The 144,179-nt window shown below is 44.4% G+C and overlaps 1 protein-coding gene and 1 long non-coding RNA gene across 2 annotated transcripts in view; both read left to right on the top strand.

Annotated features, from left to right (window-relative positions):
- LOC110205685 (uncharacterized) overlaps nucleotides 1–18,146 on the top strand; it is a 20,930-nt gene extending 2,784 nt beyond the window's left edge. The window contains exons 2-3 of the long non-coding RNA XR_013483045.1: nucleotides 15,658–15,708; nucleotides 16,654–18,146. This is a non-coding gene — a long non-coding RNA (uncharacterized LOC110205685). The remainder of the gene's footprint in view (nucleotides 1–15,657; nucleotides 15,709–16,653) is intronic.
- A 15,605-nt stretch (nucleotides 18,147–33,751) lies between these two features.
- On the top strand, nucleotides 33,752–111,756 carry NUAK1 (NUAK family kinase 1). Its single transcript, XM_020982414.2, has 7 exons — nucleotides 33,752–34,354; nucleotides 67,689–67,809; nucleotides 84,610–84,761; nucleotides 86,338–86,403; nucleotides 104,845–104,964; nucleotides 107,740–107,872; nucleotides 110,578–111,756. Exons 1-7 carry the CDS (start codon nucleotides 34,007–34,009, stop codon nucleotides 111,732–111,734), a joined length of 2,097 nt encoding a protein of 698 aa, XP_020838073.1. The 5' UTR covers nucleotides 33,752–34,006; the 3' UTR covers nucleotides 111,735–111,756.
- Nucleotides 111,757–144,179: the final 32,423 nt, after the last annotated feature.

Here is a 144,179-nt window from a genome sequence, read left to right as displayed (position 1 = left end):
TTAGCGTTCCAATTTTCCCACATCTTCTCCAACATTTATCATTTTCCTGTTTTGTCATGTTGGCCATTCTGATAGGTGTGATGTGGTACCTCAGAGTTGTTTTGATTTGCATTTCTCTAATCAATAACGATTTAGAGCATTTTTTCATATGACTATAGATGGATTTAATTTCTTCATCTGAGAACTAACTGTTCTTTGACCATTTATCAATTGGAGAATGGCTTGTATTCTTATAAATTTGACTTAATTCTCTATATATTTTAGAAATGAGGTCCTTATCAGAGAGACAGGTGGTAAAAATTCTTTCCCAATTTTCTACCTTCCTTCTAATCTTACTTGTATTGGCTTTGTTTGTGCAAAAACTTTTCAATTTAATGTAATCAAAATTATCTGCTTTGCTTTTCATAATGTTCTCTATCTCCTGTTTGGTCATGAATTCTTCTGTTCTCCATAGATCTGATAGGTAAACTATTCCTTGCTCTCCCAGATTGCTTATAGTATCAGCCTTTATATCTAAATCATGAGCCCATTTTGACTTTATTTTGGTGTATGGTGTGAGATTTGGGTCTGTTTCTAGTTTCTGCTATACTCTTTTCCAGTTTTCCCAGCAGTTTTTTTCAAAGAGTAGGTTCTTATCCCAGAAGGTGGGGTCTTTGGGTTTATCAAATAATAGATTACTATAGTCATTGACTACTGTGTCTTGCATATTTAACCTATTCCACTGATCCACCTCCCTATTTCTTAGCCAGTACCAAGCAGTTTTGATGATTGCTGCTTTATAGTACAATTGAAGATCTGGAATTGCTAGGCCACCTTCCCCTGCATTTCTTTTCATTAGTTCCCTTGATATTCTGGACCTTTTTCCTTCCAAATGAATCTTGTTATTATATTTTCTAACTCTATAAAATAATTTTTTGGTAGTTTGATTGGTATGGCACTGAATAAGTAAATTAGCTTAGGTAGAATTGTCATTTTTATTATATTAGCTCGGCCTACCTGTGGGCCACTGATGTTTTTCCAGTTATTTAGATCTGACTTTATTTGTGTGAAAAGTGTTTTGTAATTGTGTTCATAGAATTCCTGGGTTTGTTTTGGGAGGTAGACTCCTAAATATTTTATAATGTCTATAGTAAGTTTAAATGAAATTTTTCTTTCTATCTCTTGCTGTTGGGCTTTGTTGGTAATGTATAGAAATGCCGATGATTTATGTGGGTTTCTTTTATAGCCTGCAACTTTGCTAAAGTTGTTTATTATTTCAAGTAGTTTTTTACTTGATTCTCTAGGATTCTCTAAGTATATCATCATGTCATCTGCAAAGAGTGATAGCTTTGTTTCTTCTTTGCCTATTCTAATGCCTTCAATTTCTTTTTCTTCTCTTATTGCTAAAGCTAACATTTCCAGTATGATATTGAATAACAGTGGTGATAATGGACATCCTTGTTTCACCTCCGATCTTATTGGAAATGCTTCTAGTTCGTCCCCATTACATATTATGCTTGCTGAAGGTTTTAGATAGATGCTATTTATTGTCTCACTTCAAAAAAAAAAAAAAAGAACTGAAAAGGACAAATGAAATAAGACCAAAATTCCAAGCCTGTTTCTTAGGGCCACAGGGCCTAAGGAGAAAGGGAAGATGGTCCTTTTCCACCTAACTTACTAAATAGTGCCTCTGCAGTGGGTGAATCAGATCTTCACCTCTAGATACCAGTGGAAAAGAGAGAGGCTGTATTCTACCAAGTAGATTTAAAGATGCAGCCAGTTCCAGCTATGTAGCCAATGGAAAGACGCTGCTCCCAACCCCATGGTAGGCCAAGTCAGAATATCTTCTCCCAGAAGGAGCTCCCTGCTATCTCCCAAATAGGTGCCTTCATCTTAGGTGATCTAGGCAAACCAAAGCCCCATTACAATTATTATTTATAGGATGATAGATTTAACATCGGAAGGGGCTGTGGAATATGCTGAGTCCAACCCTACCATTTTACACACAAGGAAACTATCTCTCACTGAGATTAAATGACTTGTACAGGATCACACAGGTGTAAGCGTCTAAGCAGTATTCAAACTCAGGTTTTCTTAATTCGAGTCTAATGCTCTTTCAATGGCACCATGCCATTGTTCCCTTATTACTGGTTCTGTTTCAAGAATGGGAGGATTATGGGTCATTTCTGAAGAATTTTTGTTAGCAATTTTCTTAAAACTTCCTTACTAGAAATGAGCTAATAAGTATTTATTGAGCCCCTACTATGTAACCTCTACTGCTCCAAGGGTGCAGTTGGGGTAAAGCTAGGATTAGCTAGAAGGGACCTTTGACATCATCTGATCAAACCTTTTTCTTTCATGGTTGGGGAAACTGAAGGCCAGAGAGGCTAAGTGATTGGCTCAACATTGCCACGCTTCCTCTGCCTCTAGTAGGGTTTCAGTATGGTACAGTGGAAAGAAGACTGTATTTGGAGTCAAAAGGTATGGAGCGTAGTCTAACTGTGTGAAGATGGAAAAAGAGTTAGCCTAATGGTAACCTTAATTCTGGAGTAGCTAGGTGGCATAGTAGATAGAGTGCCAGGCCTGGAGTCAGGAAGACCTGAGTTTGAATCCAGCCTCAGACACTTAGTAGCTGTGTGACCCAGAGCAAATCACTTAATGCTGTTTGCCTCAGTTTCTTCATCTGGAAAATGAGCTGGAGGAGGAAATGACAAGTCACTCTAGTATCTTTGCCAAGGAAACCCCAAATAGGGGTCATGAAGAGTCAAGCACAACTAAACAACAAAGAAAACCTTAATTTTGAGGCAAGACATGGTGGGGAAGAAAATGGTGATTTTTAATAGAAGCTAAATACACTAAGCTTCATTTTTTTCCTGGTTTTAAAATTGCTAGAAAGATAAAGATGGAATGTAATAGAGGGAATTCTTTTGAGGGGATGGCTTAGACTGGATAGTGCCTTAGGTACTTTTCAGCTCTAAGCTTCTGTGTGCTTCTGTGTGTGAGAGGGTATTCTTATAACAGAAATGGAACTCAGGTAGGTTGCCACCAAAGACTCAAATGAATGAGATCTTCATAAGGGGCATTTTTTTCTCTCATTATGAATTTGAAAAACATTAATATATATGGAAATATGTTTTGCATGACTATACATGTATAACCTATGTTGAATTGCTTGCCTTCTCGATGAGGGGAGTGGGGAGGGAAGAACAGAGAGAATTTGGAACTCAAAGTTTTTAAAAAAATGTTAAAAAATTGTTTTTACATGTAATTGGGGAAAATAAATGAAAAACATTAATATTTTCATATAGAAAGGACAGGAAAAAAAGAATGGTCAATGAAACCATGAATCTTTATTATGTCTAGCTTGTTTTAAATTTGTGTATAATGAATATAGCATGATCCTATCAACACTGCCTTTTTTATTTGTGCAAGGGATCCTCTTTATTATGAATTAAAAAAAAAAGAAATGCCTATCTTTTGCCCACTGATTTGGGAATAGCTAAAAGAAATTTGTGATGCATGAATGTAATGGATTACGGCTATAAAGTAGGTGAGTTTGGAAAATTTTAAAAATGTGAAGACATTTATGAGCTGTTGCAAAGTAGAGGTTGAAAAACTAGGAAAAACTGACCGTGGGCAAGTCATTTAATCTCTCTTCGCCTCAGACTCCTTATCTGTAAGATGGGGAAGTGAGTTGAGGAACTCAAAGTTGTCCAAGTTCCCTTTCTGCTCTAAATCTATGATTCCATAATCCCAAGTCACAACTCTTGTTTCCTTGTCTGTAAAATGAGAAGTCTGGACTGGATGATCTTTGAGGTCCCTTGGTGGACTAGATTGATGACCCTGTGGTCAGTTACCACATCAGTTACCACAATATGCTCTAGTAGAATATGCACTCCACCATGGAATATCTTGCTTTTCCATCATGCAACATGTCTAGTGAGTTCCTTCCTCCCTTTTCAGAAAGCACAGCAAATATCTCCTTGGGACCTGAGATCAGAAGAGCTGGGGAATCCCAGGGCCCCAGTATGCCACAGCCAGGCTAGTTTTTCAGTTTCTTTTACAGAAAAAAGAAAACTAATCTGACAGTCTTTGAAGACTTTGCCTCAAAGCCTTCCCTTTTATGTGACAAGGCTCTTTGAGGTTCAGAATATCACTTCCTCTTTGTTTACTCTAGTTCCTATATCTATTGCTTTTATTTGTTCAACCTACTTTTTTTTTTTTTGGAGGAGAAAAGTTGTTGTCTGAACCCTAGAGCAAATAGCAGATAATGACTCATCTGTTGTTTGCCTCTCCAACCTGGAAAGATTTCCCTCTCCACCCCTATCCATTCCCTCCCACCTCCACCCATGTCAGCTTACTCTTCAAATTCATAGGGATATGAGTCCTTTCCATTGTATCAGGTTTGGCTGTATTCACACTTCTCTGTTGACTGTGGACATGATCCCTGGGTAAGAATGGTATAGGAAAATGAGCACCTTGACTGGGAAGCTAGGGAAACTGGGCTGAAGCTACAGCTCTGGGATTAACTAGTAGTACCTCTTGTGTGACTTTGGACAAGTCACTTCACTTCCCTGGGCCTGACCTTCCTCCTTTGTCAAATGAGGGAGTTTGGACTATGTAATCTCTTTTCAACTGCCCAATAATCATAATGATCATAGGATCTCTAGCCTATTTACCCTCTCTGGGTTAAAGGAGAATAGTGCAGGGGAATGAGTGTAGAATTGGGAGTCAGAGGACTGGGTTCAGATCCTGGCTCTGCTACTCACTGCCAGTGTGGCCTTACTCAGTCAATAAGCATTTATTAAGTGCCTACTATGTGCCAGGCACTGTGCAAAGCACTGAGGATACAAAGAAAGGCAAAAGACAGTCCTTGCCTTCAAAGAGCTTACAGTCTAATGACAACACAAAAATAGCTATATGCAAATAAGCTACAGATGAGATAAATTGGAGCTAATCAATGGAGGGAAGGCACTAGAATTAAGGGGGACCATCAGCATGTCATCTAACTTCTCTGGACCTCAGCTTTCTCCTCTGTAAAATGAGGGGGAATCAGACTAGAAGGCTTCTAATGTCACTTTCAGTCTTGATAATTTCATAATTAATGGATTGATTGGTTAATTTATCCAATAAATATGTATTGAGCATTTGGACTTAGAATTCTCAACTTGAAATCACTGCCTTAAATTCAAATTCTAGCTCCACTAATTACTATCCGTATGACCTTGAGAAAGACATTTAACCTCTCTAGGTTCTTAGTTTCTTCATTTGTAAAATGAGGGGGTTGGGTTAGGTGGCCTCTGGGTTGATTCCAACTCTCAGCCTATCTTCCTATGATCCTACTTGTATGACCAAGATAAGTCACTTGATTTACTTGAGCCTCAGTTTTCTCATCTGTGAAATAAGGGGGTTGAACTAGAAGACTTCTAAGGTCCCTTCCAACTCAAAATGGATGATTCTATGATTAGTGCATTTGAGAGGTTCAAAACAAAATCATTACTGATTTTGCTGATGACTGGCAGCTTGGTGAAGTAGGAAAGTCATTTGTTAGCTTTGGAGTCATAAAGACCTGCATTTAAATTCAGCCTGAGATACTTACTAGCTGTGAGACCCAGGGCAAGAAATTTCCCCTCTCTGGGCTCAGTTTCCTCATCTGTAAAGTGAGGGTCTTACACTAGATGGCCTGTAAGGTCAATTCCATTTCTAGGCTTTTGATCCTGTCCCCTCCATGGACCTCGATTTCCTCATCTGTAAAGTGAGGGGCTCACACTAGATGGCCTGTAAGGTCAATTCCATTTCTAGATCTTTGATGCTGTCCCCTCCATGGACCTTGATTTTCTCATCTGTAAAGTGAGGGGCTCACACTAGATGGCCTGTAAGGTCAATTCCACTTCTAGATCTTTGATGCTGTCCTCTCCATGGACCTCGATTTCTTCATCTGTAAAATGAGGGGGTTGACTCAATGGTGTCTGTGATCCCTTCCATATAAATCTGTGTTCCAGTGATCCCATGAATTTCTCTGAACTAAGCTGACTTGTTCTTCAGAAGGCAGTTAAGACAGTCTGCCATCAGGCTAGTACTTCAGTGATTGGTGGGACCTGCTAGAATTTGCATTCTACTGGTACACCTTTCTTCAGGAAGGTATGACCATGTTCTAAGGTACAGTGGACCCATCACCTACCTGGATCTAGTCAATAAGCAAGGCAAATCTGCTTAGTTAGCTCTTCATTCATCAAGAGTCTGTATCTTGAAGTTAACTCTCAGCCTCTCTTCCTATGCAATGGCAGCAGCATAACCTGTCTCTTCCCTTTCTGCTCTCCTCTCAAACCAGAAGGAAGTAGCAAGGAGTAATAGACCCTTCTGAGATGCTTTGCCTCTTTTAAGTTCTACTCCAGTCAAAAAGCTCCAACAAAATAAATTTTCCTCTCTCTCCCATTCTTCAATCTCTTTACCACAACAGCTTAGCCTCTGTTTTCTATGTCCTCCGAGGATTAAATCAGAGCCTTCTGGCACCAAGTGACTCACCTTTCACTTATGTGGTAACAATTTGCCAATTTCCCCCCCTATAAAATCAGCTGGATTTGTTTAACCATCCCTTAGTTTCTGAATAGTTGTATAATTTTTCATTTTGTAAGTTTTGACCTTTAATTTTTTAAAAGAGTTATATGCATGTAAGTGGAGGTACCACAATACCCTGTAGTTCTCAGACATTTAATCAGATCTCAGCATGGCCCAGATTGTGTATTCTGTGTCTAGAAACCATTCCTTCATAATCACATTTCTTCCAGTTTTTAATAATTAAACGTTCTTTCTCTGACCCCTACAAACCATCAGACTATTCACATGCAAACAAGTCATTACCTTCTATCCTGTAGGTGATTTAAAACATATTTACAGGATTTATTTTTTGTCCCAAACTACTCAAACCCATCTGAAAACTGTTTCTTTATACATATATTTTTAGCAGTTTTTATTAAACCAAAGTTCTTTCCAATCCCTTTTAAACATCAAAATGTTCTGCCATGACAGAAGCAATATCAATATGATCCTTTACCAGTTGATTTAAATGTTTTTCTTTATGCTAAGATACTTTTTCTGCCCCTTTCAGCACGAAGCTGCTCTGAATGTAAGGGTAATTCCTTAAAAGAATGGTCTCTGACAAAAGTCATGTAACTTTTTATGTCAGAGGCTCTCATGGGACTCAAAGAAACAAAGCACATTTTTGAGAGATTTTCCATTTTCTGAATCTTTGTTTTCTGGATCACTTATCTGGATTCAGATAATCTGGAATCTTTCTATCTGTCACTCCCCAATTGTATTGTCATTAACTTCCCTTGCAAGCACAAGGTTCACAAGTCTCAAAGAATGAACAAGTTTTTTTTTTAAGGTCAGGAAAACAAATAAACAATAGAACCCATATTAAAGTCCCTTTTAGATAGTAATGTCCTTATCAGCCCTTCTCCAGAAACCTATATCACCTCTAATATGTAGGTGGATTGAGTGGATTGTCATTTACACGTACCCTGTGGGGCTCCTCAGGGCTGGCTTATCTCCCAGTGAGGGTCTATAGTTCCACTGGCAGTATCCCTTCTGTGTTCTGGTTACTGCTTTTTGTCATTACGCTTCCATTTAACACTCCCTCCTATCCTGCTTTGTAGCTCACAGCACCTGCCATGTCTCAAACACCTACCTTTGGGTGAAACTTTCCTTCATAGTCAGGGAATAACTGCTGAGCTCCTCTGTCTTAGCTGGGGATTCAGGGACTCCTTGGATCGAGAGTTCATGCTGTGTCAAACAAAGAAGCCCGTTCCGGATGTCTCTACTGTGCTACAGTTCTACCAACCTCCTGCCTCACAAAAGCATGCTCGGTCTCCAGGACCATGCAGCATTTCCCCCCGTCATGTCCGCTGGCCAAAGGTTTGGACTCTTCCCTCTTTAAAATCCCTTTCAGCTTTCTGAGAGTTCCCTGGGCAGGGCAAGACCAAGTCCAATTCCAGGTGTGGATAAGGTGTTTAGCTGACACCATAAATAGAGTGCTGGGCATGAGTCAGGAAGACCTCAATTCAAATCCTATCTCAGACACATATTAGCTACGAGAAATCACTTAATCTGTCTCAGCCTCTGAGATCCCTTCTAAGTCTAAATCTCTGGTCTAATTCCTTCCTGTACAATAATGATAATTGTAATAGATTGTACCTTTCCTCCCCTCTTTGCAGAGGTGACATGTACTTAACTGTCAGATTCAATGTATTGGTTTGTTTTGCTCAAAGCTTTTATTCTCATTCTTTTTGTATTCTTTAGTACAGGGAATGGCTCACTGAGTAGGGGATGGGAAGAGGAATAGATCTAGAAATGAGAGTGATGTAAAAAAAATATCAATAAAAATAATTTTTAAGAAGAATTGTGTCCAGAATGATATAGAAGAAAGGTTGGCTAGATTATGTTTGGGAAATTGCAGAACCATTATTGACCCCATACTATTACTACTACTACTACTTCTTCTTCTTCTTCTTCTTCTTCTTCTTCTTCTTCTTCTTCTTCTTCTTCTTCTTCTTCTTCTTCTTCTCCTCCTCCTCCTCCTCCTCCTCCTCTTTTCCCTCCTCCTCCTCCTCCTCCTCCTCCTTCTTCTTCTTCTTCTTCTCCTCCTCCTCCTCTCCTCCTCCTCCTCCTCCTCCTCCTTCTCTCCTCCTCCTCCTCCTCCTCCTCCTCCTCCTCCTCTCTCCTCCTCCTCCTTCTTCTTCTCTCTTCTTCTTCTTCTTCTTCTTCTTCTTCTTCTTCTTCTTCTTCTCTTCTTCTTCTTCTTCTTCTCCTTCTTCTCCTCCCTCCCCTCCTCTCCCTCTCCTCCCCCTCCTCATCCTCTTTTCCCTCCTCCTTCTCCTCCTTCTTCTCCCCTCCTCCTCCTCCTCCTCCTCCTCCTCTCCTTCTTCTTCTTCTTCTTCTTCTTCTTCTTCTTCTTCCTCTTCTTCTTCCTCCTCTCTTCTTCCTCCTCCTCTCCTCCTTCCTCTCCTCCTCCTCCTCCCTCTCCCTCTCCTCTCCTCCTCATCCTCTTTCCTCCTCCTCCTCCCTCCTTCTTCTCCCTCTCCTCCCCCCCTCCCTCTCCCTCCCCTCCCCCTCCTCATCCTCTTTTCCCTCCTCCTTCTCCTCCTCCTTCTCCTCCTCCTCTCCTCCTCCTTCTCCTCCTCCTCCTCCTCCCTCTCCTTCTCCCTCTCCCTCTCCCTCTCCTCCTCCTCCTCATTCTCTTTTCCTTCCTCCTCCTCCTTCAGTTTCTCCTCCTTCTGTTCCTCCTCCTCCTTCTTCTTTTAACAGCAACATTACGATGTTGATGCTCTTGGGCTGTGAGTCATGGAACACTGAAATCTCCAAAGTATTAAAGCTGTGAGTCACCCAAGGGTCAGCAGAGAAGTACATAATGCATGTGATTGGGCTGTAGCATGTTACCTATAATGAAATGAAGAGGAGAAAATAATAATTTCATAGAAATTTATAAATGGAAAAGAAGCTTGGCTCAGCCAAAAACAAGGGAAGGACTGATGGACAGCAGATGTAGTAGCAGCTCCTTTGACACCCAAGCAGTGTTAAGACATCTAGTAGGGGGGCAGCTAGATGGTGCAGTGGATAGAGCATAGGTCCTGGAATCAGGAAGATCTAAGTTCAAATCCAGCCTCAGACACTTGACACTTACTATCTGCGTGACCCTGGGTAAGTCACTTCATCACCTGGCTAGGGAAAAAAAAAGACATCTAGTAGGAAATTGTCCTACCCATTGGGTGGGCCCCCTTGTGGTGAATATATGCAAGGGAACAGAGAAGAGTACAACAGGATGGGCAAGTGTGGATCAGTTACAATCTTTGCCATTGGCAGGAGAACCCAGGCAGATGAGATTACAGAGCCATTGAATAAGGGAAACATACAGCACTCTTGTGAGTCAGGTGGCACCAGGGTCATCACCTCCATTTTATAGGTGAAGAAACTGAGGATCTGAGAGGAGCTATGATGGTGCAAAGTGGTATCTTTTATTTATAACTGATGTCTTTTATTTTTTAAATGTTATTGATCTGGGGCAGCTAGATGGCGCAGTGGATAAAGCTCTGGCCTTGGAGTCAGGAGGACCTGAGTTCAAATCCAGCCTCAGACACTTGACACGTACTAGCTGTGTGATCCTGGGCAAGTCACTTAACCCTAATTGCCTCACCAAAAAACAAAAATGAACCAAAAAATGTTATTGATCTTTCTTTTTCACTTTTATTACTTTTTTTATCTTTTAAAAATTTAAACATTTAAAAAATCATTTGCTTTCTTTCCCTCTCACTGGCTCCTACCATTGGAATAAAAGAAAGAAAAATAAAATCTTCTTAAAACACAGAACAAAGTCCCACAATGGCCCTATCCAGAAACATGCCTCATTCTGGCCCCTGAGTCCATCACTTCTCTGTCCAGACGTGGGGAGCAGACTTTATTAGGAGTCTCTATAATCACAGGTTATCATTGCTTCGATCAGATTGCTGAAGTCTTTCAAAGTGGTTTGTCTTCACAATGTTGCTGCTGTTGTGTAAATTGCTTTCTCATTTCATTCTTCATCAAATCATAGAGATCTTCCTAGCTTCATCTGAAACTGCCCCTTCCTTTCTTAAGGTGCAATAATATTCTACTACCTTCATATGCCACAATTTGTTTAGCCATCCCCCAGTAGGTGGGCACCTCCCTTAGTGTCCAGATTTGTGCTGCTATTGAAAAGATCTATATAAATATTTTGGTACAGCTGAGTTCTTTTCCTATTTTTTAAACATCTCTTTTGAATGTAATGGCCTTGATAGGTCAAATGGTATGCACACCTTATGAACTTTTTTTGGATATGATTCCAAATTGCTCTCCACAAAGGGTAGACCAATTTACCGGTCTCCACAAAGTGCCCATTTTCCTGCCACCCCTCCAAACTTTGTTTTCCTCTTTTGACATCTTTGCCCATCTTATGGATGGGAAGTAGAATTAGAGTTGCTTTAATGGCATTTCTCTAATTATTGATGTATATCATCTTTGTTTTCCAAAATATTTTTCTACCTCGCCCACCCAGAGAGTATGAGAGAGATTCTTTAGATAAAGATAGAGATAAAGAAGAAAAAATAAAGAAAAAAAAAGACAGTTTCTCAAGACTCAATAACACAGGAGCCAAGTCATACCGTACATATATCATTCCATACCCATAGTCCCTTTCCTTTTATTGATATTACTTTTTATTTCTTCAATAGAATAGTTTCATTGTTCAGTCATTTTCAGTTTTTTGGGTTTTTTTTTGGCAAAGATTCGGAAGTGGTTTGCCATTTCCTTCTCCAGCTCATTTTATGGATGAGGAAACTGAGACCAACAGGGTGAAGTGACTTGCCTGGGGTCGCACAGCTAGTAAGCACCTGAGGCCAGATTTGAACTCATGAAGATGAGTCTTCTTGACTCTAGGCCCAGTGCTCTGTGCACTATGGTGCCACCTAGCAGCCTTCAGTGGTATATTTTGGGAGAGGGTATGAAGCACTCGTGCTTGGAAACAACCCCCTGGTTGTCTTAGGAAAAAACTTGAGTCTTTGTTTGCCTGAGTTTTCTTCCAAAGTTTTCTTTCGAAACCTGGTTATGAGACACCTGGCTAGTCCTAAGTTAGTGCTTAGCAACCGAACAGACTGAGGCCGGCTGAGCTTCTTCCAGGCCCTTAAAGAACATTTTTCAGTGTTGACTCTCTGGTTACACACACACACACACACACACACACTATCTGATTGTGAGCTTCCCTCCCAATTTGGATGGGAGGGAAAGATATATGTTGGTGCAGTGAGGTCCAGCAGTCTAGGGACAGAGACACAGGGGTGTGCTGGAGACAGCTCCGACTGCTCTCCAGAGTTGAGTGTTAAACTTTTAGTGTGAGCTTTTGTACTTTGGAAATTGGTACAAATCAGGGCTAGGTTTATTGTTTTGTTGATTTCTAGATTTAAGAAAGTGATGGAGAACGTGTTAATGACGAAAATTAAACATAAAAGTGTGTCTTGCATGCTAGTTTGTTTTTTTGCAGAGTACCAGTTGTTAAACACTTATTAGCACACTCCTGGTTATAAATCCCTTCCTTCCCGCCCCCCCACCTCCGGGGCTGTGTGTGTGTGGTGTGTGTTTGTGACAGAGAGAGAGACAGAGAACAGACAGCATTATCCTTTGTCATGAACTTTCTGTTTCCTGGAGATCTCTTCGGTTCCCAGTAGGTCTGTTATCATCACCAGAGTCTTTACAATTCACTCCCAGATTCACTTACTCCTTCCTAATCTTTGTCCTAAAACTCAAGTAGCCAATTGCCTAAATTCTCACTGGTCTTACCTGTTACATGTTATCTGCCCTATCAGAATGGAAGCTCTTTGAGGGCAGGGACTATCTTTGGCTTTTTTGTATCCCCGGCCCTTTGGCAGTGCCGAGGCACATAGCAGGTGGTTAATACATGATTATTGATGGCCTGACTGGCCACCAGCATCTCAAAATCAACATGTTCCAAAACATAAACCATAGGTCTAGAAATGGTAGACCCATGTGATCAACCAGAAAGGAAGAGGGGGACCATTCCACTCTTCCTTTGATTGCCAGTTGTGGGACTTCTAGATGACACAGGCAAGCCTATCCTTATCTTCCAACGCTCCCTGTTCTTCTTATTCCCTTTTGTTGCTTGTTGTTTTTCAGTAATGTCTTATTCTTTGTGACCCCATTTTGGGTTTCCTTGGCAAAGATACTGGAGTGGTTTGCCATTTCCTTCTCTAGCTCATTTTATAGATGAGGAAAGTGAGGCAAACAGGGTGAAGTGACTTGCCCAGGGTCACACAGCTAGTATCTGAGGCTAGATTTGAACTCAGTTCTTCCTGACTCCCGACCCAAAACTCTAAACACTGCTAGGCACCACCTAGCTGTCACTCCTCTATGCAAACTCCCCTCTCCTTCTTTTCTCAGCCAGGCACCTGCCTCTTGGGGAGTACTCAGACTGGGTAACCACAGAGTTGCTGCACAGGTACCATTGGGGAAAATGCCCCTAACCCCGCCCCCCAGATTATTTTACAGTTGTAGCAGTTGCCTCAAGAGAAAGGCTATGCTTTAGTGACCAATTAATAAAAGGTCTACCTCCCCCCTTTTTATTTTTCAATGGAGGAATATAGAGAGAAAATAAAATTTTAATAGAAAAAAATTGCAATAAAATGAACACCTTTTGGCTGTAGCCCAGAGGGGGTGGTCAAAGATCTCTCGGGTGATCTTGGGGTACCTCCGCCGTCGGTCGAAGCATAGATCCAAAGCTGGAAAGCCCCTAAAAGATCATGTAGTCGAATCCCTTTACAAAGGAGGGAGCTGAAGAGGAGAGTGGGGTAGAGTTGGGGGGGTCAGACATGTAGCAAACGGCCGACCCAAAAGCAGCCACCTTCTTCGGACTCCAAATACCATGTGTTAAATGGCCAGACCATCCAGACACAGCTGCCAGTGTGGCTGCGATGGCAAGACAGTTATTTCACGGAAATATGCAAAAGATCTGTGATTCCGTAATCACGGGTGACCCTGGTGCAGGAAACCACTCCACCTTTGCCTGGGCAGCACCTGGGCACAGTCGAGAGAGCATTGGATTACGAGTCGGGGAGACCTGAGTTGAAATCATGCTTTAGATACCTACTAGTTGTGTGACCCTGGCAAGTGCCTGCCTCAGTTTACCTTGAAGGGTTGTTGTGAGAATCAAATGTGACATACACAGATAAAGCGTTTTATAAACCTTAAATTCCTGTATAAATGCTAGCGAGTATTTCTGTAGGCAAGCCATTCCTCTATCTAATCTCTTCTGGGCTAGAGCCAAGAGTCGATTGTTTTATTGCATATTTTTTTGATTAATTAATAAACAATCAAAAAATAAAAATGAAATAAAATAAGCAATCCATGATTTTATACGAAGGAGTTGTCTGAAGAACACAGAGGTCAAGTGATGGCCCGAGGTCACAGAGCTCTCAAGTATCAGATGCGGGATGTGAACCCACATTGACCTCAAGCCCACTATTCTAACCCTAGGAGCCAATAGGATCATAGCAGGGAAGGGGACTTAGATGTCATCCTCTAATATTGTGGATGAGGAAATTGAGGCCAAAAGATGTTAAGTGACTTCCAATCCAAACAGCAAGTAAGTGGTAAGATTTTTGCTGAATGCAGGTCCTCTGGCTCTGAATTGAACTGCTCTGCCATGTTGCTTTTTATTTGTGCACTAACCTCATGAATTATACAAGTCACTTTCTTACAGTATCAATTACAAAAAAAAAATTGATAACAATAATAGCCAGCATTTATATAGTGCCTACGATGTGTTGGGCACCATGCTAAGCACTTTACAAATATTATCACAATTGATCCTCACAACAAGTCTATTGGTATTCCAATAAACATCACTTTCACTTTTTTAAATACACCATTTACCTACTTTTCCTGCCCAGTAAGCCTTTCTTTGTAAGAAAGATTTGTACACAGGTAGCCTAGGATCTAGAATAAGGAAGACTGGAGATCAAATCTAGCCTCAGACATTTCCTAGCTATGAGACACTGGGCAAGTTGTTTAACCTATATCTGCCTCAGTTTCCTCTTCTACAAAATGGGGATAATAATAGCACCTAGTTCTCAGGGGTTTTTTGTGAGGATAAAATGAGATGTTGTTTGTAAAGCACTATTTAAACGTGCAGCTAGGTGGCTCTGTGGACATGTTACTTACTAGAAAGTGCTATGTAAAAGCTAGCTAGTCTCACAGTTATAATTGTTATTATTATTATTGGGCAGCTAGGTGGTACAATAGACAGAGTGCCCAGCCTGGAGTCAGGAACACCTGAGTTCAAATCCGGCCTCAGACACTTACTAGCTGTGTGACCCTGGGCAAGTCATTTAATCCTATTTACCTCAGTTTCCTCATCTGTAAAAGGAGCTGGAGAAGGAAATGGCAAACCACTGCAGTATCTTTGCCAAGAAAACCCCAAATGGGATCACAAAGAGCTGGACACAACTGAAATGACTGGACAACAACATATTACTCTTACTACTACTGCTACTGCTACTGCTGCTGCTGCTGCTATTACTGCTACTAGTGTTACCAAAACTATTGCTGCTGCTGCTGCTGCTGCTGCTGCTACTACGAAAGAAAGAACCGTAACATGCCCGCACATCAATCGATCCGAGAGCATTTGCAACATTTTATACGTACAGTTCCTTCTTTCTTTAAAGAGGGAAGTATTTTCTCAGCTTTTTCTAGGAACAAGCCTGTCCTTATAATTTTACAATCTTCAGTTTTCTTTTTCTTTTGTTTACATTACTGTAGTCATAGTGGACGTGGTTTTCCTGGTTCTGATTATTTCACTATGTATCCGTTCATCTGCTTTTTCCAGTGTTTCTCTGACTTCTTTATAGCCCTGTTTTCTTATAGGGCTGGGGTCCAGCGCGTCCTGACTTCAAACAAAGCAGAGGCCATCAAAACTATTTTACAAAACTATTATTAGAGCCTGCTTCCCAGAAGGGTTGGCAATATCAAACCAGATAACATGCAAAGCATTTTGACAGCCTGAAGCTCTGAATAATCCTAGCTATTGTTATTATTACTGGATAGAAATAGAAAAGTATGTGGACAGAACAGATAAGTGTTTTCTCTATTTTTCAGCTGAAGAAACTGAGGTTGGGAGAGAGACTTTGCCTGGGGCTGCTCTGAGGGGTAAGTATGGGAGACAGGATTTGAAATTAGGTTCAGCACTCTGTCCACTGGGTCACTAGGAAAGATAAATTAACAGAACAAACCAGATAAGTATTATCGCCATTTAATAGAAGAGGAAACTGAGACACCTGGTTTGATGGGCTAACGTGCCTAAAATGTCTCTTCCTAATGGTTGATGGAGGCTACATTGAGAAGCAGCCCCCTCTGAAGTTGACTGAATTCTGCCCACCCTTTCATCTTAACCCTTTGCCCCCTTTTCCTTTGAGGGCCACTGTTCTGGATTCCGATGCTTGGAAAGAAGGAATGGAATTTAACTTCTCTCCCCTCCCCCTGCCCCTGGAAAAGTGGTTTCCTGTTTCTGGGGCTTCTAAGGGGAGAGGGTTTGAGAGCCTGCATCCTTAGCCGCTTGGTGGCGCTGACAGAAGCTATTTCTGATTCTAATTTCAGCCATAAGTGCATGCAGAACCTTATGCCATGTGCTTCTATCGTTAGCGCTAACTCTGCTAGGCTGGTCAGTGGATATGGCCAGGCCAAACATTTTAGGCATGAGTGGGCTTTTTTCTTTTTTTTAGCATATGCATGAGGAGGGATTGGGATGACGTATGCCCTTAGCTGGTCTGTCTGGTTGGGCACGTAGTTGATCTAGAGATCAAAGCCCACAGACGTTTGCCAAATGCCCACTTTATTTTATGCTGGGGAGACAGTCTGAGGCTCCTTCCCTTCTCCTCCCCATTGCACAGACAGGCGGGCTCTTTCGTTCCTTGAGAGGAAGGGCTGTTCTGTTTGTGTCTTTCTATCCCCAAAGCTTGGCAAAATGCTTGGCACAGGGTAGAAACTTATTAAGCAGTTGTTGGCTGACTGACGGGCTGAGAAAAAAAACAAATTTTTGGGATTATCTTGTGAGCTGATCTTTAGGACTTTTCTTTATGTACAATTTGTCAACAGAAAGGAAATCACTCACGCCTTGGAGGACAATCCCTTCTGGCTGGCATGGCACAACACGGTGACAAAGGAAGAGTGGTGATTAGCCAGATAGATCCTCCTGTGCGGCCGAGGGACAACCTGGTCCGGGCTCTGCCTTGGGACTCGGCAGGCAGGTCACCTTGGGAGCCCTGCCTCACTTAAATCTAAATCACGCCCAAGTCCGGACGTCACCCTCGTGATGTTACTGGTTCTCTTCCAGAAAGAAGGACTGACTAAAACAACACAAAGCCTCACCCTCTCTATCAGACCATCGATCAGCCAGCATTTGTTAAGTGGGTTAGGCTAGTGCTAGGGACTGGGGATTAGAAATCAAAAAAACAAAAATAAAAACCAGTCCTTGCCCTCAGGGAGCTTACATCCTTAGGACTATCACTTTTACTCAATTCAATTCAAGGATCATTTATTAAGTGGTTAATATGTGCCAGTCATTGGGGATGACAAGAGAAAAAAGAAACAGTCCTTGCCCTCAGGGAGTTTACATTCTACAGGAAGACAAAACATGAGTTGTTCCTAGAATCTACATACTGTATGTGTATCTAGGATATATGTGTATATATGATATGTAATACACAGTAATATAATAATAAAATAAATCCCAGTTAATTTTGCAGGGGTGGGCACTAGAGGTAGGCTTGGAGGGAGGCTTGGAGGTGGGGGTTAGGAAGGGCTTTATGTAGAAGGTAATGTTTGAGCTGGATCTTAAAAGAAGCTGGGGATTGACCGTAAGAGGTGAAGGTGAGGAGGGACAGCATTCCAGGCATGGGCACTGTCAATTCAGAGGCACCGAGAGGAAACATAAAGTGTCGTGTTCAAGGAACAGCAAGGACACCAGTCTGAGTAAATTGTAGATGGTGGGAAGAGAGGTTCCGTTTCAGAAGATTGGAAAGGCAGGTCCAGAAAAGTATGGGCCTGGAAGCTGGGGTTAATAGAAAAACATTGAGCAGCTAGGTGGTGAAGTGGATAGAGCACTGGCCTGAGTTCAAATCTGGCCTCAGACTAAACACTTGACACTTACTAGCTGTGTGACCATGGGCAAGTCACTTAACCCCAATTGCCTAAAGAAAAAAAATCCCTCTATTTTTTATATCCTCTGACTCAGAAATCCCATTATCAAGCATATCTTTGTCTACACTGTGGGGCACTGATCCCTCTGTTCTTTTAAGATGTAGCTTAAGCATCATCTTTCACAAGAAGCCTTTCCTGATGCCTCTAACTGCTGATGCCCTTCCTCCCACACCACCGTTTTATTGATTCATGTTTATTATTTTTATATTCATACTGCACATATTTCTAGATAGACTCGCCTCCCCCAATAGGATGAGAGTAGGGATTGTTTAATTCTTTGTCTTTCCAACATCTGCCTGGTACACAGTAAGAGATTAATAAATGTTCGTTGATTGGGTAACTGAAAGTTATATACAAAATATTCATAGTAGCATTTGTGTGTATATATATCTCACAATTTATTACAATATATAGTACATATATACAATATATGTATATGTTATACATATAATATATGTGTGCATATTATACCATAATATGTATATATTTGTATATAATACAATATATTGTACATATATGCAATATATGTATATATTATAATATATTGCAATATGTACAAATTTGTATATATATTACAATATATTGTCCACATATACAATATATATGTATATATTGTAATATGTTGAAATATATACAAATTTGTGTGTGTGTGTGTGTGTGTATAACAATTATCAAGAAACTAGAAACAAAATAAAAAAAGAAAAAATTGGATCTCTATTGAAGGGGAAATGACCAAACAAACTGTGGTATAGTAATGTACTGGAATACTTTTTGTACCATAGGAACTGATAAATATGAGGAACAGAGACATTTGGAAAGACTCATGTACCGCAATGCAGAGAGAAATAAGCAGAACCAGGAGAATAATAGAAGCAATTCCTGCAATAAAGGAGAGGAAAAGCAATCTTCTAAGAGGACAATTAAATGCAGTGACCCATCTCAGGCCTGGGGAACAGGTGATGAACCACATTTTCCTCCTCTGGGTAGAGAGGTGGGGGACTACAGAGACTGAATGTAGCATGTGCTATCAGACAGGATCATTCATCAGTTGGTTACATGGTTCACTACTTAATAATAATGATAATAATAGTGGCTAACATTTATATAATGCCTACTGTGTGCCAGGCACTGTGGTAAGTGTTTTATACATATTATCTATAATAATAATAATGACATATATAGTGCTTAATATGTATCTGGAATTATTTTACAAATGTTATTTTATGTAATAACAATAATAATAATAGTTAACATTTACATAGCACCTGTTATGTGCCAGACATTGTGCTAAGCGCTTTAAAAATATTATCTCCTATAACGATAACATTTATATAGCGCTTACTATGTGCTTAGCACTATTTTACAAATATTATCTCATACAATAATAATAATAATTAACATTTATATGGCACTTACTATGTTCCAGGCATTGTGCTGAGTATTTTACAAAAATTATCTCCGATGATAATGACAATAATAATTATAACATAGCGCTTATTATGTGCCTGGCACTATTATACAAACATTATCTCATATAATACCAATAATAATACTAATAATAACATTTATATAGTGCTTGCTATGTGCCCAGCACTGAGCTAAGTGCTTTACAATCATCATCTCATTTGGCCCTCACTACAGCCCTGGGAGGTAGGCTCTGTTATTGTCCCCAGTTCACAGTTGAGGAAACAGGCAAACCCAAGGTGAAGTGACTTGCCCAGGGCCATACAGCTAGGCAGCATCTGAGAACTCGGGTCCTGTTGACTCCAGATTCAGCCTCTATCTATTGTAAAGCCCAGCTGCCTTTTGTTACAAAAGAAGGTTTATTGGGTAAAAGGACATATTTGGGAAATTCCTGGTGTAAAAAAAAAAAGAAAAAGAAAAGAAAAAAAGAAAGAAAGAAATTAATAAAACTTAAAACAAAAATCCAAGAGGATTTTCTTAGGGCAGGGCATAGTTAGCCTTTTGTGTCCTGGCGCCTCTGCCGGTCAGTCCAGGGATGCCTAGGGGACTCCTCAGAATCATGTTTTTAAATGCATAAAATAAAATACATAGGATTACAGAGGAAACCAATTCTATTGAAATACAGTGATCCAAATAGTGTACAAGTTTGTGGGCCCCCAGGTTAAGAAACCTTGGGCTAGGTGATCTCCAAAGACCTTCGCACATGGAATATATGGCTCAGAATCATTGGGATGCAGACCATGCTGAACCCTTCCCTTCTCTAGGCCTCGGTTTCCACATCTGTAAAGTGGACATAATAATAACACTTATGCCACTTATCTCCTCGATGGCCTTAAAGAGCAAAAGTCTGAGCCTTCAGGATCAAATTAACCTGATAGAGAAATCATGGTCACTCAGTGTGCAGTAAATGCAGCCCTTTCTCACCAGCATGATGTATGGATTGTAGTGGTCCTTGCTTCCCAAAGGAAGGGATAGGGTATTACAGTAAGGCTAAGGACTGAACCTAAGATTTAATTGGCATAAGGAACTCCCAGGTGAGGAAAATACCTCTGCCAATGCAGGTTGGTACCCCCTCTGCAACTCATGACCTTAGAGGGGCAGCTAGGTGGCACAGTGGATAGAGCACCAGCCCTGAAGTCAGGAGGACCTGAGTTCAAATCCGGCCTCAGACCAAACACTTGACACTTACTAGTTGTGTGACCCTGGGCAAGTCACTTAACCCCAGTTGCCTAAAAAACAACAACAAAAAAAACCCTCATGACCTTATAGAATTGTCTAGACCTCTGGGAGATGAAAAACCTTGCCCACAAGTACAGCCAGTATGTGTGAGAGGCTTGGCTTGAACCCAGGTCTTCCTGGCTTTGAAGCTGCCCCGGGCTGCACTACTAATATTCACATACCTGCTTCTTTGAAGGTGAGAGATGAAGTAATCCGCCCGTTGTCACACAGTGTCAGAGGTGGGATTTGAACCTAGGTCTTTGTAAACATCAAGAGTAGGGCTCTGTCACCATACTATGCAGTGCAGAAAAGGCAGCATGTTGCAGCAGAAAGAATCCTGGATTTTGAGTCAAAGGACCTGGACTTTGAAGCCAGACTTTGTAGCTTATGTGTTTTTGGTCTGGGCCTCAGTTTCCTATTCTGTAAAAAGAATAAAAACATTAAAAATTAAATAAAAAAGATTTTTTTAAAAAAGAGATTTGGGGAGCAACCAGGTGGTGCAGTGAATAGAGTACCGGTCCTGGAGTCAGGAGGACCTGGGTTCAAATTCAGCCTCAGACACTTGACACCTACTAGCTGTGTGATCCTGGGTAAGTTTGCCTAGCCAAAAAAAAAAAAAAAAGAGGGCTGGATGAAGTCAGAACCATAATGAGGGCCAGGCAGCTAGAACTTTGTCAAGGCGGGTTGAAATGTAAGATGGTATTGATAGCATGTACACACCGTCAGGAGTCTGAAGCAAGTGAGCTTAGGCCTCCCTTAGCAAGGACAGTTAGTTAGAATAGGAAGCTCTTTGCAGAGGAAGTGGACTTCATCTGGTAGCTTCTTCAGCTGGGTTGCCAAATCCTACATCCTCCCCTGGTTGCTGCACCCCAAATGAGGGCCGCCCCCTTCACCAGAGGGCTCTATCTTGCTCTCTCTGCCACCCCACAAGCAGCCTTGGTGAATCCTGGGGCCTCCCCCTACCCACTACAGGGACCCCAAAGTCTGAGGCCCTTCCCTTCACTCTCTGCAACTGAACAGGCCCTAGGTGCCAATATTGCTAATCATAACTCTGGACCAAATAGACTCTTTAGGTGACCTGAACAAACTCTAAATATGTATTAATACAATTAGTATAGTATAGTATAGTATAATATGATATATATGATGTGACGTGATATGATATGATATGATATAATATGATATAATATGTGATATAAAGTAATGTAATATAAAATATGATATGATATAATTTGATCTAATATAATTTGATATGATATGATATAATTTGATATGTGATATAATGTAATGTAATATATGATATAATATATGATGTGATATAAAGTAATATAATATAAAATAATATGACATGATATAATTTGATCTAATATAATTTGATATGATATGATATAATTTGATATGCTGTGATGTAATGTAATGTAATATAATGCATAAGCAAAGATGGGAGGGAATAGAGTCAGGAAAGAAGGGAAGGTCTCGGGGGACTTTTCACCCAGAGTTTAATCTGGAGTCAGATGCTGGTCCTTCCAACCACTGTCAGTGTGATCTTAGTCAGTCAATAAACATTTATTAAGTGCCTGTTGTGTGCCAGGCACTCTGCTAAGTGCTGGGGACACTAAAAGAGGCCAAAGACAGTCCTTGCCCTCAATTAGCCTACAGTCTAAGGAGGGAGACAACAAATATATGCAAAGCAAGTTACATACGGGATAAATGTGTTGTTATTCAGTCATGTCCGACTCTTCACGATTCCATCTGGGGTTTTCTTGGCAAAGATAGTGGAGTGGTTTGCCATTGCCTTCTCCAGTTTATTTGACCGAAGAGGAAACCGAGGCAAACAGAGTTAAATGACTTGTCCAAGGTCACACAGCTAGTAAGTGTCTGAGGCTGGATTTGAACTTGGAAGATGAGCCTTCCTGACTCTAGGCCCAGCACTCAATCCACTGTACCTCCTAGCTGCCCACATGGGATAAACAGGAAAAAATTAACAGAGAAAAAGCACTAGAATGAAGAGGGGTTGAGAAAGGCTTCCTGTAAAAGATGGGATTTGGGTTGGGACTTAAAGGGAGGTTAGTAGTTGGAGTGGAGGAAGAGGAGTGTTATAGGTATGGGGCCAGCCAGAGACAATGCTTGGAGCACTTGAGGCCCTAGAGGGCCACATGTGACCTCGAGGCTGTAGGCTCCCCACCCCTGATCTAGTTTAACTCTCCCATATGACCCTGAGGACACCGAGGCATAGACAAGTTGAATAAGGGGCCCAGGGTCACATAGGAAGCAGTCACATAGTAGCAGCTAGTGGGATTGGACCCAGGTCTCCTGGCTGAAAATCCTGTGTTCTTTCCACTAGTCTCTGCTGCTACAGACAGAGGAAGAAGAATCAGGCTGGTGCCATGGGATACAGGGGAAAATGGACCAACTCTGGCGTTGGACAGCCTGGGTTCAAATTTTGACTTTGACCCTTATTGTCTGTGTGGCAAGTCACTCTGTGCCTCAGTTTCCTCATCTGTAAAATGAGAAGAAACTACTCAATTGCCCCTGAGGTCCTTTCCAGCTCTAAATCTGTGATCCTAAGATTCTATGACCTTGAGTCACTTAATCTCTCTGGATCTCATTTTCCTCATCTGTAAAATGAAGCAGTTAGCCTAGATGGCCTTGGAGGTCCCTTTCAGCTATGGTCATTATCATCTGGGAATTAACCAGACCAGAAGTAGGTAAGTATCTTCTGGGGTAGGTGGGCCGAGCCCTGCTTCCTCTCATGTTCTAGAGCCTCATGTCCCAGGAAGGAGGCAGGGTTAGAAATGGTTGGTGATTATGAGCTGGTGACAGCGGAATTTCAGGGAGCAGGACAGGGAGGTGCTGCCTAGACATTGATGAAATGGGTAATGTCTTACTCACTGGGCAATCAGCTGTGCAGGCTGTCTCTGCTGCGGCTAGGCAGACGGGAGCTTTGTACCATCTAAGGGGACATGTCAGCGCTCGGGAACAGGTGGACAGCATGCTTCTCTCGTCACTGACAAGCTTGCAACATGCCAGAAATGTTCTTGTCCTCATGCCTGCCTTTAGGAGCTGAAATCCCTGGTGACAGTAAGCATGACTCAACAGAGAGAGGGCCTGGTACTATGGCTTTGTACCTTAGCGGGTTTGGGGAGAGGAGCCAGGGCTACCCTGGTTAAAAGACAGAGAGAGAGAGAGAGAGAGAGACAGACAGACAGACAGACAGACAGACAGACAGACAGAGATGGAGATGTGGAGAGACAGAAAGAGATAATGAGAGACAGAGAGAGACAGAGAGACACGCAGAGAGATAGAGAGAAATGAGAGACAGATGGAAAGATGGAGAGAGACATAGAGAGACAGACAGAGAGACACAGAGAGATAGAGACAGAGACAGAGAGACAGAGATGGAGACGTGGAGAGACAGAAAGAGATAATGAGAGACAGAGAGACATGCAGAGAGATAGAGAGAGATGAGAGACAGATGAAAGATGGAGAGAGACATAGAGAGAAAGGCAGAAATGGAGAGACAGAGAGAGACAAAGAGAGACAGATAGAGACACACAGAGAGATAGAGACAGAGATGGAGATACGGAGAGACAAAGAGAGATAGACAGAGAAAGACACACAGAGAGTCATAGAGATATGGGAGACAGATGGAAAGATGGAGAGAGACACACAGAGAAAGGCAGAGATGGAGAGACAAAGTGAGACAAAGAGAGATAGACAGACAAAGACACACAGAGACAGAGAAAGACAGAGATGGAGGGACACAGAGAGAGAGAAGAGAGAGAGAGAGAGAGAGAGACAGAGAGAGAGACAGAGACAGAGAGAGAGACAGAGACAGAGAGAGAGGTGAGGACAGGCCCTGAAATTCCTTTCTTGAGATGCATTGTCTGGTGGCCAAATTACACAGATAATTGTTTCAACCATCAGAGGGTTTGGAGCTGGGAAAGACCTTGTATCTAATTTCCACCTTTTAATAATTCCTCCTTGACCTGAGGATGCAGCTCAGGTCCCAGCTCTCATCTGAGACCTGTTCTGCTGCCCCTCCCCATCTTCTCCCCTGCTTTGCACTGACTGTGAAATATATTTACTTATCTGCCCACTCCCTCCCCCACCTCCGGAGGGAATAAAAATAACCAGCCAATGGCAAGTGAAGAGGAAAGGTGGATTTTCACTTGGGTAAAGTACTTGATAGCACTGAGCCTCAGTTTCCTCACTTATGAAGTGAAATGTTGGACTAGATGCCCCTTTCTATGGCTTTATTGAATTTCCTTTCCTCCCTCTTCTTCCCCTCTTCTCCTCTCCCCCCCTCTCTTTTCCTCGGTTATCACCCTTTTAAAGATGGTCTAGTACAGGAGTTCGTAACCTGGGGTCCCAGGAAACATTTCAGGAGCCTATGAATTTAGTTTTATGGTATTTTAACAACTATTTCAATGTGCTTGGTTTCCTTTGTAATCCTATGTATTTTGTTCTATGCATTTAAAAACAGGATTCTGGGAAGGGTTCGCCAGACTGCCTGCTAGAGAGGTCTAGGACACAAGAAAAGTGAAAAACCTCTGATGGAACAATGGAATGAGAGTCAGAGGAGCTAGGTTTTGAACCCTAACTTTGCTCTTTACCATGAGTCATCTTGGGTAAATCAAGTCACTTCCCTGGACAGAAGATCTGCCCTCTGAAAGCTTGAAAGGGACCTGAGAGGTCATCTGGTCCCATCTCCTCGTTTTATAGCTGAGGAAACTCAGTGATGGGGGTGGGGTTGCGGTAGGGGGTGTGAAGCGACTTGTCTAGGGCCGTACAGGCAGTAACCAGTTGGAAGAGGTGACCTCAGTCCTTCCACCCCCATCAACCCTGTCTCTAGAGACTATAATCCGTCCAGGCAGGTCCCACTTCAGGGACGTCAGTGAAAGCCAGGGGATTCCACAAAGCCAGAGCCAAAGGTCGCCTTCGGCACTCGAGAGCTCTCTGGATTTCCTGGCTGGTGACATTGGCTGGTCTCAGGCTGGCCCTCTGTCCTTGGATTGTTCTTTTTCCAGGGTGGGATTGTGTTGTGTTTCTGGGGCGGTGCCAGTCCTTCCCCTGTGGCCTGGGAATTTTTTTTCCTCTTTATTACAGCCCTCCCAGGCTAATCCCTTTCATTTTATTCCCCAGGAAGAGACTGTATTATTTTTCAGTTTCAAGATACTGTTGAAAAACAAAATAAACAAAACCCCAGAGAAACTTTGAACGAGGAAAGGGAAGGTGAAGGTCCCTGAGACACAGTGCAGTAGACTTTGGACCTGGCATCGAATGACCTGGGTTCAGATCTTGAGCCACTTATGTGCTGTCTGACCCTGGGAACACCCCCTTAATCTGTCTGGGCCTCGGTTTCTTTATCTGTAAAATAAAGAGTCTGGGCTTGATGACCACTGAGGCCTAATTTAACAGTAAATCTATGATTTTGTGACTTCTTGAAGAATCTCAGAAGGTCAGAACTAGCAGGGACCTAAAAGATCATGGATTTGGGACAGATAGGTGGCGCATTGGATAGAGTGCCAACCTTAGAGTTGGGAGGTCATGAGTTCAAATGCGGCCCCAGACACTTAAACCAGTGTGACCTTGGGCAAGTCATTTAATCCCAACTGCCTCCAAAAAAAAAAAAGAGAGAACATAGAGTCTATTCCCCTTGTTTTATGAATGGGGAAACTGAGTCTCACAGAGGAAAAGCAACTTGAATAGCTAGAATATGAATCACAGGACTGGAAAACGAGGAGGCAACTTATTAATCACCTGTTACAGAGGAAGAAACAGGCCTGGAGTTACTAGTAAAGTCAGGACAAATGCTTGTTAATTGATTAACTAGAACCGAGGTCTTCTGAATTCAAGTTCAGTGCTCTTTCCATTATATTGTACCATAAGTACCTCCTCCCCTGCCCCCCCTGTCTCCCCTCCCCTCTCCTCCCCTGCCCCCCCCTCCTGTCTCCTCTCCTCTGTCTCCTCCCCTCTTCTCTCCTCTCCTCTCCTCTCCCCTCCCCTCTCCTGTCCTTTGTCTCCTCCCCTCTGTCTCCTCCCCTCTTCTCCCCTCCCCTCTCTCCTCTCCCCTCCCCTCTCCCGTCTCCTCTCCTCTGTCTCCTCCCTCTCCTCTCCCCCTCCCCTCCCTCCTCTCCTCTCCTCTCTTCTCTCTCTTCCTCTCCTCTCCTCTCCTCTCCTCTCCTCTCCTCTCCTCTCCTCTCCTCCCCTCTCCTCCCCTCTTCTCTCCCCTCTTCTCTCTTCTCTTCCCTCCTCTCCTCTCCTCTTTTTCTCTTTTCCTCTGTCCACATAGGGTATCATACCCTCACCTGCTCATATTTTGCCCAAAGGAATGTAACTTTGATCACAGAAACCTTTTTTTTTCCCTTAAGGACCACACCTTAAACCTAAATCACTCTGGCTCTATCACTATTGGCTGACCACAGGTCCCAGCCCAAGTCTCACTTGGTCATTATTTGGGGCCTGATTGGCTCAGAGTGAATGCACATAACAATGGTTTCTGTTTGGCCAGAAACCCTAACGGTGTTTCCCTCCCAGGTTAATTTTTTTTTTTTTTGACTAGGTAATAAAGGCCATTCTCTGCCTCATTTCTTACCTAGCCTTAATCACTGAATGGACACTGCCTCAGTCAAACTGAGGCCTATTAAAAACCTTGCCTTGGAAAGGCTAAGGTCTCCCACTGCATCTGGGGCTATCTCCAGTCATTCTGATCTATATCTCAACACCGGATGCGGATGGCTCCAGAGGAGAAAGTGAGGCTGGTGACTCTGCACAGCCCTCCCTCACTTAAATCCAATTCAATTGTACAAAATGGCAGCACCTCCCTGACCTCATGGTCCTCTTCAAAACATGAAGAACAAGCAATCACAACCGTTAAGCAACCCTAAGTTCTGTTGTGAATTCATTACAAGTTACAGGTACTACTTTGACCACCAAGTTGTTTGATGAAATTTTCATTATCCAAGATTTAAAGGAAGATACTCATTTGAGTTGAATTAAAACAACAACAGCAAACTTAGGACCAGTCAATTAATAAACATTTATTAAGCACCTACTATGACCCAGACACTGTATTAAGCCCTAGGGAATACAAAAAGAGGTAAAAGACAGTCCTTACTTACAGGCAACTTGAACTCTAATGACGGAGACAAAAATCAGTCAATCAATAAACATTAAGCACCTGCTACATGCCAGGCACTGTGCTAAGTGGTGGGGATACCAAAAAAGGCAAAAGACAGTCCCTGCTTTCAAGAAGCTTATAGTCTAATGGTGGAGAAAGCATGCAAACAAATATATTTGCTGTTGTTCATTCCTTTCAGTCATGTTTGACTCTTGGTGACCCCATTTGGGGTTTTCTTGGCAAAGATACTGGAGTGATTTGCCATTTCCTCCTCCAGGTCATTTTGCAGATTAGGAAACTGAGGCAAACAAAGTTAAATGACTTGCCCAGCTTCACACAGCTAGTAAGTGTCTGAGGGCAGATTTGAACTCAAGATGAGTCTTCCTGACTCCAGACCTGGTGCTCTATCCCTTTTGGCACCTAGCTGCCCCTATATTTTACAGATGGGGAAAATGAGGCCAGTAATGAAGTACATAGAGTACTTCTGTGTGCTAAAGCATGGTGACAAAGCTGGATGGGGGTGTGAGTGGGGAGTGGAGATTCTAAGCTTAGATGAGACACAGCTCTGGTCCTCAGCAAGTTTCCAGTCTAGTAGCAAGGCTAATGCCGAGAAGGGAGATACCTTGTAACTGCTGAGTTCTGACTTCTGTCTCTGCTTGCGAAGCGATTCTCAGCACTCATTTAGTCATCTGTTTTACATTAAAATGTTATGTATCCTCCAATGAGTTATTGTGGTGGTATGTCAGTGTAATGCCCCAAATCATATTCACCATTTACATATTTAATTTGTTTTCTACTGTTTGGGGGATGCTCAGTATTCTCCCTCCATGACATTTAATGCAAGTTTCATGTATAAAGTGTCTATACATACAAAGTCATATAGAAAACCAAGGTCAAAATGGCAGCCTCCCCAATTATGCCAATCCATGTCACAAATGACACAAAATGCCTCTTTGATTGAAGATCAATTCCAATAGTACGTAGAATCTTAGAATTTTTGTTGTTCAGTCATGTTAGACTCTTTGTGACCCCCTTTGGGGTTTTCTTGGCAAAGATCCTGGAGTGGTTTGCCATTTCCTTCTCCAGCTCATTTGACAGATGAGGAAACTGAGGCAAACAGGTTGAAGTGACTTGCCCAGGGTCATATAGCTAGTAAATGTCTGAGGCTGGATTTGAACTTGGGATGATGAGTCTTCCTGACTCCAGGCCTGGACTCTATCCCCTGCACCCCTAGAATCATAAAAGGGAGCTTGAAGGCTGTCAAGTCCAACGTCACTCAACAACAGGCTCTCCTCTACTGCATCCTTGTCAGATGGCCATTCGGCCTTCCCTTGAACACTTCCAGTGATGGGGAACACTCTCCCTATCAAGGCAGCCCATTCTATTTTAGAGAAGTGGGCTCTAATTGGAAGCATGCTCTTCCTTAGATTGAGCTGATATCTGGCTCTGACTTTCTAACTTGGTAGAGTCACTTCTGGAAGGCATTTGGAGGCCATTAAGTCTGACACTGAGTCGTTTTCCAGGTGGGGAGAACCTAGGTGACTTGTCCAGTCACACATCTAGGCTTCATACTCAGGATTCAAATTCCAGGTTCAGCACTCCATGCCCTATACAAGCGTGCTGCCTGCCAGTCCAAGGTCTTCCCTCTGGACTCAAGACCAATCCTTCCATGTAACAACCCTCTGGATGTGTGAGCACAGCTATCCTGTCTCTCCCATGCTATTGATTCTCCATGCTAATTATGTTAAATTCCTCGGAAGCAGCACAGAATAGTGAAAGATATATTCTCTTCAAATAATAGGACCTGCATTCCAATCACAGCCCTTGCCTAATGGTGGTCAAGGTGGCTAATCTCACTTGTTCTCCATTCCTGAGCTTGACTTGTAAGGTCCTCTCCATTCTAAATCTATGATTCTTCAACTCACTCAAGCTTTGCGTTTGTATCTCCGTCATCATTCTGGTTGCCTCCCTCAGGCGAGGTTTGTTAACATCCTTTCTCAAGTGTGACTGTCAAAACCAAAACTGTTCTTGATGTGGTCTGGGTAGGGCAGAGGTCAGTGGGACTATCACCTTCTGCCATCTGGATATTTTGGCTCCATTGACGTGGTCTACTATCCCTTTAGTTGTTTTCGGGTGCTGACTCAAGTGAAGCTGACTGCGAGGAGGGGTCCCGAGTCAGCAGATTGCCAAAGGGGTCCAGGGCTCAAGAAAGGTCAAGAACCCTTGATAGAGCCAGAAGGTGGTGACCAAGATATACATTGAAGGAAGCTGGGGAATTCTAAGAGGCAGAGGTGAGGAAGGACTGGATGCTAGCCAGAGGGGCCAGCCTCTGTAGGAGTACAGGGGATGAGGATAGAATGTGGGGTTGGCCAGTTTGACTAGGTGACTAGAGAAGGAAGGTGAGATGGAGAACACTGGAAAGATAGGTGGTGCCAGGTTTTGGAGATATTTATTTGAAAATTTCAGAATTTTGCTTAATTTTGTATCACTAGTACATGGAAAATCATAAGAACTCTTTCTTACTAGATCAAAGAAATAGACTGTGCTAAGTTGGACTGGATAGGTTTTTTTGATCCTTTTGGAACTGTGAGGGTCTGTGCACTACTTTTGTTATATTCTACAGAAACATTCTGGAACCTTAGACTAGAAGGGCCCTTATTGGTGTTGTTCACTCCAACTCTTCATGACCCCATTTAGGGTTTTCTTGGCAGAGATACTGGAGTGGTTTGCCATTTTCTTCTCCAGCTCATTTTACATATGAGGAAACTGAGGCAGACAGGGTTAAGTGACATGCCCAGGGTCACCCAGCTAGTATCTGAAGGTGGATTTGAACTCAGGTCTTCCAGACTCCAGGCCTAGTGTTGTATTCACTTCACCACCTACCTACCCCAGAGGGTTCCTTAGAAGCCACCTAAGTGTAATTTACTCATTTTACAGTAGAGGAAACTGAAGCCCAGAGAAGGGAAGGCCCAATGTTATACAGTAAGTACGTAGCAGTCAGGACTAGAACCCAGATCTTCTGATGACCAGTTCACGGTTTTTTTTTCCCATGAGATCATACAGATTTCTATTCTCCCTCTTTAATTAACATTAAAAATATGAACATTAATTTATATTACTATTTTAAAAATTAATATTAAATATTTCTGTGTGGATAAATAATTCCTTTTTTCATATTGTTGGGGTAGTTACAGTGTCATAGATCTGGAAATGAAAGGGACGTCAGAGGTCATCTAACAGTGCAGAGGGTGCTGGATTTGGAGTCAGATAACTTGGTACGGCCACTTATCATCAGTCTTCTCATCTGTAAAATGGACTTGGAACAGATGCCAAGGCCTTTGTTACCTTTGTAACAGCTCTCACATATGACCCTTTCTTTCTTGTGCCATCTTGGTAAAGGCCCTCATCATCTCATGCCTGGACTACTGTAATAGCTGCTGGTGTGTCTGCTGGCTTCATGTCTCTCCCCATTCCAATCCATTCTCCAACCAGCCACCAAAGTGATTTTCCTAAAGTGCAGGTCCCCAACCATGTCACCTCCCTACTCAATAAACTCCACTGGGGGCAGCTAGGTGGTACAGTGGATGGAGCACTGGCCCTGGAATCAGGAGGACCTGAGTTCAAATCCAGCCTCACACACATAACATTTACTAGCTGTGTGACCCTGGGCAAGTCACTTAACCCCAACTGCTTCACCAACAAAACAAAACAAAAAAATAAACTCCACTTGCTCCCTGTGGCCTCCAAGATGAAGTATGAAATCTTGTTTGGCATTCAGAGCCCTTCATAATGTAGCTCCTCACCCCCTTACTAAATCTTACACCTTACACCCCTCCATGTACTCTACGATCCACAGCTACCACTAGCTTCCTTGCTGTTGCCCTCTCAAGATACTCCCAATTTGGGGCATTTTCACTGGCTGTCCTTCATGGATGGATATATTCGCTCTCTCTCCTCATCTTTACAGCCTGGATTCCTTCAAGTCCCAGATAAAATCCTACCTTTCCCAAATATTCTTAATCCCTTCCCTCTATTGATTATTCCAAATTTATCCAGTTTATGGTTTATTTGTATATAGTTGTTTTAGTGTCTCCCCCCCATTAGACTGTAAGCTCCTTGAGGGCAGGTATTTTTTTTTGCCTTTCTTTGTATGCCAGCACTTAGCACAGTGCCTGGCATACAGCAGGTACCTAATAAATGTTTATTGACTGACAGGAAATGGAAATGAAGAGGAAGTGGTAAATGCAAGAGACACTCCACCAGGATGGTCATTTCACAATACAAAGTTACTTGGATTATTTTCAAAATTCTGGGCAGTCCAGAGTGCTTCTAATCACCTAGTTTAGTGCTTCTAGTCACCCTTTAGATATAGGGATAAGCCTGGACTTGAGATTTCACTGGTTTGTAGCTCCCTCCGTCAAAACAGACTCTCACCTTAAGGGCAACTTAATTAGGATCTTAGAGAGTTGGGGGGGGGGAGTGTATTGAGAGGTTAAGGGACTTGTCCAGGATAGCACAGTCAGGATGTGTGGAACTTGAACCCACAACTTCTTGGTTAAGAGAGGAAGTTTTCTATCCCTTTAGTGATTCTGTTGCTACTAAAAATTCACTTAAGTCTCACTTTGCATTCCACACGGCTTCCTTCTCCTACAGCTAGCACCTTTTCTCCTTTTCTCTTCTCTTTCTAAAGGGCTGAGGCCATGCCCAGTTGAGGTCCAGGTCTCTCTTAGAACACCCCAGACACTAACTCTAATTCCTGGGGAGCACGGATGGGGACCGTCCCCCATCTAGTTCCCATGGCTTTTCTGGGAAGAGTGTCCAGCCATTTGCAGTTAGCAGAAAGGAAATAATTCTTTCCAAGTGGAGCCCAGGCCTGCTCTCGGCTGCAGGAGCGTTTCAGCAGCCCCTGGACCTTCTTGCTGGTGCCTGAGTCTGGAACATAGCTTTCCCTGCTTGCTTCTATCTGCTCTGACCCCAACTGCAGACTGGATGGTATCTATGCACACTTCTTGTATGTACTCGTTCTGCCCCCGTGCAAAAGCTCCTTACCAGCTGGTTCTACCTGGAAGCCTCCTCGGGCTTCCAACCTCAAACTGCCCAGAGGGGAGGAGGGTAGGCCAAGGTCAGGGTCCTGGCCTGGACTTCTCTCCAGGCTCCGACCTACTTACCCCAGCCCTGCACCTCCAGCTCCACCCTACTCCAGGGAGGGGGCCCGGGCTGGAGGGAAAGGGCCGCTTTGGGCCCCCCAAGCCCAATTCTCCCGCTAAGGAGGAGGTGGGGGGCTTCGATGGCTGGGGTGCGCGGCCAAAGGCCGGGAAGGAGGGGATCGGGGACGGCGTGGAGGGAGGGAGGAAGGAGGCAGTGACTCACCTCCTGTAACCGTACACCCCTCCCGGTCTCCCTCTCCCCTCTCTGCCCAATCACCTCCCGGCCTCCGGCCGCCGCTGCCCTCCCCTCTGCCAGCGCTGCATTGAAAGAAAAATGAAGGGATGGCCCGGGCCCCCCAACCCCCCCCTTCCCTGCCTTCAGCCCCAGCTCCACCGTAACCGTGACGGTGCGGGCTGCGTCCACCGCAGCTAGAGGAGGCCCGGAAGGCCGGAGAGGGAGGAGGAAGAAGAGGAGGAGGAGGAGGAGGAGGAGGAGAGCGGGGCTAGCAGCTGGGGCTGGGGGCTGCAGATCCGCTGTCCCGCGGCTTCAGCACTGCCCGGCTGGCCGCTGTCGCCTCGGCCCCGGGGAGGGGGCTGCTTCCTCCTCCTCCTCCTCCTCCTCCTCCTCCCCCCCCCCAGTCTCCAGCCTCCTCTTTCCCCTCCTTCTCCTCCTCCCCGGCTGCACAAAGAGCGAGCTCAGACACGCAACCCTCTCCCCTCCTCCTCCAAATCCCGGGGGTCTCGGGGCAGGCTCCGCGGTAGCCGCCGCCGCCGCCGGCTGGGAGGCGGGGAAGCCCCAGACGCGCCGGCCGCTCCTCCCAGCCGGTCCTGGGGGCCGGGGCCAGCGAGCCGCCCCGCCTCCCGCCCCCCGCCCCGTCCCCTCCCCTCCCCCGCCCCGCCCCGCCCCGCGAGCTCTCCCGGGAGGGGTCGGGGGCGCGGCGGCCGGCCAGCCCTCCCCCTGCTTCCCTCCCTCCGCCCTCCCCTTCACCAACCCCAGCGGCTCGGCTGCCCCCGCCGCCACCTCTGCCGAGCCTCGGCTGCGGGCGGGCGAGCGGCCGGTGCGGGCCGGGCCGGGGCGGGGCGCGCGCGGGCTCCGCCAGATGTGCAGCAGCAGCAGCAGCGGCCGCGGCCACAGCAGCCTCCGCAGCCTCCGCAGCCTCCGCAGCCGTCAGTGACCGGGCGCGGGCCGGAGCGGGGGGCGCTGGACGGCGCCGCGCCGGGCAAGAGCGGGACTGACCGGCCGGGGAGTCCCCGGGACCCTCCAGCCCAGCCCAGCCCACGCCTCCTGCCCTGGCAGATGGAGGGGGCTGCGCCTCCGCCGCCGGCAGGCCCCCCTCCGTCCCCGGGCTGCAGCGCCTCGGACCCTGGGTCCGGGGCTGCAGCGGCCGCGGCGGCTACGGGGACTTCAGCCGCGGCTGGCTCGGTGGCCAGCTCGGGCACCCTGGCGTCCGGGGCGGCCCCGGAGCTGAGGAAGCAGCAGCAGCAGCAGCAGCAGCAGCAGCAGCAGCAGCAGCAGCAGCAGCACGGAGTGAAACGACACCATCACAAACACAACCTCAAGCACCGTTACGAGCTGCAGGAGACCCTGGGCAAGGGCACCTACGGCAAAGTCAAGAGGGCCACCGAGAGGTTCTCCGGCAGAGTGGTAAGGGCAGCCCCCTCTGACCCCTCTGCGGGAAGGGAGCTGGGGACCGAGGTGGCGTGGGTCTCTCTGTGTGCATTTGTATGTATGTTTCTTCTTGGGGGGGGGAGAAGACGCAGACTCAGTCCTTAGGAACTTCTCGGGGAGCCCCCTCCCCAAATCCCCCCCCGCCCCGGCCAACCACTGAAACAGACTTGTTCCAGTATCCATCCCTAAACACTTGTTACATCGTGTCTGCTCATACTTGGGTGGGTAGGGGGCGCGGGTATTGACCCCAGCTGCAAAGTGGTCTTTTTGATTGGAAAACACTTGAATGCACTTGGGGATGGGGGTCGTGCGTTTGTATTCTCCCTCACGCACACCCATTCAGACCCACCCGCAGGGATACCATACCTTAACGCCTCTTCCCCAGACACACATCTTCAGGTCAGACCCAGCTAGCACCCCTCCACCTCCCCAAGCTACGGCCGCAGGAGGCACGCGAGCACACGCGGACCGTCTGTTCCAGCATCCACCCATACACTCTATGTGCACGCACCCACTTGGGCCCTGGGGCTGCATTGCTCCTAAGAGGCCGGTGGCTGTATCTCTGTTTAGCTGCTGGAAATGAGTATTGGTCTCAGCCAGCTAAGCAGGGACAGAGGAGAAGAACCTTGCATGGAAGGGGGCTGCTGACAGTTTTGCTTGCTTTGAGGGTAGGTTGGGTGCGTGGGGAGAAACTCAGGTTTTCTGCATCTGCAACCAGCCAGAGGCTGTGTTCCAGATTCCTTGCCTTTGAAACCCGGCTCACTTCTTGCTCCAGTGCCTAGGGTGATCTGGCCCAGGCTGACCATAGATTGCTTCTTAATGATTGAGAGCGGCCAAAAGCTTTGGTATCTCCGATGGGTTTCTACCGATTCCCCCCACCCCCACCCCCCGTCCTATGCTGTCGTTTTAGTGCTGATTTCTGCCTACATACTCATTGGCCTTTGTGGAGAGTGACAGGCAGTTAGCTGCACGGAGATGTTTATGTGGCAGAAAAGTCCCTGAATCTTTAAAGCAGATTAAAGGCATTTTCATAGCTTGCAAAGCAGAGCCAGAAACTAGTAAGGAACGTGTTTATGGAGTGACCTTGGTTCCAGTGAGGTTTACATTTGTTGTTGTTATTGTTGTTGTTGTTGTTGGGGGTACGGGGTGTGCTAAGAGGGTTCCAATCTCTGCAGTGACCACAGGAAAACAGGAAAAATAAATCGTTTAATGAAGTGGATTGTTGATTTTTTTTTTCCTGAGTCTGCACATCCACAGTGATATGGAAAAAATGAGGTAACCATCTGGATAGTAGTACAGGACTAAAATGCCTTTAAGTATCTGTTATTTCAGGTAAAAGGCCTTTTTTTTTTGGAGGGGAGGGGGTAGGACTGAAATATTTGGACAAATGCCTTCTTCCTCTATTTCACTAGGTTTATGTTCGCCAGTCCTGGGTGATGGTGGGGGAGCTAGCTGCTCTCAGGGGTCCCTTAAGGTGGGATGGTGATCCTTCCTTACTTTTTGGGAAGTAGCTGCCCCTTGGATGTTGCATTCAGCTGGAGTGGCTGGGCACTGAGACTTTGGGGTGTGTTCTGTGCCACACTAGTGCTGGAGGGGACATTCACCAGGTCAGAAGGGTTGTAAAAATCCATCTTGGGCTTCAAGAGGGAACGCAGACTTGAAAAACATGGATTGGTTTCTTGGAGTGGATATGATCTTAGATTACCTTTCAGACAAGCAAAAGCCTGGCTGTTTCCTCCTCCTCCAGCTGCAGGAGATCCTGGAAAAAAATTGGACAGATTCTGAGTTGTAGCTGGCAAACTGGGCAGTGGGGGTAGCTAGATTTGGCTAGGGTTGGAGATCTGCCCTTGGGAGGGGGTGGGGAATGGTCTGGGCCGATGGGTGGCAAAGCTCGGGTGCTTAAGAACATCAGCTTTTTCACTCTGGGGATTTTTGTCTGTAGCTGAAGGTTAATGGTAATTCTCCTCCTGGCCATTATTTCTAATGGAGGAGGGTAGAGTGGAAGTAGTCTGCATCAATGGACAGCAAGCAAGCTTTCCCCATTTCTGTTTGTCTTTGTAGAGAAGCACAGTGTATTCGTGCTTTAGCCACCAGGGGGTGCACTGAGAACAGGGTTGGCCTCCCTCTGCTCACAGCTGGTCAGGTACCAGGGTGCCAAGGTCACTCTGCAGCCCAAGTCAGGTATCCCTGTATACTCCTGGTTAGTGCAGCTACTTCTGTGGTTCAGCAGATAATAATCACTCAGATTTATTTATAAATATTTATATATATAAAATATTTATATGTATAAAGTGCTTTACTGTGCGGAGAGGCATATGATGGCTGGCATTTCTGTAGTTCATTGTTTTGTAAAACCTTTTAAATGTACTTACATGTCATTTGAGCCTCTGAATGGGCATGGAATGGAGGTACTATTGTTATCCCCATTTTACGGATGGGGAAGCTGAGGCATTTAGAGATAATGTAACTTGCCTAGAGTCATATCAGCTTGCATCCGAGGCAGGATTTGAACCCAGGTCCTCTGACTGACAAATCAGTGCTTCCCTCTGACACTTTGCTGAACTCTGTCCACTGGGCCATGCTGCCCCTCTGGCATGGTGGCTACAGAGTTCTAGATTTACCATCAGGAAGACCCGGGTTTGAATTCCTCGACTGCCACATGATGGCTGTGTAACCATGGACAGGGCTTTGAGATCTACATGAGTGGAGGGAATTTTCACACAGGAAATGCTCTGTTAAAATCACAAATCTGACCCCCTCCAACAACAAAAACATCATTATTGTTGCTGTATCTTAGAACTTCCGTATGAGGGTTAGTTAGTATGATTTTTTAATCTCTTATAGCTTGGTCCACCTGTGCTATCATGGTCCTTTTCAAAAGAACAGAGGGTGAACAACAACCTATCTAGCTGTTCTTTTCTGCATTCATTCATTTGCTTATTTATTTACATGTATATTAATTTATATGTATATTTATTCATTCATTTATTCATCTGTTGTTTTATTCATCCATTTATACATATATCCATTCATTCATCTATTCTTTTATTCATTCATTCATTTATGTTTATTTATTCATTCATTCATCTATCTATTTGTCAGTTTATCTATCAGGAAATCCCCCTATGGAGGAACCCCTATGGTCAATACTGAACAGCCACTGTCCTACAACTTGGCATGTTCTAGGGTGAGTTGCCTGGGGCTTCAGTGGTGAACTTACCTTGCCCAGACTTGTCCATCCAGTCTGCCTCCGAGCTGGTATTTGAACCCACAACTTAAGCTTCCTTTCTGGTCAAGCTCAAGTATATTCATCCCCATTTCATGGATGATGAGACTCTGAGAGATGGTGCCTTGTCCAGAGTCTCACAGCTACTAATAGAAGAGGTGGGATTGAATCAAAACCTCCTGAGTGCAGACCCAGCCCTCTCTCCAATGTACCCTGCTGCCCCTGGTGACAGAGTCAGTCTGCCTCTGGAGGGGGGAGGCAGCCCCCCTAATCTGGGCTGCTGAATTTCCATATCATGTCTCCCCTTTTACTTGGCAATTGCTTCCTTATTTAGTTGGGGGAGGGGGTTGTTTCTCCATACAGTGAAAGAGCAGAATTAGCCAGAAGTGGCCATCGATGGTACAAATATCGAACCAAGAGGCCAAGCCAGGCCTAACAGAAACATGAATTTGTAGTGGAATTGGCAGGAATTCCCAGGGTGGCGTGTGTCTGTTCTGTGGGCTGGTGGATATCCCAATTTGGTCTCCTGATTTTTGATTCACAACTTCTTCAGAAGAGCTGGGCAGAGATGCCATCCATTAACCTCCTGATGGGATTTGAAGTCAGGTCTCAGGTCTGATGATGTGAGATGCTCCGAAGGCAGCACCCAAGTAAAAAGGAGTGCGAGGTCCCCCTCGATGGCTGAGGGAGACCTCAGTTACATATCTCACCTCTGATGCCTAATCGTTGTGGAAATCATGCAGCTTCTTAATGCCCCCCTAAACGACTTTCTGAATGCAGAAGGTTCTTCTTTGCCTTGATGGGGAAAGCCCCTGGGGGACTTGGGGAGCACTTCCAACCCTGAGGAGATCTCAGGTTATCTGCATGTGGCTTATTCCCATTGAGATTGTAGATTAGTTCTTGAAAGTAAGGACTATATCTTCTTCAGACATGTGTTGGTGCCTAAAAAACATTTGTTGTCTGATGTGGGAATAGTGTCAATAGATCTGAATTCTCTTCTGAACTTTGCCATTTACTAGTTGTGTGACCTTGGGCCAGTCACCTCCTTCTCTGGGCCTTGGTGTTTTCCTCTGTGAAATGGGCTGGAAGGGTTCCCTAAGCTGTTTTCCAGCTCTCAGGTTCTATGCAAGATAGGATGATACAGGGTACAGTATCCTTCCTCCCTCCCTTAAATATATAGTGCTGGAGATAATTCTTTCCACTTATTCACTGGAGAATTAAAAAAAAAAAGGAAGGGAAAAGATAGTTACCAGATTATAAGCAAGGATAAACTACTTAGCACAGTGGATAACGGCTGTCTGGGCCTGGGGTCAGGGAGACCTGAGTTCAAATCCAGCCTCAGACCAAACACTTGACACTTACTAGCTGTGTGACCCTGGCCAAGTCATTTTACTTCTTTTTTTTTCTTTCTTCCTTTTTTTTTTTTAGGCAATTGGGGTTAAGTGACTTGCCCAGGGTCCCATAGCTAGTAAGTATCTGAGGCTGGATTTGAACTAAGGTCTTCCTGACTGCAGGCCTGGCCCTCTATCCACTGAGGCCCCTAGCTGTCCCTAATCTATCTCACTTCAATTCTGAACCTGGCTTTACTATCTGAGCCTCGGGTCCTTTTGAAAACTGGAGAAGAGGGGCCGCTAGGTGGCGCAGTGGATAGAGCTCTGGCCTTGGAGTCAGGAGGACCTGAGTTCAAATCCGTCCTCAGACACTTGACACTTACTAGCTGTGTGACCCTGGGCAAGTCACTTAACCCTGATTGCCTCACCAAAAAGCAATACAAAAAACCAACTGGAGAAGAGCAGTGTATTGCAATACCCATTTTATAGATAAGGAGACCAAGCCTCTGAGAAGCAATGTCACATGCTCATCTAGTAAGTGTCAGAGCCAGGACTAATCTGGCCATCACCCCTCCATCCCACCCCCCACCTCGGTGTGCTCACTCCCTCTTCATATTGCCTCTCTGTTTGTTGGTGGGATTGGAGTTTTCTTCCTTGGACTTCAGTAAATAATCAAATAATTAAGAACATGCCCAAATGTAATTAGTAAGGTGAGATCACAGGAAATAGGGAAAGGAAACTTTGGTCTCACAATGGGTCCTGGGGCATTTCTGGCTTCGCTGGGTGTGTTGCAAAACTTTTGTTTTGAAAGTGCATTGGACATTGCCGCTGGGACTCAGGCGCCCGCCCTCCACGCTGATCTGCCCTCCCGTAACCTCGGAGGACTCGGTGGGCATCACGCACCAGTCAGCTCCATGGAGGAGGGCATCATGAGATCGTGAACGAGGGCCAAGTTCCCATTTCGGGCTGAACCTCATTCTCTCTTGCTTGGGGGAGCTTGCATCACCTGCCCTGGGAGGCATCAGGTACACCGTGAGGGAGCCCGCAGAACCTGGATTATCTCTGGGGAACCCCAAGTCTGCCATCTTGGAGATGGTCGCCTGCTCGAAGTCCTGGATTCTCGCTGGGCAAGGGGAGCCTTCTGACCCCAAATGGGTATTTTTAGCACGGGCCTAAAGTTATTCATAGCCTGGCATTGGAAAAATAAAAATCTGGGAGGCTAACTTGTTGTGGGGTGAAGAAGAGCCTGTGAGGATGTCCTTGGAAGCCACTGGGGAAACCGTCGGCTTCCACCCATATTGATGGCCTTTCTGTGAAGGTTAAGAACCACTGGCATGTTGAGTTTTTTTTTTTGAATTACCGTAAGGGATCTTAGACATCCTGTGGTCTGACTGTGTCCACTAACAGACTAGGAAGTTGAGGCCGGGGAAGGGAAGTGATTTGTGCAAGAGCGATAGAGCTAGTGGGGGTAGGACTGGATCACCTGACGTCTGATTCATTTATATTTCGAACTATGCGTCTGCTGTGTGCTGTGCTGTACGATTGTAAGAGTGGTGGTGCCCATTCTACAGAGGAGAAGACTAAGGCTCACAGGAGTGAGAGGGTGTGGTCGGCAAGGGTACTGGTGAACTGGGGGAGGCGTGAGTTACCTCCCATCACACATACACACCCACCCTGTGGGGGTTACACCTGCCAAGGCTACTGAGCCAGAAGCTGTGGTGTAGATGTAGGGAAATTTAGGCTCACTTTATCCTTAGGTAAATGATCTGGGGCCTAGTTGTGGCTCCTTTGGCCTCGAGCAACCACAAAAGTAGTTTTTTTAAAAATTTGTTTTTTAGGCAATTGGGGTTAAGTGACTTGCCCAGGGTCCCATAGCTAGTAAGTGTCAGGTGTTTGGTCTGAGGCCAGATTTGAACTCAGGTCCTCCTGACTTCAGGGCCGGTGCTCCATCCACTACGCCACCTATCTGCCCCCCCCTTCTCATTTTAAAGAGATGTAAACTGAGGCCCAGTTGAGGCCAGGCACCTGGGCCAAGGTCACACAGAGCCACCCGGTTCTTCCAATTTATAATCAAGGGATTTTTTCATCATGCCAACCTGATGTGGCCAAGGCCATGCAGTTGGTAATGTATCAAAGGTCACACTCTAATTCAGGTCTTCCTGAACTCTCATGGCATAATATCAGTAATGACGGATTTGGAGTTAGAGGACTTACGTTTGAGTCATGGGTTTTACTCCCTCTAAATGAAGCTCTGAGGTTCCACTTGACTCCACATCTTCTAGTCCAACACACTCATTTTACAGATGAGGAAACTGAGGCACAGAGAGTTAACCTCAATTTCTCTATGTGTAAAATGAATGGGTTGGACTAGATGACTTTTAAGGGCCCTCCCAGCTCCAAATGTATGATCAAGGAAGGAAGGAAATAAGCATTTATTAAGCACTTACTGTGTTCCTGACACAAGCAACATTTATTAAACACCTACAGTATACTCTGTTAGGCTCTGGAGAAACAAGATGGAAACAAACAGTCCCTGTAGTCATGGAACATCGATTCCACTGGGGAAGACAAAATGTACGTGTATAACTACATGCCTAATACATACCAAAAAACCACAAATGCAAACTAATTTTTTGGGGAAAGCACTAGCTGTGGGTAGGGGTACAAAACTGGAAAGACAGGTAGGTGGTTTGGTGGATAGAGCATTGGATTGAGCTGGAAAGACCAGGATTAAAATGTTGCTCCGGACTCTGATGAGCTGCATGCCCCTGGGCAAGTCACTTAACCTTGATCAGTCTCTGTTTCTTCATCTATAAGATGGGAATAATAATAGCACCTACCCCACAGGGTTATTTTGAGAACCAAATGAGAGTTTTGTAAAGGGCAAACCTTAAAGGGCCATGTAAATGCTAGCTGTTGTAGAATGATTGGCATTTAGCAATGTAGTTCATTAGGAATTCAAGCCCTGCTTTAGAAGAACTGGGTTCAAATCCCACCTTTAAAACACTTACTGTCTTGTTATTAATTACTACTGTTATTATGTCAACTGAGTTTTGAAAGAATCAAGGAGTTCTTAGAGGTGCCCATGGAGAAGCTTTAATTCCAGGCCTAGTGGTAGAGATGTCATGAGGAAGTCATGGTAGACTAGAAGCCCCTTGAGGGCGGGGAGTTTTTTTTTTAATTTTTGTGTCTGTATTCCCAGCGCTTAGTACAGAGCCTGGCACATAGTAGGTGTTTTAATGAATACTTGTGGAATTGCTTTGAATTAAATATGGTTGAAGAACTGAGCCAGGCATGGGAAACATGGCTGGATACAAGGTAAAGTCTAGAAGGTGGGCAGGCCACTCGTGGCCTCTCCTCTGCTTTCCTTGTCTCCAGCTTTGACATTCGATGACCAGGCATCGGAGAGACAAGATCGGGCAGGCCTTCCTTCGGTAGCATCTGTTTCCTGTGGTTGTGTCCTATCCTCTGAGGCCCTCTCTGGCAGACGTGGTGACCCTCATTTCTTCTACCCACATGAAAGCCTGGAAGCATGTGGGAGCTATGATTTGTTAAGTATCTGCTCTGAAACAGAACAGGATTTATCATCGGCCGGCTCAGACAACAGGGATCATCGTGTGAATTAGGAGATCCTGGGCCCATTGAATGCTAGGGGGCTGGGCCAGATGGCGCACCACCTGTGAACAGAGTCTGGCCATCTTGGTAAAGTATCCTGGCAATTTACCAGGGACCCCAGATGTTTAATTCATGTAGAACCCTGCAGGCACCTCTAACTGAATGTTAAAGCTGGGATGGTGTGTGTGTGTATGTGTGTGTGTGTGTGTACATATGGGGGTGTTGTTGAAGACTCTAGTTATCGTCTTCAGTAGTCTTTGGTGAAGCAAAAAAAGAGCTTTCATTTTCATATTGCTTACAAAATGCATGCAGAGGGAGTGTGGTATATGTGTAATTAGAGACTTGTTATTATTGTTTATTTCTTTCAGTTGTGTCCAAGATTCTATCTGGATACTGGATACTGGATACTGGAGTGGTTTGCCATTTCCTTCTCCAGATCATTTTACAGATGAGGAAACTGAGGCAGACAGGGATAAGTGACTGACCCAGGGTCACCCAGCTAGTAAGTGTCTGAGGCCAGATTTGAACTCAGGGCCTCCCTACTTGTCCTTGTAGGGCTTGTTGTGAGAATCAGATGAGGGGATGTAGGTAAATCACATTTTAAATCTTGAAGATGTTATAAATAAGGAACAACTATTTTATTTTTATATTTAATTTGTCTATTACACTTTCTATTTTCTATAATATATTTACATGTTATATCTATGTATTTCACATTATATATCTGAAATTATATTTGCATTATACACTTATATATTACCTGCTTACATATTATGCTCTATAATATATAATATCATTGGATTATAGATTTATGAGTGCAAGGTCCTTGAAAGGTAATCTAGTTCAACGGTCTCCTTTGTGGAAGTCTCAGAGAGGTTAAAGGACTTAATCATCGTGCAGCTTGAAGTAGCAAGACAGAATTCGACCCAGATCCTCAGACTCCACGTGGAACTGGAAAGAGTGCTAGGTTTAGATCCAGAAGACCTAGTAGGGTGTTAGAACAGGGGATGTCAGTTGTGTGAGAAGCTTGAACTAGGTGGCACAGTGGACAGAATGGACAGAGAGATAAGATTCATCTTCCCAAGTTCAAATCTGGCCAGATACTTACTAGCTGGGTGACCCTGGACAATTCACTTAACCTTGTTTGCCTCAGTTTCCTCATCTGTAAAATGAGCTGGAGAAGGAAATGCAAACCACTCCAGTGTCTTTGCCAAGAAACCCCCACATGGGGTCACAAAGAGTCGGACATGAATGGATAACAATAGCAGCTAACTTCTTCATTTTATTGATGAGGAGACTGAGGGAAGTGTCTTTAATGAGAGATTTACTTTGTGTCTAGGACTTCTAGAGCAGCCTAAGAAATGGATAATCTAGCTGGAGAGAGGAGACTCCAAATCCCCGTAAAGCCATTTTGAGAGGCCTGGAGGAGGGTGTAGAATTCCTTGTTGAATGTGATAAGGCTTTAGGAGATCTAGGATGGGAGAGATCTAATAATGTCTAAGGAATGATAGCGCCCCTCCCCGCAAACACTACTGTTTGTCCCTCCCTCCCATCCACCATTCCCCAGCAACATCCCTGCCACTACCGCCAGACAGCTGTTTCCAGTGCTGTCTCCCTTGAAGTATGAGGACAGCTCTCCAAGGAGGGAGGGCAGAAGGCAGCTCTCATCTTATCCACATGTCCCGTAGCCAATGGCCACCCCCACCATTTGGGACTCCCTCCCCCCTCCTCCCAACCCCCTGAAGATTCCAGCCCCTCTCCTGAGAATGGCCAGTGTGTATCTGTGGAACAGATGGAAGTTGGAGATGCAAAAAACCCTGCAAGGTTTGGCATAGAGGCAAGAGCTCTGGTGACATCTGGCTAAGTTTAAATCTTGTCTGAAATTACTACCTGTGTTTGTCTGGCCAAGTCCCTCAGCCTCTATAGAGCCTCAGTTTCCCTATCTGTAAAACGAGGGGATTGGGCTGGATGGATTCTGAGGTCTCTTCTAGTGCTAGAGTTACGATCCTATAGTTCCAAGTGGTCCCTGTGCCTCAGTTTACCCATTTCTAAAAATGAGGGCGTTGTGCCCCTTGGCCCCAGGGGTCCTTCCAGGCCTAAATCTATTATTAGCCTACAATCCAAATCTGGAGTTACAAGGCCCTTAGACCCAATCCTTGGCAGATAGGTGGAAGTGGGCAGGGCGAATAATTGTCAGGGGGAAGAGGGACTTACCTGCTCCATTGCAATGCAAGGCTTTGTTCCGAGGGTTCAGTTCTTGGAGTGAATCCCTGAATTATTTCTTAAGCACCTGCTGTGGGGCCGGTACTATGCTGGATATAAAAGGACCACGATGAGACGGTCCCTGCCCTCAAAGGACTTCCATTCTGATGAGGGGATAGAGCTTATATATATCAAAGACAGGCAGAGGAATTCAAAGAGAAAGAGAATACTAGCAAGTATAGGGAGTCTTGAAAGGCCTGCTGGAAGAAGCCGCACTTGGGATTTGTTTCCATTAAAAATCAGAGATTCAGAGAGGCTGAGGTGAGGAAGGGAGCGCATTCTAGGTCTGAGGGAGAGCCTATACAAAGGTGTGGAGGTGGGAAATGGCTTATTTGACTGAAATGGAAGGTATGGGAGGGAAAGTAAGGATAGGAATGATTAACTTGTGATTTTTTGCTATAGGGAACTATCTCAGTGCTGGGGAAACTGGGCCACCACCTTCTCTGACTTATAGTTGACTGGAGGCATGGAGAGGGACATTTGTACCATGTCACAGAGCTAGTATATGTCAAGGGCAAGATTTGAACCCTGACCTTTTCGGGCCTGAGGCCAGCTCTCTATTCAAGGCTCAGTGAGAGAGAATATTATTGCAACCAGAGTGGGAAGTTCATTGGGACCCAGACTGTGGAGGGTTTTAAGTGCTGGCCTGTGGGCTTGGTATTATACCCAACTCTCAGATCCCCCCATTGTCCCAGCCTCAGGTTCCAGAAGGAGCCATTTTGGTAGGTAGTAGAGATGGAGACAAAGCTGAGCTTTTCCAATTTGAGTGCATGAAATTTTTCATTCTTCACTAAAGAGACAGTTAATCCTCTGATGGCTGCCTGTTGCATGAATCTGCCCTTAAGGGCCCTTCCAGCTGTCACACTGTGAGAACAATAGTTACTGGTGACTTGCCTGTCCCTTCTTTCCCACAGGCATAGTGCCTGGCATATAGTAGGCACTCAATAAATGCTTTTTGCTATTCCGCCATATTATCCTTTTATATTGACAAGTTAATTGAGAAATTGGAACTTTTTCATGATGATCTAAAGAGTATGAAATTCATTTGCTTTTTAGATGGTTGCAGTTTTTAAAAAATGAAAACATCGAAGAGTAATTATAGTAATTTTTGGTGCATAGCTCCAAATTGCTTTCCAGAGGGACTGGACAGAGTCACATTTCTACCAACAGTGCACTTCTGCCTGTCTTCTTTTAAAAACATTTTATTCTTTTACTTTTTAAGTTGTCAAACATTTCATATTTTTCTCTCTCCTAACTTTTCCACCTTCTGAAGAAGAAAGAAAGGAAGAAAAAAGAAAGAGTTCCCCTATCGTACAGGCAGAGACAAGCAACATATCATTCTGCATTGGTCAAATCCAAAAATGTATTTCTTGATCCTTCACCATAGTCCATCATCTCTCCATCAGCAGGTGGGCAGTGCTCTTCTTTATCAGTGCTTTGGAATCATGGTTGATCATTCAGTGATCAGAGCTCTTAAGTTTTTCAAAATTGTTCCCTTTTATAATTTATAATAGTATATATTTTTTTCTGATTCTGCTTAACTTTACTTTGCATCAGTTAATACAACTCTTCCTAGGTTTCTCTGAAACTATCTACCTTCTTCATTTCTTTCAGCACTGTAGCCTTGCATTATTTTCATTTGTGTGAATTTGTTTAGTCATTCCAACCAATGGATAGCCTCTTAGTTTCCTTTTTTCTTTTTTTGCCCCCACAAAAAGAGCTGTTACAAAGTACCTGTTTTCCTACAACTTCTCCATTACTTGTCATTTTCCTTGTTCCTTTCCCTTTGCAAATCAGATTGATGGGTGTAAGGTGGCACTACGGAGTTGCTTTAATGTGCGTTTCTAGAATTATTAATGATCTGGAGCCTTTTTTCACATGGCTATGGATCATTTGGATTTCTTCCTTAAAAAAACTGCCTGTTCCTATCCTTTATCAACTTATCCATTGGGAAATGGCTCTTATTCTTAGGAATTTGAATAATTTCTTTATATGTCTTGGAATTGGGATGTTTATTAAAGAAACTTTCTGTAAATATTTTTTCTCCCCAGTTTTAAGGAAGAAGGACGAGCACTGATCAGTATGGGCTCTTAGGAAAGGCTTCTTTTGGGAAGGTAGCAGATGAATTGAGCCAGAGTGCAAGGAAACCAGGGATTCCAAAAGGTGGAGTACATTTCAGGTGTAGGGGACAGCCTGTGGCAAAGTATGGAAGTGGGAGAGAAAATACCAAGTTTGGGCAACAGCATGACCACAGAGGCTAAAAATCAGCATTTCATATTTTGCATGCTCAGGGCACAGACATCCCTGTGTGTTTGTCTCTGCTCTGATAGAGAATGCTCACTGATGATGCATTTGCTGCATTTTTTCCTCCAGTTAGCTAATCGCCCCCAGTTTCCCAAGCTGAGTGAAGTGGCTATGTCAGGGGAAGGAATGAGCTGCGTGGGTGTGAGGATGGGCAGCTAGCAGCAAAAATCCGGAAAAGCAGAGGATTGGAAGGATGCATCCACTCAGCACTTGGCCGGCACTGTGCGTCAGCCACTGCTGCTAGTTTCTTAGGGTGCTCCTGGGGAAAAACATAGGCTTTTTAGGACAGCAGCCCTGGGGGATTTCATGATTCACTGACATTCAGTTTAAAGTTAAAATTCCAAAGGCCATGCAAGGAATGCTTGGAATAACTTTGTCTTATATTAGAATCCTTTTCTTCCTGTACTGAGCATGACCGACAAGGTGTGATTCATTTATTAAATGACTTGGCCAAGGTCACACAGCTGTTTGGTGGTGATTTTGGGATCACAGGCTTAGAGCTTGGAAGGTGCCTTAGAGGTCCAGCCTCTAGCTGGCTAGTTAAACCTTCTCCTTTCACAGATGAGGAAACTGACGTCCAGGGGGTCTGTGGCTTGGCTGTGGCCCCACCTGTAATAGGCAGGACTCACCTTTGTCCTTTAGAAGGGGAATTTTTTTCATTGTATCCTTTCATTATCTGGAATCGGATAATGAAATTATTCTTCTGGATTTCCCTCTGGATGTGGTTATTGACAAGCGTGTGAATAACTGGACCTATCCTGATAAAGGCTTTTGTAATTGTTTCAGCTGAAGACTCCTAAGTTATGGAAGGAATTGCTGGAAGGAACCATACTGACAGTCCCAAAAGATTGTAGTCATTTAAATGCTTGGCCTGGAGGCTCTCTAAAAGGCACATTATCTCTCTTCCAGGAGTAATTAAGATGGAACATCCCTTTGGAATTCTGGGGCTGGAAGTCTTTCACCCCAAAAGAACCCACTCAGACTCCCATCCTCTCTCCTCTGAGATTTGCATAAATCCTTTTTTCCTATTTAAAAGTCAATAGAGGAAAATAATGCCAAATATTGTGAATCCTCCCCTTTCTCCTCCCTCCCCCCTGAAATTCCATCCCATTTCCTTTTGGGTCTCAGAACAAGGCCTAATTGTGTGAGCTATTTGGATTAGCTACCAATTTACCTGTGGCCTTTGGAAGGGTTGCCATGTTCTGAGATAGATCATAGGTTGGTTTGGCATCTGGTGGTGGCGCTCAGTGGGATAGCCCATCCTGGGATACTGGGATACTGGAGGATGGGAAGGGGAAAGACTCCTGTGTGTCTGAATTCTGAGCAGGAGGGGGTCTTAGATGGGAGTCACACCTTTCCCTGGGCTTGGAAGAGCTACGTACCAGTTGGAAACTCTCTAATGGCCTATAAAAATACCAGCCCCAAATAAAACCCCAGTATCTGCCCCTGTTATTTCAATTCTTTGAGCAGGAGAAGGGAGTGGGGGACATCCGGTAGTGTGGGGACGGGCACTGCACATAGCTCATTGTCATGGTGGCAGTTGGTAAATCTACATGTGATTTTTGATTATTCCTGCCTCTGGAATCAGCCAGCAAGTATTTGTTAAATGCTTACTATATGCCAGGCATTGCCTCTTTCTATTGTAATAAAAGAGGGTGGAGGTCCCAGGGTCTTATATAGGAGGTCCTCCTATCTTATCAATCTCCTTTCTCAATCTCCTTTGCTGACTCATCATTCATCTGTATCATTTAAAAGTCAGTGGAGGGCAGCTAGGTGGCACAGTGAATAGAGCACCTGCCTTGGATTCAGGAGGACCTGAGTTCAAATCTGACCTCAGATTTGAAACTTACTAGCTGTGTGACCCTGGTCAAGTCACTTAACCCTGATTGCCTCACCAAAAAAAAAGGTCAATGGAGGAAAATCATAATAAATATTGTGCATCCTTCCCACCTCTTCCCCCCCATTCCATCTCATTTTCTTTTGGTCTTAAAATAAGGCCCAATTGTATCATCTGTTTGGCTAAGCTACCAATTTTCCAGTGGCATTTGGAAGGATTGTCTTTGTATTTATACTTTGAGCTCACATAGACTAAGGTTGATACTTGGTGGTGTGACCCAATCCTTATTACTACTGTTCAGGGTACCATCATTCTCGACTCCTTTCTCACCCTACTATAGCCAATCTGTTGCCAAGACTTGTCCATTTTACCTTAATAACATCTCACACCTGTGTCCCTTCTGTCCTCTGACACTGCCATCACTCTGGTGTAGGCCCTCATCACCTTATGTCTGAGTTATTTCAGTAGTCTCTGATGGGTTGGCCTGCCCCAAGTTTCTCCCCACTCCAGAACATACTCCACTCAGCTGCCAAAGTGATCTTTGTAAAGCAGGAATGACCATGTCACTCCTTACTCAATAAATGTTAGTAGTTCACTGTTGTTTCTGTGGTAAAATATTAAACCTTTTGTTTAGGTGGCACCAACCTATCTTTCCAGCCTCATTGGACATTACTCTGAAGTCCTTCCTTCCTCCCTCCTTCCCTCCCTCCCTCCCTTCCTCCCTCCCTCCCTTCCTCCCTCCCTCCTTCCTTCCTCCTCCTCCCTCCCTCCTTCCCTTTTTCCCTCCCTCCCCCTCCCTCCTTCCTTCCCTCCCTCCCTCCCTCCCTCCTTCCCTTTTTCCCTCCCTCCCTTCCTTCCTTCCTTCCTTCCTTCCTTCCTTCCTTCCTTCCTTCCTTCCTTCCTTCCTTCCTTCCTTCCTTCCTTCCTTCCTTCCTTCCTTCCTTCCTTCCTTCCTTCTTTCCTCCCTTCTCTTTTCACCAATTCTCATCTCCGTGCCTTTGCATTAATCATCTCCCATACCTTGAGGCAGGCCAATCCATCATTCCCTTCTCACCTCAACTGCATAGAATCATTGTGTTTAAAATATAGCTCATGTACCTTCTTTCATAGAAAGCAGAGTCAGGGTGATGTAGGTGGGGGGAGCACTGAATTTAGTGTCGGTAAGACCTGGATTCAAATCCCACTTGTGATATTCACTAACTGCATGACCACAGGCAAGTCACTTAACCCAAATCTCAGTTTCCTCATCTGTAAAATAGGGGTTGGATTTGATGACCTGAGGTCCCTAATTCCGATGATCCTGCCTTCTGTCCAGATAAGCAAGCTGCTCCAAACTTAGTAAACCCTCATTTTCGCTTAATTATCTGGAGAGTTCAGGTGAAAGTATTTATCTTGGTCCCAGTTCTTCTTGGCATCTGTGTCCGGCCTTTTTGTTTCAACATCAGCCAGGATTAGTGGAGGGCTGGGCCTGGAGATGCACTTGAAAGTGTCTTGGGCTATTGTCTGCAGCCTGGATTACTTTCGACGGACCGCCCCATCATAAAAGCTGCATAAATCATGGAAAGTGCTCTCTCCTTTCGTTCTCATCTTTCCCTCAGATGGGCGCACACATTGGAGTGGGCTTGCATTCAGATGTCGGCTCCAGGATACTTTAGATGAACCGTACAAGGCCATTAAGCAAATGTAATGGCTTTCTGGAAAGCGGGGCAGGGTGTTTCCAACCAAGTGTTTTACATAGAGAACATCTGGGGAGTATTGGTATTTGGGTGTATGGCAACATCAGAAGGCAGCTTTCCTGAGCTCTGCTGGGATGTTTCTGGGCTGTGGCTGCTGGCTATGACAATGCTGTTGTTAGGGGATGCTTCTTTTGAAGTATTGCCATTGAATCAGCGCCAGCCCCAAGGAGTGTTGTCCTTCTCATTTCTCCTGGTGTTCCAGTTGTTCCTATTCTCAGCTCAGCCAAGGCTTTCGGTGGACACTTCTATGATATGTTATCTGAACCAGTTTTCCTGGTGGCCCAAACTCTGAAGAGATTTCATCTTCACCCTCAATGCCTTTGCATGGGAGCAGATTCCCTTGTCTGGAATGCACCACCTCCTCACTTCTGCTTCCTTCTAAACTGGTGGCATCTTCTACATGAAGATCCCTCACGATGCTAGTGTCCCATCCTAACCCCCCACAAAAAAAAAATACCCTGTGTTTAGTTTGAATTTCGTCTTTCCTTAGATGTGTGCTTCTTGTTTCTCCCAGGATGGAATCTTCTTGAGGGCAGGAACTGTTTTATTCTTGTCTTTGTATCTTTGGCGCTTAGAACAGTGTCTGCTACATGGTAGGCATTTAACAAATGTTTTTTAATTGAATGCAGGTGTCCCAGTCCAGGGGTGAGGTGTGACTTGGAGCCATTTGGCAAGCTAGTGAAGCCTTCTCAGAATCCTGCTTATAAATGCATAAAATGAAATATGTAGGATTACAAAGGAAACCGATGCTCTTGAAATACTGTTATCAAAAAAATTTTTTTTTTGGAAAGGCAAATTGACAAGCCTCTAGGTTAAGAACCTGCTCTAGATCAGTGATTTTATGATCTTTCTGTGATTTCACCTCTCTGGGCCTCAGTTTCCTTGTCTGTTCTAGGACTAGTTGATTCCTGAAGTCTCTTCTAGCCCTGATCCTATCTATACTAAGCTTGAATCCTTTATTTGGTGGACAGACAGCAGGGAGAGGTTCTGCACTCAGTGGAAGAGGGAGAAAGCTTCTGCTTGCAACTTCCAGTTACTATCAGGACTTGGCGCTGCCCCTACTGGAAGAGCCTGGAACAGCAGCTTTTGTGTCAGTGATGTTTTGGGCCTCAATAAAAAGCAGAGCTCTTGCCTGGGGCTTAGTTTTTGCTGATCTCCACACCCAGGCACACTCACATACCTTTGCCCAACCTGAATGCTGTAAATCAAGTGGGCTAGGCTCATAAAATGGCAGTGCTGAAAGAAATCAGCTTTAGATTCCATATAACCAGTGTCCTTATAGATGTCATAGTCATAGGATCACGTACTGGGAGATGTGGAAGGGAACTCAGATAGTGGGTAATGACTGTCCAGGGTCTTACCGGTAGTAAATGGCCAGGGCTGGAAGAGATCTTAGAAATGAGGAAACTTGACCCAGAAATGGGAAGGGATTTACCCAAAGACACAAAGAATTAGTGGTAGGACACATAGGAGAACATAAATTGCTTCACCTCAGACCTTCTCCACTCAGTTTAGCACAAGCTTTGGAATGAAGGTTCTAATTCTACCTCACCCACTGAATACCTGTGTGACTTTGTGCAAGTCACTTAACCTTTCTAGGTCTCAGTGTGCTCCTCTGTAAAGTTAGGGGTTGGAGTAGATAGCCAGTGAAGACCCTTCCAGCTCCAGAGCTAGGATTCCATGCATGACCATATCAAAAGACACAACTCTTTCCTTCCGTTAACTAAAATAACCTTTTCTGTGGCTTAGACTTAAAAGGCTATTTAAAGAGAAATCATGAGTTGTGCTTTGCAATCTTTGGATTTTCTCCATGCTGCCCATTCTGGATGTCAAAACCAGACAGACCAGTTTCAGGTTAAATAAAAAAAAATATTGATTCCTTTTTTCCCTCGATCACAGTCATATTTGGGTGCCCCATCCCCCGCACTAATAGAACTTTCCCTCCAAACTAGTTATGCAGAAATTAAGAGTGACTCCCTCTTAGCATGTATGCAACATTCTACCCCTACTTCTCTGCCAAGATCATTATTTCTTTTCTGAGACCAAGATTTCGGATCAGTTTTGTTTTCTGTGTAAAAGCATTTACATTCATATCTTGGATCTATGAGGCCAGTGATGTCAGTTGCTCTATAAGCATTTATTAAGTGCCTGTTGTGTGCTGGGCATAGTGCTAAGTTCTGGGGATACAAAGAAAGGCAAAAAGATAGCCTCCATTCTTAAGGAAGGGGTTCACAGTCTGATGGGGGAGACCATATACCAGTCATGTACAAACAAGATAGATAGAGGAGACATTGGAGGTAGCAGAGAGAAGGAACTAACATTAAGGGGGATTGGGAAAGGCTTCTTATAGAAGGTGGGATTTTGGCTGAGACTTGAAGGAAGCCAGGGAATCAGGGAGGTGGAGATGAAGGAGAGATTCTAGGCATGGAGGACTGCCAGAGACACTGCCTGGCGTCAGGAGATGTGTCAGTCAGGTGGTGCGGTAAAGTACTGGGCCTGGAGTCAGAAAGACCAGAGCTCTTTCTGGCCTCAGATATTTACTAGCCTTGTGACCTTGGGCAAGTCACGTAGCCTCTGTTTACCTCAATTTCCTCATCTGTAAAATGGGGGTAAAAATAGCACCTAGCTTACAGAGTTCTTGTGAGGATCAAATGAGATAATATTTGTAAAGGACTTAGCACCTGGCACATAGGTAAATACTACATAAATGTTAGCCATTATTATTATTATTATTATTATTATCTTGTGGGGGCAAGGAGGCCAGTATCACTGGATCAAGGCCATCTATATCTTTATCTATATCTTGCCACCCGACTCAAATGGCTCTGAGGAGAGAGGGAGGCTGGGGGCTTTGCACAGCCCTCCCTCACTTAAATCCAATTCACTTGCAAGTCATGGCATCACCTTCCCAAATGTCATGGTCCTCTTCGAGAAGGAAGGGCAGACCACAATACTGGATCGAGAAGTAATGTGTAGGAAGACTAGAAAGGTAGGAAGAGGCCAGGACATGAAAGGTTTTAAAAGCCAAACGGAAGATTTTCTATTTGATCGTGGAGGTGATAGGGAGCTCCTGGAATTTACTGAGTGGGGGGTTACGTGGTCAGACCTGTGCTTCTGGAAGATCACCTCGATAGCTGGAACGTCGGCGGGTGGACTGGAGTGGGAGGAGACTTGATGTCTTCAGAATGAAGTTAATAAGTAAAAGAAATGTTCTCAATGAATTAATCATGCGCGGATACAAAAAAAAAAAAACGTTCCAGCAATGTGTCTGTTCGTGTGGGATGCTGTCAAGTGGAGCTTTGGAAACTAAGAGTTTTGATGGAAAGCGATGTCTTGGGTGTGGCGGGCTTGGAAGAATGCAGCCCTGCCCTTCTACAAGGCAAGCGATTCATCTGGCTGCCAAACAAAACATGATTTGGAAGGAGGTTTATGACTCTCTGTCACTCTCCAGCTTAGCTTATTACTGGCGGAATGGAGGGTCTATAGGGAGGACAGAAGATAAAGAGCTGGGAGAGGACTTGGGTTAAGCACCTGTGATACTTAGGTGTGTGGCATCCGGAGACACTGACCAAGGCCCAATCACCCTGATTGATTCTCCTGCTTATCACTTCAAGGCCTGCCTCTCCCTCTATAAAATGATGGAGTTGGCCTAGATGAGTCCTCAGAGCTCCCTTCCGCCTCTATGATCATAAGTCATTTCCTCTCTGGGCCTTAGTTCCCTCCCTTATAAAATGAGTAGTTTGGATCAGGTGCGCTCTAAGCTTCCTTCCAGCTTTGAAGCTGTTAGTCTAAAGTCATTTCGACTGCATAAACTCATAGATGTTATATATGTAGGAAGCGACAGAAGCAGGATTTGAACCGTGGTTCACCAACTCCAAAGCTAGTACTTTCCCATACCCTGTCTTTCCTCTGTAAAAGGAGTGAGCTTCACTTTATGGGAGATGCCCTTGCAGCTTTGCACCTCTTCCTGGCGCCTCTTCTTCCAGTTGGTGATTTCTTCCTAGAATCTCCATATTATTTTATTTTAATTTTTTATTTTTTGGCTAGGTGAAGGGGTTAAGTGACTTACCCAGGGTCACACAGCTATAGTTAAGTGTCAAGTGCCTGAGGACAGATCTGAACTCAGGTCCTCTTGGTTCCAGGGCCAGTGTTCTATCCACTGTGCCACCTAGCTGCCCCTAGGATCTCCATTTTAAGGAAGGATCCAGGGCAGCCGTTCACTCCTCTCCTGGTCCCTCCCTTGACTCTCTGAAATCCTCCCTCACGCCCCATTCTCTTTCCATTCCTCTGCAGCTCTCCTTTATATACTGTATTTCTTTATTAGAACGCAAGGCTCTTTTCATCACTTACAAGTCAATGGTCTTAATGCACTTTTTTCTTTCTGGACCTCATTTTCCCCTTCTGTACAATGAGGGGTTAAGGCAAGTTGATCTCTAAGGATCTCTCCAGGTCTAAATCCTAGGATCTCCCGCTTCTGGAAGGAGCCCTCTTCTCGTGTAGACGAAGGACCAGACTCTGCGACACTGAATTTGTCTCTCTGCCACGTGTGTGCTGGCTCAGTTCCACTGTGCTTGGAGGCTGATAGATAAAAGTTGTGTAAGCCTGGGCTCTTCCAAGCCACGACATAAACAGACGCAGAACAATCAGACGCACTCCTTTAGTTCTTCCAGTTTACATGTAACCTTCGCCTTGTGGTGTTCCAGGAAAATTGTAACCTGGAAGGAAAGTGACTTGACTTCTCCTCTGCAGAAATTCCAATCGGATATTGCATTTGGCTTTGGACAGTGGGGGAAGGCAGAAGTAAGCAGCTGTTTGGCAACTGGAGAAACGCACTTGAGATTGCCTCATTTTTGTGCTCTCTGGTTCTGGCCTTCGTGGACGCATCTTAAGTTGAACTAGGGGAATTTCGCCTGTCGGCCTTTGTGTTAACCCACGGCACTGGCGTACAGGGCTGGGAGACTCTCGTCACCTCGTGCCTGGACTCTTGCAATAACCTGCTGGTGGGTCTGCCTGCCTCCAACCCGTCCTCCATCGGCGGCCAAACTGATCTTGCTAAAGCTCAAGACTGACTGTTATCCCTCCTCTTCAATCAGCTCCAATGATTATTGCCTCCAGGATCAAATATGAGGCCCGTCTGTTCAGGTTTTTGAAAACCCTGCACAAACTGGTCTCTTCCTGTCTTCTCAGCCCTCTTACACCCTATGCAGTTTAACTCTACTCTGCTGACTAGAGGAAGCTCGCTCCAGGGTTAGCATGATGCCTGGTACATCAGAAGCAACAATCACTCATTAGTCTTCCCAACCAAGCTGTTGCTTCTGATTGCGTCCAAGTCCGGTGCCCCGGTGCAAGGCCCTGTTTGCCAGTCCTAGTTTCAACACCATTTTTGAATTTTTTTTTTTCTGCGTTGTTTCTGGTGGGTAGGAAGGCACCTTCTGACGTGAGCCTTCTCATAAACTCACTTTGGGGTTTTGGCCAGTGCTATCAGAGTTCAAACCCTAAGGAGGAAACGCAGACAAAAAGGAGCTGATTTCCTGCCATCCCATAGTTCCTCATGCCTTCTTCTCATGCAGAATCACCGCTTGCGGTGGTAGGCTGCCATTTTTAGCTCAGTCCTTGAAAGGGTGAGCAGAGGGAAGGGAATAAATCTCCATGTTGATAACTCTTTGAGATTCCAAGCTGCTCCAACCTCTTTAAATAAAGTCAGACTTGACATTTATCATCCAAACATGGAAAGCATCAATGGAATCCTGAAAAAGTATCTTGGGGCACTTAACAGGACCGCAGGGGGAATGAGTCAGGCAGCATCTTTGCTTCCCTTTCCTTGGGCTTTTTATCCACACAGCTTGCAATCCTCTTACTTACCCCCTCCATCCAACCCTCCCTGCTTGCTATTTATAAATTAGAGATCCCACACGAACACAGTGAGATAGGCAGCACCTTCATTTTACAGATGGAGAAACGGAGGCTCTGAGGATTAAATGACCCTCGAGATTAGATGGCTAGTAAGGATTTGAATTCAAGTCCTCTTAGATTCAGTGCTCTTAGGACTCAGAGGAAGACACAGAATCTTTTTTTTTTTTTTTTTAGGCAATTGGGGTTAAGTGACTTGCCCAGGGTCACACAACGAGTAAATGTCAAAGAATCTTTTCTTTTAAAAAACCAAAATAAAACAAAACATTCTGTGGATGCAGTTTGCCTTTTTCTGACATGGCCCACCTCCATAGTTTACCTTTCCTTGTTACAAAGAAAAATAATTATTCAAAAATACTCAATAGTGTGGCTGCAATTGACTGTATATCCTATTCTGCCCTAATAGCGCCCCACCTGTCTGCTCTTACCTGTTCTCCAGGACTGTCACTGGGTTTTTAGTTACTCAGTTCAACATGCTATTATTGATCTTTTCATTCACATTGTTGTAGTCCTTAAGAGGTTCAGTGATTAGGGCACTGGGCTTGGAGTCAGGAGGATCTGAGTTCAAATCTAGCCTCAGACACTTACTAGCTGTGTGACCTGGGGCAAGTCACTTAACCTCTGTTTGCCTTAATCCACTGGAGAAGGAAATGGCAATCCCAGTATAAGAAAACCCCAAATGGGGCCACTGATAGTCAGACATGACTGAACAACAGTCCCTGAGTTTATTCTTCTTCTCTCTGTGTATTTTAGTCTCTGTCATTTCAGACAAACTTCTCCATGCTTCTAGGAATTCCTCACACTTCTTATTTCTTATCACAAAATAATATTCTATCACATTCAGATACAGTGCTTCAGAGGTGTCAGACTGTCTTAGATTAAAATATAAGGGGGAAATGTGTAACAAAATAACTAAAAGCACAACATGGCATAGATAATGTGAATTTGTGGTTTTCTATGTGAGTATGCGGCACAGTTTGAGTTGGAGGCCACTTTTGTGATTGAGTCAGGCTTTCCCCATCCATGGGCACTCACTTTGTTCTCAGGTCTTTATTTTCACTAAGATCGCTGCTATGGATATGTGTGTGTGTGTGTGTATACATATGTATACACATACACAAACATACATATGTGTGTACATGTGTGTATTTCACCTTTGTCTCGGATCCCCTTGGGACATACCCTGGAAACGGGGTCCAAAACATCGATTGTCGTTGATGGGACCACATCTGCTTCTGGGAAGCAGGAAAGTTATGAGTTAATCCCCCTTCCCATTTTTTCCTTTTTATAGGTTAAAACAGTGTTGGTGACGAAAGAGTAAAACCTGTAAACTTTTCAAGTGTTGTATAATGTGGGCTGTAATTATGACGGTTACATTAGTAATTGTCTGTGGGTATGCTGACATTCTCTAAAGGGAAAACAACTCCCTGAAGGTATTTCCCTTCTACCTCTCCTGCCATTGCCATGGGTGGAACCCTCTCTCCACCCGGTCCCTTCCCTGGCTCTCCCCACCCTCCTCCATCCCAACCCTCTGTCTGGGGAATGGGGCTTTGTGATCAAACATAGAGCTCTTGGTTCTCAAATAGATTTGCTCTTAGAAAAGGTTCGAGGAAGAAAGTCTACCAGATGAAAAGGTCTTGGGAGTCCCATGGTGGAGATTCTGGAGCCCCTCGAGGGACGTGATGCATTATGGCTGTGATTTTAATGAAGTCTGCCTGATTGTCCCATGGAGTTGGCTCAGCATTGACCTCTGATCATTTGTCATTGGTTGATTTCCAGGCTTAGTGGGGCTCCGTGACATTCTCCTGGGCAGCAGCCCCCATGCTTTTATTTACTCATTAGTGTTGTTCTTATGTGAATAGCAGTGACCGAAAAGTTAGAACGAGAAGAGGCCTCAGCGGCTGTCTAACTCAACTCATGCCCATGAAGAATCTCCATTATAAATGAGAAAACTGAACAAGTGCTCAGCCAGCAAGCTGACTTTGGAGTCAAAAGGCTTGGGTTCAAATCCTGGTTATGTGACCTTGGGTCAATCCTTTCTCCTTTCTGGGCCTCAGTTTCCTCATCTAGAAAATGAGTTTGTTGATTTACAAAATCTCTGAGGTCCTTTCCGACTCTAGATCTATGAATTTCTCAAGGGCTAGCCCATTCCACTTACTCATAGCTCTGTATCTTAGGCAGCATTTCCTCCCATTGAGCCTAAATGGACCTGTTTGTAACTTCCATCCATAGCTCCCAATTCTACTCTCTGGGGCCGGGCAGGACAAGGCTCCTGAGACATCCCTCCTCCTAAGCAGCCTCCATCAGTGGGGTCACTGCTGCTCAGTCTTGGACAAAGCCAAGAAGAGCTCCACTTAGGTTGGCCTCTTTCTTTAATCGTTTTTTCAATCGTTTCTGACTCTTTGTGACCCCATTTGGGATTTTCTTGGCAAGGATACTGGAGTGATTTACCATTTCCTTCTCAAGCTCATTTTACAGATGAGGAAACTGAGTCAAACAGAGTTGAATGACTTGCCCAGGGCATACAGCTAATAAGTGTCTGAGGCTGGATTTGAACTCATGAAGAGGAGTCTCCAGGAACTCTGTATACTATGGTGCCACCTCGCTGCCCAGGTCGGCCGTTAGGGTAACTTTATTTTTCCTTCTTTGTGGAGAGTGGCCTCTAGACCCTTCTCTAAGACAAACCCCTCCCCCAAATGTCTATAAAGATCTTGGCATTTTATGTAGTTTCAGTCTTGTTCTAAATATAAATTCACCATATGAATGGCCGGAAAGCTGCCAACCCTGGGATTAAATAAAAGTTGTCTTCACTTATCTGAAATACTGACAAGATAAGTCTTCTTGCATAGATTCCTAGAATCACAGAATCTTCACATAGGAACAGATACAAGACACAGTTTAGTCTAAGGCCTACTTGGGGTGGGGGGGCTCTGACTCCTACTTTGTGTGTTCCTGAGGAGTGGTGGAAGACCCGGAGATGAGCAGCTCAGTACTTCCCAAGATAGCTTTTTCATCTTCAGAGAACCTGGAGATAGTTGCCTTCTGAGAACTCCCCTTCTTAGGAAAGGGTTTTGATTACATTGAGCTGGTTTCCCCCCAAGTTACTTCCATCTGTAGTCTTCATTCTGTCCCTTGGAGCTATGTGCAACAGGTCTTCCCTTTGACAGTCTTTGGATTATTTGAAGACAGCTAGACTGTCTCCAGCCTTTCCTCCTCCTCCTAAACTTTCTCTCTGGGCTGAACATCAGTTTCGTTGAGGATGATGATGATATTGATAGGAAAGTGGTTTTTTTTCCCCCCCCTAGGCAATGGGGTTAAGTGACTTGCCCAGGGTCACACAGCTAGTAAGTGTCAAGTGTCTGAGGCTGAATTTGAACCCAGGTCCTCCTGACCCCAGGGCCAGTGCTCTATCCGCTGCATCACCTAACTGCCCCTAGCAAAGTGTTTTTTAAAGATTCCTGCCTAATTTTTACATAGAGTTGCCTTAAGGATAATAATAATAATAATAGTTATTATTTTTGTGATACAGTTTGCACAAGCACTTATATTATTTCATTCTTGCAACAACCCTATGAGAGGGACTATAATTATCCCCATTTTATAGATGAGGAAACTAAGGCTTCAGAGAGGTTGTGACTTGCCCATGATCATACAGTCAGTATGTGTCAGAGGCAGGAGTTAAACTGAGCTCTTCCTGGGTTTCTAATCACTGTGATATACTGCCTCACTTTTAAAATAATTTATTGATGCTTTTTACTTTATTTAAAAAATAATATTTCTTTCTTTTTTTTTACATACCATAAAAGTGGTATAATCAAGGATTCCAGATGACAAAGACATCATTTTTGAAAGGTGATGGGGCCAAATTACAAAAGGTTTTACAAAAGAGGCATTTGAGCTTGATCTTAATACAGAATTTTCTACAGTTACTGTCCCAATACCTATACACTGCTATTTCTTTTTAATGATTCTCTTTCTTCCCCCAAAGAACCCTTCCTTGTAACAAATATTTTTAGCTAGCCAGAACAAATCCACACGTTGGCTGTATCTGAAAAAGTATGCCTTATTCCGCACCCCTCGTCCACCGTCCCACTGCCAGGTAGCAGAGTGCATTCCTCATTATTCGTTTTCTTTCTTTCTTTTTTTCTGTTTAAAATATATAAGTGTTTAATTCTCCTAATTCAAGGCAAAACAGTCAAATGCATAGCTTTTCATAAGAAAAATTCTCTAATTACTTAAATACTGAACATTTGCTTACATGAGCAGTAGTGAGAAAATCCCAATATATGTGGCAGAAGGCAGCACCTTCAGTTTTCTTAAATCATGACTGGTCACTGTGTTGATCAGAGTTTTGAAAACTTAAATAAATCTTTTCGTATTTCTAAAATTTGTAAATTCAAGTAGTTATTCAGGCAATTGATTTAAATCTTTTTTTTTTTTTAGGCAATTGAGGTTAAGTGACTTGCCCAGGGTCACACAGCTAGTACGTGTCAAGTGTTTGGTATGAGGCCAGATTTGAACTCAGGTCCTCCTGACTTCAGGGCCACTAGCTGCCCCTTGGGCAATTGATTTAAAAAAACAACAACCCACAACCTCAGTGGTAGGACTTGATGTACCTCTGATTTTGACAGAACTGTGAAAGGTTGGAGCTGTGATGGACTTCAGGCAAAAATCTATAGATTTCATTTTCCCCTCATTCTTATAGAAGAGGAAATGGAGTTTCAGAGAGAGAAAGTGATCTGGATTGTTGGTAGCAGAGCCAAGAGTAGGATAAAGGTCAAGGTCTAGTTTAGAGTTTCTTTGGCAGCTCAATGGATAGAGCACCGGGCCTGGAGTCAAATCCGGCCTTAGACACTTCCTAGCTGTGTGACCCTGGGCAAGTCACTCCACCCTGGTTGCCTCAGTTTCCTCATCTGTCAAATGAGCTGGAGAACGCAATGGCAAACCATTCCAGTGTCTTTGCCGAGAAAACTCCAAATGGGGTCACAAAGAGTAAAACACAACTGAAAATGACTGAACAACAAAAACAAAAGTGACCCTGGAGGTAGGCGGAACCTCAGTTGCTGGATCAAGGTCCAGAAGGATGCCTTTGATTGTAATGTCCTTTGCTTTCATGATTCAAAGCCAATTTGGAGTCAAAGGAGCAGCGTATGCATGCCATCTTGAATGGCCTTGGGTGAATCATTTGAATTCTCTGGGTCTCATTGTTCTCATCTGAAAAAATGTTAGCTAGGTGTTCCTTGAAGAAAAGTGTGTGTGTGTGTGTGTGTGTGTGTATGTTGGGGGCAGAGAACACTGAGGTTGGGATAGAGTGTGATTTGCCCCGAACCCTATTTATCCTGATAACAGCCCCTTGCGTTGCACCCCCCTGGGAGCAAACCTCACAGAGATTTACGGCTGTTGTCTATGATGGTCAAAGCTCTTCCCATCTATAGCAGCCACAAGTGGGAAAAACGCATTCAGCAAAGCTCGAGAGTGTGTGTATAACTGTTCAAAAGAGAAAAGTGTCCGGCCACAATGGCCTGTTGGATTTAACAGGAGATGGGAATTGGCTGGCCAATGGTGGGAAACCCATGGGTCTGATCGTAAGCCAGGTGCTCTGCAGAGGTTTGACGCATCCAACTGTAGGGTGGCCCGTGCAAAAGAGATCCTTTTACCAGCCACGCTGCAACGTCTAGACTCCAGGATGCATTTTAAATGGGCTATCCCGGGTGACATTAACCACGACACCTGATTTCCTGAGCCGGCCAACTCACGCGTCCTTTATGGGTAAGGTGCCTGTGGCTTCTCTGAGAGCGAGCGGTAATTTTTTGAAGAGTTTATTATAACAGACATTTAAAAAAAATTAAATTATGACTCAGTAACCATCTTGGGGGTGGGGAGAGCTAACAAGGCATAGGTGACTGGGAGCTTGCTTTAAAATTGGGAAGATCTAGGTTCAGATTTAACTTTGGACACATGGTAACCCAAGTCACTTAGCCTCCTTAGGTATCTCTGTAAGATTAGAAATTTTAGAGCAAGTGCAGGTGAATATTACAAGTAATAGCTAACGTTTATATAGCACCTACTGTGTGCCAGGCGCTGCGCTAAAAATGCTTTACAATTATTTCATTTGATCCTCACAACAACCCTGGGGTGGGGGGAGGTGCTTTTATTATACCTATTTTTGTTGTTCAGTCATTTCAGTTGTATTTTACTCTTTGTGACCCTGTTTGGGGCTTTCTTGGAAAAGATACTGGAGTGGTTTGCCATTCCTTCTCCAGCTCATTTGACAGATGAGGAAACTGAGGCAAACAGGGTGCAGTGACTTGCCCAGGGTCACACAGCTAGGAAGTGTTTGAGGCTGGATTTGAACTTGGGTCTTCTCGGCTCTAGGCCCAACACTTCTGGACACTATGGCACCCTTGGAGATTGGGACTGTTTGCCTCAGCATCTATCCCTAGAGCTCCCAAATGCAGGGTGTTTTCCCTTATACCTGGCAGTGCTTGAATTAAATAAAGACATTTATCAGGGAAGTGAGTTTGCTGATGGAATAGTGAAGATGGCATGAGGTGAGGAGCCCACACCCCCGATTCATTCCCTAAGTAACAACCGGGTGAGAACCTCTTTCTTCTTCCCACTTGTCCCTGTCCCCCAGCCTTCCCTGATCAGTCCACAAAGATCTCTTCCTCCTCTTAACCCTCCATCCTTCCTTGTCTATAGCAGTCACTCATCACTGGCGTATTCTGCTTTGTGGCACCTCAACAGTACAGGGCAAAGACTGCATTTCTAGTCAAAAGGCCTATGTCTGAAATCTGACTCGGCCACTCACTGACCTTGGGCAAATTATTCAACATTCTGAGCCTCGGTTTTCTCATCTATTAAATGGGAAGATTGCATTAGGCAGCCTCAGACATCTCTTCCAGCTCTAAATCTGTGATTTTATGATTCATTGGCCCCCTAGAAGACTTACAGCCTATACCTTTCTACTCAATGTTTTAGCATTGAACGGGGACTCTAGAATCTTGTTTTCTTGTCCTGGTTCTGTTTGTGATTCAGGTCAACAAAATTTATTAAGTGCCTGCTGTGTACAAGGCCCTCTGCTGGGTGCTAGGGAATACAAAGATGAGAAAAAATAAAAATGAACACTGTCTTCTGTCCTCCCCCATCTCTTCCTGAGTACCTCTTGCCTTCAAATAGTAGCATTCTACTGGCTAAGGAGCTGGGTGACTTTAGGAAAGATGGCCAGTCCCTCTGAGCTTGTCCAGTGTGGTCACTGGTTACAGGGGGATGGGACCTTAGGGGTCTAGACTAACTTGCTCATTTTGCAAACTAGGAAACTGAGGTCCAAGGAAGTTAAGTGATTTGTCCAAGGTCACATAGGTAGCATGATAGTCTTAGATCTGGAGGGGAACCTTAGAGGCCATTGAGTCCTCACTTTTACAGATGAGGAAACTGAGGCACAGAGCACTCAACTGATTTGACCACAAGTATGAAGTATCTGAGGCAGGCTTTTTTTTTGGCTAGGCAGTGGAGTCAAGTGACTTGCCCAGAGTCACACAGCTAGTAAGTGTCAAGTGTCTGAGGTCGAATTTGAACTCAGGACCTTCTGACTTCAGGGCCAGTACTCTATCCAAAGGTAGGCTTTGAACCCACCCTGCCTCAATTGCTGGGGTGGTCTCTGAGGTTCCATCCTGCATTGACACTCTAGGATTCCTCCCTAAGAAGCATATATCCCTCTTAGGCACTCTCTTCACAGCATCCTTGGGAGGTGAGTTGGAGCCAAAACCATCATACTTCTTTTACAGGGTCAATGGGAGGGTTAGAATGGAAAGAGGAGGGGCTTTGGCAGAACTGTGGGGAGCAAGCTTGTCCAATGTTGCTCAGACACCGTCAGTTTCCCTGGCACTTAATGGAGTTGTATTGAGAATCCAAACATTTTCCCTTTTATTCCCTGTCTTCAGCATCCCCTTTGGCAGATGGGGAGGCAGGGGTAGGGTTGCCTGTTTCTTAATGATTAGCTGGGATTCACAAGCCAGCTGGATTTTCCCCCCCCAAATCCCCTCTCCCCCATGAATGGTATTATCCCTCCATGGACTATGGATGGGGAAAGAATTTGTCCTTATTGTGTATCTGACAATAGGAGCCTTCTTGAGTTCTTCTGCACAGCCAAGTGCAGCCCTTGCATAATCAGAGGGGTGTTCCCTCCCCCCCCTCCACCCCCAGGCCTGTATTTAGTTCATATAAGAATGCAGGAGTGAGTCCAAGAGCCACCCACATCCTGGTTGTCTACATGGTCTAGACATGGGTTCACAGCCTGCTTCCCTTCCCCCCTGCCCCCCAAGAAAAGTGTTAAAGATGCCAGGGGTCAAAGAAGAAAAGGGAGGGTTCTGAGGCCCATTTCTGCAGTCGTTGTAGCAGGATGACAGAAACTGGGGGCACTTAGAGAGGGTGATGCTGTCTGGTGTTATTCCGTTAGCCTGAGAGGGAGCCGTGGGGCTCAGCTGGGGGATAAGGAGACTCTGGTAAGGTTTGTTTCTGGTTCATTTTGTGAGGCCTCCTCCCCGCTGTCTCCTGGATGGACCGGGAAAGGATTGGTCCAAATAACCTTTATTATTTTTTAAATACATTTTAACTCATATCTTTGATTTTTACATCACCAAAATTTCCCAATGTATTTTTCCCTCCCAGAGAATTGTAGAAATAAAAGAGAGCTTGGCAAAAGGTCTTTAAGCTCTTGCTTTAAAAAAGTCAATTTACAAAATTCAATTAACAATCTATTTTCTCTCTTTTCCCCTTTATCAACTCCCTGATGGGGAAAAAAAAGAAAACCTTTCAGTCCCTTGGGGTGGGGGGTGGGGGAGAAACACAAAATTTGAAGCCAAAGGACCGGGATTCCACAAATAGCCTCCTTCCTCGCTTCCTGGCCTTTGGGAAGTCTTACTAGCCTCAGTTTTCTTATCTGTGAAATGAGACTACTAACACTTTCCCTACCTCTCTGGTAGGAGGAGTGCACTTTACAGATTGTGAGCTACCCCAGAAGTGCAAGCAGTGGGATTAAGGAGTTCCCAAGAGCTTTCCCCACCACCCTCTGACATAGAAGTAGGCTGCTCTAAGAATTTGCCCTGGAATTACACATAAAACAGAGCTGGGAACCCTTAGCACAGGGAATATCTGAGCTGGAGGGAGCTTAGAATAGGGAATGTCAGAGCTGAGAGGGTCTTTAGAATGGGGGAAGTCAAGAGCTGGGATAGCACTTAGAATGTGGAATGTCAGAAGGAGGATGGATTGGGAAGATGATCAATTTCAACCTCTTTATTTTGTTGTTGGGGATAATAAAGCAAATCTTGGAGAAGTGAAATGATTTCTCCAAGGTTATAGTCAGGTGGTCAAGACTGGACTCGAGCTCAGATCTCCTGACTCTAAGTCTTTCAAGTATACTGGCTCTCACTAATTGACTGATCGATCGATGAATGCTTATGCTCCAGTAATGTTCCAGTTTTGTTCTTGATAGAAATTGGGGTTGGGGAGTATATCAGTAGTTGAGATGGCCATTACCTTTATCTGTGGAAGGAAAAAAAAAAGAAAGTTAAGGGTCATTGAAGCTGATTATCATTCATTTTGTGACCTGGAGATGAGGCTTGGTTTGATGGCATGTCACTGACTGAGGATGGGTTTTCTCTGGGGAGTTTCATGCTCTCACCATCCAGATGGATGGCTGACCTGTCTGTCATCCATGAAAGGAAGCCTTCAGGTCAGAGCTGACGTCATAGGAGGAGAGTCTCAAGGGGTCTGCTGGTGCAGCAGAACCAGGATTTCTGTAGCTGCCAGTAATTTTTTTGGTCTTATACCCAAATAGTTCATTTTTTTCTTTTTCTTGATGCCAAACAGACAGATCGCATTACCAGCTTGTTGCCAGACAGAGATGGCTCCGATGGAGGCAGGTTTTTCCTTGTAGGTTGTCTGCCGTCATTTTTTGGCCTTTTATATCACCTTGGTTTACATGAGGGTTAAACTGGCCCATGGTTTTCTTCACTAGCTGTTTCATTTAATCCAGTAACTCTCTTCAGAGACCACATTTACCTAGAGTTTTTGGCATCTGATTTTGGGGACCAGCGCAGTCAGTCTCTTCTTGGGGGGTCAGCTTGCCATAGGTACTAGACTTAAGAGTCAGGAAGACTGGAGATTAAAAGCTGGCCTCGAAGTCAGAAAAATCAGGTATGAGTCCTTCCTCTAACACATACTGACTGTGTGACCCTGGGTAAGTTGTCTAACTTTTCGATGCTGCAGGCAGCTGTACAAGACTCTGAATTCCCTAGAATGTATCAATATCCATTGGTAGAAGAGGTTCACTCACTAAATCTCAAGTTTAGTCAATTTGTTAAGTGCCTTACTATGTACCTGGATACAAATGCAAAATCTTTACAAAATGCTGTCCTTATGACAACCCTTTGAGATGGGTTAGTGCAGGATTATTATCCCATTACAGAGATGAGGAAACTGAGGACAGGAGAGGCAAAGTGATTTGCCTGAGGTCATAGAGCTGGATTAGCTATGTAGCTTGGGCTCCAACCCAGGACTGTTGGTGCCTTTTTTACTTGACGTAGTGAAGGCTGAAGTTTCTTGTCAGTTTCAGAAACATGGCAAGTGGGGGAAAAAAGTGGTGTCTAAACTGGTCATGCTCACTGCATGTGATGGAGGCTTTGTTCCACGGTCACAGATGTAAGAGCTGCCTGTGTGGGTTGGATGGGGTATGTGGCCCATTTAATCCTTGGCACTGTTTAAACTGGGTTTTAGCTTGCTTTGTTTCAAGATGTTGATGTTCTCCTGTCAATGACCCCATCATTGTTAAGCATGAGCCATAGGGAGACCCCAACCAGGAAGACCCTGGTCACAATTCATGTTTCCTGTGTCTGTGGAAAGGGTGTTTTTGCTATAAATGAAAGAAATGACAGAGTTTTTCTTTTCTTTTCTTTTTTTTCCCCCAATCTCTGTTTTCTTCATTGTGTATCTTGCCAAGTGACATCTGTATTTATTTTCCCAACTCTTTCAATGGCTGATTTGCATCTGTTTAGATCCCCGAATAACATTTCATTTCCTGACTTTATAGGTTGCCATAAAATCCATCCGTAAGGATAAGATTAAAGATGAGCAGGACATGGTTCACATCCGACGGGAGATTGAGATCATGTCGTCCCTCAGCCATCCCCACATCATCAGCATTTATGAAGGTCAGTGATGCTTCCCTGGCACCCCCTACCAACCCCACATCTCAGACCAAAGAGTCTTTCAGGGTCTGGTGAAAGCCAGTCTTTAGGGTTCAGTTTACAAAATGGCCAGCTGGGATGGCAGCCTACTTAACCCTCATGATGACCTTGGATGCACCTGGTTAGACCCACTTATAAAATATCATTGGTGTTAGTGGTGAGCTGTGTCCCATCCGTTTCTTGTCACACAGCAACCCAGTAGCCATGGCTGCTTTCTAGGATAGAGTCTGCCTGCAGATTTCCGTGAAAAACAAACAAACAAAAGCAAGCAAAGACAGCTATTTGGGGGTGGGTGTATATTTAATTTCAGAAGCATTTATTTGTTTATTTTTAACATATATTTTTCTCTGTTATCGTTTGTTTTCTATCATTGAAATTCCTTCTTCCCTCACTGAGAGCTATCCCGTATAACAAAGAATTTTTTAAGAAAAGAACCCCCCCCCAGCAAAACTGATCAATACATTGAAAGAAGCAGACAACATGTGTAATTTAGCAAGCACTTAGTAAATGCCTACTATGTACAATACATCATGCTTGGGGCAAAGGATTAAAATTCAAATATGAAAGAGTCCCTGTCCTTGGTGTGCTGTAGTGGACAGAGAGCGAGCTGGCCTCAGAGCCAGAAAGAACTGGGCTCGTGTCCTGAATCTGACATATAATGGTTGTGTGACCTTGGGTAGATCACTTAACTTCCCAGTGCTCTGGGCAGCAATTTGAGACTATACATTGTAGAGAAGGTGCAAGAGCTCCCTGTGCCAGGGAACTGACACCTGTTCCCCTGGTGGCTTCAAGGAGCAGATTATATACTTTCTTTTGTTTGTTTGTTTGTTTCCTTCCTTCCTCCTTTCTCTTTGTTTTTCTCTCCTTTTTCCTTTCCTTCCTTTTTTTCTTTCCCTTTTCTTTCTTTTTCCCTTCCTTTTTTTCTTTCCTTCCTTTTTTTCTTAACCTTTCCTTTCTTTCTCCCTTCCTTTTTTCTTTCCTTCCTTTTTTGTCTTTCTTTCTTTCTTTCTTTCTTTCTTTCTTTCTTTCTTTCTTTCTTTCTTTCTTTCTTTCTTTCTCCATTCCTTCCTTCCTTTTTTCTTTCCCTTTCTCCCTTCCTTTTTTCTTTCCTTCCTTTTTTCTCTGTCTTTCTACCTTCCTTCCTTCCTTCCTTTTTTCTTTCCTTCCTTTTTTGTCTGTCTGTCTTTCTTTCTCTTTCTTTTTCTCCTTCTTTCTCCTTTCCTTCCTTCCTTTTTTCTTTCCCTTTCTCCCTTCCTTTTTTTCTTTCCTTCCTTTTTTCTCTGTCTTTCTACCTTCCTTCCTTCCTTCCTTTTTTTCTTTCCTTCCTTTTTTGTCTTTCTTTCTTTCTCTTTCTCTCTCCTTCTTTCTCCTTTCCTTCCTTCCTTTTTTTCTTTCCCTTTCTCCCTTTGTTTTTTCTTTCCTTCCTTTTTTGTCTGTCTTCCTTCCTTCCTGTCTTTCTTTCTTTCTTTCTTTCTTTCTTTCTTTCTTTCTTTCTTTCTTTCTTTCTTTCTTTCTTTCTTTCTTTCTTTCTTTCTTTCTTTCTTCCTTCCTTCCTTCCTTCCTTCCTTCCTTCCTTCCTTCCTTCCTTCCTTCCTTCCCAGCCACTAGCACAGTGCCTAGTACACAGTAAGTAAATGCACACTGGCTTGAGCTGACTTGTGTACTACCGCCTGTGCACAGATAAGCAAATATAAGAAAGTCTGGGGAGGGGGAGGGGGAGCCCTTGGGGAGAATGGAAGGAGGCTTTCCAGAGGAGATGGCACCTGGGCCAGGATCCCATTTTAGAGAGGAGGCAGCTTTGGGATGGAGTTGTCTTAAAGCAGCCGTGAGTTGTTCAAAATATTGTTCTTTGATAAACACATGCCCTGATCTTGAATAAATGAATCAACTCCAAGCAGGCCCGAGGGACACCAGGAGGGAGGGGGCTACTCGTCCAGCAGATGGTTTGCAAATGTAGCCTGAGTTATCTCTGGTATATACAGAGAAGGAGGGTGAGAGGGGGAAAGGGAAGGGAGAAAGAGGGAAGAATGGCAGGGTAAGGAAAGGGAGAAAGGCAGAAAGTCTAAGTCTCCGTTTCCTCACTTGTAAAATGGAGACAGTATATCTGTAGAGTATCAGCCCTCACTGGGTTGACACAAAGATTAAATGAGAGGCAGTGTGGTGCAGTGGATAGAGCCTTTGACTCCAAATCAGGAAGACCTGGGTTCAAATCCTGCCTAAGTAAGTCGCTTTCCTTAGACCTCAGTTTCCTCACCTGTAAAATGGAGGGTTGGACTTGATGGCTTCTGAGGTCTGTCCCAGCCTTACATCTGTGCTGAACGCTGTAACCATGAAGTGTTATATGAGTGATGTCAGCTATAACTAATATTAGAACTGACTTTGGTAATATCTTATCCTGAGTGTTTGCTAGTGTGCCTTTCTCAAGTGTTTTGGGAGGTTTTTTGGGTTGTGATTGTTATGCAACTGTGAGTACGCTTGTCTATTTCTATTAGCGGCTGTGGGAAGGTTAAATAGGGCCAGAATTTGGATGGCGTGGAGGATAGCAGACTCATGGAGTGGTTTCATTTTTTAAAAAATTTAAATTCTTTTTTTTTTTACTCACTAAAAGTCCTTCTTCTCTCTGTCCCTTCCCTCCTCTCCCCCCTCAATGAGAAAGCCTGAAAAACAAATATTCTGCTACAAACATGTATAGTCAGAACAAAATAAATAAACTTACATTGGCCGTGTCCAAAAGACCCGATGTCTCAATATGTATTAGGACTCATAGGATGTTAGAGCTGAAAATGTAAAGACTCAGAGAGTTATCTGCTTCAACTCTGCTCATTTTACAATGGGGAAACTGAGGCTCAGAGAAAAGACTTGTTCTGCATCACACAGCTAAGTCAGAGGTAGCCATCAGTAGAATCTTCCTAGAGCTAAGCCCAAAACTTAGAAAATGGAAGTGACTTGTCCCGGGTCACACAGCTAGTAATACCTGAGGCAGGATTGGACCCCAAGAGTTCCTTACTCCCCAGTCCAGTGGCCTCCTATCCCCAGTTGCCTCTCATCAATTCCTTTGTCCCCTTGGTGTGGACTAGTGGAATGACCATCATACTGGGCTCCAGAAAGTCCTCTGTGACTTTATGATACTGGACAAGTGAATCCCCTTCTCTTACCCTCAGTTTCTTCATCTATAAAAAGGAGAATGAGAGACAGCGTGACATAGTAGACAGAGATAAAGCCTCACCTCTGACATATCTTGGCTGTGTGACCCTGGGTAAGTCACTATCTCTCAGAGCCCTAGGTAGCTTTCTGAGGCTATGAGCCGCAGAGCAGGTATCAGTCTGAATTGGGAGAGGGAATTTCCTTACACCGATGACATTGCAAATCGAGTCCAGAAAAAGGTGGTGACCAAATACCTACCTCTTTGGGAATCTTTATGAGGGTATTGCTCTATAAACTCTAAAGGGCTTTACAATTGTGACGTTTGGGTTAACTATTTTAAAAATATTATTCTGCTGAGCTCCCAGGTAGAAACTTGGGTGTTTTTAGCCCCTCGGATGTATGAAGTACATAGGACTGTAAAGTGCTATGGGTGCTGGCATTTCACCAAGACCATACTGAGTGGCCATGCTGGGCAGACAGAGCTTGTCTGGCTCAACCTCCTGGTCTTTTTTTCTAAGGAAAATCCGAAAAACCAAGAGAAGGGATCACTTCACTTGTTGTTTTCAGAGCTGGGACTCAGACCTTGGTCTCCTGTCTTTTCCAAAACGTTGTACTGGAGGGTGGCCATGCTCTGGGACCCGGGTATACCCTTCCTTCCCCTGCTTCTCCATTCCTGGTATGCTCTTCCTCCTTACCTCCACCTTCTAAAGCCCCAACTCCCTTCAAGGCTTAGCTCAAGGCCTTCCATTGCCAACAGGAGCCCTAACCTGACCCCTCCCCCCCAAGATGTTGGTCCCCCCTGCAAGTAACTCCTTTGCATTTCATTTGTATGTGTTCTGAAATGACTTCTCTTTTATGCACATAGAATATAAGCCCTCTAAGGGCAGGTGTTAGCCTCACTTTTGCCTTTGTTCCCCTCCTGTCCAGCACCTAGTGATAAGAAAACCTGTGATTTCGCTGGTAGAGGGGACTCCCAAAGGAGGGAAGTCCCTCTACCATTGCAGGTCAGCACCTTCTGGAACTAACAGTCTTGGGGAGTTGCCTAGAGCCTTTTGGGGCTAAGTGACTTAGACTGGTCTTGAACCCAGATTTTCCAAGATCAACTCATTATCATGCAGAAGAGTGATTCTAAGCTACTCTGCACATAGCAGGCACATCATAAGGACTCGTTGAAAGAGCGCTGAGTCTAACATTAGATGGCTTGGCTTCAAACTCCACTTTTTGAGGTATGCTACCTGGGTGACCTTGGACAAGTCACTTAACTTCCTGGGTTTCAGTTATCTCATCTGTAAAATAAAGGGATTGGGCTGGGTGACCTCTGAGGTCCTTTCCAACTCCAGATCTGCCATTCTCAGGACAAATGAAGGCCAACATACCAGACCAACATCCTTGGGTGGTCCCACAATCAGTATCTTTTTGACCCCTTGAAGGAGGGAGTGGATGGTAGGCGGTTAATCCCCAAATTTGTCAACTCTGCTGCAGCCATAACTGGGCCCCTGTCCTTAATGTTAAGTAAATACAAATGGATTCCAGTAAGCTTTCTAGCCTGGCCGATATATTTTGTAATGGGGTGGGAGAAAAATTATCTTCTCCCATGATCTTCAAGAGGTGGGACCCCTGTTCTCAGTCAAAAGAAATTCCATCTTCTCAGCAGGAAGGTAATTGGTGATATGGAGAGAGCGGCTTTGTCAAACCTTTGATGTTCTGAGAATCGGCTGGGAGAGATAAAAACAGATCTCTCCAGTTCTCATTTCAGGACCTGAGCTCTGACTTCAAAGCGGGATGTTTCACAGGACCCTCCCCAGCCTCCTCTCTCTGAAAGCCCATGATATCCAATATGCGAAATCTCATAGCTCATATCTTTCTTGAGAGGGCCCTAGGGAATCCCTGAATCCCATCTGGTCGTCATCCCATTTGGGGAAAACAAAAACCTGAGGAAGTGTGGTATCTGCCCACCTCTCAGCAATTTCCAGGCCCTTATTTCTTTGACCAGAAACTTTTTGTCTTGGTTTTCCAGAGTGATACTAATAATGATTCCCACTTCTATAATCAATCAATCAATCAATCAATCAATCGATCAACAATCATGTGCTAAGCACTTACTCTGGGCCAGACACATATAAGAGGCAACTATGACATAATGAAGACTTCCTGAGTGTTAGAGACAAATGAGTTTATGATACCAGGAGGTCAGTATAGACTAGAGTGCTCCAGGAAGTCTTCATAGAGGCTAGACTGGAGCCAGGCCTTGAAGGGTGGACAGAATTCAAATACAGGGAATTCAATATCACATTCCATGATGAAAAAATGAGGTGAACAAAGGAGGTGACAGTGGGCAATCAGTCTGACTAGAGTGGAGGTTTTGTTCAGGGGAGTTGTGGGAGGTCAGTTTTGGAAAAATAGATTTAAATCATGACTTCAGCAGATTGCTAGTAAAATGTGCCCCTTGCCTGGTGGAACATAGGTGTGGAAGAAGGTGTCCGTTGTCGGACATGGCCGATAGGCTGAATCGGCTCTGCTGGTTACAGTTTTAGGGAGGTGCTTGGGATACTACAAGGTTAAGTGACTTGCCCAGAGTGATAAAGCCAGAAAGAGTCAGAGGTATGGGTCTTCTTGACTGTGAGGCTCACCCTTTATCCACTCTACCGTACTTCATCTCAACTTGCCTATTGTTTGTCGTTCAGTTGTGACCCCACTTTGGGGTTTTCTTGGCAAAGACACTGGAGTGGTTTACCACTTCCTTCTCTAACTCTGCCATCTTGGCTCCACCCCCCATACCGCTTCCTTCTCCAGCTCAATTTATAGATGAGGAAACTGAGACAAACAGCGTGAAGTGACTTGCCCAAGGTCATACAGCTAGTAAGTGTCTGAGGCTGGGTTTGAATGCATGAAGATGAATCTTCCTGATTCCAAGCTCAGTGGTCTATCCACTGTACCACATAGCTGCCCCAACTTGCCTATAGTAGGTTTTTAATAGATATTTGTCAAATTGAATTAAATTAATCTATTGGAGAAACTAAGTTGCCTACTGTGTGCTTAGCACTTTGCTAGGCATTGAGGGGCATGCAAAATTTGGATAAGACAAAGCCCTGACTTTGCGTGGCTTAAAGTCTATTGTTGTTGTTCAGTTATGTCCAACTCTTCATGATCTCATAGACCATAGCATACCAGGCCCTTCTGTCTTCCAATGCCTCCAGAAGTCTGTCCAAGCTCACGTTTATTGCTTCCATGACACTCATCCTCTGCTGTCCACTTCTCCTCTTGCCTTCAATATCTCCCAACATCAGGGTCTTTTCCAATGAGTCCTGCTTCTCATTATGTGACCAAAGTAGTTACACTTCAGCTCCAATATTTGACCTTCCGGTGAATAAGCCTGAATTAATTTCTTTATGTATTGACTGATTTGATCTCCTCGCTGTCTGAGGGAATCTCGAAAGTCTTTTCTAGCACCATAATTCAAAAGCATCAATTCTGGGGTGCTCAGCTTTCCTTATAATCCAACTCACAGCCATGCTTTGCTGTTGGAAAAATCATAGCTTTGAATATACAGACCTTTGTCTGTCTGCAAGGTGATGGCTCTGCTTTTTCAGTATGTTGTCCAGGTTTGCCACAGCTTTCCTTCTAAGGAGTGTCTTTTGACTTCATGGCTACAGTCACCATCTGCAGTGATCTTTGAGCCCAAGGATATAAAATTGGACACTCCTTCCATTTCTTCTCCCTCTGTTTGCCAGGAAGTGATGGGACCAGTTGCTAAGATCTTAGGTTTTTTTTTTTTATTTTATGTAAAGCTTCAAGCCAGCTTTTATACCCTCCTCTTTCGCTCTCATCAAGAGGCTTCTTAATCCCTCTTCACTTTCTGTCCTCAGAGTGGTATCATCTGCACATCTGAGATTGTTGATATTTCTCCCAACAATCCTAATTCTGGCTTTTGATGAATCTAATCTGGCATTTCGCATGACGTTAAATATAAGTTAAATAAACAAGGTGATAATATACAGTCTTAGCCTTTTCCAATCTTAAATCAACCAGTTGTTGCATGTTTGATTCTAACTTTTGCTTCCTGGCTGGCATACAGCCTCCTCAGAAAACAAGTAAGATGATCTAGTGCTCTCATCTCTTTAAGGACTTGTCATATTTAATTGTGACCCGCACAATCAAAAGCTGTGATGTCATCAATGAAGCAGAAGTAGATGTTTTTCTGGAACTCTCTTGCTTTCTCCATAGTCCAGTGCATGTTGGCAATTTGGTCTCCAGTTCTTCTGCCTCTTCAAAAACCAGACTTCTTGTAGTAGTTCTCAGTTCCCATATTGCTGAAACCTAGTTTGCAGAATCTTAAGCATAACCTTGCTGGTGTGTGAAATGAGTGTAATTATTCAGTAATTTGATCATTCTTTGGCATTACCTTTCTTTAGGATGGGGATGCAAACTGATCTTTTTCAACCTAAGTGGCCACTGTTGTATTTTCCAAATTTGCTGGTATATTGAGTGTAGCATTCTAACTGCATCATCTTTTAGGATTTTAAATAGCTCACCTGGAATTTCATCACTTCTTCCACTAGCCTTTTTGGTAGCAATGCTTCCTAAGGTCCACTTGACTTCATTTTACAAGATGTCTGGCTCTAGATCAGAAACCACACCATCATGGTTATCAGTGATGTTGAGATCTTTCTTGTATAATTTTTGTGTAGTTCTATGTGCTTACAGTCTAGTAGGAGATAATCAAGCAAGCACTCAGCATTTATTAAGCTCTTACTATATAATGGATATGAAGAAAGGGAAAAAAAATCCCACTGACCTCAAAAAGCTCAAATTGGAATGGCAGAGACAACCATGTACGTACCAGATACAAAGATGGAAGGTTATCTCAAAGAAGTCACTCATGGGGATGAGCCAGGGAAGGATTAACTGGAACAGGCTTCCTGTAAAAGGTCCAATTGGAGCTGAGTCTTGAGAGAGGCCAGAAAAAGTAGTAAGTGGAAGCAAGGGAAAACATTGCAGGCATGGGAAATAGGGCAAAGATATAGCTCTAGATGACTAAAATGTGAGAGAATCTCTAAGGTCCCTTCCAGCACTGTATCCTGTGATTGGTAAGAGTTATATGATAAGAGTAATGGAGGTACCCAACATATTGCTGTGTGACCTTCCTAAAGAGAAGGTCCTTACCTATTGGCAAAAGGGAATGAAATCTGTTGGTCTTACTTCCTCCACACATTACTTTCAATACAAGTCTACTGTCATGAGGATAGAGATTTAGAAGTAGAAGAAGGTCACTGGGGATGAAAGGAGTGGTCATACAGCTTCTGCTTGAAGGTTTCCAAGGAGGGAGAACTCACCATCTCTCAGGCAGCCCATTCTGTTTTGGAACAGCTCCAGTTATTCCAAGGTTTTTCCTGATGTCAAGCTTCAATTTGCCTCTTTCCCATTTGTACCCATTGCTCCTCTGTGAACAGACAAGTTGGATCCTTCTTTCCCCTTCTCACTCCTTCAGATCCTTGAAAACCATTATCATATTTCCCCTGAATCTTTTCTTTTCCAGCCCAAACACGCTCACTTCCTTCACACATTCCCCATATGACAAGACCTCAAAGCCTCTCACTATCAATCTGGTTGCCTTCCTTGAGAAACTTGCCAGCTGATCGATATCCTTCTTAAACTGTGGTGCCAAGAACTGAACACAGGACTCCAGATGTTGGCTGACAAGGCCAGAGGGGAGGGGAACTAACATTTCCTTATTCTTGGAAGCCACATCCCTCTCAATGCAAGCCAAGATGCCTCCAGCTCTTTTGGCTGCATCATCCCACTGTCCACTCTTCTCGAAGATCTAAGGGTCAGATTAGATGCCACGGGCGCACATTTCAGTAGAGACACTGACGATGCCTGAAGGCAGCCAGAGAAGGATGCCCAGAGCTGGTGCTTAGAAGAAGGTCACCTCAGCAACCAGTGAAGGAGCTGTCCATGCTCAGCCTGGAAGAAAAGACAAGCAGGTATAGGATATCATATGGAAGAGGGGTTAATTAGCTTTGTTTTGTATGACCGTAGGGGTCAGAACAAGGAGTAATGAGTGGAAGGTGTAGAGAAACAGATTTATGGCCAATGGAAAGGAGAGCTTCCTAGTAATTAGTGCTGGTACAAAATGGCGGCCTTGGATGAGTTCAAATGGAGGCTGAATGATTATTTGCAGCAAAGTCCCTGAGACTAAAGATTTAGAGCTGGAAGAGACCTTAGACATCAATCTGAAAACACGCATTAGGAGACAATACAGCGTGATTGGGTTGTTGTCTGACTTTTTGTGACACCATTTGGGGTTTTCTTGCTAAAGATAGTGAAGTGGTTTGCCATTCCCTTCTCCAGCTCATTTGACAGATGAGGAAACTGAGGCAAACAAGGTGAAGTGATTTGCCCAGGGTCACACAGCTAGTAAGTATCTGAGGCTAGATTTGAACTCAGGTCTTCCTGACTCCAGGACTGAAACTCTTATCTACTGTACCTCCTAGCTGCTCCTTGGGGGATTAGGAAGAGTGCTTAATTTAGTCAAATAAACTCAGCATTACTGCCTGTGTGAGCTTGGACAAGTCAATGAATGGATGAAAAACATCTATTAAATGCCTACTGCATACCAAATGCCATTCTAAGACTAAAGGATACCAAAAGCAAATCAGGACAGTCTCTGATCTTAAGGAGCTCCCATTCCAATTGGGGGTCTAATCGAGGGAACTGGACCAGCTGACCTCTAAGACCCCATCCAAAATGATATCTGTGTGGTCCCCTCTGGGCCTCAGTTTCCTCATGTGTAAAATGAGGGGATTGGACTAGCTTAGCTTCCAAGCCTCTTTCAGCTTTGCATCTGTGAGCTGAGCCCGAGTTGCAGATGCTTGGATTTTGGGTGGATACATTGCTCCCAGCCTGTGTTCCTTAGAGGAAAGGCAGCCCAGATGGTTGGATCCTGAAGACCTTTAATCAGGCAACTCTCTTTAGCAGTGGAAAGGTACTCAGGGACTTTGACTGCTCGGCAAGTAATAAAAATACCATTGGGTGGAAAGACACCAGATGGAAGGAATGTCAACATCCTGGAACTGCTTCAGAAGATTGCCTTGATAGAAGGGGAAGGCATGAGGAGAATTTGGACTGCTCCAAGCCTAGGTGCTTGTCCTGTCTTAAAACCAACAAGTGAGCATTCTTAGCCTGGGGTTATGTGAAAGCAAAGGAAACTAGGCCATAATAAAGTAGCTGCCATTTTCTTTAAAAAAAAAAACCAAAACAAAACTCAGTCTCTTGCATTTTTTTGGCATCTTGTTAAAAAGAGATTTTTCTTTTAAAAAGTGACTTCCTTTTTCTTCTGCCTTTACAAATTCATTTATTCCCTAAGAGCAGCACCAGATTGATCCATTCAGAAATTGACAAGGAAAGCGGACCCTTTCAGTTTTTCCTCTGTCACTATGCTTTGGGATCCAAGCATTAAAAAAAAAGATTCTTTTTTCATTGGGAACTTAAAAATAATCAACAAATATAGCCATTGCAATGTGCAAGGAACACCAGGAAGTGGGTTGTATGAACTGTGAACTTCTTTGACAGTTACTTAAAACAAAAACAAAAAACCACAGATTCTGTCTTTTAAAAGGTGGTAACACAGTTGCTTCATGGGCTTGGCCAAAGCATTGTTTTTCTTATACGAGAGTCATTTTCTGCTGTTACACAAGTTTTGGTATTGACCTTCAGGGCAGTGGGGAGGGAATCATTAGGGGCTGGGTCATTAACTGGTTTAAAGCCAGACAACTGGGGGCAAAAGCAAACTTTTAGATTCAGCTTCTGATGAAATCCACAGTTCATTTGAAGAGGGAACTGTTGCTGGAGCAACCAGGCCTCCAAAGGAGACAAGCAGAATCCTTCCAGTTTCTGTTTGGGAGGGAGAGAGTTTTGTGTTTTAGAGCAGAGCTTGTCACATGTCAGTGTGTGTCCAGACTGCATGGGAATTGCAGGAGAATCAGAATTGTGCCCATCCTTCAAGGCCTGGCTCAAGCCTCACTTCTGACAGGGAGCCTTCCATGACTATTACATTTCTTTTTTTTTTCTTCTTAAGCAATTGGGGTTAAATGACTTGCCCAGGTCACACAGCTAGTAAGGCTCAAGTGTTTGGTCTGAGGCTGGATTTGACCTCAGGTCCTCTTGACTTAAGAGCCTGTGCTCCCTCCACTGCACCACCTAGCTGCCCCGGACTGTCACATTTCTCAAGAGGGGCAGAAAGAGCACTGTGAGTTGGGGCAGTCAGGTGGGCTTCCTGGAGGAGGTTCTTTCATGAAGAAGTCCCTCCGGGCACTTGGTTCTACTATACTCCTGCCCAAGTGCTGCTGTCTGAAGAACCCTGAGTGATGAGCTAAGTTCCTGTGTGGGCCGTTACAGTTTCCCTCTCTCTCTGGCGATGGACAGGCGCCTGTCCTACCCTCGTGAGGGCCATCAGGCTCCTGATTAAATGGTCTGGGCAGGAGACACAGGTTTTGGCTCTTCAGAAAGGAAACCTTTCCTTACTTGTGGAAAAGAAAATTTTGCCTCATGACTGGTAACATAAACACACACTCATCCGCTCTCAGAGCCTTATAAATAGCTCGGCCGCACACTGACTCAGGGGAAGTAACATTTTTTTCTGCCAGGAGAGTGGTGGAGTGGCTTTTGATTTATTTCAGCCCAGTTACAATTCAATTCCATTAGTCATTTTTTTTTGAGGCAGCTGGATAGTGAGGACAGAGCACCAGGACTGAACAGAGTTCAAATCCAGCCTCAGACACTTGCTAGCTGTATGACCCTGGGCAAGTCACTCAACCTCTGTCTACCTTAATTTCTTTAACTGTAAAATGGGAATAGTGATAGCTCCCAGGGTTGATGTGATGTGAGATAAAATGGAAAATCTATGTGTAAAGTGCTTTGTCAATGCTGTATGAATGGTAGCTATTATGATTTCATCTTTGTGCAAAGGTGTTGGGTATTCTCCCCCTCCCCCTGTCGATTCTATTTATCAACCAAGTATGATTAGATTATAGGATTTAGGGCCCTCAGAGGCCATCTGGCCCAACTTCTTCATTTACAAATGGGGAAACTGAGGCTCAGTGACTGGCATGCCTTGTCTAGAGTTACAGAGGTAGGTAGTATCGTAGGATTCTAGACTGAAAGCTTTTGTTTTATTTAGTCATTTTTCAGTCACGTCTGACTCTGTGACCCCATTTTCAGGTTTTCTTGGCAAAGATACTGGAGTGGTATGCCATTCCCTTCTCCAGCTCATTTTACAGATGAGGAAACTGGGGCAAACAGGGTTAAGTGACTTGCCCAGGGTCACACAGGTAGTAAGAGCCTGAGGCTGGATTTGAACTCATGTCCCCTGGCAGTACACTGTCCCACACTTGGCTTTGAGTTCAGCTTCTGTGATTCTGACCCTCTTCTCCATGCCCCTGGGCTGTTGATACCATCGCTAACAATGGAGATGTCAACCCATCTTATTAGAGTCTCCTCCACGTGCCCCTGTACATTCTAAGTAGATGTTTAGAGGCATTCTAAAAAGTGATTGTTGGCCTCGTCTGCCCCCCTCTGTCAGGGCAGGCCAGAAGGGGGCCAGGCAGAGCCGAGAGTGTCTTGTATTTTCCTTTGTTTCACTGGTTGCCATGGACGAGGAATTCATCCCCAAGTGGCCAGCCTGTTGGGAATGAGCTCCAGTGCTTAGCTAAGCTGGTCCTTGGAAAGCAGACACCAACTGTCGCCAGGATTGTCCTGGAAGGCTGTCTGCCAGGGCGCCACCTGTTGGGGTTTGTGCCTTTTCCACGCCATGCTGAGGCACCAGGACAGGCTCTCGTGGAGGAGTCTTGGGGATGCAAACTTGACCCTGTGAGTGGTGCAGGTGCTTCAAAGAGCTGACAGTTTAGTCGGATAAACAAGCCACTTTCACACACGTGATTTAGTACTGGACAAAGGGTTGAGAATTCCTGGAGGTAATCATCAGTCCTGGCCGAGGTGGGGAGGCCGGCGGACCTGGGGATCATAAGAAGCAGCAGCATCATAATAGCTAATCTTGATAAAGCACCTGAACATTTGCAAAGCACTTTTCCATATCCTTTGCTCCTCACAACAAGCCTGTCAGGGTAGGGGGATGCGATTAACCCCATTTTGCATATGGGGAAACTGAGGCAGACAGAAATTTAAGCGACTTGCCCAGGAGCACAGAGTAAGTGACTGAGGCAGAATTCAACTTGGGTCTTCCTGACTTCCCAACCCCTTGGCTGCCTCAAGAAAACTTTCAGATACGGTAAGCAGACCATCCCAAGATCTTAGCTTTTGAAAGAAACATTCTTCTCTGTACTTAAGGCACTCAAAACTAGACATGGCGAGTATGTCAACATCAGAAATCAGGGGATTTTAAGACAGATAATTTGTGAAGGACTTTGCAAACCTTGCTGTGTTACATAGATGTCAGCGAGGATGGGGATGACCTTTAACCATTTTGATTTCACCTCCCTCTCCCTCTCCCTAATACTTTCAGACTGAACACACTCAGCCTAAATTTTGTTATTTAGGGTGTTTTAATTTAAAGTTCAGGGGGGCAGCTAGGCGGCATAGTGGATAGAGCTCTGGCCTTGGAGTCGGGAAGACCTGAGTTCAGATCCAGCCTCAGACACTTGACACTCAGTAGCTGTGTGACCTTGGGCAAGTCACTTAACCCTGACTGCCTCACCAAAAAGCAAAAAAAAAAAAGATAATTTAAAGTTCATAGGTCCATAGGAGCATGTTTTTGAGCTGGAACGTCCCAACAGAAGCCATTCATTCATTCAGCAAGCATTTATTAAACACCTGCCCTGTACAATGTACTGTTAGGTGTTAGGGAAAATAAAGAGGCTAAACTTAAAACCGCACTAAGACTTTTGGGACATGGTATGTCATAACAAATGTAAATGGGGTGTCTATAAATCAATGACACGGTCTTGGATTCTGTCTTGTTATTCTACGCTCCCACTTTGCATAAATACAAAAATGAAGGTGGAGCTGTCAATTTCCCTTTACGTACATGCACACGTCATGCATGTATATTGCACACACATGTACATATACACATGTATGTGTGTGCGTGGACATGCACACACATAGAAACACACAGAAAACTTTTCCGAAGTTGTAGAAGTGAAAATGTCAGTGGCTCTAGTCAATTGCTTTGTCTGCAAAGATCCAGCAATAGGTCTGACTGCTTGTTTTGGCCTGGCGTAGGGAAGGGAACAAAGATTTTTTTAAGCACCTACTGTGTGTCAGGCACTGTGCCAAGTACTTTGCAATTATCATTTCATTTGATCCTCATGATACCCTGGGGTAGGTGCTTTATTCTCCCCCTTTCACAGTGGAGGACACTGAGGCAGCTAGAGAAGTGACTTGGCCATACATAGCTAGCAAGTGTCTGAGCTTTGATTTGAACTCAAGTCTTCCTGACTCCAGGCCTGGCTCTCTATCCACTGAGCCACCCAGGAACCCTTTGCTACATTGAGTTCTGAGGAATGGGGATTCACGTGTACTGTCACTGGCCCACCGACCTGTCAAAGCTGTAGTCCTACTTTTTTTTTTTTTTAATGTGGAAACCAGGCCTCCCTGGGGTAAGGCAGCCTAATCATTCTTGGACCAGGAGCCAGAGCCGCGTCCAGAGACAGCTCTCCCAGTTTCCAAAGTTTATTGTTAATGAATGTGCATGCAGGCTAAGGTCTCTGGCAGAAGCCTGTGCTTTGGGGTGCAGGGAGGCCAGCAGATGGGGAGCGGCCAATTTTCTCTGGCACTTCCTGTCTTTCCTCTTTCTCTCTCAATTCATTTTATCAGAGAGGCCTGACTGAGGCTTAGGAGCTAAAAGGGACGGGGAGGGGCTTCTAGAGCCTTGTGGTAAGGTGGGAGACCAAAGAATGAATGGAGGTTGTCTGTATGTGAATGGGTTCAGTCAGCTCTGCTCCTTGTATGTGGATTCATGATGTCTACGCTGGGGAGAAGGGGATCCCGAACAGGCTGACCTCTTCCCTCCCTCCCTCCCTCCCTCCCTCCCTTCCTTCCTTCCTTCCTTCTTCCTTCCTTCCTTCCTTCCTTCCTTCCTTCCTTCCTTCCTTCCTTCCTTCCTTCCTTCCTTCCTTCCTTCCTTCCTCCCTCCCTCCCTCTCTCCCTTCCTTTCTTTCCTCCCTCCTTCTTTCTTTCCTTTCTTCCCTCCCTTCTTCCCTACTTCTTTTCTTCCTTCATTCTTGGAGCTATAAATATTTTTTAGGTGTGCTCATGTGACTCATTTCCTCAAGAAGTCTCAGTGGCTCCCTGTTACCTTGAGGATAAAATTAGAAACTTCTCTATTTGGTGAGCCCTTCACGATCTTTCCAGGCTAGTTACATGGTATCACCCCACCTCAGTGCACTCTGTGTATTACCCCCCTCTGCTACTTGCTAACTTTCCATCTCCTACCCACATGTCTTTACACAAGCTGTTCCCTGCGCCTGGAGTGTACTCCTTCACCCCCAACTCTTGGAATCCTTGTCTCTTTTCCTGGCCCAGCTTAAGCGACTTCTCTTAGAAGATGCCTTTCTTGATTTCTCCCATCTTAGTGCTCTACCCCCCCCCCAAATTACTTAAGTGTTTAAAAATTATATTTACTTCTCTCCCTGCACATTGCTTTTTTTCCAGGTGAATATTAGTTCTAGTGACTGAGTCATTTTAGTCTTTGGATTCCTGGCACATAGTGGTGCTCAATAAATGTTCAACAAATTGTTGAATTGATTTAACCACTGACTGGTGGGCTAACAGAGAGTGGTAGATCAGACTGAAATTACTTTGAAGGGAACCTAGGAACCCAAAGTATCCTTGTCTTGGACAATGTAGCATCCCCATCCCTGGGTTCCTGGGTCAAGTAACCCAGAATAAATGCTTCCCATTAGCCCTGATGTTTCCTAGTTATGTCAGAATGGGAAGAATGGAAAGAGCATGTGATTGAGTCACAGGACCTAGTAACTCCTTACTAGCCATGTGTCCTTGAGCAAAGATGCCTGGTCCTCAGTTTCCCTCTCTGTAAAATGAAAAGGTTGAGGGGCAGCTAGATGGCACAATGGATAGAGCTCCAGCCTTGGGGTCAGGAGGACCTGAGTTCAAATCTGGCTGCCGACACTTGACGTTTACTAGCTGTGTGACCCTGGGCAAGTCACTTACCCCGATTACCTCACCAAAAAAAGCAAGAAAAAAAAAAGAAAGAAAAGGTTGGTCTAGCTGGTTTCTGAGGCCCCTTCTGGGGTTTAGAAGAAATGCCACTCTAGATCTAGGATTCCAAGACCCTTCACTTCTCAATGAGGGAGTTGGACTTGGTGACCTCTAAGTTCCCTTGTAGCCCTAAAGCTTTTGACTAAATGTATTTCTTTAAATTTAACAAAGTCCATCTTACTACCTCTGTGGTACTCTTGGTCTGCCTGAATGAGAAATCTGCTAGCCTGTGGGGAGATGCCTTGACATTGTGAATGCCAGATTCCTTCTGGCCTCTCATGGACGGACCCTTGGGCTCCCTGACAGACTTTCTGGTCATTTGTAGTGTTTTCTTGTGAGTTTGTTTGCTAAATTTGTATTTCTCCCTGTTGTTCTCCTCCCCAGTGTTTGAGAATAAGGACAAGATTGTGATCATCATGGAGTACGCCAGCAAAGGTGAGCTATACGACTACATCAGCGAGCGCCGGAGGCTTAGCGAGAGGGAGACGAGACACTTCTTTCGGCAGATAATCTCTGCAGTGCACTACTGCCATAAGGTGAGAGGCAGAATTGGCTTTGGGGATTCCTCTCTCTGTTGTGTGTGTCAAGTGAAAGTCAATTCAGTTAAATAAAAAAACTGAGCCTGTTGGAACAAAAGAACATAGGGAGGAGCAAGATTTAAAGAACTATGATGCTTGGCTACAAGTCACATACCTCTGACTAAAACGGAGCTGGGATCTTTCCTTAATACAGTTTGCTGTGGTGGAGTGGGCAGCTTTCCAAGAGTCCTTAGGCTTGGACCTGTGACTGTTCTGTGACTATGTAACTATGACCTGGTTGCTTACTTCTTTTTTGGTCTCAGTTTCCCCTTCTATAAAATAATGAAGTTAGACTAGCTGATTTCTAAAAGCCCCTTCTGGTATTAAGAATCTATTGCCCTTCCCCTCCTCCCTTGTGAAAAAAAAAAACCAAAACAACTTTTTGACTGGTTGCTTGGGAATCACGAAAGCCCAGTTTCAGGGCCATTCTTTGATTTTCCATTGGAGAAAGCGATAGCACCCCAAAAGTGCCTTTGCTCTGTTGAATGAGGCCAAGGGCTACGTTGTCGTCTTTCTCTTCTCCCCTCCTTCTATTTACGCTCTCCTCCAGCTCCTCGTGTTGAGTTATGCTCAGCAGAGTGCCTGCTACGCAGTGCCTCCCTGAAAGCTGTCTGGGACTGGTTTGACTTTGAATGATTTAGAGAAAGCCTTGGCACCCCAAATGGACTTGTTCCTTCCTATTGACAGTCTTGGCTTGGGTAAGGTTAGAGGTTCCCAGATGCGAGAGGACCTGACAGGGGGAAATCAGTGCTTTCCTCAGGACTGATGTCAGCGGCAGATACTGTTTGCCGGTGTCTGGGAAGGATGTATTGCGTTCACACGGTGGAGTTACATTCCAAAAAAGAATCCCCCCCACTGTTTTACAGGCATTGGGGGAGAAACGGATTCCAGTCATTCTTCCCTTAACCACACACAGCAAGTGATTAATATGGCTCTTGTCACCGGTCCCTGGCCTGGGAGTGTTCTGACTGTAAAAACAGCCCCAAAGTGTAGATACAGAGACCACCCCTGCTGGTCCGATTCTTCAGTCTGTCCAATGTTTCCCTTTCTTGAAAGTCCTCCTTCCTTCTTCCTTTTCTCTCTCTGGCTCTGTTACTCTCTCATTCTTTCTGTCCCTCTCTCTTTGTTTTTCACTGACCCTGTCTCATTCTTTTTATTTCCGTCTCTTTTCTTCTCTCTCTCTCATTTTCACCATCCGCCTGTCCTTCTTTCTTGTTCTGTCTGTCCTTGTCTTGTTTTCTTTCTGACTCATTCCCTTTCCCCTGTCTTTCTCTGTCTCTCTCTCATTCTCCATCTCATTCCGTTTATTGTCATCTGTCTTTGCCTTATTGTCTTTGTCTCTTCATTCACTGTCCCGGTAGCATTCTTTCTGACTCATCCTTTTCTTTCTCTCTCCTCCCTGTCTCATTCTGTCTATCCCCATTGTGTTTGCCTCATTCTCTCTGTCTTATCGTTCGCTGCCCCCGTCACATTTTGTTTTGTTCTGTCTCCTCCCAACCTTCTCCTCATCCCGTGCCTCCTCTTCTTGTTTCAGAATGGTGTCGTCCATAGGGATTTGAAGTTGGAGAATATTTTGCTTGATGATAACTGTAATATTAAGGTAAGGCTCTGGGGTAATTGATGGATGTACAAGCCTCAGGTATGTCAACAAGGGAGTAGCTTCACTCCAGTTCTGCCTTCAGCAACTCTCACTTTCTAACTGGTTGCCAAGGAGTTGGGGATGTCCCTGTCAGAGTCAGACTTTTTTGGAGGTCTTTGGTCACCACCGAGCAGAGCTAGCTCACAGTACATCACGTAGCCTTTGGGGGGGATTTTAAGAGGTAGGGGCTGGACCCGCTCTTGAATAATATTGCGCATTTTCCACGTAAAGGGGTCAGTACCTCTACGAACTTGGCTTGAAGGGAAAGGTGATATTACAGAGTAGATTTGGAATCAAGACCTGGGCTCATATTCTACCATGGGCAACTCACTTCCTTTCTCTGGACTTAGTTTCTTCATCTGTAAATGAAGAGGGTTGGAGGCTCAAAATCCCATATTAGGAATGCCAAAAGCAACAGAGATCAAGTAGAGTTTGGCTTCATTGTAGGTTGGGAATCATTTTTAAGACACATATTTTATCAATGCACTTTTTTTGGTGGGGGGGGTAGGCAATGGGGTTAAGTGACTCGCCCAGGGTCACACATCTAGAAAGTGTCAAGTGTCTGGTCTGAGACCAGATTTGAACTCAGGTCCTCCTGACTCCAGGGTTGGTGCTTTATTCACTGTGCCATCTAGCTGCCCCCATTGATGCATTTTTGAAAGCATCACTCTCAATTCTCAATCAATGACTCTCCCTTCCCCTCCTCCTCTCCTCCTCTTTCCTTGTAACAAAAGAAACATGGGTAAGCTAAACAAATCAACATAACATCTTCATCTGATAAAAGTATGCTTTTTGTCCTCCCACTGAGATAAGGGATAGAATTAAACTCCATGAGGGCAGGATTGGTGACATTTTTTTCTTTCTCTTCCCAGAGCTTTGTTGAAACTTGCTTTATCAGCCACCTCTCTGCAGTCACAATTGGTCACTGCATCGTTCAGAGTTATGAATCCTTTCTTTCTTGTTTTCCTTCATGTTATTCGAGTCATAATGAAAATTGCTGATCCTGCTTACTTTTCTCCATATCAGTTTGTACAAGTCTTCCCAAGTTTCTCTGAAATCTTTTATGTTCATCGTTTTTCACAGCACAGTAATTCTCTTTTTTTAAGTCAATTTTTATTTCTACCTTTTGTTTTTACATCACCTATATTTTCCCAATTTATCCTTCCCTCTATCTCCTCCCAGAGAGTCATCCCTTATAACAGAGAATAATAAAGAGGGGAGGGGGAGAAAAGTAACAATTCAGCAAAACTAGCCAAGATTAAAAAAGGCCATTCATTATAAGCAGTGTTCCATACCCATAGTCCTCTACCTCTGCAAAGTGAGAAAGAAGATGCCTTTTCGTATCTATTCTTTGGAGCTAAGCTTGGTCATTATACTTTCCACGTATTTCTTTTGTTACTTGTTCTTTTCATTTATATTGTAGTCACTGTGTACATTGTTTTCCTGGCTCTGCTTCCTTCACTCTGCATCGGTTCATGTAAATCTTCTCATGCTTCTCTGTATCCATCACATTGATCATTTCTGATAGCACATTAAGATTCTGCTCTATTCACGTACCACAATATGGTTAGCCATTCCCCAGTTGATGGGCGTTGAGGTTGTTTCCAGTTCCTTACTGCCACAAAAAAAGACAGTAAGATCATATCCCATTATATCCACAGACCATGATTCCTTTAGCCATTCACCAGCCAGTGGGCACCCATTTTGCTTTCTGTCCTTTGCTGCTGCAGTAAGTGCTGCTGTAAATATTTTAGAATCACTGGGACCACTATCCTTCCCTGCCCATCTTCTATTCAGCTTCATTCCCAGCTCTCCACCAAGCCCCTGATAAAACAAATCATCGAGGCAGCATCAACATTTGCTTGTGGAAAAGAGCAAAGTATATTCATTGAAGAGTTTACTTTATAGATAGTATTATTGCTGGCGGCTGCTGGGGTTAGAAAAAACTTTCTTGGCCCACAGGGTTCAAGTACCTCCTACCGACTGCTCCGAGTGTCCTTTTGATCACGTCTAGAAAATAAGCAAATGCAGTTTTAAAATAAACCTTGGACGCCACATGAGCTTTAGTATGGAATGGCCTTAGGTCTCCAAGCACTGGCGGGACTTCCCAATTGGCCGTCCATGATGTCAGAGGCATGTCAGTGATCCCCAGACAAAGCATGGGAAGGGTCCTTCTCTGCCTCCTTTGTTGTTGTTTCTGTCCAGAGAACTGAGAGGCATGGGGAGAAGATTTCCTTTACACAGATGGAGTTGCTTTGGCCTTCCGGGTTTCTGTTTATGCACCATGATTCCCAGCTCCCATGGCTCTGTTACCTTTTTCACCCTCAATGAATGAATGGTCATCTTGGCTCAGTCTTCTCTTCCCCCAGTCTAATGGGCAATCCATGGGGGGAAAAGGAAGTGTCGGTTAAGGACAGCTGTCTGTAGAAACAGAGAAGGACAGTTTGGGACAATGGAGTCAGAGAACCTAGGTTCAAATCCCATACCTATGTGACCTTGGATAAATCACTTAACCTCTTTGGCCCTCAGTTTTCTCTTCTGTGTAATGAGTGGTTTATACTAGATGACTTTTAAGGTCCTTTCTGATATTAAATCTATGATCCAGCAATTGTAAGAAAAGCAAAAACACTTGAATTGGAGTCAGAAGACCTGTATTCCTAGCCATACTTCTACCCCCTCTTACCTCCTTGGGTGATCTTGGACAAACCATCATCTCTAAGCTTTAATGTCCTAACCTGTAATGGTGATAATGAAGTCCACACTCTACTTCATGGGGTTGATGTGAGGAAAAGATGAGATAATAAATTGGGGATCGGTGGGAAGAAAACTCTTTCTGGAATGGGAGGATCTGGGTTTATATGTGTGACCTTGGGCAGTCACATCAACCTTCCTGGGCCTCAGTTTCCTCATCTTTAAAATAGGGGGGTCGGGCTAGATGGCGTCTGAAGTTTCTTTCAGCTTGAAATCTGTCGTCCTATAATCCTATATAACTGTCCCCAAAACTAATGCCCAGCTATTGAGCTGGTTACTCACTTCTGTCCAAAGTGCAGGATTCTGAGTGGGTGTATCTTAATTAGTTTTAACTGTCAATAGAATGGAATTTGACCATATGGTGATGACTACCATTGTGTCTAGATCATGATAAGTGGTCTCAGTACTGCCTGGGTCAGCCTACATCTGGAATATTGGGTTCAGTGTTGGGTAGCATGTTTTAGGAAGGACATTGACAGATGGGAAGATCACTAGGTACCTGAAAACCATGTCATATGGGGCTGGTAGCTCAGAGAGCTTGGCGGTGTTGAGCTTGGAGAAGAGAGGGCTTAGAGGGTGGCCATGATGGCTGTCTTCAGATGCTCCAAGGGCTCTCTGTGGAAGAAGGTTTATATATATGAGGTTTTGTCCCAGAAGGAAGAACTAAGAAGGATTTAAAAGGAAGGAGCTTTTGACTCAATTTAAGAAAGTGTTTTCTAGTTAATTAGAACTAATGGTCATGGCTACTTTAGGAAGTACTGAGCTCTTATGGTACTATATGTGTGCAGACAGAGGCTGGGACTATATGTGTCCAATATATGGTACTATATGTGTCCAAACTATATGACTATATGGTACCATATGTGTCCAAACACCTGTCAGGGATGACTTATTAGGGATGCCTTGATGGGGGTAGAAATGTAATCTTTGACAACCTCTGAGACCCTTTCCAACTCTAAGGGTCTATAGCTTTTATTATATGGGGTAAAAGTACAGGAATGTACCTTTGAATAAACTAGTGATTTGAAACAATATAAAGAGATTTTCCATACACGGTATCTAATAAAAGGATATACTCTTGAGGATGAGTTGACCCTATTGCTTAAAGAATAAGGGTGACTTCTAAGAAGATTATCTCATTATTTCCTTATTTTGTTTACATTACAGCCATTTCTATCTTCCTCTTCCTCCTCCAACCTTCTCTTGAAACAAAAAGGAAAAAAAGTTAGGCAAAACCAATCCATGTATCTGGTAACATATGCAACATACCCTACCTTAGTCCCCCACTTCTCCAACGAAAGGAGGGAGGTGCATTCCCTCATCTCTCCTCCACGACTGAGATTGATTCATTATAATTACACACAATTCAGTTTTGTTTCATTGTTCTTTCTGTTTACATTCCTGTAGTTGCCTTGTATATTGTTCTCCTGGTTCTGCTTACTTTGCTCTGCATCAGTTCAGAGAAGTTTTCCCAGAATTCATCATCTTTTTATGTTATAAAATCATTTCTTTAATTCATGAATCTTTTTCTTTTCAGCCGTTCCACAACTTATGGGCACCCTCTTTCCTTCCATTTCTTTCCTGCCCCTAAAAGTGCTGCTATGAGTATGTTCTTGTATAGGAGCCTTTCCTATCTCTTTTCATTAGGAGGGAGGCAGTTAGGAACATTGCTTCCCTCCCCCATTGATTTCAAAACAAAAAAGAGCCTTTTTCAAGGCAGTGAATGAGCTGGGATTGGGTCTTCCAGCCAGGCATGACCTTTTGGTCTGCCTGATGTAGTGCCAGTAGAGGTAAGCCAAATAGCTTTCTAGCTAGTCATAAAATTCCCCAGTGGGAAAAGAAGAATGGCTACAATTCTACCCAGCGATTGGACAGGGACAATGAGCCGGAATCCTAGGAGAATGGCTGATTTGCATAAGCTAGAAAGGAAACTATGTCGGGTCAGACGGTTCAGTGGGAGCTGAGCGCATCCAGCCTGGGACCATTGTACCCCGGGTAGGCAAATTGCCTGGGGTAGCATTTTTAAAATGAAAATTCCGATGAGCCCAGACTCTGCCTTGTACTTGGACATTTGCCACTAAAATGAAAGAACAGAAAATGTATCCTTCACCCTAAGAAGCCACTGTATTTTTCTTTCCATCTGTACAAAGGATATCACCATCATTCATATATTTTATTCCTATTTTTTTAAAAGAAATTTTATTGACATCTTTTTTTAAAAATGGTGGTCATTTTTACATGCCTTCCTCCCCCCACCCCCCAACTCTCCCTAGTAACAAAAACAGCAGGTAAGTACAAACAACTAACATTATCAATCAACCTACAATGTGTCAGGCACCTTAATAAGGCACTGGGATACAAGCACAGAGTGCTTACTTCCAGCAATGGAGAATGTTGAGATTGAATCTGACAATCTATACAACATTCTGCCCAAGCATCCCCCCACCTCACTGCTGAGAGGAGAACGTTATCCATTCCATGGGACCATCTTTGGTTTTTCAAGTTTTCATTTAGTCTTTTAATATTACATTATCATTGTGTATATTCTTCTAGTTCTGCGTATTCACTCTGTATCAGTTCATAGACGTTTCCCCAAATTTTTCTGAATTCCTCATCTTTGCCAATTCTTATGGCACAATAATATTCCATTATGTTTGTGGTTTTGATGTACCATGGTACATGGAAAAACACTGCTGGCTCTGGAGTAAGAAGGCCTGGATTTGAAGTCCACCTCTCCTACTACCTATATGATGCAAACAAGGCCCCTCCTAGAAGCTGAGTTTTCTTATCTCTTAAATGAAGTGGTTGGACTACACCCTACCTCTGAGGTCTCTGTCAACTCTACAAATATGGTCTTACAGGGCAGCCAGGTGGCAATGGATAGAGCACCGGGCCCTGAAGTCAGGAGGACCTGAGTTCAAATCTCACCTCAGACACTTGATACTTACTAGCTGTGTGACCCTAGGCAAGTCACTTAACCCCAATTGCCTAAAAAAAAAAATATGATCATTGCCACGATGGGAATGATAGTGTTGGAATCCCAGCTCTGGTTCTTGATGCCTTTGTGACTTTGAGGAACTTCTCTGGACCTCAGTTTCTTTATCTGTAAAATGAAGGGATTGGGTTTGATGGCTTATAAGACCTCCTCCAGGTGTGTATCTATGATCCTGTAACCTTGGGGGCCAGAAGGAACCCTGAGATCCCAATCCACTTATTTTATAGGAGAAAACAACTTGCCTCTGATCCCCTAGTCATGCAGGGGTGGGGAGCCTGCAGCCTTCAGGCTGCATGTGGCCCTCTAGGTCCTCGAGTGCTGCCCTTTGAATGCAAACTTCACAGAACAAATCCCCTTAATAAAAGGATTTGTTCTGCAAAACTTGGACTCAGTCAGAAGGCCGCACCCAATGACCTGGAAGGCCGCCACCCCTGCCCAGTGCTTTGGCTGGGGAGCGGGGGCTTGCTTCTGGACTCCCCATCCATTGTATCTTCTTGCTTCCTGACTTTTGCTGCATTTCCTCCAGGCTTTGATTGGGTGATGGCCGTCTATTCCCAGCTCCTCCTGACTCAGCCTTTTTGCAGGAAACATTTATAGAAGGCATTTGCACCCAAAGATGAACACATGGCCGCAAGCTGGCCTGCAGGCCCACGATGCACAAGTTGGCTTTGCCTTCAGAGGTCGGCAGCCTAAACTGGTTTAGAGGAACCTAATAGGCGGCCTCTTAGGCAATCAGTGAGATGCCGGCAAACCGTTTCGATTTTGGAGGCCACCTCCTATAATACCTTTTACGATTTGGGTCGCGTTTTCCCCTTCCATGCTTAGAGGGGCCTCGTCACTTGAAGGCTTGCTCACATCCTGTGGATGCCCACTATGTCCCGTGGCTCCGTGGTCTCGACGTTGGCAGAGCGGCTCATCCCCCTTCCCTGGCTGAGCTTGATCGACGGTCCTCTGTACCCAGCACATCTGGAGCTGGAAATGCACTCTCTGGCAGTTGTGAGGGGCGTAGGTTCTAAAAATATTCACCCCCATCAGTCGTCAGGGAAAAAAAATGAGAGAGATGCACTTCTTCCTTTGGCTGCATTCTGTACTCTGTGGAAACCTTCCTCTGAAATGAGAATCCGGCGTGGTCTTTAGCTGGCGATTAATAACGATGGGAGAATGGAATGCTGACAGTTCTCGCATTTTCCTGCAAAGTGACTTGTAATGAGTCCACAATCCCAGTGGCCTCGGGCTGGGGACTTTCCTCAAGGGGGGCTGGGAAGCCAGGTCGGTGTCCAGACGCAGTAGGGGACAGACCCCTTGCTACAAGGGAAATGCTGTTCTTCTATATCAGAAAGTTGAAGGGATTGGTCCCAGAAGCAATATGGAAACCGGCAAGGACTTAAAAAACAGGCAAATTGGCCTTACCAGCACTTCACCACAGGAAGGGTCATCGATTTCAAGCAGGAGGGGACCTCCTGGGCCGTGTAGTCTGACCGCCTTATTTCACGGATGAGGAAACTTGAGCCCAGAAAAGCAGCAGCCAGAGATGTGACCGGGATCACACAGATGGGAAGCTCCAGAGATGGGATTTGCACTTAAGACTTGACCCTCTGGTGACTGTTCTTTCCACTGGACCTTGGGATCATGGGATCACAGACTTAGAGTTGCATTTGGAGCCAATTTCTTTATTTTATAGATGAAAAAACACTGGGGCCGAGAGAGATGACATGGCCTGCTTGATCAGCGTCACAAAGCTGATAGTCTGTGGTTGAACTTGAATTCAGGTGTTCTGATCGCCAAGTTCCCAGAACCACCTAGCTCAGGATTCCGTCTCTGCCAGGGGCCCTGAGAGAAGGCTCATGGGAGTCCGTGGCAGTTCCCTTCCAGTGACACCCTCTTTGATCTAGCACGGACCCCCAGGCTTGTTGATTATGGTGTTTCTGCCCCTCATGTCCTCCACCCCACTGGGTTGTCCAGCTGGATTACTCTTCTTACGTCTCTCCCTCTTGCATCCTTCAAGGCTAACCCAAAGTCTACACCCTTTTGAAGACTGTTAGTCATGAGGAATGTCCTGAAGCAGTCCATTGTACTCAGGGACAGCTCTCATAATTGCTTTTTCCTTTTTTCTTAAAAAAAAATCTTATTTTTATTGTTCTCTTCTGTTTAAAATTCCCTTCATTTTTGAATATTTCCCTCCCTCCTTACCCTACCCAGTGAGCCATCCCTTGTAACAAAGATTGTAAAATAAAGGGAGGGATGGTGGGGAGCATTTCATCAAAATCACCCAATACATCAACTGTGTCTGACGGCATATGCCGTACTCTGCATCCATAGGCCCCCTCCTCTTCAAAGACAGGGGGAGATACATTTTCTCGACTATTCTTTCAAGCCAAGATGGGCCATAATTGCACCGTTTTCAGTTTAATACAACCCAGTGGGGTGGAGGACATGAGGGGCAGAAACACCATAATCAACAACTAGCTGTTTGACTGTAGGCAAGTCATTTAACTCTCTGAGTCTCAGTTTCCTCAGCTGTAAAATGGGGATAATAATAGCATCCACCTCAGAAGGTGGCTATGAGGATCAAATAATATAAGTGAAGTGCTTTGTAAACCTTAAAGAGCTATATAATTGCTAGTTGTTATTGTCATTTCCCCCATTAATTAATTAATTTCCCCCCATTAATTACTATGACAAGCTCTTCGACATGTTTTTGTTTCTTTCATTGGCTGGACTTCAAGGCTCCTTGAAGGCAGTGACTGTTTCACTCTTGTATTTGTACCTCCAGCATGGTGCCTGCCATGTAATACATACATAATGATTATAATTTGTTATTATAATGAGTTGATTAATAAATAATTGTTGATTGCTTGACCCCATCTGTCCAACGAGGCTGTGGTCACCTCAGGTCCAGGGGCCATGTCCTGTGCTTTGTATCCCCCACAGTGCCTAGCACATAGTAGGTGCTTGATAAATATCAGTTGGATAACAAATGTGCAGCCCTGGTGGACCGCCATGTGCATTGCTGGGGGAAGCTAGTGAGTTGGTGCATTGGAGCATTGGAGTCTTGACTTCTAAGGTGTCTTCCAGCTCTAAATCAATGCCTCTGAGGAGTTAATCATTCTTCTCAGAGTGCTGGGTCTGGAGTCAGGAAGACCAGAGTTCAAATCTGGCCTCAGATACTTACTAGCTGTGTCAAGGTTATGTTCTTGTCTTGAGCAGGTGTGTTTATGGGGGTTCAAGCGGACCCTACCCTAGTAGAGTGTTGGATTTAGAAGTGTGGGGGCCAAATTTGAATCTTGGCTTTACTACCGAACCTATAACAGGGAACATAGGCCTCAGTTTCCTCATCTGTAAAATGAATAGGTAGGACTAGGGCTGGTAAGGTCCCTTCTGTCTCTAAATCTGTTATTCCACGATTGGGTATGACTGGATTGAATCTCTTTCAGTAGAGTAAATGCTGATGAGATCACAGGGCCATTGGAATGTTGACATATAATATTATCTTAGACTCAGAGCTGGAAGTGATTTCAGAGACCAACTGATCTAACCCCCTCATTTTACAGAGTAGGGTAAGTGACTTGTCCAAGGTCATACATAAGCTTCCCTGGTTAGGCCATCTAGTCTTGACTCAGAGTAACTGATCCTGAAATCCATTCATAGAGCCAAACTGTACAGCTTGATTCCAGTCATGGTGAAACATCTGCCTAAAGATGCCCAGACTTTGTGGTCAGGCTCAATAGAGGACCGTGTGCGTGGCGGTGGTCTCTGGGATACGTCCGAAGTCATGGGCCAGTCCTCTATATGCAGCACTGCTATTGGGACCAATACAGGTGCCAGCCAGGTGGCAGAGTGGATCTTTGCTGAACTTAGAATCAGGAAGACCCGAGTTCAAATCTTGCCCAAGATACCTACTAGCTGTGTGGCCCTAAACGAGTCACTCCCTTTCTCAGTAACTCTCTAAGGCTGTAAATTTGCAAAGTAGGCACTAATAATGATGATAATAATCCATTTATGTGCCTATATGGGGAGTAGGATCTGACGGCCACTTGTCCCAGAACTGTCTCTATCTGAACACCAAAGGAAAAGATGAAAGCAATGAAATGAATGCTAGTAGTAATAATAACTGATATTTATAAAGTGCTTGAAGGTTTACAAAACACTTTACATGCATCATGTCATTTGTTTTCTATAATAACACTTGAGATTGCTCTCCTCGCTTCAAGTCTCTCCTTACTCCAACCTAGCCTCTGTTCTGCTTAAGTCTAGATCTGACCATGGCTTATCTCCTTCTATAACTCCTATAGCTCCCTATTACCTCCGTTGAAAAAAAAGAAAAGTCCTTTTTTGGGGGAGGAGGGCATTTAAAGCTTTTCACAGCCTGGGCCCTTCTTATCTTCTGAACCATGTTACACATCATTCTCTTCCACACACACTTCAGTCCAGCCTGGCTCACTTGCTGTTCCTTACCCACATCACACTTCTCCCATCTCTGCATCTTTGCACTGGCTGTGCCCAGTGCCTGGCCTACAATCACTCCTCACCTCTGCCTGTAGAGTCCCAGCCTCCTTTTAAACTCAGCTCAAATCCCACCTTCTTCACAAGGTCTTAACTGGTTCCCTCCCCGCCCTGACTATCTTATCAGCTAAGCTTACTTTATATCTCTTCTATATGTATCTTCTATGTTCAGTCATTTCAGTTGTGTCCAACTCTTTGTGACCTCATTTAGGCTTTTCTTGGCAAAGATATTGGAGTGGTTTGCCATTTCCTTCTCCAGCTTATTTGACAGATGAGAAAACTGAGGCCAGCAGGGTGAAGTGACTTGCCCAGGGTCACACAGCTAGTTCGTGTCTGAAGCTGGATTTGAACTCAGGTCTTCCTGATTACAGGCCTGGCACTCTGCGTCACCTAGCTGTCCATGTACCTTCTATATACCTAGTTATTTTACATGTTACCTCTCCTGTTAGAATGTGAGCGTTTGTTTTTCTTGGCCATGCATATTTGATGTGAGGATTTTATTTTTCTTTCTTTCCCCAGGGGAGGGGGGTGTGGAGGAGGAGGAGGTTACCAAAATGGGGAAAAGAAAAGAAAAGAGGGTCACTGAAGTATTTTAAAAAATGAAAAGAGCAGGAAAGGTTGTAGCAAACAAACCAGACAACTTCAGCTGGCTCAGGCTAAATGGGTCCTGTGCTTAAAGACAAAAGGAACATCCATTAGTGGCTTCGTATGGAAACGCTCATGTTATTGGCTGTTGGTTAAGGTCAGAATAAAGAAAGGGGCAGTGGGGCAGGATACAAACTGCTCAAGGGCAGGGACTAATTTTGCTTTTTCTTTGTGACCTCAGCACTCTGGCAATTCCTGGCACCTAATTAAGGCTTAATGAATGATCGTTGATGGATTGCTAGAGAGTGAAGGGAGTTAAATCCATTCCAAGAATTGTTAGATTAAATTAGGGGTTTGGAATGGGATTTTTTTTGGTTTTATTTGGTGCTTTTTAATTTCTTTACATCAACAAGCTATCTAACTTTGTGTTAAAAATAGATACAATGGAGGGCAGGTAGGTGGCACAGTGGATAGAGCACTGGCCCTGAAGTCAGGAGGACCTGAGTTCAAATCCAGCCTCAGACCAAACACTTGACACTTACTAGCTGTGTGACCCTGGGCAAGTCACTTAACCCCAATTGCCTAAAAAAACCCAGAAAAAAACAAAAAAAGATACAATGATATTGTCCCCATTTTACAGATGAGGAAAGTGGTAGAGGAAGCTTTCTACATTGATGAAACCACAGGTTTTATTTAAAAACCATATACTGTGTTAGGTGCTGGGGGTGGGAGGAAGGGATATGCAGAAATAAGACTCCCTCCCTGCTCTCAAAGAGCTTACAGTCTGATTGGGATGGTAAAATATGACTATAATACAAATTAGTCCCGGATCAAGGTATGGAAGGAGTGCAGAGATTTTATTTCCTGTTGAAGAGGAGAAGGAAGGCTTCATGGAGAAAGCAGGTTATAAACGGAGATGATGTTCAGTTGTGTCTGACTCTTCATGACCCCATTTGGGGTTTTCTTGGCAGAGATACTGGAGTGGTTTGCCATTTCCTTCTCCAGCATATTTTATAGATGAAGGAACTGAGACAAAGAAAGTTAAGTGACTTGCCCAAGGTCACACAGCTACTGAGTGTCTGAGGCTGGATTTGAACTCAGGAAGATGAATCTTGCTGATTCCAAGCCCAGTGCTCACTCCGTTCCATCCCCTGGCTTCCCTGGATCACGAGCTAGGGTTTGATGAGCGCATAGGGTGGAAGGAGGTGGAGCTCCAGTCATTGAGCTATCTGGGAGCAAAGGCCTGGAAGTGGGAAGGTTAGGTTAGGTGGGTTTTGGGGATGCCAGGTAATCCATTTGGGCTAGAGCTACCTGGGGATGAATGATGGGAGCTAAGTCTGAGAAGTAGGTTGGAGCCACTTAGGAGGATCTGAATGCACACTTGTGACCGCTAGAGTTATTCTTGGAAAGTTGCTGAGTTTGTAAATGGAATCCTGACTACCTCACAACAGTTCTGTGAGGTGATTTTTGACAGGTGTGCCCATTATAAAGATGAGAAAACTGAGGCTCAGAGAAGTCATGGGAACAGATTTAGAACTAAAAGCTGTCTAGCTCGACCTCCTTTGAGGTTCCCCTTGGTGGAGCGAATCGCCCCTGGTCACATACCTAGCCAGTCAGAATCAGTATTTGAATCCAGATTTTCCTCTTTTAAAGTCTGCCCCTCTACCCACCACCCACCACTGTCTCTTTACATCACCACGCCCGGATGTGACTTGGTAGATCAAAGACATTAAGTAAATGAGTCGACATTGTCTAGGAACTGGGGGGAAGGGAGATGGTTTTGTGCTGTGACATCAGTGGGAACTAGAGAATGCATACATTCTTCTGAGATTCCCAGCTGGGTCAATGAAATGTGTTCTTCTGGAGCAAAGCCCCACTGCCCTTCCTGAGAAAACAACTGAGGTTTTGTAGGAGGGGTCTCGGGAGAGCCCTCGACTCTCTGTGAATTCTCATTGCTCCGTGACCTCGGTCTGGGCCCATCTGAGAAATGAGGGGGCTGGACACGTTGATATCTAGAGGTCTTCAGTGCTACAGACCTCTCCAGGGTTTGGGGGAATGAGCATCAACGCCCAGTAGGAGCACTGGGTTTGAATTCTTGCTCTGTCTGCCAGTTACTGTCTTTGTGACTTTAGGTTCCTTTTCTGGCCATTCCTTTTCTCATCCACAAAATAAGATCTTAGATTCGGAGTTGGGAGATCTGAGGCCCTTTTGTTTTAGGCATGAGGAAACAGATGCGATTGCCTGAGGTTACAAAGTAGCCAGGGCAGAATTTGAACCCAGGTCCAGTGGGTTCAAATCCAGTGCTTTTTGCACTTAGACTCCCCCCCCCAATAATGGTCTTGTATTTATGTGTCTACTGTGTAAATAATTATATATTTAAATGTTGTCTCCCTTCATAGAATGTATGCCTCTCTGAGGGCAGGCACTGGTTCAGTTTTATCTTTGTTTCCAGAACCTAGAACAGTTCCAGGAATATAGCGGGGAACTTAGCAGGTTAGCTCCCACCCAGGATTCCTAATCCCCCCAATTCCTAGTGCTGTGTTCCATTTGAAACTACTTTGTTTTGACTTAATTCTGAGCATATATGTTAGTGTCCTAGGAGAATATAAGCTCCCTGAGGGCAGGGCTGTTTCATTTTGTCTTTTGTAGCTTTCTTTTTTCTTCTCTTTTGGCTAGGCAATGGGGTTAAGTGACTTGCCCAGGGTCACACAGGTAGTAAGTGTCTGAGGCTGGATTTGCACTCAGGTCTTCCTGACTCCAGGCCTAGGGCTCTGTCCACTGCACCACCCAGCTGCCCAGCCTAGTTCATAGTAGGTGCTTAATAAGTGCTTGTTAATTAATTGTTTGAAAGCAGATCTATAATAAGTGTTTGAATGAATGAATAGCTTGGATCTCATCAGTTATAAACATGAATAATTCTCCCTATTATGTTGGTGCCTGGAGTTAACATGCAAGTTTTTCAACTCCTCAGACAGGGGAGTTTTGTTTTTTCTTGTTTTGTTTCAGTTTTTTGGAATTCATACATTTTCACGGAAGTGCCCAGGACATGAAGTCATCTTGATTTCTATTAAACTTATGTCAGAAGCTCTGACAGCTTTAATGAGGGGAGTGGATAAACATCAGTCTGTGAGGATGGGAGTTGGCCTTAATGTAAATATTCTCAGTCTGAGCAGGCCATGGTGAAAACAAGATTGCCCTGCCTGGTGTGAAAGCTGCTGCTTGGGTGTATGTATGCACGTACATATGTGTGCTGGAGTACCTCTGTGTGTGTGTGTGTGTGTGTGTGTGTGTGTGTGTGTGTGTGTGTGTGTGTCTGTGTGAGATCCAGCACCTGTACCCACAGATGTCAGGGAGGGAAGCCCACGGCACGGCCTCAGCCCTGGGCTTGGCGGCATCCTAGAGACGGACTGCAGTACTTCAGAATGGCCCCTGAACCAGCTCCATCGGCCCTCTGATTGACGGCGCGCTTCGTGCGCCTTCAGTCCAGCTTTCTGCCAGCTCCTCAGGGGGGCTTGATAAGAAAGTGGAATTTCAGTAATTCAGGGCAATCCGAGCTCGGTGAATGGTGTTCTCAGACAGCCATCATGCCGCAGCTGCTTTCAATGACATTCCATTCATTCAACTGAAATTTCTTTTCTTTCTTTCTTTTTATGCAAAAAAAGCTCATTCTAGCGTCTGCCTTTGCACCCAAGCATCTGCAGCGTCCTGGTTAGGCTCTGGACTAGTAGAAGGGAGATTTCTTAGCCAAAACTCCTCAGCAGCTTGTACAAAGGGAATTGCATAGGGGAGGGGAAGAAGTGTTTATTAAGCATCTACTATATGCTGGACGAGAGGCAGCTAGGTGGTGAAGTGGATGGAATGCTGGGCCTGGAATCAGGAAGACTCATCTACTACCTGAGTTAAAATCTGCCCTCAGACATTTACTGGCTGTGTGACCCCGGGCAAGTCACTTCACCCTGTTTGCCTCAGTTTTCTCATCTGCAAAATGAGCTGGAGAAGGAAATGACAAACCCCTCCAGTGTCTTTGCTAAAAAAACCCCAAATGGGGGCATGGAGAATCGGACATAACCGAAAGATGACTGAACGACTGAAATCTTCTAGACATTACGCTAGGCACTTTACAAACACTATTTCATGTGATCCTCACAACTCCAGGGTTGTTCTGAAGGAGGTGTAATTATTATCCTCATTTTATAGATGAGGAAACTGAGGCAGACAGGTTAAGTGACTTGCCCAGGGTCACACAGCTAGTAAGTATCTGAGGCTGGATTTGAACTCAGATCTTCTAACTCTAAGCCCTGTGCCCATTTGCTGTGACATTTTGACCTTTGGTTAGTTATGTTTTTCTGAACTTCAGGCTCCTTACCATTCTCTTTCTCTCTCTCTCTCTCTCTCTCTCTCTCTCTCTCTCTCTCTCTCTCTCTCTCTCTCTCTCCTCTCTCTCTCTCTCTCTCTCTCTCTCTCTCTCTCTCTCTCTCTCTCTCTCTCTCTTTTGCTTTTTGGTGAGGCAGTTGGGGCTGAGTGACTTGCCCAGGGTCACACAATTAGTAAGTGTTAAATGTCTGAGACTGGATTTGAACTCAGGTCCTCCTGACTCCAAGGCCAGAGTGCCACCTAGCTGCCCCCTTCATTGATGCCTTCTTGATCAAGGCCAAGAACCTTAATCTGGCATTCAAGGCCCTCTGTCATCTGGCTTCATTCTCCTCAGTTTCTTCATCTGTAAAATGAAGGAGTTGGGTGAGACAACCCCTAAGGTCCCTTTCAGCTCAACGTCTATGACTCTGTGTACCCAGACACTTAGCCCTTAATAGGAGAGAGAGGGATAGGACATGTGATTTCATTGGTATAGGGAACTCCCAGGTGAGGGAATTTCCTGCATCATTTCAGCGTGGCACCTTCTCTGCCCTCACTTGCTCAGGGTCATGTAGCTAGTGTCTGAGGCAGGCTTTGAATCCTGGTTTTTATCCACGAGGCCATGCTGCCTCGATGCCTTAATAATAATCACATGATTCCACCTGTGTGACCTTGGGTAAGTCATTTGAAGTCTGTGAACCTCAGTGTGGTCATCTATAAAATGGGAGGATTGGGCCATTTGCCTTCTTCCCCTCTAGCTCTAATCTGGCATCCTCTGATTCTATGGATTTTGCCCCTAGATGTGGCTCATTAACATTTTGCCTGAAGTGTAAAAAGGTCACCCAGCCTGCAGGGTCCCATGAGGGGCCTCCCTCCAGACGCTGGGCTGATTCAATCTGTCTCAGGTCAGGTTTGGGCCCCGTGGAGAAAGTCTCCAGTTTCGGCCTCAGCATTTCCATTGTTGTTAACTTTTACTGTCACAAAAGCAGCTCAGACAGAAAAGTTTCCGAGTACAGAAGCCGCTTCTTAGAGAATCCAGCCTAGCAGATGGTCCCCGGGTCAGCTGAACAGAAAGAGGAAGGAGGGCTGGGGCAGGGATGAGAGGGGGAGGCCGTGGGGCTCCCTGGGAGACAAAGGAACCCTTGGGCAGGTGGAAAGAAATGACGCTGCCTTTTAATAGTTGTTTTGTCCTTGGCTTCTTTCACTTGTGGCCGACTCTTCATGACCCCATTGGGGGTTTTCTTGGGAAAGAGACTGGACTGATTTGCCATTTCCGTCTCCAGCTCATTTTACAGATGAGGAAACTGAGGCAAACAGGGCTAGGTGACTTGCCCAGGGTCACGCAGCTAGTAAGTGTCTGAGGTTGGATTTAAACTCATGAAGATGAGTCTTCCTGATTCCAAGCCCAGTGTTCTATGCACTGTGTCGATAGCGACCCTTTTTCATCTTAATAGCAACAATTCAAAAAGCCACATGATGACATAATAATAACAATAATTTACATTTCTAGGGCACTCTAAAGTTTGCAGAATGCCGTCTGTGTCTTGTCACATTCCATCCTCACACTGTTATATAGGTGCCATTATAATTCCCATTTTATAGAAAAGAAAATTTGAGAATATTGACAGGGTAGCAACATAGCCAGCAAGTGTGGGGATTTGGTGGGATTTGAACCCAGATTTTTCTTGATTCTGAATTCAGCACTCAAAGGCAGTCAAGAGGCATTTATTAAGCACTTACTATGTGCCAGGAACTCCAATAAGTGAGGAAAAGCAAAGACAGATGTGACTGGGAAGATGAATCTCTAAATGGAAAAGCATGACCTTCAGAGGGAACAAAGCGGTAGGTAACTCAGAGGGTTATGGAAAGTAACATGATGTGTGCCTGGAAGATCATGGGCTCTGAGTTCAAATCCCCTCTTACCAGCCATATGACCCTGGATAAGTTAGCTTTTTCTGGGGTGCCATTTCTTCATGTGTAAAAAGAGATGGGGATGGGTTCTGACTTCTAAGGGCCCTTCCAGCTTGTGGCATTATAGATTTAGGCCTGGAAGGATCTTAGAAGTCCATGGCCCAACCCTCTTTGTTTGCAAATGAGGAGCCTGAAGCCTAGAGAGTTTAACTGAGTTGCCCAGGGTCACACAGCTAGTAAGCGCCCAACTTCTTTCCACTCTACTTTTATTTTAACATCTTTTTATTGATGCTTTTCATTGTTAAATGACCTTCTTTCCAACTGTATCTCTTCTCCTCCCCAGTCATCCATCTATCCCCAATAACAGACATTAAAAAAGGAAGAACTGAAGGCATTCCAACAAACCCTTTAACTGAATCTGCCCATGTATGCAATATTTTATACCCATAGTTCCCTACTTTTGTAATGAAGGGAGGGAGGTGTGTTTGTAATTCTATTCATATATACTTACATACACACACACACACACACACACACACATATATATATATATATATAGATATAGATATAGATATAGATATACATAGATACACAGACAAGCACATGTATGTGTGTATGTATGTAAATATGTATGTGTGTATGTATGTATGTATTATATGTACACACACACACCACCAAGGTCACACATCCCAGGTCAAGAACCTCTGCTGTAAACTTTACCCAATTATCCATAAGGGGAGCTGATACAAAACAATATTTAAAGTAAATTAAAAACCTCACTAACAATGTAAATAGGGACCGATTATTTTATATTCACTCTACTAGACAGGTGTTAAATTAAGTGATTATGCATCATGTGTCATTGTGCACTTGCTATGATTATTTATAGGCGGATAAGAAGCCGAGTTTTTGGTCATGGGATTTTTAAAACTCAGTTTCCAATGAGTGACTCCATCTCAGACACACACATGAAGATGGACGTTTCTGTTGTGTGCGTGTAATTTTCTCTTCCTACTGTAATTTTCTCTTCCCTTAAGTCAAATGGACCTTCTCCTAGAGAAAGAATACTGGAGAGAAAATGGAAATGTAGCCTGGTGGTCTAACAGAGGAGTGCTTCTGTGGGAAAGGAGCCTCTCCCAACAGATAGCCAGTGTTTGTTGGAAAAAAGGTATAGACGTCAGAAACGTTGGCCAGAATTCCAGTGAACTGGGCGGTTGGCACCGCGGGGCTTAATGAATGCTCAGTGAACTGAGTTGATCTGAATTGAATTAATGAGCAGAATGGTGTCTTGGTTCTCTTTGTAGATTGCTGATTTTGGCCTCTCCAACCTCTATCAAAAGGATAAGTTTCTGCAGACTTTTTGTGGGAGCCCCCTTTATGCATCCCCAGAAATTGTCAACGGAAGACCTTACCGAGGCCCTGAGGTGAGTGATGTGGCTGGTGTGATGGGTAGAATTTAAATACAGAAATAGATTTCAATGGTTAATGGATGAGAAATACCCATATACATACATGGTTTTTTCTTCTTCTCATGTTCTTCTTTCCCCCAGCCCCTTTTGAGTCCCAGGACTTCTTTAAACAGATTGATGGAAAAAAAAAACACAACACAGATTGATGTGAGACTTAGATGACATGATTTATCACATTTGCAGTTGACACAGAAGCTGAGGGATATTTTGGATGAAGTCAGGGTCCAGAAAGACCTCAATGGGCTAGAATGTTGAGTTCAAGCTAAGAAGATGAAATGTAATAGGGATAAACATATGATCACTGAATGTCAGAATTAGAAAGGACATCACGAGTGTGGCCTTGGCCAAGTTATTTCACATCTGAGTCTCTGTTTGTTTGTCTGTAACATGAGAGGGTTGGACTTGAAGGCCTTGGAGGACCTGACCACAAAGGCACTCTACTGCAATCCCAACGGCGTCCCATTTATAACAGGCCATCCAACCTTTGCTTGAAGCCTTCCAGGGACGGGAGCCTCACTAGCTAGATGGAGGCAGCCTGTTCTGCCTTTGGGCAGCCAAAATTATTGAGATGTTTTTACCCTGAAATCTAACCTGAATTTGCCTCTGTTACTCCCACCTCTGCCATCTGGGGCCAAACACAAAAACTCTAATCTCTCCTTCATGCAGTGGCCTTTCAGGCACTTGAAGATAGCCAGCATGTTCCCTAGGGTTTCTCTTCTTGGCCTCATGGCTTCTGTGCCTCTGTTGAGGCAGGCTAAGCCATATTGTGGGCCGCCATATTCCCCGAAGATTAAGCATAGACTATGGATTATATCTAGAAAGGACCTCAGAGGCTAGAAATCCTTGACTTAGGGTCAATGGATAGATTTCAGGGGGTCTGTGAACTCAGATGGGCAAACATTGACATCGTCATTTTCACTAACCTCTATCTGAAATTGAATATGTCTTCAATTATGAGTGTGGGTAACGAGCATGATTCTAAGAAAGGGGTCCATTGGTGTCCACCAGCCTGCCCAGAGAGGTCCATGATAAAAAAAGGGGAAGACTCCCCTGCCCTTTCATTTTACAGATGAGGAAACTGAGGCACAGAGAAAGGGAATTGCTTGCCCAAGGTCATGCAGATAGTAAGTGTGTGCTGCTCTGACTCCAAAGCGAGTTCTGTTTTTAATGTTTGTCTACCTCAGCATCCTAAGGCATAACCTAGAGTCCCTTTGCCGTCCTGTTTGCCATCTGAACACACTCCCCAGCTTGTCAATGTCATTCCTAACAAGGGAACATAGTATTCCTTATTATGCCGTATTACCAGGGCAGAATATAGTGGCATGACCACCTCCCTAGCCCTGGCTCCTATGCTGCCATCCAGGGAGACTAAGCCTTAGCTTTTTGGACCACCATATTCCCCAAAGAGAGGCAGCCTGGGTGTTAGAAAGACACAGGTTCAAGACCTGCATCTGATACGTGCTGGCTCTGTGATCCTGGGCAAGTCACTTGTCAAACCAGAAGCGTACATGTAAGGGCATTGAATGATGGTAATAATGATAGCTAGTATTTACATAATGGCTTTATGGATTGCAAGGCACTTTACATATATTATCTCATCTGAGTCTCACAATAAACCTCTAAGGTAGTTACTATTATTATCTCCATTTTATAGATAGAGAAACTGAGGCTAAGTAGGTAAAAAGTACTGTACCTATATAATCAATACCTATTGATGATGATAATAGCCAGCATTTATATAGCACCTACTGTGTGCCAGGCACTGTGCTAAGTGCTTCACAAATATGATCACATTTGACACAACACTCCTGGGAGGTTGGTGCTTAATTATACCCATTTTGCAGATGAGGAAACTGAGGAAGATGGAGATTGTGACTTGCCCAAGGTCACATAGCTAGGAATTGTCTGAAACTGGATTTGAATGCAAATCTTCCTGAGTCCAGGCCTAGCATTCAATCTATTGCCCAATCTAGCTGCCTAATTTTTGTTTACTTATTAATTATTGTTCTCATTGAAGGGAAGAATCAGGCCTCCTTCAATCAGGCCTCCCTCCTACAGGCCCCTGTGACATTCAGCTGTAATGCTTTGGAGATTATCTGTCAAATCATAGGCAGTTACTGCATGCTGGTTGCTAAATGCAGCCTGGGGGACTTAAGGGAGAATAGGATTGAGGCACTGCCCTCTTGGCTCTGCTCATGGTCTAGGTCAGAGGTTCTTAACCTGGGCTCTATGAATTCTTTTTTTAAATATTTGGATGAATGTTGAAAACTATGTTTACATGTAATTGGAAAAAATAAAATACTATTAAGTGGAAAAGGGCAAAAAAAAAAAGATCCATGACAAAAAGTTTTCATATACAACTAAATCTGTGTGACAGCACTTTTTGTTGAAGCAAAGAGCAGGAAATAAAGCTCATCTTCATTGGTTTGAAAAAAAATTTTGGATGTTACATATATATACACACACATGTATGTGTGCATATGTATATGAATATAATAAAATAATATATACAGGGTCTTCCAAAAGTCTTCATGAAATTTTAAGCTGTAAATTTTAATTTTCTTTAATCCTCTTATTTTGTGTATTTATAAACCTTCTGAGGTGAGGTTCGTGAGTTTCACCTGACTGCCCAAGGGGGCCATGGCACAAAAAGGTAAGAGCCCATGGTCTAAGGAGACTTTGCTGGGCTTGGCCTTTATCTCTCTTCTGTTTCTCATCCTTCCGCTCCAGGTGGACAGCTGGGCCCTGGGCGTATTGCTTTACACTCTGGTTTATGGGACGATGCCCTTTGATGGCTTTGATCACAAGAATCTCATCCGCCAGATCAGCAGCGGTGAATACCGGGAGCCCACACAGCCTTCAGGTGGGTAGCCGAGCTGGCGGAACTGCCATCAAGATGGCGCCACTCAGGATTGCTGCCTTCGCAAGCCCAGCTGATACTTTGGGCATCATTTTATTACAGCAAGTATATCAAGGGGTTCCCGATCTCCCAACTGTCCCCCCTCCCCAGACCCTAACAAAGAGTACTACACCCTACAGAGAAAGATGGGTGAGTCAGCCTCCCAAGAAGAGCCCTACAAAATCCCTGGGGAAATTCCCCAACATTGTCTCCTTGTTCAGGAGCCCTCTAGACCTCATCTGCTTCCTGTTGCTCTGAAATAGCCACAGAAATAGGGGCTGGGCCAGGGGATGATGGTTCTGCTCACAGCCATGAGGATGGTTGCTGAAGTCATAGCAGCTGGGGCCTTCCCTATGCTGGTGATGCTACTTTCAACCCTCTATGTCTGCAGTCCCCCTCCCCTGCTGTTCTAACCAATCAATCCCCATTTTCCCCCTTGTCCTCTCCTTTTGAAATAACTTTTGTTTGGTTGAAACTATCATATATCTCAGTCTAAATTCACCTGACATATAATCTGGCCTGAATTTGTTTGGATCAAAATTCTGGTCAGCTTATAGCGAAACCTCTTCCTTTATTATCCAGCTGTGGCTAATAGGTAGGGAATGTAGCCACAGGAGCAGTGCTTAGCTTAAGGTAGCCTGGGAGCAACTTTGTAGGCCTCTGGCCGCTGGGAGGGATGGAGGCAGGGGTCAGGCAGGGACTTAGCTTCTGGGATATTTGGCCTATAAACTGACCCCAATTTGGGAACTATTTTTTTCCTCCTTTAACCTCAAAAGGTCAACTCCATAAACCAAGATATATGGTAGGTTTGTCTGGTCCCTGGGAAGTTCCAATAGGGTCTTTCAGCTAGGTCTGGGAGAGCAGAGGTTTCCCAGCGGGTTAGTGCAGACAAGCTGTAATATGGGAGCAGGCCCTGATACAGATCAGTTCTCTTGCCTGACCCTGAGATAGGAGGTGGGTTATATGAAAAACAGAGGGAATGGAGAAACAGCATGGCACCAGGAGCAGCCTTGGTGTCAAAAGGGCCTCGTTTCAAGGACTGCCCCTGATTCTTGCTGTCTGGGTGATTCTGGGCCAGTCACTTAATGTCTGCATGCTCCAGGCATCTCTTTAAGATAGAAAATGTTATAGAAGCTCAGAGGTCACCCAGTCCTGAGGGGTCAAATACTCATAGCTCCGTGTGACCTGAGCCAGATTAAAATGTATTGGGAATTATTTAACAAGATAGATAAAAATAAATGTGTGTGTGTTCAGTCATGTCTGACTCTTCATTTGGGGTTTTCTTGGCAGGGATACTGAAGTGGTTTGTCATTTCCTTCTCCAGCTCATTTCCCAGATGAGGAAACAGAGGCAAACAAAGTGAAGTGACTTGCCCAGGGCTACATAGCTAATAAGTGTCTGAGGATGGATTTGAACTCAGGTCTTTCTGACTCCAGGCCTGGTGCTCTATCCCTTCTGCCACCTAGATTACCCCCTCTCCCCAGGAAAATAGAGGATAATGTTAATATGTAGTTTTCTAAGTCAATATGTGACCTCCCACTTCGGCGCCACTGACCTGGTCTAATTGCTTTATTTCACAGTTGAGGAAATTAAGGCCTGCAGAGGTTAAGTGCTTTATCTAAGGTCAACCAGGCAATCTGCACTGGAATGGGAATTTCCTCACTGAGAGGTCCCCAGGCATTCTACCCCCCACTCCCTAAGTAAACAGAACATGGAAAAAGTGATCTGACTGCTAAAGGAATGGGAAATCATAATTCGATACAACCAGCTACCTCCTTTACTGTCAACATGTCCCCAGTTGGCTGTTGCCTTTCTGAAGCAGATCAGAACCCAAGAGAAAGTTTTCACAATTGTGCAGTTGTCTGCTGACCTCAGTTTCCCTACTCTGATGCATGGGTGTGTTTTAACCGAGCCCCAGACTCATTTCTCCAGGGAAGACTTTGCCTGTCATTTCCAAATGATAGTATGTGGTGTGTGTGGGTGTACGTATACCCACACGTATATATGTATGTATATATATTTATACACCTAGAGACATACATGCATATGTGTGTGTTTGTGTAAGTGTTCCTCCCAAGTAATATTTGGTAATCTGTGTTTCCTCTTTTTGTGGGGAACAGGGATGAGGATGATATCCACTGGAAGAATCTGATGGGCCTGTTCTGGGTTAAGAACTGTTTTCTTCCTCTGCCCTTTTTCTCCCCTTTCCATTAAAAAAATGACTAGAGTTGATGGAAAGGTCTGAAGCTCTATGACATTCCTTCACTAATATGGAAAAACATTCAGCTGTGTGATAGCCCGCTAGCATGTTGCTCCGAGGGGATCATGGGGCTTCAATATGAATTCTGAAGCTGTTCCACCTCAGATCCAATAGCGTAGGTTCACCCACAGCAACCATTAAGGCCTTCGTTCACGGCACCCTCTTTAATCATCTACCCGCCCAGCTCTCATTCTTTTTTCTTTTGCTTTTTGGTGAAGCAGTTGGGTTTAAGTGATTTGCCCAGGGTCACACGGCTAGTAAATGTCAAGTGTCTGAGGCCGAATTTGAACTCGGGTCCTGCTGACTCCAAGGCCGGAGCTCTATCCACCTAGCTGCCCCTCCAGCTCTCATTCTTCAGAGTCAAATTTGCCCCTTTGTTAACCAGAGACTTTTCTGTTGTTGGCTTTAGATGCCCGAGGACTGATCAGGTGGATGCTGATGGTGAACCCCGAACGCCGCGCCACCATAGAGGACATCGCCAATCACTGGTGGGTCAACTGGGGCTGCAGAAGCAGCGTGTGTGACTGTGATGCTCTGAGGGATTCCGAGTCCCCGCTGCTGGCCCGGATCATTGACTGGCACCACCGCTCCACTGGCCTGCAGGCGGAGGGGGAGAGCAAAGTCAAAAGCTCGGCCAAACCGGGGGCCTCGGAAGGTGGGTTGGAGAGGCAGAGGTCACTGAAGAAGTCTAAGAAGGAGAATGACATTGCCCAATCGGGCCAGGATGGGCCCGTGGAGAGCCCATGCAAGTCCGGCTCCAAGAGGCCCAAGAGCATCTTGAAAAAGAGAAGCAACAGTGAGCACCGGTCTCACAGTGCGGGGTTCATCGAGGGGGTGGTCAGCCCCACGCTGCCCTCGGGTTTTAAAATGGAGCAGGAGCTGTGTAGGACTGGGACACCCCTGAAGAGCCCCGTGGAGACCGAGGGAGCTGGCAAACTTGGACCCAAACAGTCGGTGACCATGCCCAAAAAAGGCATCTTGAAGAAGACCCAGCAGAGGGAATCTGGTTACTACTCCTCTCCAGAACGGAGCGAGTCCTCCGAACTGTTGGATAGTAATGACGCTCCAGGAGGCGGCAACCTCCCCTCCCCTGGGGTCCCTGACTCAGCCCGGGGGAGCCCCCATAATCTCTCTTACCGGAGGAAGGGCATCTTGAAACACAGTAGCAAGTACTCGGCAAGTAGCACGGACTCAACGCTCGTCAGTCCCGGGGTGCCCATGCTGGAATCCATGGAGGAGCGGGGCGTGCCGGGGGAAGGACTCTCTCGGAGTTACAGCCGCCCGTCCAGCGTAATCAGTGACGACAGCATCCTGTCCAGTGACTCCTTTGACCTGCTAGACCTGCAGGAGAGCCGGTCAGCCCAGCAGCGGATCCGGAGCTGCGTCTCTGCCGAAAACTTCCTCCAGATCCAGGATTTTGAGGGGCTTCAGAACCGGCCGCGGCCTCAGTACCTGAAACGGTACCGGAACCGGCTGGTGGACAACAGTTTCTCCCTGCTCACGGACATGGACGATGTGACTCAGGTGTATAAGAAAGCCCTCGAAATCTGCAACAAACTTAATTAGCGGCCGGGTGGGTGGGAAGCATGGGGAGGGGAGGGCGGGGGCAGAGGGGAGTAATGGATCACCTTTGTGCTGGTGGTCATACCTGCCTGGTTACTGGTTTACTGACAGATAGCAAGGATCTCAAAACCTGTTGGAGGGGTCTTCCTTTGCCAGATCCTGTGAGCCTGCCAAGCTGCACAGGGCGCATGAAAGGGAAGCCCTGCCCATCTGCCCATTTGGTCTAATTAGCATATACCTGATGCCATCTGTTCTGAGGACACAGTAGCTGACTGAGGGTCTGGGAGGTCTCTCTCTTTAGAAATCTCATCCAGACTGCTGCTGGGCAGGGCAGTGGGAGAGAAAGTAAAACAGGGGAGAGTCAGTCCTGAATGAGGCTACCAATTACTCTTTCTTCCCAGGAGTTTGTGGTACTGGGGACACTCTGACCAACCACTGAGCATTCCAGCCCCTCCCAAGCCCTGCTCCACGAGCTGAGTTCACTCCCTTCCAGAGCAGTAGCATCTGTAACTTGGGTCATTAGGATACTATTGGGTAAATGCCCTGATAGTCACCCCAAATGGAAGGCTTGAGTTTGGTAGCAAGAGTGTTTTGGGTGCTGGTGGGACAGACACATAACCAGTGCTTGGTTCCTGGCCCCATATGGATGCACTCTGTCATCTCTTGCTGTCCAGCACCTTTTTATCCATCTTGCTGTCCCATTGTCATATCTACCTGGTGGGCAGCGGAGGGTGGGGGAAGAAGAGAAGGTATAGTCTCTTGCCCTTAGCTCTGAGAAGAGGTTCCACGGGAGCAGGAGAGTAAAATTAGCAACAGACATAAAGCTGGGGGGAGCAGTGTCTTGGATTTTAGCCTCAATGACCAAGAACTGACCCTTCCTCAGGAACAGACATCAATCTTTTCCAAGATCGAAGTATTAACTGAAATGCTGCCTCTTAGGCTCCCATTCTTACAACGGACATCCTCTTTCACGTCTGCGATCTCCAAAGGGTTGACGGGGTCGACTCGGCTGTATTCATTGTCTGTAAGCAGTGCCCTCTTGCTAGAGGGGGTGGGCACAGGACTTGGAGGGTTAGAGTAGATTGCTTCTAGAATGTTAGCATATGGGAAGGGTGTAGCGTTGGGTCAAGGAATGGAGAGGCCATCGAATGTGCATCCCTCCAAAAAAGAATGTCACTCATCAGGTCGTAAGGGCTTGGAGGATGTATCAAAATTCTGGGTTTTTAAATGGAACTGAAATGGATCATAGGGTCATAGATTAGCGATAGAAGGAACTTGAGAGGCTACTGAGTCCAATCCTCTCATTTTGCAGGTGAGGACCTGAGGCCCAGACATGTTAAGCAATTTGTCCAGGGTCATACAACTACTCAGTGTCTGGGGCAGGGTTTGAGCCTAGATCTTTCTGACTCTCAAGTCTGGAGTGGGCATGGCACAGTTGGAGGAATGGTTAGGATTCAGGCCCTCTAAATGGGAGAAGGCTAGACGGTTGGACTCAGAAACACCAAGGTAGAACCCATAATGATTCTTCATCCTCCTAGTGGGTTATTATAGTTGGGAGGGTATGGCAGAGTCCCCAGGCCTGGACAAAGTGGAATTGTTGATTGAAAACTGCCAGGCTCTGAGAGGCAGAAAAATGAGGGAGGACGGAGCTGTTTGAGAAGAAGGCTTAGGGAGATGGAAGAGAATGCACTGTAGAGACTCTGGATCTTCAAGAATGCCATCCAGAAGTCATCTGTCTCCTCACCAGGAGGGCACTGCCAGTCAACCAGTCAACCTTTATTAAGCACTTACTGCATGCCAGGCACTGTGCTAAGCAATGGGGAGGCACAGAAAAAAGCAAAAAATTGTTGCTGCCTTTTAGGATTCCTTAGGCCAGCGAATGGGGCCAGAGGAGGGGCTCAGCTCTGTAGGAGTGTTAGAACCAGAAAGGAGGCTGGGGATGATACATATCAAAGAAATGAAGAGTCAAGAGGTGAGGTGTCTTTCTCAATGTCCCACAGAGGGTTAGCCGGAGAGGCAAGACTTGAACCCGGTTCTCAGGACTGCCAATCAATTTATGCTCTGTCCATGACATCCTAATGCTGTTGTCCTGTTTGATTTAATCTCCCTTCCTCCCACATGCACTTAACTAGGAAAATGGATGTTTCCTGAAAAATGCATGCCCCGGGGCAAAGGCTCTGGGTGGCTCGCCCCTCGTGCCATTTTGTACATCACAAACTCGACAAATGATAGAGCAAGCCTTCTTTGCTGCCAGCTCTCCGTGGACCCTTGCTGGCCTGGTCAGGAAGCTCCCTGTATGATTCAGGTACAGAGGCTGCAGACATGCCCATCGCTTTCAACACCCCGTTTTTTTCTTTGCCAAACAACTGTTAATACCCATTCAAAGGACTTTGGTGTAGTGCATTTCCAAACCCACTGAAGTACCATCTTGCTCCCAAGTGCTCTTCCCATCTCAGAACTCCCCCACTGCTCCACCCCAGTGTACTTCTGTATTCCATTCTGTGGGCAAAGATGACGACTTTAGAGCTGGAAGGGTCCTCAGAGTCCATCTAGCCCAACTGCTCATTTTACAGAGGGAGAAACTGAGGCCTCAGAAGTTTCAAAGACTCATTCAAAATCACACAAGCAATACATCATTGACCAGATCCACAGGGACCTCAGGAGGCCATCTAGTGCGACCTCCATATTTCCAGGTGAGGAAACTGAGACATAGTTATCAGAGGTGGGATTCTGAACCCAGGACCTCTGACTCTAGAGCAGAAAAGTTCATGGATTCTTTTACAGGGAAGCTTGAAATAGCAGGGAACACCTTCAGCCAACTTTTCTGCTGGATTCTAGCCTGCCTGTTAACCAGTCCTCACAGGAGTGATGTGTAATTAATTTCCGTGGAATTAATGATGCTGGAAAGGGAACCTGGTGTTCCAGGTGTCCATCCCTCTTAGGCAAGACCCCTTGGTGTCTCCGTTTACACATCTGCCCAATGGGTATACCAATCCTTCCCTTCATGGGTGAGCTACAAATCTTCCCGAATATTCAGAAAGTGCTTTGAGGTGCCAGGTGGAAATCAAAGTGTGGTTACCTGAATTGGCCTCTGTGTTCGATGTAGCCGGTTCAGGTATCAGAAGCATTTTTTTTTTCAGGTTGAAATGGGGGGTGGGATGTTGCCCAAGCCTGCTCTCTCAAGTACAAATGTGAATGAATGATCGATTGCTTATCGTCAGACTGGAAATGTTCTGTAGGGATTTTACTGGCATGTTATCATTCCTAGAAGATAAAAAAAGGAAGACATAGAGAGAGAGAGAGAAAGGAAAAACTTGACTGCACATAGTTGTTTCACTCAGTGTTGTGATTTTTATTTAATTTCTATTTTTTTTTTGTAATACAAAGTTGACTTTTTTATTTGAATTTGTCTTTTTTTTATTTATTGGTCTGAAAGCCATTTCAAAGGTATAATAATATATTTGGTGTAATTTAATTGGTGCAGTGCATTTGAAGGCTCCAGCCAAAATTGGTTTTCTCTCATTGATTTGTTTGAGCTTAGCAGCACATGGGAAAAAGCTGGAGAACTCACCCAAAGTGGATTTTTCATTGGATACTGATTTTTTTTTTAAGGTTAAATAAAAAATGCAACAAGCTGAACTGAATTGCTGTGAGCTGGCATCTTTTCGTCGTATTTGTCTGGTCTTCGGTCTTTTCTTTTTGCCCCTTCCTGCGCCATGGGCCTCCCGTGACTTATGATTAACTGGAATAAAGCATGAATGAGTTTTTCCATCACACAATTGGAGGAGCTTGGGATTGGTAGGGACTATCTAGTCCAGTCCATATATACCACCCTAGGACCATGGATCTAGAAAGGGAAGGGACCTCACATGGTCATTTAGTTCAATCCTTCATTGTATACACGAGAAGGAAACTAAGGCCCATCAGGCAGGATTTGAACCAGCGTCCCTTGACTCGTTCTAAATTCTAATTCCACTGCTGCTCATTTTGTTCAGTTTTTTAAGGGGAGACCCAAGGGGTTTTACGTGAATATTCACAAGTCGTAAAGGGATTAACTGGACAAAGGTCACCCATGGGGACTTGGGCCCTGCCAAATTGGTGCTAGGACTAAAACAATCAGGTTAGATTCATTATGTAATGAGTATTGAGTATTTACTGGGTGCCTACCCTTGTGGGCAAGAGAAAAGAAGCCTACGACTGTCTTCCTTGACCTCCAGGAGCTTACACTCTGACTGGGGAGACAAGGCATATCCAAGGTAACTGGTGATATTTCAGCTTATATGGGACACCAGCAGTGAATAAAATGCTTCCATAAAAGATGTTGAGGAAGGGGCGGCTAGGTCTCACAGTGGATAGAGCACCGGCCCTGGAGTCAGGAGAACCTGAGTTCAAATCTGGCCTCAGACACTTAACACTCACTAGCTTGTGACTCTGGGCAAGCCACTTAACCCCAATTGCCTCACCCCCCCAAAAAAATGTTGAGGAAGAAAGCAACCTAGTGTCAAAAGGTCTGGACATTTGGGTGTAGATGGTGCTTTAAGAGGCTCAGAATCGGAAAGGTCAGTGTGGATGGGGCTCTTTAGGTTGGACTCAGTGGAGAGGTGATAGGGAATAGTAGGGGGCCTGAAGCCAGAAGATCTGGGTTCACTTACTGGTTTTGTGGCCATGGATTGACTACTTTTCTCAGTCTCACTTTTCCCATCTGCAAAATGGGGGTCATAATATTATTGTTTTTCAGTCATATCTGACTCTTTGTGACTCCGTTTGGGGTTTTCCTGGCAAGGATATTGGAGTGGTTTGCCATTTCTTCCAGTTCATTTTACAGATGAGGAAACTGAGGTGAACAGAGTTAAATGACTTGCCCAGGGTCACCCAACAAATAAGTATCTGAAGCTGGATTTGAATTCATGAAGGTGAGTCTTCCTGGTTCCAAGCCCAGTGCTCTATCCACTATGGCGCCACCTAGCTGCCCAGGGATCATAATAGCTGTAACTAGTCCCCAAGGTGATAGTGCACTTTGTAAACCTTGAAGCAGCATAAATATGTGGTGAGATTTTTTTTCTGGATTTCAAAGAATGGGTATAATTTCATGGAAAAGGGAGAATAATAATGGCAGCTTATATTTCTATAGTTCTTCAAGGCTTGCACAATGCTTTACATATGTTTTCTCATTTGATCCTCAAAATAACCCGTGAGATAGGTGTCATTATTATCCCTCATTTCCAGATGAGGAAACTGAGGCAGACAGAGCAAGGTAAGTGACTTGCCCAAGGTCACACCGCTAGGGTCTAAGGTAGGATTCAGATTCAGGTCTTATGCTTTACCCACTGTGTTACTTTCTCAATCCAGAGAGAGAGAGTAGCAAAATTAAACTTGACTTATGGTGGTCCCTGGGGTGGGAGGAATGAAGCTGTTGGCTAGTATGGCAAATGAAAGTTGTAGGTTGCCTGGGTCAGGTGGGGCAAAATTTTAGGATTTAAAATGAGAGGACAATATGGTGGGACTGGGTGGGGGGGAAGAGAATGACTTGAAAACATTTAATTCAACAAGCATTTATTCAGCACCAATTATTTGCAGATTACTTTTATTGGGTACTGAGAAGGTGCAAAGTTTAACTAAGACAACTGTAAGCATTATTTCAAGGTTTATCTAGTGATTGAAGGGGTTGGGAAGTCTGGATCATAGATCTAGGTGTAGAAGCCAGGAGAAACCTCTAAGTTTCACATCCCTTCTTCCCAGCCTCTGTTGGCAAATGAGGAACCAAGTGACTTGCCCAGAGGCACATAGGTAGTAAGTAACCCTAAAATGTGTTTCTAAGAAATTAATTGCATGGCAAGGTAGGCCACTGTTACATGTATTTCAATAGCATCTTACTGTTCTTTTCCCATGTAGTTCCTCTCTCCTTCTTTCTCTCTTTCCCTCCTTCCCTCTTTCTCTTCTATCTCTGTCTCTCCCTCTCTCTCTTTTTCATTTCTCTGCCTGTATCTCTCTCTGTCTCTGTCTCTGTCTCTCTCTGTCTCTCTCTCTCCCTCCCTCCCTCTCTGTCTCTTTCATCTCTCTGTCTCTCCTTCCTCTCACCCAAATCTCTCACTTTATTTTCTCCCCTTTAAAAACTAGATCCCAGTGTGGACATCATCTGGGGACCATGTGTTGGGGAGAGCAGCCATCTTTCATTAAAATAGTGCAGTCACAGCTGATCCAATTTATAGGGTTGCCACACATGCCTAACAAAATATTGTATGACCAATAAAATTACTGTGCTCTGTGTAATGCACTAGTAATTAATGTTGTGAACCAACTTTTTGAGCAGCCCTCATATTTTGCGCACAAATGAAAAGGAACTTTTTTTCACATTCTCATTCCTGGTGGTTGTGCTGAAACGGTTTGCTTATGCGATCCAGGTACTCTGGCAGGAGATGTCTCCCAGTGCCTTGGATTTGCAGTAATGGCTTTTTATCTGGTGGCAATCTCTTTCAACTACTAGCAGCCTTTTCTCTGTCACCAACCAGAGCCATATGTTCCTTCAAAAGAAGAGACTTCCTCCCTTTCTGCTCCGTTCCCACTGTTACTCTTTCATTCTTTCCCCATGCTCTCATTACCTGACATGTTGATGACTACAATGGCCTACTAGCTGGTGTTCTTGGCTCCAGGCAGCATGGTACAATGGAAAGAACACTGGCTTTGGATGTACGAGACGTGAGTTCATCGTTTGCCTCTGATGTCTACCACTTCTGTGACCTTCATTTCCTTGGGCCTCAGTCTCCTCATTTGTAAAATGAAGGAGTTAGATTAGGTGACCTCAGAGATCCCTTCCAGTGCTAGTTCTATAAACCTGTGACCTTGATGTTGCCATAAAAGTGGGCACTCATGACTGGTGCTCTTGTTTTTGAGGCTCACTTCAAGAGGAAGAATCCCTATACTAGCTCCAATGAAAACAAAACAAAACAAAGCATTGTCATAGCCAGAGAGAAAGAATGTAGTAAGATTTGGTGGAATGAGTACTGGATTTGGAATTGAGAGAATTTTTGAGTTCAAAGTACAGTCCTTCCATTCATTCTTCCATCTGTTCACTCTTCGCTTCAACAAAAAATATACTAATTAACAAACATTTATTAAGCACCTACTATGTGTCAGCCATTGTGTTAGGTCCTAGGGATATAATGAAACAATCTCTACTTGTAAGGAGCTTATACCCTAATCACCAAGACAAGCCATACACACATAAACACATACTGAATAAATACAAAGTGGATACATCTAAAGTAGTTTCATACAAAGTGGTTTGGGAGGGAGGGCACTAGCAGAAAGAGGAATCAGCAAAGGCTTACTGGATGGGGTATTGCTTGAGCTGAGTCTTAAAGGAAAAGGGGGATGCTGTTGGGTGGTGGTGAGGATTGAGGGAATTCCAGTGCAGATAACCAGTGCAGATGTCCAAAAGATGAAAAATGGAGTATCACGTGTGAGGAAAAGAGAGAAGGGAAATTTGGCTAGATCACAGAGCTTAAGACAGGGAGTGATGTCTAGTGAGTTTGGAAAGCTAAATTGGGGTCAATTTGTATGGGTTTTTAAAAGATCAACAAAAGACTTCAATCTGTTTTATCCTAGAGTCAATAGGGAACCAATAGAGTTGACTGAGTAGGGTAGTGCACTTATGGAAAGTCCCTTTGTGGGATACCTTGAGAAACTTGAGGGAGGCAGACCAGTAAGGAGGACGCGCTTGCAATAATCCAGGTGAGAAGTGATGGAGACCTGAGCAAGGGTGATATCTATGTGAGTAGAGAGAAGGGATCCAACATGAGAGATGTTGAGATTGAAACAGCATGATTAGATATGTGAGTGAGAGGGAGGGGGGAGGAGAAAGAGAGGAGAGAGAGAGAGAGAGAGAGAGAGAGAGAGAGAGAGAGAGAGAGAGAGAGAGAGAGAGAGAGAGAGACAGAGAGAGAGAGAAAGAGGAGAGAGAGAGGAGAGAGGAGAGACACACAGAGAGAGATAGATAGAGAGAGAGAGAGAGGAGAGAGGAGAGACACACAGAGAGAGATAGATAGAGAGAGAGACAAAGAGGAGAGAGACAGAGAGAAAGGGAGAGACACAGAGAGAGAAAGAGAGAGAGAGGAGAGACACACAGAGAGAGATAGATAGAGAGAGACAAAGAGAGGAGAGAGACAGAGAGAAAGGGAGAGACAGAGAGAGAAAGAGAGAGAGAGCAGAGAAAGAGAGACAGAGAGAGAGGGAGGAAGAAGAAGAAGCAGAGTTAAGAATATTTGGGAGAGGGAGACAGTTTAGGGGAAAAGTTAATGAATTCAGTTTTCAGCATAACAAGTTTGAGATTTCACAGGGGAATCTAGTTAAACATGTCCAATAGGCAATTGATGATGCAGGTCTAAAGCTCCACAGACAGACTTTGGTGGGAAATGTAAATTAGAGAGTCACCTGCATAGAAATGATAGTTGAATCCAGAGGACAGAAGAGGTCTAGGACAGCACCTTGGGAAACAGGGGACATGTTGTGGATGATAAATAGGCAAAGGAGATTGAGACAGTGTGGTCAGCACCAGGAGAGAGGTAGTGTTCCAACTCAGAGAGGAGAGAATATCCAAGAAAAAATGGTCAAATGCATCAGATAGGTTGAGAAGAATAAAGACTGAAAAAACCATCCCATTTGGCAATGAAAAGAGTATTGGCTCCTTTAGTGAATGCTGTTTCACTTCTGAGTGAGAAGTGTGGCAAGTAGATAGCTTTTTCGAGGAGGAAAGGGAAAGATAGGATAATATCTTGAAGGGATGATAAGGTCTAATCAGGTTTTTTTTTTAAGGATAGGGAGAGATGAGCATGTTTGAAGGCAGCAGGGAAGGAATTAATAGATAGGGAGAGAAGTTAAAGATTTGAGAGAGACAGGATGATTGAGTTTATAATATGGGATCAAGGGCACATGTACAGGGGTTAGCCTTGGCAAGGAAAAGTCTACCTCTGCCAAAAACTGGGAGAAAGGAGTGTAAGGGTGGAGACTGATTGAACCAATCAGTCACCCCACCTCACTTAAGGTAACAACCTTAAATAGGGGAGAGCACTTCTTTAGTCAATCAGTCAAAGACATTAACTAGGCACAAAAAAGCCCTACCCCCATTTGGAAGAAGAGAAAGCCATTGGATGAATGAATTGATGCTGCACAAGAAATATTTTGAGGTCTCTGAAGGAGACTCAGTCACACCCTTATATAAAAGAGTAAGCCTGTACAGAACCCAGACATGTGAGTGTCAGGCTAGCTCAGTCATGGAATCAGTTCTAGCCAAATCCTTGAGAGGAAATTCCTTGGGAGCGGGGAGGGATTGGGAAGGAGAAGAGCCTGGATGAGAGAATGACCTTATGGACTTCAAAAGGCTGGAAGATCAAGAAAGGAGGAAGTTCAGAAGCCAGAAGGAGCCGATCTCACTTGTAGCATCTAGCTCAGCCCACAGAGGAATAATCAGGCCAAAGGGCAGCCCACAATTCTGTTGCTCTGAATCAACAGAGCTTCCCAGATGGCTGATAGGGGCACCTACTGTTGCTTCTGCTCTTGCTCACATCTAAACCCAGGTGAGAAACTTGCAGAGCTCAGACCAGTAGGGCGGAATCAGACTTTGCCCTTAATCAGACCACTTTGGGAGCTCTGAAAGCTTGCAGGTCCTAGCCTGTGCTTCAGAGCCTGGAGTAACATAACACCCAATGCTCCAAACAAACAGCAAGACCAGCCCTGTCTTTACCTCGAGTCTGAAGTCAGGAAACAGGCTGGAGGAATAGGCACAAAAGAACTCTATCATGACGATCTTTTATGGTGGCAAGGATGCTCGAGACACAAAGGTAAAGGAAGAGGATGACTCCAAAACATTTACAAACAAAGAAAAACACAGCTTGGGCACAAGAATTCCTTGAACACATGGAACAAGAGTTAAAAAAAACCCAGTTAAACTATTTTTATAAATGGAATGGAAGCACTTGTGGAGAAAATTGGAAGAGAAATGAGAGTCATAGAAGAATGAATTGGAAAGGGAATTAACAGCTTGGCACAAGAGGCACAAAACCTTATCCAAGCAATAAACTCCCTGAAAATTAGAATGGACCAAATAAAAGGCAATGACTTCATGAGGCAGCAAGAGATAACAAAACAAAGTTTAGAAGCTGAAAAAAGAGTAGACACCTATACAAACATGAAGAGGGGTGGGGGAGCAGCTGATGCCTGAATCTCACTCTCATCTGAACTGGTTGAAAAGAAGGAAGAATACACACACAGAGTTGAGTCTAGAAAAAACACTTTACTCAACAGGGAAAGAGAAGGGAAAGGGGGGAAAGAGAGAAAGAGGAAGGGCGAATTAGAAGGAAAGTAGATTAAGTTAGGTATTATTCCTAGGCAAATTAAACTCAGAGGATGTACAAAAATATTTATTGCTCTTTTTGAAGTGGCAAAGAATGGGAATCTGAGGGGTGCCTGTAAATTGGGGAGTGAATGAATAAGTTGTGGTATATCAATGTGATATACCTCCTGACAGAAAGGGGAAGGACTTAGAATGCAGAATGAGACAAAAAAATTGTTTGTGGACATTGGCCAATGTGGGATTTGTTTTCATTGACTATACATGCTTTAATGAGTTTTGTTTTTCTTGTGTTCTCATTTGGGGGGTGAGGTGGGATGGGAGGGTAAGAAGACAGAACTTGACAAATGAAAACAAATGAAAGAAAAAAAAACCCAAAAGACTGGATAATTTTGGACTTCCCATGGCTATCCTAGCAGTATTTCTTTAATAGCAGTGGCTGATGGAACTCTCTAATGTGGAACCGAAGAGAAACTAGACACACCACGAAAAGAGTCTACAAGAGTCTACAAGAATCTCATCAGAAAGCTACATTATAACTAAGGGTAAAAGTACTCTATGAAATGAGAGGACTTCCATCAAACCGCGGGGTGTGAGTTATCCCTGTTGACAGAAGTAATAAGGGGAACTAACTCTAACAACTGTCCAAGTATGAACTTGGACAGATCATGACCTTTCTTCAGCATCCCCGTACTACCCTATAAAATTTGGGGTTGGTCTAGATGACTTCCAACGTCTTTCCTCGTGCTGGATTTATGATGCTATGACTCTGGTAATGTTCCAAGACAAAAGTTGCATTGATGGAGGACCCCCTCACTGATAATTCTGTACCCGCCCACCAAAAAAAATGGCCCATGGTTCTATGCTTTTATGGGCTTTTAAAATCTTGAACATTGGGGCAGCTAGGTGGCATAGTGGATAGAGCACAGGCCCTGGAGTCAGGAGGACCTGAGTTCAAGACCCACCTTAGACACTTGACAGTTACTAGCTGTGTAACCCTGGGCAAGTCACTTAATCCCAATTGCCTCACCAAAAAGCAAAAAAAAGAAAACCCAATAAAATCTTAAACATCATTGAGTATGTTTCTATTCTGACCCAGCTTTATGTCATCTGCTAATTTAACAAGCCCGCCTTCTATGTCTTTCGCTAAGCTGTTGATAGAAGTGCTGAACATTCAGCCTATAAAGAAGTGCATGGATATAAGCAAGACTTAAGATAGTGTGCGTCCAGAGAGCTGGAGACCAAAGGGAGAGGAATCATTTCCCATCATTCATCCCGTCGATGCCCCACTCATTCAGGCCCAGATGACATTGACCAGACTCCATGGTCTATGTTTTCATCTCTAATTCCGCAGACGTAGAATGGGAGGAGGGAAAGAGTGTGCCTCTTTTTTTTTTTCATAGCTGCTTGCCCATCTGCTATTCCTTAAGTGTCCATGGGAAGGGAGACCTCCAGCTGGTGGGCCGCTCCCACCAAGCCATTTGATTCCAATAGCCTTGAGCACCCAGAGCTGATTGTTCCCTAGTCTTCGGCTATTGGGCATCACACCCCAGCAGCCCTGCACATGTTTTCCACTGCGACCTTGCCCTGAGGATAGTGAGACTCCCGGGGCCTGGATGCTTAGGGGGTCCTTCGGGATGATGTGTGGAAGTGCCAAGTGCCACGCCCCAGACATAAAAATCCAGCTGGGGGTGGGCATGATGAGAGCTGCTTCCAGGCAGTCAGACCTCCTAAAACGTTGCAGTAAAGGTCTGTTTGATGGTGAACAGAACTCCAACCCCTATTTCCAGGAAAGCCACAAATTCATAGATTTACAGCTAGAAGGAACTTTAGAAGTCAATCTAGTTCACCCCTTCCCATTTTGCAAAGGAAAAAAACTGAGGCTCAGGAATAGAATTTGAACCCAGATCTTCTGAATTAAAATCTAATGCTTTTTTTCCTGGTTACTTCTTGGAGTTAGGGATTAGAATTTGCAAAATCTGCCATTGTCAGCCTCTTTCTCCAGCATGATTGCAGATTGCCGTGGTCCTCCATTTACATTTCTGTTCCTATCATATTAAGCTCCTTGCTGTTCCCTGCCCATGGCATGCCCCATGGCGTGTCTTTGTACCAGGCTGTCTCCTGCACTTGAAATTCTCATCTTTCAAGGCTTAACTCAGGTGCTGCCTGAGTTATGGGGAGACCTTTTCCCATGATCCTCTAAGGGATAATTCTCTCCTTCCTTAAATAAGTTTGAGTGTGTATAGGGGAGGAAGGCAACACAAAATATGATTTGTATTTTTTTATTCTTGTGGCATCATAGCTGCTGGTAGAACTTAAGCTCTTTGAGGTCCAGGATCATTTTTGGTTTTATGTATCCTCAGACACTAGCATAGGACCTTGCAAAAAGTAGGTATTTAATAAATATTTATTAGGTTGACTTCACTTGAACCTAGAGAGTTAGTTTTTTGCAGCAGGTGATGGAGAAAATGAGCCCAGGGAATCTCATTTCCGAAAGCAAAAGGAGAAAGCCCTATGGACTGGAATTTGTGAATCAGCGAGGAGAAAAACATGCAAATTCAGCAGCCATCTGAGTCAGGAGGGAAATCTTTAAACCACTGGGCTTTGGTCCCCATGCCAGGAGATGCGTATGAAGCAAAGCACGGCACATGTGCCAGGACAAAGGAAGTCAACTCATTGGTGCCATCCTCATGTGGCTCTTTCAGCTGTGTTCTTTTGCAGATCTTTCCCCATAAACATTGTGCCTAATCCCAATGAGGCAGCTCTCAAATGCCAGGGACCAAGGGGATGGGGCCAAGGAATCTGGATTGTCCAGCTTGCCAAGGCCATCCTAAGAATTTGAAAAACAACTTACTTCAAAGATAGAGCAGAATGATCAGTTTCTGGAGTCAGAGGGCCTGGGTTCAAATTCATGAGCTTGGACAAATCACTTAATTTCCCTAAGCCTCAGTTTCTTCATCTGTAAAATGAGGAATTGAACTAAATAACCATTAAAGTCCCTTCTAGTTCAAAATCAACGTTCTTGATTCAACAAGCACCTGTTGTGTGGCCAGGTACACGGTAGGTACTGGTGATACGAAGACTAACCAAATAGTCTCTGCCCTCAACAACCTTATTATGTGCTCAAAAGCAAATGTCCTGCTGAGAGCGCCTGTACACAGGCAGGTCCATGTTGTTGTTTACTAGATGGAGGTTAGAACAAGATGTGTTATAGACAAGATCTTGACATTCAAGAAACAAAACAAAAAAGTCAGCATATTGGTTTTCCAAGGAAGTCAGGTATCTGTATATCTTGTACTCAAATTTGGGTCAATGACCCATGATAGAATCTGCAGAGGCCTGGTGTTCATTTAGTAGGATTGCTCTGACAAATGGGACGCTGGTGTAATGGAAAGACCAGAGCAAGAAAAGTCAGGAGATTCAGGTTCCAGTCTTTGCTTTGTTACTAACTGGGTATGTGAAGTTGGCCAAGTCACTCCTCCTCTGTGAACTTCAATTTCCTTTTCTACAAAATGAAGAAAAGATAATTTTAAAAAATGCTGGGAAAAGATGATACCAGGGTCCCATGATCTCTGACTGCCAGGGGCTTGTGACTTATGACACCAGAACAGATGAAACAGAGAGGACTCGAAAGCTTCTGTGAAGGACAGTTGTCACTGATGTCACATAGTCATGGCTGCTTGGCTCTTTGGTTAAATCTGTTGAAGAGTCCCAGGAGCTTGTCGTCCAGCTGGAAGCATGAAACTTTCTCAAGAGATGCATGAAATACGTCCAGGAAAAGCTCCCCAGGTAACCAGACTCCTCAGAGCTTTGCCAAAGATGTCTCACATGGCTTTGTGGTCCACAGTGTAAAGGCCACTTTCAGAAGGCCAGCCCAGAGACTTGGGTTTTCCCTGCTTTAATATGTTGCCTATAAGTAGCAGCAATTGTCCCTACTCCCTTGCCTTTGGAAGGTTGGAACAATATAAAGATCATCCATGAACACTCAGAGTTGGGACAGCAACATATTCTAGAGAGAAAGGATAGAATGAGAGATACATTGTTTATGTTCCAGATGTTCTTCTCATTTGCAATGTTCTGCTGCCCAACATCTGGGAAACTGAAGGGAATCCATATTTGAGTAGGAGTAGGAGGTGAGTGGGTATCTGAGCTTATTCTTTTTGGAAAAAATAGAATGCCTCCCCCTTTGGCGAGCAATGAGGTTGGGAGACTCTTTGTTCATGACATTATCAGGCATTTAGCACATGCCAGGCAGGGTAAGGAAACACTGCTTTGACGCAAGCTTGTTGCTGAAGAATTATACACCGTCAGCTAAATAAAGCTGATATGATAGGAATGTCTGACAGGTTTTATTTCTTTCAGCCTCTCTGGTCTTGTTGTAACCTGAGTCCCAAAGCCCATTGGCATGGGTGGGACCCTCTCCTCATTGGTGGAGATCAATGCCCAACACCTGCATGATGGGAGTTGGCAAGAGAGAGGAGGGAGCTCTACTCATGTCCTTGGTTCATAAGATTTGTAGACACTTTGGGCACTTCTGGCTTCCAGCTTCAAGAGAGATGATGGGCAAGGCCAACGCCACTTTAGGCAGCTTCTGAAGGCAACATAAGAATCTGGAAGGAGGCCAACATGAGAGTAGCTGGCAGTCTCCATCATGTCTCTATCATCAGCTTGCCACACTAGAGATTTGGGGGAATTTCCCCTTGGGTGAGATCTGGCACTCTCTCTCTTTCTCTTTCTGTCTGTCTGTCTGCGTATCTGTCTGAGTTACCTAACCCTAACCCTCACTCCCAGTGGGAGAGTTCTTCACTTTGTATTGTCTAGTATATAATTCTCTAATGCATACCTTCTCTGATTTCTGTTGTGCTACTGACTTAGATAATAATAAAAATTATCATTATTATTTTTCTATTCACTGTGTGTGTTTATCTGCGGAACTGTTATTTGTGGGAAGGGAGTCAAGCCTTAGATACAAAGCTCGGGAACTCCTCTCCCCATAACTGTTAATAAACAGATATCAGGAGTTTAGCTTGGACCTGAAAACTACATCCCCTAGACTAATAACATTTAAGGGAGCAGATAGATATAATTCTAACCCAATACCCCTGTTTCTGAGGAAAGCAGAGTGACCTCCATTCCCAAACTGGTGACAAAACCCACACTCTTCCTCCTCTGCCATGCTGCCTTTATGGACCTTGATTTCTTTCTCTATAAAATAGGGAGGTTAAACTAGAACAGGTGTTCTTTGCTTTGGCTGTCAGCCTGGGGAAGCCTATAGGCCCCTTCTCAGATACCTATTTTTAAATGCATAAAATAAAACACATAGGATGACAAAGATTATCGAGAGTTAGTGAAAATAAAGATGCTGGTTTTTCCCCATCCAGGTTCATGGACCCATGCTGAAATCTATCCCTCCTTGGTTGGGGAGGAACAGTCACCACCTTTGACAGACTTAAGAAGACTGATCAACATGTTGACCATCCATGATCGCAGAGGACCAATGATGAAACCTGCTGCCCTTCTCAGACTCCCCCCTTTTCCCACGGCCTGAAGACCATTGTGGCTGTCTCTGGCAGTAGCCCTTCCTGTTCTGATTTGGAGGTCTTAGTTCCAGGCCCATTGTGACGGAGTGGAGAGGACGCTCTTATTTTGGAGATGTCAGCTGCCTTCCCAGTTCAGAGAGGGGTGGGTGTTCTCTTCATACCCTTCTTCCTTGTTAACTGGTGTGGTACCCAAGGCAGTAGGGCACTTCCTTCTTGACCTTGCCCATATGATCCAGTTACAAAGACACGGCTTTTACAGGTAGTCTAGAGTCTAGATTCTGGACCATTAGTGCTCTTTCCTACAATACTTTGCAGATGGCACCCTGGGAGTTGTAGCACATCTCCACAGAGGTCACAGAAAGGACAATTTGGAGTCAGGAGAATCCATAGCCCACAAGCACAGGTAGGAAACCTACCAAGGGTTCAACCAAAGACATTGGCAAAGGGACAGAGTGATGAGTGAAAAGCATGGATCTGAGAGGGCAGGCCACACATAAACCCAGAATTGGGAAATCAGTCAGGAAGGATGAACACTGAGTCAGTAAAAGTAAGGTAGGAGTAAGTGGGATAACAGAGCAGAAGGGCCAGCTAAGGTAAGAGAGAAGACTTCTTCTTCTTTTTTTTTTTTGGTTAGGCAATGGGGTTAAGTGACTTGCCCAGGGTCACACAGCTAGTAAGTGTTATGTGTCTGAGGTCAGATTTGAACTCAGGTCCTCTTGACTCCAGGGCTGGTGCTCTATCCACTGCACCACCTATCTGTCTCTGAGAGAAGACCTGATAAGCACCTGGGATCAAAGGCCTTAAGTGGTGTTGGAAAGGACCTCAGAGACCATGCAATCCTCTCATACAGTTGAGGAAACTGAGGCCCAGGAATATGAAGTGACCTGCCCAAGGTTACATAAGTAGTGTGCGTCAGGGGTAGGATTTGAATACCGATCATTTGACGCCTGCGTTGGTACTGTTTCCACTGTACAAGGAAGTTGGGTAGAAATTGTAGAGAAGCAGGTTCTAGCTTGATATGAAAAAGAACTCCCTGATGATTAAAACTGTCAGAGTTGAATAGATTGCTTTTTTCTCTCTTTCAAAAAAAATTCCTCCTCCTCCTTTAAAAAAAAAATTAGATTAGGTAGGAAGGTAGGAGGGATATGTTCAGAAATGAAGGTTATATAAAAGCAAAAGATAACAATAAAATGAAAAAATAAGGTAAAATAGAAAGCTACCGGACCACACTACTGGAGGGGCTCCATACCAGTGACCTAGGCTGGGGTAGGGGGTGCGGCCTGAAGGCCACAAGTTCCCTACCCCTGGCCTAGGCTCTCTCTTCTCCCATGACAGAGTATCTGTCCTCAACCACTTGTCCCAAGTGTGGTTTGAAGTACTTGCCTTGGGCACTAATATTCTGCTAGCAAGGATTCTGCCAGGGCACACAGGCAATTGGACTGGCATCTGGAGCGGGCCACCCTTCACTCAAGTGATGCAAGATGCCACCAACAGTATAAACACATATGGAGCAAAGGACTTTATCAAGACAGAGTCAGGGGGTGGCTAGGTGGCTCAGTGGGAAGAGCACTGGCCCTGGAGTCAGGAGGACCTGAGCTCAAATGTGGCCTCAGACACTTGATGCTTACTAGCTGTGTGACCCTGGGCAAGTCACCCATTGCCTAGCCAAAAAAAAAAAGAGTTAGGAAAGTGGACTTGAGTGTTAAAGGTGTAAAAAGAGCAATGAAGACCCAATGCCTTGAGAAATGGACCCCATGGTTCCGGATTATGCTGCCAATGTCAATTAAAAATGAAAAATGAAACCCCACTAATGACAGCAGCATGTCCCACTGCTCCTGGCTCCCAAGCCATGCTGTCAAGATGCTCGATAGTTTTCTCTTTCTGTTTCTCTCCTTCCTCTTCTCCTTGGCTTCCCCCACCTTTCCTTTTCATCTCTTATTCCTTCCTCCAAGGCTTAGGGACCCAGAAGAGGAAAATCTCCTGGAGATTGTATTTCTGATCCCCAACTTTGGAAAAGTTATCAACTGCTTTCTCTTTTCTTTCTTGATTACTTTTATCTTCTCCTTGTACCTTTCTTTCTCTTCTTTGCTTTTCCTCTCCCTTGTAATTCCCTTTCTTCTCTCTCTTCACATTTCCTACACTTTTCCTTTTGTCCACTTTCTTTGTCTTCTAGCATTCAAGACCCCATACAATATGGTGCCATTTTACCACTTCAGCTGTTATGTTATGTGACTATCCTCCATCCTTTAACCAAAGTGGAATACCCTGTATTCCTTGCACTGTGCTTTCCTACCTCCAGGCCCTTGCTTATACTGTGCTCTCTGCCTGAAATGCCCTCCTGTTGAATTTTCACTCAACTTTTAAAGGTCAGCTCAGATACTGCCTCCTGCCAGAAGTCTTTCCAAATCCCCCTAGTTAGTAATGACTTTCCTCCCCTAATGGATTTCAAATGTCACCTTTGGCACCTTCATAATGCACTTATATTAGTCTACATTAGTGTTATTTGGGCATATATATATATGTATATATATATATATATACACATATATATATGTATGTGTGTGTGTATGTATGTATATGTAAACTCTCTCTACTTCAACAACAAGAAATGATTAAACTAAATATATGTCAGGTACTGTACTAAGGACTGTGAAAAATAATGTGAAAAACAGCATATCCCTTTGTGGAGTGTGTGGGGGAGAGCAAAGTATAAGACGCTGGGAAAGATGCCAAGTTGTAAAGGGCTTTAAATGCCAAGCAGACATCTTCTTCTTTTGTGTTTTTTTTTTTCTGATGAGCAATCTGGGTTAAGTGACTTGCCTAGGGTCACACAGCTAGTAAGTGTCAAGTGTCTGAGGCCGAATTTGAACTCAGGTCCTCCTAATTCCAAGGCCGGAGCTCTATCTACTGCGACACCTAGCTGCCCCAGACATCTTTCTTTTTGACCTTGGAGATGATAGGGAGTCACTGGAGCTTGCTGGATAAAGGGTCTGACCTACCTGCACTTTAGGAAGATCATGTTGGCTTTGTGGAGGGTGGGCTGGGCTGGGGAGAGACTTGAGGTGGGGAAACCAAGAGGAAGGCTTTGTCCTAATTCAGGTGAGACACGATGAGAGTCTGGGGTATTAGCTAAGTCACCTTGAACAGCAAGACTTTTGAATATTAAGTTTTCATCGCTAGAAATGATGCCTATCACATATATAAACTCTCATGTCTGCACACTTGAATCACTTGGGATCAGAATTCCTAATCTGCTTAAAAATCTTCCAAATGCAGAATTTGAGTGGGTTTTGAACCCCTTTGTCAAAAGCATAAAAATGCAATGTTTTCTGATTAGTTAGCAATAGCAACTGATTGATGTCATGGAAATTTACTCAATGAGTTTCAACAAAATCTTTGCATAATTGTGGATGGGTTTGAAAAATGGCTATCATGGTTTTTGCAAGCACAGAATATAGTGCTTACTGAATGACACACTCTATTTGAATTCTCTGTAGCAATGGTGAGGTATGTCCTTCAGCTATGCTAGCCACTAAAATTAGATAAATTTAGAACCAGACCTTCTTTTGAATTGCATCACAAAGTTGAACTGGGATTTTCAAAAGCAATGAAGAGTATTAAATTACATTCTCACTAACTAATCCTATCTCAATGAGAAAAAGGTTTTTGTACTGTTAAAAATATTGATATTTTTAAAAGCAATGCTTACTTCATTTTGATCTCTCCCTTTAAAATGTCTAATTTTATGATGCATGTTGGACAGCCCTGAGTAGTGGTAGAATCTGGGGAGTAAACTGTGTCCTCTCATAATATATTAGTACAGTAGAACATGTACATAATTTGTGTGTGTATGTATATATATGTATGCGTGTATGTATGTATGCATGCATGCATGCATGCATGCATGCATGTATCAGGAGGTTTATAGATGCTCAAAAATCCTTTACTCTTAGGGATTTGAAATCCAAAAAGTTTAGAGAGCACTGCCCTAGCTGATAACATGTTTTACTTACTCAAAATCTGGGCTCACTGACTTGAAAGAAGCAATTAACAGAGAAACTAACAATAATGTCATCAATAACAGGAAGAGCAACTCCAATTTCATAGGGCTCAATGAACCCTCCAAAGCAGGTTGTGAAAGTCTATCTATCCCCATTTCACAAATAAAGAAACTGAGGCTTGCCTAGCAGCTAGAAAACACAGGATCCAGATTTGAACCTGGGCTTTGGTTCTGAAAGCTTTGTAACACCCTCCCTGAAAGTTTTCACACCCTCCTTTGGCTGAACCAGCTGTCAGGAAACCCATCCCCAGGCACCCTAGGCTCCTAAATGGGCTTGTCTTCCAGGCTTCGCCAGGCTGAGTGCTCTTCTCTTTCTGATTTCACAACTGTGCTTTCTCCCATCTGTTTTGAATTGGTCCACTCTGTTCATCTTTACTGTCTGCCTCTTCCCATTACCAGGCCACTGCCTCTCCCAGCTAGAGGGTCATTTACACAATCTAATCGACCTCTTCCTCTCCAGTTTGCCAATGCAATCCTGGTTTTTCCCGGAGTCCACCTGCCTTTCTGCCCGCAATGATTTGCGAACAAGATGTGCTTCTGGGAGTTTTCTGTCCATTTTTTCCAGAGTGGTTCCTCCTCCGAAAGGTGTCCCATCACAAATTTAGAAGATTTACATTCTGTTGGGCTCCCCTTTAGAGAAGTCTTCCTTCATCTGCATTGGTAGAGGGAACTTCCTCACCTGGGAGTCCCCGATCCCAATGACATTTCAGGACCAGTTCCTTTTTCTACATCAGTTGGGGTTAAAGGATCAATTTCAGGCTCTGGACTATTCAGGGTCCCTGGATGTGATCTGGGCAGCAGGAAACAATGAGCTTTCTCTCTGGCCCCCTCCGTTCTCAACATTTCTATGTTGCAACAGGCCAGAGAAAGAAAAATGACCTCAACTCCTGTATGCTCAACTGAGACATGCTTCCTCGAGTAGTCATGTGCACATTGAAGTGGTCTAAATAGACCAGAAGCAGTCTGGGAGCTGAGCTAAGTGCCAACAAATACACCAAGTGGAACGAGCATGGCTAGGAGATGCATGTGCCCACTGTACCACAGAGGAGCTACGTAAGTCATGGAAAGAGCCCTGGATTTGGAGATGGAGAATCTGGATTCAAATCTTGCTTCTGATCCTGGGTGACTAGTCACTTCACCTCTGAAGGCTTCAGTTTTATCTTCTGTTAATACTAATGGGGGTACAGTAGTTCTCATTCTGCCTGTATCATTGGGGCAATGTGAAGATTGAATGAATCAGCCTGCCCTTAACTGGCTGTGTGACTTTGAGCAAATCCCTCTGTATCTCGGCTTCCTTTTCTGTAAAGTGTGTCACTCAGTCAATCAGTTAATTTGAGATAAGTTCTGGAGATTCAAAGAAAGGCAGGAACAGAGTCTGTGTTTCTTGATGCCAGACCACGGCCAGGGGCCCTGAATAGGTCAGAGCCCTGAAATTAATCCTTTAACCCCATAGGTTGTTGTGTTTGTCCTTCATTCTCGAAGAGGACCATGACATCAGGGAGATGATGACATGACTTCCAATTGACTTTGATTTGAGTGAGGGAAGGCTGTGTAGGGTTACCAGTCTCGCTTTCTCCTCCAGGGCCATCTGGGTTCAGTGGCCAGATATTCATCAGGACGACTGGAGATGTGGTGCAGTGGATGCAGCTCTGTTTCTAGAGACAGGAGGACTACATCTTCCTGAGTTCAAATCTGACCTCAGACACTTACCAGCTGTGCGACCCTGGGCAAGTCACTTAACCCTGTTTGCCTCAGTTTCCTCGACTATAAAATAAGCTAGACAAATAAAAGGCAAGCCACTCCAGTATTCCTTAACTCCAACTAATGTAGAAGTAGGGATTGGTCCTTCAAGGAACTCACATTCTAATGAAGAAGAGGGGGCTGGAGAAAAGACTCAGACCTCAATGCTGTAGGGAGCCCCATACCCAAGGTATCCTTCTATTAGAATGTAAGCTCCCTGAGGACCAAGGTTGCCTTACTTACTGGACTGGATTGTGGCTGGCCTCAGGGAACTTTGCCCCATCAGCTTCCTGATGGGTTTATTTTAAAATATTAGGTCTTGGAAGCCTGAAGATGAATTGTCTTGTGGGAGGAAGAAAAGAAGGCCAGTGTTACTGGACTAAAGAGTATATGGGGATGGGTAGGGGGAGTAAGATGTAAGAAGACTTGAAAGGGGTGGAGGTGGGGGCTGGGTAGAGGCACCTAGAATGCACAGTGGACAGAAAACTGGGCCTGTAGTCAGGAAGACCTGGCTCCTGCAGCAGACCCTTACTGGCTGTATGACCCTGGGAAAGTCATTTAACCTATGTTTGCCTCAGTTCCCTCATTTATACAATGGGGATAATAATGGCCCCTACCTCCCTGGGTTGCTGGAAGGCTCAGACGAGATAATATTTGCAAAGAGTTTTTGCAAACAGTAAAGCATCTATATAGATGCTAGCTGATTTAATAATCACAATTATTATTGTTATTTTGTCGTGCAGGTCTCCCAGCTTTGGGGTGATGGGTTAGGATGGAAAATCTGCCCTGGACCACTGCTTTACCCTTTCTTCTCACCTGCCTCTGTTCACACCTCTGGCACTCAATGGGTATTTTCAGTTTGGCATCCTGATTTCCCAGAGAATCTTTGTCATGTTCATTGTAAGAAGGATTGACCGTACCTTACCACAATAACGCTGAAATTGGTGGTGGGGGAGGTGAAGGAGGATGTAGGAGTTTCTGTCTGGATCAAGCAAGGTGGAAAATAAATTTACATGGAAAAGGGCACGGGGGAGGAGTTGGAGGGGGGAGGGAGGGGAGTGATAAACTGTAGCAAAAAAAAATGACAGCAGATTCTTCTGAGGAATCAAGAGCACAAATAAAAACGATGGGACAGGGATTTTTCTTAGCTGGCAAATTTGAACTTTAGAAAGCCGGACTGCAGAAAATGAATGAGTAAAGGATCATGCTTAAATAATTTAGGAAACTCAGCAGAAAGGGTTGGGGTCAGGGAATGAACAGATTCCCTTTTTACTTCCTCAAATATTTGCCCACTGCTCATGGAAGAATTACTTAGGCTTGGCCTCAGCTTTCAAGTGTAAGCACACATCCCCTCCTTGGCTTACCACCTCGGTGATCTTAGACAAGGCATTTCCTTTCCTGAGCCTCAGTTTCCTCACCTGTAAAATGAGGGAATTGGGCTAGATGATGGGCTAGAGGTTTCTTCTAGCTCTGGGTTCATGAGCCTAAGCCCAGTCTAGGTCTCAGTTTCTTCATCTGTAAAATGAGAGGGTTGGATTATGACTTCGTGCTCAATTTCCTCATTTGTAAAATGAGGGGGTGGGGCTTTGAGGTCCTGTCCCATTCTGGGTCTATGATCCCATGAAGATATATGCTTGACACAGGCACCAAGGAAGGCTGAGGCAATGAAAGTAGAGAATATTAGGAGAACAAAAAGTGAGTTAAGAAGCTCTGGCCCATTCAGTGCCTTATACTGCTCCCTGGGGCTTTCTTTTGTAGTATAAAGCAGTCTGATAAACGCATGTACTCTGAAGAGTCCGTGCCCCTCCCAGGGACACTTGGAAGAGTCTTGTTCTGCAAAGAGCAATGCTCACTCCAAAGGCATGGCGCTCAGTGGCGGAATTCCAAGCCTCAGGGATGGTGCCACAGCCCCACTTGTGCACACTCCATGCCAATCATGGATTGGCTGGATTTCGGTCCCACATTCTGCTCGGGATCCCCAGGGAACTTCCTTTTCCCCCTTGGAGACTATAATTTCTCCCTTGGATACAAAGACTCTCTTGCCAGCATCCTCATGACTGCCCCTTCATGCTGTTATCACAGGGTGGGCGTGGCGGCGCTAGGATCCAGAGACTCCTACCCACCAGGGGCTTCTGGACACTTCCTTGCACCCATTTGCCAGGCCTCCATTCAAAGTCATGACCCTGTCATCCATGGTTCTCCTGAAGGCCCAAAGCTTGACTCATTCTTTCTTCTCTTAATATTCCCAAACACTCCTGCTGCCATGCCTTCCTCAATGCCTGTATCAAGCGCAGGATCCCAGACCTAGAACTGGACAGAACCAGAGGCCAGAGTCCCACCCCTCACTTTACAAATGAGGAAACTGAGGCACAGAGAAGTCATAACCTTAAAGATGGAAGGGACCCCAGAGGCCATGGAGTCCCACCCCCTCATTTTACAGAGGAGAAAACTGAGTCACAGAGAAGTCATTGCTCTAAAGTTGGAAGAGCCTGCAGAAGCCATCTACTCCAACCCTTTTCATTTACAGATGAGGAAACTGAGGCCTAGAGAGAGGAAATGGAGGTCACACAGATGGGAAGTGGCTGAGGCATCCATTGAACCCTGGTCCTTTGATTCCCGGTCCGCTAGGCTCAACAATCCCCAGCAAGCCTTTCCTGTCCTTATGGAGTTCACATTCTACGGGTATGGCTGGGAAGGAAGAAAGATAGTCGAAATAAAGAGGAAGGACAAGATCCAAGCAGATATTCCAGGAACTAAGGCCGTCTCCCTTTCTTTGCAGGGGCCAACTTGTCATTAGAAGCTTAGCAACATCTGACCTCCCTGTTGCTAATAAACAAGCCCAGTATTTGGCATGGATCTCTGCGAAGGCCCTCGTGCCTGAGCTGGGCTCTGAAAGCTTTCCCACTCCCGCCTGCTGGGCCTCCCCACCCCACTCCAGCCTTAGGCAGAAGGCTTTTGCTTTGGGGGTGGGGATTTTTTTCAAGTTAGTGCCAGCTGCAGATCGCAGCACTCCACAGGGAGAACAGCAATCGGAGAGGCCCGGCTGCCTCAGAATCAGGGCTGGGCTGCTCAGAAAGACCCTTTTGGAACAAGGCAGTAACTGTGGAAAAAAATGACGTGCAGCCGCAAAGGTTTCTTGGCCTCAGGCCTGTGGCTTTCTCCTGCATTTATAGCATGCTCTCTGGTTATTGCTTATTACTGAATATGTTTATGGTGCTTTCTGGTGGTCAGGCCCTTTACAATCGCTTTTATCAAATTTGCAAAGGGCTTTATAAGTTATTTTCAAAAGCAAGCTGTTCTTGTTACAGACCTGGAGTGGGCGCACCTGGGTGGGAAAGTGGAATGCCCTGTTGGCCCTTTAAATATTCCAGGGGGGGAAAAGTCATGAGGACTTTGTACTCACCTAAAATGGGGTGTGGGGGCATAGTGGGGAGAAATCAAAACATCAGCACAGAGCAAAGAATGCTGGGTCTGGAGCCCAAAGACCCCCAACTTCAGACCTCTCCTCAACCAGTCACTACTGCAAGTGACTTGTCTTTTCTCAGCTTCCATTTCCACATCTATAAAATGAGGAAATGTGCATTAGCTGATCATTGCTACACCTTCCAGTTCTAAAGTCAGTATAGTTTGAATCCAATTCCAGAAAACACAATTGAGAAGCGATGTTTGGAGTCTCGGAAAGCTGGGGTTGGAGTCTAGCCTAGGATGCTGGGCAAACAGTCTCTAATTCCTTATCGGTGATTTCAGGGGGGTGGATCAGATAGCTTTTCATTTCCCTCCTGGCAGTAAGTCTATGATTAGGAACTTGTAGAGATACTTGGGCTGGGAGGGATATAAAATGAACCGTTCAATTCAATCAAATTCAACAAGGATTTATTAAGTGGCTATTTCTATAGTCATTATAGAAATGTTAGCTATTATCCTAGCGCTGTGGCCACCAGTGGGCTAACATTTCCATAGTGGCTATAAGAATTGCAAAGGACTTTACACATATTATCTCATTTAATCCTCACAACCAGCCTGGGAGGGAGGACCAGAAGGAAATAACCCTGTCCTCAAAAAGCTTACATTGCTTGTTAATTGCACTTCATCTGTAGATCCTACCTTACAGTTTCTAGATCTATAAAGCCATAGCATATAAGCTCATATGGAGGGCAGGAATGATTCCTTCTTAGTGCTATTATTATTCCCATTTTACAATTGAAACTGAAGCAAACAGAGGTTAAGTGACTTGCCCAGAATCATACAGCTAGTAAGTGCCTGAGGCTGGATTCGACCTTGGGTTTTCCTGACCCCAGCCACAGAGCTCTGTCTACTGCACCACCTAGCTGCTGGTAGATCACGTAATCTGATGCTTCTCATTTTATGGATGAGGAAACTGAAGCCCAGAGAGGGGGGAAATGATTAGTTCAAGGTCATAGGCAGTAAATAACAGAACTTGGCCTTAGATGCAAGTTCTTGGAATCCAAATATTTTCTGTTACGCCATGCTTTGCGATAGATGCATTTTTCCTCGATTTTTTAAAAGACTTTCGCTCTGTCATATATTTCTATGGTAGAATGACTGTTACTGTCTTTCAAAAGATACAGTATAAATCTTCATCAGTACAGGAATATGATTTGGAGTAGAAAATGGTTCTTTATACTTACCCAAAGGGGCAGTGGCCGGACACTGGTGATTTAGGACACTGGTGATTTACAAATTATCGCCAGCGAAGTAGCTGGTGACCTTTGGGCCATGGTCTCCCAATCACTCCCACTGATATGGGCAGCATCCTCCTTTGACTACATCTTTCCTCCTACTGAGTCATCTCAGTGAAGTGGATAAAGCTTTGGATTTATAGGCTGAAAAATCTGGGTCTGGTCCTGGTTCTGTAGGCCTTCCCTGGCCAAGGCAAAGCTCTCCAGATGCACAAGTGAGCCCCTTCCATCCTGTCTTCTGCAGACTGCCTCTCTATCATCTCCACTCTCACTCATCCTCAATCTCATTTTGTCTATTGGCTGCTTCCCTCAAAGATATTCATGTCTCCTCCTCATTCTTAAAAAAGGCCCTGGGATCTGACTATCCTCCCTAGCTATCTTCCCGTATCCTTCTTTTGTGGCTAAAGTCTTTAAATGAACCATCTATAATTCTCCTCTCCTTCTCTTTTAATTCTCTGCAGCCTGGCTTCTGATCTCATCATTCAAAGGAAACTGCTCCCTCCTAAATTACCAATGATCTCTTAATCACCAAATCAGAGGGCTTTACTCAATGCTTAATTCTTCCTGACCTCTCCAGCCCTTGACACTGTTGATCACCATCTTGTCCTTGATATTCTTTTCTCTCTAGGTTTTTTGGACACTAATCTTTGTGCCTGCATGACCGCTCCTTCTCTTCCTCTTGTGCCATATGTTCATCTAGATCATACCCGATAATTGTGAGTGTCCCCAGGGCTGTGTCCTGAACCTCTTCCATTCTCCCTCTCTACTATTTTTCTTGGTGATCTCATCAGCTCTCATGGATTAAGTTAGTATCTCTATACTGATGGTTTTCAAATCTACTGTAACCTCTTACCTAACCTCCAGACCTCACATCTCATCTGCCTATTGGACATCTCAAACTGGATATCCCATAGACACTTTAAACCCAGCAAGTCCAAAACTGAGCTTATTATCTTTCCCTCCAAATATTCCCTCAATTCCAACTTCCCCATTATTGTCCAATGGTACCAACATCCTCAAAACTTAGGTGTCACTCTTGACTACTCGCTGTCTCTCATGCTCCATATCCAGTTAATTGCCATGTCCTCTCCTAACATCTCCTGGATGAGCCTTCTTCTCTCCCCTGACGTTGCCACCATCTTGGCGCAGGCCCGCATCAACTCATGCCTAGATTATTGCAAAAGTCTTTTGGCTCATCTCCCTTCACATCTCTCCCCATTCTAATCTATCCTTTGCTCTGCTACCAGATTGATCTTCCTAAAGGGCAGGTCTTACCGTGTCGTGTCTGCTTCTGCAGCCTTCCTACATTGTATGTTCATAGGTCCCATCCAGCTAAGTCCTTCTGTGTTTCAAGGTCCCTTCCAGCTCAGAATTCAATTTCCTAAGCTCCTTCCCAATGCCAACATTCTAGATTCTATATTTCATTGCCAGGAATCACATAAGCTTATGCAATTGCTCTGATTTTTTTTTAGCTTTCATTTTTCTTTCTTTCTGTTCATAATTTAGGCTTTTAAAGAGATTAACATTTTTTGAAGGACAGAAATATTGTGGTCTATCTTAAGTGTGAGGTATCTTGCCAAAGGGCCAGGCCTAGGGAGAGCCAACATTTTATCATTCTATTGCACTGGGGTAACAATAATAGATAGCTCATGAAATGAAATCCACCCACATTTTTTTTTACTAGCTATTAGTAGCCATTTGTTGATGGATAAGGATTATTATTATTACTGTTGTTGTTATTGTTATCATTATCTCTACTTGGTTAGCTCACTTGAGAAGCAGTGGGGTTTAGTAGAGGGAGTGGTAGGTTTGGAATCAGGAGATTAGGTTCAAATTCTTTCTCCTATATTTAATATATGTATGAGACAGTTGCTTAACCTTTCTCTCAGTTTATTCATCTGCAAAATGGGGATATTACTCTTCCACACTACCTATCTCACAGATATGTTGAAAGGATAATTCTTTCTAATACTTCAGGTCCTTGAGAAATGTCATTTTTTTTTATTACTACAAAGCTAAAAAGGCCAAAGTTTAGGTCTCTGTTGAAGGGGGCATATTAGACTTCATGGGAGCTAAGTGATATAGGGGATAGAGCACTGGCCCTGGTATAAAAAAGACCTGAATTCAAATCCAGCCTCTGACACTTACTAGCTATGTGACCCCAGGCAAATCACTTAACCTCTTTTTTTTAAGTCTCAGTTTCCCTATCTGTAAAATGGGGATAATAATAGCACCTACCTCTCAGGGTTGTTGTGAGGATTAAATAAAGCACTTGGCACAGAGCCTGGCGTATAGTAAATGCTATATCAATATTAGTTGTTATCATTATTATTATTAATGCCACCAGACTGAACCTGGCCTTTCATTTACAGGAGAGCAGCAGCCTGGAGAATGCGTATAACTCAAATCTCTTTCTCAGTACTGGGAATCAAACAAGCCACCTCAAATCTTTAGCTCTGTTGAGGGTGGATTGGTAGTGTCATTTTCATATGTGTTGGTACGATGAGCAAAATATGCCAATGTCAATCTAGTCTACAAATTGTCTCGAGTCAGTTCGTCAACCTTGAGCCAGTCTCCCAGCTATCTTGATGACTGGATCAAATGAGATAATATTGGTAAAGAACTTAGCCCAGTTCCTGGCACACAGTAGGTGCTTAATAAATATTTGTTTCCTCCCCCTCTCTCATATTCATATGCAAAGTTAATTATAGCCAAGCCTTAACTTTCACAAGGTAATATTCCTAGATAACAAATAAAGTAAAAAATGGGAATGTTGATACATTGAACCTATGGGAAATAGATTAGGTTCCCATGAGCCCCAAATCTATTATCTTTCACTAGACATTGCTGAAAATACACTTTTTTTGCATAAAATTTTAATAAGAAAACATTAATTATGATAATATGCACTTTTCCTAACACAGTAACTCTGAAATAACCCACAAAATTCAGGACACAAAATAAAATTGCTAACATGCAAAACATTTTTCCTTGCTAGTAATTCCCTAGAATTCTGTAACCTTTTGTCCTAAAATCTCAATTTTAAAAATATTGATTTCTATAATATTCAGTGTTCACCACACATGAAATCCACAATACCATAAACACTGTATAGCAAAAAATGAAAACAATTTAAAACAATTTTCAACCTGAATCTGACTTTGTGCTATGCCACATGGTAGCATGAGGGCGTTATATTAGATAATGAATCGTCAATTTGTTAACACCAAACTTGTGCTCTATAGGACATTTTGGCTCAAAGTTTATTTAAAACCTTTATTTTCTCACTATGCCAGATCACTGACATTGCTCATTTGAGCTTAGACACCAATTGCAACATAAAATTTGAGTTTTAAAGGCAAACAATGAAAATCTGCAATGAATGCACAAGGAGTCCTTTACATCATAGGGTGAATAAGACCAGAGAAACTCCTAGCAGTATACTATCGGCTCCAAAAGCTGGGGTGCATCTCACCTCTCATTTTTTTTCTCTATTGCACATAGCCATGAATGTGTGAGCTTGCCAACATGAAAGTGAAAATGAGGTTACTAATAAAATCATGTAAATATGAGAAGTCAAAAAAGTTAAATGTGGGAATGTTGAGGGTTGATTGTATCTCATTTCATCCCCCCAATGTTCATTTTATAAAATGTAAGCTCCTTGAGGATAGGGGCTGTTTCTTTCTTGTCTATGTATCTGTAGCACCCAGTACCACACCTGGCTAGTGTTAGGTACATAATAAATGGAGTAGGAAATGTTTCATTCTTTGTATTTGTTTTTGTATCCCTAGTGCCTAGCAAAATCCTTAGCATAGAGGAAATGCTTAATAATCAATTGTTGATTAATTGATTTATGAATTGAAGAAATAAACTCTGAAATAAATTTATTAAATATACAGGAACTAATGCAATGGCGGGGATGAGGGGAAAGGGGAAGCACTATGTTTATTAACTGTGTGATCTTGAGAATTTCCTCCTTCTTAGCCTCTATTTCCTCAGCTATAAAAGAAGAGTGTTTGACTAGATTTCAAAGGTTTCCTTTGAGCTCTAAATCTGTGATTCTATTACTCCTAATCCAGGGCTTTTTCCATTATCTGTGTTCAGTGCCTCAAAACTGGTCTTTCCGTCAACCAGAGGACAGCCTGCTCTCTAGCCACATCCTCCATAGTCTCACCAATGACCTTAATGCCAGGTGAATCCTTCCCGTGCTCTCTCTCCATCCCCAGTTCTGAATGATGAATCACCATAAAAACCAATTCTAGCATGATTCCTGGATGGGGTGTCCATCTACTTCCTGATGGCTCTACTCATCATCCCTGTAACTTTCAGACTGAACTTCCTGGCAGCAATATCCTCACAGTGTTTTTAGAATTTAAGTTCCTTCAGGGCAGAAATGCCGTTGCTTTCATATTTGCATCCTTGTTACTTGGTACATTATAAATATGTTTTAATTAATTGGTTAATTCTTTTATTCATTCCTGAAGAACAGAATGGACCAGAGACACCCTACTGCCACTCCCTTTCAGTGATACCTTCAAACAAGAGTTCCTTCTCCCTACCCAAAAGATCTCCAGTTGCATCAGGATAGAAACATGGCTCATCTCTAGAAGGGAAAAAGCTGTCCTCTGGAGACAATAGACCAGTTGGGAAGGCTCTTCTGTTATTCCGCCTCCCACACTTGATCATATAATCAGGTACAGTCAGGCAGGGATCTTCAATGCCAAGTCTGAGAATTTTGCTCACCCACTTTATAGTGTTGTGGGTCAATGTACTAGTGATAGTAGAAAATCCCTTTGACATGCAACAGAAGCAGTTGCCTTGTCTATATCACTTGAGACAGCAGGGCTTCTTCTTCCTATAGGCTATATATGGAACCAGCATTTATTTCATAGGATTAGAGATCTGCAGCTAGAAGAGATCTTAGAAGCTGTTGAAGTCAAACCCCTTAATCTAGAGACAGGGAAACAGGCATGGAGAGGTTCAGTGATTTACCCAGGATTCCACAACTATTAAGTGTTTGAGGTGGGAATTGATTGGGGGTCTGCCTGGCTGCAAGTCTGTTTCTTTCTTCATTGTGCCACACTGCCTTGGTCTAAGTAAGAAAGCTTTCTTCCCTTCACTCTCCATCAAGCCCAGATATGGGGCACTGAACACAGATAATGGAAAAAGCCCTGGGTTAGGTGTGATAAGATCACAGATTTAGAGCTGGGACTGAATTGGGTATAAAGTGTGCTGTTGGATCTGGGGCAGAGAGAGGCAGGAGAGGAAGGGCGCTGAAAGGGTGGCTGAAGCTGGTGATTACCGCCACCACTGCTGTTAGGTTTTGAACAGGTAAATAAGGATGTATTTCCAGCAAAGAACCTTTGGTGCCATCTAAATTTCCCACCCTGGGGCAAAGCTCTGACTATTTCACCCTTGTTACAACATAGAGTTTTGCAAAGAGGCCCAGAAATGAACAATGCATTGTCAGAGGACCACCTACCTAGGCCTGGAGGGGTTCGTCACCTGACGAATTCTTTCAGTCACATCAGCCACATCTTGGAGGCCTTGAGATCTGAGTAGGTAGAGGGTATACCAACCCCAGTGCAATCCTAATTCATTGAAATATGGAAGGATTCCTTGGCCAAACCATAATGATGTCTGCACATAGGCTATGGGGAGTCAACATGGTATGGTGGAAAGTGCACTGGTTCTGAAGTCAGAGGATATGGATTCAAATTCCACCTCACACATTTACTACCTGGTGACCTTGGCCAAGTAATTTAAGCACCTTGGGCTTCTATTTCCTCATCTGAAAATGAGGTATTGGACTAGCTGACCTCTGAGCTCCTTCCCAGCTCTAGTCTGAAGGCCCTATACCCAGAAGGTGTTCCTTGTGGAATCTGGTCCAGGTTTTTACCTGGCGTGGAAGACTCCATTCCAATGGACACTTACTTTTTTGTGAAGCTGAAGAGAGGCTGGCTGAGCTGTTAAGAATGTTCGTTATAGAAGACTCGGCCTCACAGATCACACAGCACTTCTGTGCACTGGCCAATCCTTCGCCTGTTTAAAGCCCCAGGAAAC

The sequence above is a fragment of the Phascolarctos cinereus genome, unplaced genomic scaffold (genome assembly GCF_003287225.1).
Source record: "Phascolarctos cinereus isolate Bilbo 61053 unplaced genomic scaffold, phaCin_HiC Scaffold_1;HRSCAF=81, whole genome shotgun sequence".
Taxonomy (NCBI): domain Eukaryota; kingdom Metazoa; phylum Chordata; class Mammalia; order Diprotodontia; family Phascolarctidae; genus Phascolarctos; species Phascolarctos cinereus.
The sequence above is the reverse complement of the archived record's forward strand: the minus strand, read 5'-3'. Positions and strand labels throughout refer to the sequence as shown.

Excerpts from the sequence above, each read along its gene's own strand:
- NUAK1 (XM_020982414.2), top strand. The coding sequence starts at position 34,007 with ATGGAGGGGGCTGCGCCTCCGCCGCCGGCAGGCCCCCCTCCGTCCCCG. Across the intron at positions 84,762-86,337 it reads CAGTGCACTACTGCCATAAG|AATGGTGTCGTCCATAGGGA; the intron begins GTGAGAGGCAGA and ends TTCTTGTTTCAG. Across the intron at positions 86,404-104,844 it reads ATGATAACTGTAATATTAAG|ATTGCTGATTTTGGCCTCTC; the intron begins GTAAGGCTCTGG and ends TTCTCTTTGTAG.